Source organism: Armigeres subalbatus, chromosome 2 (assembly GCF_024139115.2).
Source record: "Armigeres subalbatus isolate Guangzhou_Male chromosome 2, GZ_Asu_2, whole genome shotgun sequence".
NCBI classification, from domain to species: Eukaryota; Metazoa; Arthropoda; class Insecta; order Diptera; family Culicidae; genus Armigeres; species Armigeres subalbatus.
The window spans coordinates 115393442-115533824 of NC_085140.1; the positions used below are offsets into that span (position 1 = coordinate 115393442).

At 40.2% G+C, this 140383-nt stretch overlaps 7 protein-coding genes across 9 annotated transcripts; 2 read left to right on the forward strand and 5 right to left on the reverse strand.

Moving 5' to 3' along the window:
• The first annotated feature begins 7603 nt into the window (after positions 1 to 7603).
• LOC134214986 (uncharacterized) lies at positions 7604 to 8693 on the forward strand. Its single transcript, XM_062694253.1, has 4 exons — positions 7604 to 7825; positions 8105 to 8196; positions 8286 to 8463; positions 8524 to 8693. The coding sequence occupies exons 1-4, from the start codon at positions 7720 to 7722 to the stop codon at positions 8619 to 8621; spliced, it is 474 nt and encodes a 157-aa protein (XP_062550237.1). The 5' UTR covers positions 7604 to 7719; the 3' UTR covers positions 8622 to 8693.
• A 21649-nt stretch (positions 8694 to 30342) lies between these two features.
• Positions 30343 to 82945, reverse strand: LOC134210701 (uncharacterized). Of its 2 annotated transcripts, XR_009978849.1 has the most exons (5): positions 82760 to 82945; positions 82604 to 82695; positions 82362 to 82530; positions 81875 to 82282; positions 30343 to 30362 (listed from the first exon to the last, which is right to left on the reverse strand). XR_009978849.1 is itself a non-coding variant. In XM_062686926.1 (4 exons), exons 1-4 carry the CDS (start codon positions 82896 to 82898, stop codon positions 82173 to 82175), a joined length of 510 nt encoding a protein of 169 aa, XP_062542910.1. In that variant the 5' UTR covers positions 82899 to 82945; the 3' UTR covers positions 81547 to 82172. The 2 variants fall into 2 exon arrangements, 1 of the variants encoding a protein (XP_062542910.1); XM_062686926.1 differs by lacking the exon at positions 30343 to 30362 and having other exon boundaries at positions 81547 to 82282.
• Positions 43543 to 45328, forward strand: LOC134214987 (uncharacterized). Of its 2 annotated transcripts, none has more exons than XM_062694254.1 (4): positions 43543 to 44194; positions 44319 to 44425; positions 44505 to 44679; positions 44752 to 45328. In XM_062694254.1, exons 1-4 carry the CDS (start codon positions 44056 to 44058, stop codon positions 44841 to 44843), a joined length of 513 nt encoding a protein of 170 aa, XP_062550238.1. In that variant the 5' UTR covers positions 43543 to 44055; the 3' UTR covers positions 44844 to 45328. The 2 variants fall into 2 exon arrangements, with proteins under 2 accessions (XP_062550238.1, XP_062550239.1); XM_062694255.1 differs by having other exon boundaries at positions 43550 to 44194; positions 44319 to 44410.
• Positions 57761 to 59486, reverse strand: LOC134214988 (uncharacterized). Its single transcript, XM_062694256.1, has 4 exons — positions 58765 to 59486; positions 58613 to 58704; positions 58348 to 58525; positions 57761 to 58263 (listed from the first exon to the last, which is right to left on the reverse strand). Exons 1-4 carry the CDS (start codon positions 58904 to 58906, stop codon positions 58196 to 58198), a joined length of 480 nt encoding a protein of 159 aa, XP_062550240.1. The 5' UTR covers positions 58907 to 59486; the 3' UTR covers positions 57761 to 58195.
• On the reverse strand, positions 63513 to 64381 carry LOC134214989 (uncharacterized). Its single transcript, XM_062694257.1, has 3 exons — positions 64176 to 64381; positions 64026 to 64117; positions 63513 to 63968 (listed from the first exon to the last, which is right to left on the reverse strand). The coding sequence occupies exons 1-3, from the start codon at positions 64312 to 64314 to the stop codon at positions 63777 to 63779; spliced, it is 423 nt and encodes a 140-aa protein (XP_062550241.1). The 5' UTR covers positions 64315 to 64381; the 3' UTR covers positions 63513 to 63776.
• An 8008-nt stretch (positions 82946 to 90953) lies between the features above and the next one.
• LOC134214990 (uncharacterized) lies at positions 90954 to 92410 on the reverse strand. Its single transcript, XM_062694258.1, has 4 exons — positions 92165 to 92410; positions 92018 to 92109; positions 91769 to 91946; positions 90954 to 91664 (listed from the first exon to the last, which is right to left on the reverse strand). Exons 1-4 carry the CDS (start codon positions 92301 to 92303, stop codon positions 91558 to 91560), a joined length of 516 nt encoding a protein of 171 aa, XP_062550242.1. The 5' UTR covers positions 92304 to 92410; the 3' UTR covers positions 90954 to 91557.
• A 14114-nt stretch (positions 92411 to 106524) lies between these two features.
• Positions 106525 to 107378, reverse strand: LOC134214992 (uncharacterized). The gene is made up of 4 exons (XM_062694259.1): positions 107240 to 107378; positions 107096 to 107175; positions 106854 to 107031; positions 106525 to 106791 (listed from the first exon to the last, which is right to left on the reverse strand). The coding sequence occupies exons 1-4, from the start codon at positions 107376 to 107378 to the stop codon at positions 106697 to 106699; spliced, it is 492 nt and encodes a 163-aa protein (XP_062550243.1). The 3' UTR covers positions 106525 to 106696.
• Positions 107379 to 140383: the final 33005 nt, after the last annotated feature.

Sequence of the window (140383 nt, forward strand, 5' to 3'; positions counted from 1 at the left end):
AGCATGAAATCTCCAGAAACACCCTCACCAATAATCCATTGACTGAAAAGGCGACTAACAGTAAAAGACATCATAAACAAAAAGCTCCACCAATAAGAAGCAAAACAACGTTTCAACTTCCTACAACAGCAAAAAACAACAATAACAACAAATCTACAGACAAACAGCTGCTCGTAATGCCAAAGCATCAATTTTCCGGACCCCCAGCATCTGCATCTGCATACCCAATTGCAGCTTTCTCTGCTCCTAATTGGTTCATCAATTTCAAAAAGGTGAAACGATAAACCCGGCCAAAAAACAAAACCCCCACCTGCACCAATCCAGAATCAACAGAATATCGGAAATTTGCAAAGCCTTCAACAACAGCACTAGCAACAACAACAACAACAACAAGAACAAAATCATCAACAACAACAACATCAACAACAACAGGAAATACAACTACCGAATCCTGACAGCCAATTTGAGTTAGATCCGATGAGACCACCCATCGTCCGTCTGACTCAGCAATCAGCAACGGCCGTTTCCTTAAAGCCAGACTACGTGACCCGAGGATTATGAAGGTTGCCCGGTTACATGGAGGACCAGTCTGCTAATGTATGCGTCGAGGGAATGACTCCAACGAGCATCAGGATGCTCCTTGCATCTGAAGGACTGCCGACTGCACCAGAACATCTACATCAAATATTCATCCAAGTACATCAGGAATACGGAATTGGGCCAGCAGAAGCTGCAGCTGATCTACAGTCATACCGACAATACCTGTCCAGCGAGCGGACACATCGCTTGCAGCAACTACGGGAGAGCACAACGAGGTACCACTCTCCTTCCCCCGGAAATTTTCGCAAGTAAGGATGCCTTCTTCGGCTGAAGAAAATAGCACTATCTTATCGACCAACAGGGTAAATATTTTAACAACCAACGTGCTTCCAACAAGTTCTTCATCAAAACAGAATGCCACTGAAGTTTTGATTTACTGTCAAAATTTCAATCGCATGAAAAGCCCAGCTAAAATGAAGGAAATTCATAATAACATCTTAAGCTCGTCCTTCTCGGTTATTTTGGCAACTGAAACCAGCTGGGATGAAAGCGTGAATAGTGAAGAACTTTTTGGAAGCAGCTTTAACGTATTCAGGGACGATCGCGATTTCTTAGAATCAAAAAAAAGTCTGGCGGTGGAGTTCTAATCGCAATCTCTAGCAATTTTGATTCAGAAATAATAACTACCAAAAAATATAAGAACTTTGAGCATGTTTGGGTGAAATCTAACATTGCAGGAGAAACCCATGTTTTCTCCTCTGTGTATTTCCCACCGGAACATACGCAAACAACATCTTATGAAAGTTTTTTAAAAACTGCAGAAGAAATTTTATCGGGGCTTCCACCTGAAGTCAAAGTACATATTTACGGAGACTTTAACCAACGCACCGTTGACTTTATTCCGGATTCAGAGAACGAACAAATTCTACTTCCAGTCGCTGGGGAAAATGAAACACTTATGTTTATATTTAACAGAACTGCTAGCCTAAGACTTAACCAAATCAATCACATTAAAAATCAACAGAACTGTTACCTTGATCTCCTACTAACCAATATTCAAGAAGATTTCTGTGTGACTAAATCATTGAATCCCTTATGGAAAAACGAAACATTCCACACGGCAATCGAATACTCTGTGTTCGTTCATGAATATAAAAAACCCAGCGACTGTGACTTTGAAGAAGTCCTTGAATACAACAAAGCAAACTATGACAACATAAGACATAAGCTAAGTAGATTTAACTGGAAGCAAATTTTAGAGAATGAAGGTAATATTGAATCTTCCGTTGATGTCTTTTATAACATTATTTTGATATTATTATTGACGAGGTCCCAAAAAGAAGAAAACGACGGAGCGGAAATTCAAAATATCCAATTTGGTACAATAGGCAAATAAAAATTTGAAGAATCGCAAACAAAATTACATAAAACTTACAAGCTAGACAAGACGAATGAAAATTTGGAAAAATATTTGAACATCTGCGATCAATTAAAATTAGCAATTGATGTAGCATTTGAAGAACACAACACGAAAACAGAAAACGAAATAAAGTCATGTCCAAAGAACTTCTTCAATTACGTAAAATCAAAATTAAAATCAGACAATTTTCCGTCAACCATGTATTTAGACGAACGCGTCGGTAATTGCTCGGAAGATATCTGTAATCTTTTTGGAGATTTCTTCCAAGAAATATACACCACCTTTTCGGAACAAGATCGCGACCTAGATTTTTTGCGCCTATCCCAGAATTCGCTAGGGATATTGGTGTTAATCAGATCATGGTGAACGATATTCTAAACGCTTTAAAAAACTTAGATGCATCTAAAGGCCCTGGTCCTGATGGTATTCCACCGATATTTATGAAGAGTCTGGCTAAAGAGCTGACTGCACCTTTGTTTTGGCTCTTCAGATTGTCATTGGAATCCGGAAATTTTCCCAGGGTATGGAAAAGCTCCTATCTTGTGCCTATCTTCAAATCAGGCAAAAAATCTGACATTCGTAATTACCGTGGAATAGCCATTATCTCTTGCATTCCCAAACTTTTTGAATCCATTATCAATGAAAAATTATTTTCACAACTTAAAAACAGAATTACGAATAAGCAGCATGGATTTTTCAAAGGTCGCTCTACCGCTACAAATTTAATAGAATTCATTGACTATTCTCTTAATGCAATGGATAATGGTAACACGGTGTGTCTATGGGGAAATATTATTTTTCAAAAATCAGTATCTCTGAAACACCCACCACGTGAAAGTATATGCTCTCCTCTTTCATATAGTGGGTAAACTAAAATGTTCTATCGGGGGATCTAGAACAATTTTAATTTTTTTTTCACTATTTTTGGTGCAAACTCCATAGAAATCTCAAATGATAGCCGATTTAACCCCCCCAAAAATGTATGAAAAAATGACCCCCCGTAGAACATTTTAAAAATGCACCTACGTGAAAGAGGAAAACCTATACTTTCGTGTAGTGAGTGTTTTAGAGATACTGATTTTTTGAAAATAAGCCTCTTCGGACAAACACACCGTGGTAACTACGTGGAAGCTCTATACACTGACTTTAGCAAGGCGTTTGATCGCATTGACATTCCAATGTTACTCTTCAAATTGCAAAAAATTGGAATTGAGCCAGGACTCCTTAGATGGCTTGAATCTTATCTCACAGACCGGCAACAAATAATAAAATTTAACGGAAAGAAATCCAATCCCATTCAAGTCACTTCAGGAGTTCCACAAGGCTCTCATCTTGGCCCTCTTTTATTTATATTATATGTAAATGACATTACCTTCATTCTCAAAATATAAAGATTTTAATTTATGCCGATGACATAAAGCTATTTATGGAAATAAAAATGAAGACGACATAATCATATTCCAGAATGAAATACACATGTTCTATACATGGTGCAGAAAAGCCTATTGCAACTGAATGTTAAGAAATGCAACATAATATCATTCAGCAGAAAAAGAATAACACCAAATACACAAATTGTATTAGGGAACAATACTGTAGAAAGACACGAAAGAGTTAGGGATTTAGGAGTGATTTTAGATTCGAAACTAACTCTTGTTGATCACTATAACACAATCATCCACAAAGCTAATAACATGCTAGGCTTTATCAAGCGTTTTTGCTTCAACTTTCAGGGTCCCTACACAATCAAAACACTATAGGCGAATTTGAGTAAAGCTCATCTATCATTTCGACATCTGGTGGTCGTCACAAGAACCACGAAAAAAGTGTCGTTGGCCAAAAAAGTGCATTAGCAGCATACGGAGGGAGTACGATTTTCGCGTTTTCTGGTTAATCCAACCATTTATAAAAGCTGAAACAGTCGCAAATTGGATAAAATTTTGTTTTCTTTGGGATGAGCTTCCATCCGGTGGGTTCTTGCATATGATTTTTCCGATTAAATAGCACATCTCTTGCAGTGCCTCCACCGCACTATCTTGGTTATGATTTCCCGGATTTTTAATTCGCGGCTTATTTGGGTGGGATTCGTCTTCAACAGCTGCTTAAAGACTGTAAGAAGCCATTGCCAGTGGAAAACATGTGGCCATATACCAAAAAGTGGAATTCTTTCCGATATTACTTCAGAATATCCTTCAAAAAATCCTCTAAAAATTTCTTTAGGAATTTCTCCCGAAATTCGTCCAAATATTTCCCCGGAAATTCTTCCAGGTATTTTCCCGAGAATTCCTTCATACTTCTCAAGGAATTCCTTCAGGAATTTCTTCGGGAATTTTTCTACGGAGTTGTCTTAGAATGCTTTCAGGACTTTACTAGGAATTCACTCTTAAAAAACACCTTAATAAAGATTAAAAAAAAAAGGAATTCACTCCAGAATTTCATTCGGATATTAATTTGAGAGTTCCTCCAAGATATCTTCCAAGAGTTCTTCCAGGAATTTCTTCAGAACTAACCTCCGGAAATTATTTCTCCAGCAAATTCATCTGGGAATACTTTCAGGATTTCATCTGGGAATTTGTGCATTAATTCCTCCTGGTATTTTTCCGAGAATTCCTTCAGATATTTATCCAGAAATTCCTTCATGAACTTCTCCAAGAAATAATTCAGGACCTCCTTGTGAGAATTCTTCCGAAAGTGCTTATGGGAGTTCCCCCGGGAGCTCCTCCAGGAGTTTCTCAAGAATTTCTCCGGGGGGGGGAGGGGGATTTCGGGATTTCGAAAGATCCTCTAGAAATTCAACTCCGGGTATTCCACCGGCTGTTCCTCTGAAAATTCCTCCGGGAGTTCCACCAGTAGCTGCTCCGGGAATTTATTCAGGCTTTCTTTGGGAATTTATCTTCAAAATCCTCCAGAAGTTCCTCGGAGACCGGGAATTACTCCGGGAGGTCCTTTGAGAATTCTTCCAAGAGTTCCTCCTGGAATTCTTACGGAAGTTCATTTGGGAGTTCATCCAGGAGTTCTTACGAGAGTTCCTCTAGGATTTCCTCCGGGAATTCTTCCTATAGTTCTTCAAGAAATTCCTTCAGAAGTTCCGCCGGAAGTTCCTCCGAAAATTTCTCTGATAATCTCTCCGGAAATTTTACCAGGAGTTCCTGCTCAGAGAAACACTCAGGGGGAACTGCCGGTGAAACTTCCGGAGGAATGCTCATAGAAACTGCGGGTGGATCTCCCGGAGGAATTCCCATAGGAACTGCGGAGGAGCTCCCGTAAGAGTTCCCGGAGGAATTTCAGGAGGAACTTCTAGAAGAATTCCTAGAGCAACTCACAGAGAAACTATCGGAAGAACTTTAGGAGGAATTTCCAGCTAAATTTCTGAAGGCCTAAAAGATTTCCTGAAAAAAGCCTGAATGATTTCCTGGATGAGCTACTGGTGGAACTTTCCGAGGAATTCCCGGATAAACACCCGGATGAATTGCCTGTGGAACTCCCGAAGAAATTCTCGAAAGAACTTCCGAAGGAATTTCTGAAAAACTCCCGGGAGAATTTTGAAAGGAACCCCCGGAGGAACTGCCAGTGAAACTATCAGAAGAATTCTCGGAAAAAATCTTGGATAATTTCTGGATTCTTGGACCATCATCGTCAGCAGAGGACCTCGAGAATTCATTGAGAGCTCCCAGAGAAATTCTGGGGGAATTTCTATATAAATTCCTTAAGAAGCCTAAATGAATTCCAGAAAGAAAGCTTGAATGAATTCCCGGAAAAAAATCTGGATAAATTCCCGGAAGAACTTTCAGAGGAACCCCCGTGGGATCTGCCGATAGAACTAACAAGAAATTATCAGGAATGTTTACTTGCCATTCTACGGAATTTCCACAGAATATTCTTAGGAATTCCGTGGTGCAACTTTTCAGAAAATTTTATGAGAAATAGTACGAAAGAATTATCTGAATAATTCCCTACAGAATCGATTTAGAAAATGGCCATACCGTGGGTTCCTGGATTGTGACCAATGTAGCCGGATTGAATCCGAGTGGGCAAGGAACTCTAAAAATATCATTCCTATCATTGCTTTGTGAAACCATGAAGCTTGACTGCCGTTTTACGCATACTTGTCCCATGTTACCTTTGATGAAAAATCTCAAACTCGAGTCAATTTTTCCCACTGAAAAAAATAAGTTTTTGTCTGATGATGATAGAGACTGAAAACCGGTTAAATAAATAGTGATTCGGTTTATGTCCTGGAAAAGTGTTGCCTACGCTTATAATATCTCAAAAATATTTGGTAAATTTTAAGATCCAGTCGATTCTGAAATCAGTGGGACAATTTGACTTGAGTTTTTTCATCAAAGGTAACATGGGACAATTATGCGTAGAACGACAGTTGAGGTGTCGCACGACCTGTTTTGAATCGATTTAGAAAATGGCCATTCCGTAGGTCCTCGGGTTATGACCGATGTGGCCAGATTGCATTCGAGTGGGCCAGGAACCCTAAAAATATCATTCCCATCATTGCTTTGTGAAATCATAAAGTTTGAGGTGTCGCACGACCTGTTTTGACTTAAATTTACAAATGGCCACTTATTCCGGGGACAACTGACCCCAACGGAATACGGAATAATTCTGGAACCGTACCGAGGATAGTATAAATGGAAAATTGAGATCCATCCGGATGGAATGCAACTTGTTGCGAAAGAATCGGTCAAGAAATGCGGTTTTTACAGCAGTTTAGAATTTTGAAAGCCCTTAAAATAGACGTCGTGGACGGAAAGGTTAAATCTCGAGCTATGCAAAAATTTGTGGTTCATTTGCATGAAAGCCCCCCCCCCCCTCATAAAGCGGGGAGGGGTCTTGAACCATTATAGAAACATTTCTTCACTTCAAAAACCCCCACCACCCAAACTTGATTCTATTTGCTTGATTAGCTCTAGAGTTATGCAGAAATTTGTGTTCCATTTCTAGAGGCCCGGCCCCAAAAACCCTTGCATACAAATGTTCACGTCGATCGGCTCAGTAGTTTCCGAGTCTATAAGGGTCAGACAGACAGAAATGCATTTTTATGTATATAGAAGATCAGATACCATCTAAAAGTTTGTCAAAACATTGTAACGTCACGCGGCAATTTGTCTAATTTAAAACTGTAAACATGACTGAAACATCCACATCATCCAAATCCACATTCTTTTACGACTTTTTTTACTTTTAAAGTTTTTATATAAGTCGCTACGGTCACCAAACGGCGTATTTTATTATTATCTAAAACTATCTAGAACACGCAAAAAATGTAGAAATGAAAAAAAAAATATGGTAAATAAACATTTTTAAGGGGTTAAAACGAGACAAATCTTCAAAAGTAATGAATTTAAGCTCTTGGCGACTTCGATACAAATCTTGTATGTTGTGCAATTTAGAGAAAAAAAAGTTCATTTCACTGTTGGGGGGATTGATCATTGAGCTGCATACCTTGAGGTAAGTGCATTCACTAACCGATAAAATGTCTGCCAAACCACATAGTAAAGGTAAAATTAATTGAACGAACTAAAAAAACGATTTTAAAGTAAAAAACATAAAAAAAATAATCAAAATGTTCTATTCGCCAGTCTACACACAAGCAGACTCTAGTCTATGATCGTAGTCTGTGGCAGCATTTTGCATTTTTCGTTTGTCAGTTTTAGGACGCAACAGGACGTCGTCGTCGTCGGAGCAGAGTGATCTCCGGAAGTCGCGTTCATCAGCCCACTTGTTGGAGCATTGTTTTGGACAACATGGCCCAGATGAGACTGTTCAAAATCGTCGGCTATGTGTACGCGATCCTTAATATTATTGTGGCCATCAGTGTCGCGATTCGTTGTCTGGGATCGTTTGGAAGTGGTGAGTAGATCGACATCAGACGTTGGTTTTTCATTCGTTTGCAGTGCACAGTGGTGGCAAGTGTAAATAAAGTACATAGTTGTGTAATTGTTATCTTTAATGCGAACAAAAACATTAACGATTGAATTTGTTCATCGTCAATTAGGCTAAACACAAATTTCGAATAATGAAGTATATTGATCTGCAAGTCTGAATTGAGTTTTCCTATTCTGAACCAGTGTGCAAATGAAATTTTCCTTTTTTCTGTGTGTCTTACACTCGTGTGCATTTGATTCGCAGAATATGAAAATAACACGGTGCTGGCGCTGAAGTCGATTTTCGCTTTGTTTTGCTCTGCTTTCGCAATCATGTTGGTGATTGGCATCAAAAAGGTAACCGTCTAGCATTTATTCATTCTATAGTTTGCGAAATGTGAGTCAGTTTGTTTTTCTTGCTATTCCTTTTCTTCCCTGTGTTTTAGGAAAAACTTGAATACATCATCGTTTACAGGATTTTCGTGCTTTTCCGTAGCACGTGTGGCATGGTTTACATGATCATCTACCAGCTGATCGTGATTGTGGATAATGCTAACTCTGCGAGTACGTTTGCTGTGGTGTTGAGCGTTCTGACGCTGATCCTGGCCATGGCATTGTTTATAGGTTAGTCAAACTGTTGCGTTCCGAGACGATTAAATAGGATGAAATTTCTCTTTTTTTTAGGACTCGTTACCGTTGAGCTGTGGGTTCTGACTGGTATCAAAAACTTTGTTGAACTGCCTGAGACGATTGTGAAAATTCCTGCTGTGACTCCAGTTTGAATATTATAATAATTATTGCATTATTCTCAGTGGAATCCCATTATCACAATAAACATCTTTTATATAACATAACATTGTGCAGAATATTTGTTATTTGTTATTTGTTATTTGTTTGTTTATTATCCAACTGACAATGATTGTCTCAATGAATATGACTTTTTCTATTCTAAATCTATTTGGTAACGTCCGGCGGTACGAAAAACTTCTAGTAGTCGTTGTCGAAACACGTCAGCAGAAACATTGTAGTCAAAGTATGAAAAAAATTATTTAATTGATGGCAGATTGCACGGACGGGCTCATTCAAAGCATAATTGCTGTTCCTCGATTCCAGAAAAAGAAAGTTACGATGACGAAGCGGTCTTTCTGGTGCGTATATTTGAATTTGGGCCAACAATGTTGGACAATCGATGTCACCTGTGAGCAATTTTCCTGCAAACGTTGCTTGAGCGAATCTTCTTCTCACGTCAAGTGGTTCGATTCTCAAAAGACGACATCGCTCCTCGTACGGTGGCGAATTCCATTCAATAAAGCGTAGTGCACACCCCACAAATTTTTTTTGAACGGCTTCTATTCGAGCAATCCAATTGGTTTGAAAAGGACACCAAACAACAGCATTCGATTCCAATAAAGATCTCACAATCGAGCAATAGAGAGACCTGAGGCACATCGGATCCCTGAACTCATCAGCGATTTTTAACATAAAGCCAAGTTGACGATTAGCTCTGGTCACTATATCGTTATAGTGGACACGGAATGTGAGGGCACTGTCCAGAATAACACCAAGGTCCTGAATGGAAGGCTGAACCCGAAGAAGAGTCTGTCCGTTGAGGACGTAGTCGAATGTGAATGATTTTTCCGATGAAACGAGATAATGTTGCATTTTTCGATACTTAGTCTTAGCAAGTTTCTTGAGTACCACTCAGCAAAGATGTTTATCATGTTTTGTAAATAATAGCAGTCGGAGTAACATTTTACTATTTTGACTATTTTTGTGTCGTCTGCGAATAAGTAGCGGCATCCAGGAGGTAGTAACAGGGAGGCGTCATTTATGAAAATAGAAAATAGAAGAGGCCCAAGAATTATTGACAAACAGTTGGGATTCCGAACAACCTATTTTTACGCTGACTGAACGGTTTCGCAAGTAGGATCTAAACCAGTCTACGCTCCTTGAAGATGCTCCGAGTCTCTCCAGTTTGGCAAGCAGAATTCCGTGGTCAACTGTGTCGAACGCTGCCTTCAAATCCATGTATGCAGCATCAACCTGCCAACCTAAGTCCATGTTCAGTAAGCAGGAGGAAGTAAACTGTATCAAATTCGTGGATATAGAACGCTTCGGGTAGAATCCGGGTTGATCTTTGTCGATGTAGTTTTTGCAACACCTAAATAGGCAATCATCCACTATTATTTCAAATAACTTGGAGCAAGAGCACAAGGAAGTAATTACCGATAGTTTGCAATATCGCGTTTGTCTCCTATTTTGTGAACCGGAAACATGAAGGAAAATTTCCAGTGTGTCGGGAACTCACTACGCTGAACTGACAGGTTAAATAGCATTGCTAATGGTTGGCTCAAAACGTCTTTGCATAGCTTTAGCACGGATGCGGGTATTCCGTCGGGACCTGGAGCGAACGATAGCTTCAATTTATGCGTTGCTGCTATCACCACGTCAGCTGTAATGCGGGGAAGTTCGAAGTTGAAGACATCGCCTGGCATATCAACGATTGCATCGTCCACTTGCACTTCAGATGCGGAAAATGCGTTGAAAACGCGTTGGAAATGACGTGCAAATAGATTGCATTTCTCGCGTTCATTGTTGGCCGTCGTGTCTCCTAGAAACATTCAGCCCTGATTCTTTCCTCTTCTCGTTCACGAATGACCAGAATCTCTTGGGATTAGCACGAAGACTAGCTTCCGTTCGCTTCACGTACCGATTGTACAGGGAGTGGTTATAGTTACGGTAGCACTGGCTAGCAACATTGAATAGTCGTTTGTAATAAGTTGATCATGAATTACTGTATTTTCGGAGAGCAGCTGATCGTTCTCGCTTTAGTGTCCGTAAACGGGAGTTAGACCATGGCGGTTTTTGTGGAGGTCTGCGAGCTGGTGCAACAAGGAAAATTGCCTCTTCTACCTTGTTACAGAAGTAATCCACAGCGTCGTTGATATGACTGGATGTTTCAATAACTTGCCAATCGATTTCAGAAAGCGCGATGCTCAGTGCACTGTAGTCGGTCCGCCGAAAATCCAATGAATAGCTTTCGGGAGACTGTTCAAACACTATAGGCGAAGGCAAATTTAATGACAAAGTTAGGGCGGGGTGGTCAGCGTCAAGATCAACCAACGACTCAAGTGGCAAGGAAACAGTTGAGCTCGGCAAAGCGTAGTCGTTCACTAAGACGAGATCCAGTAAGCGATCGTTGCGATTCAAGTTGGTATTGATTTGGAAGAACTCGTGCAAGTTGAATCCGTCAAGAAGTGCACAGCAGGCTGCGGGAATGTGCGATAGCATTGGGTAGATGAAAGGTGTACCATTGTTGGGAAAGCACCAATGAAGACCTGCTTGATTATAGTCACCGAACAGAAGAGCAGGAGACTGGAAACCTATTCGAGATGAAATGGATCTCACCCATTCGATGTGCGAGTTGATAATCGTGCAATCGTTCTTTCGGTCGGGAGGCAGGTAAACTACACCGACACTTAGTGTTTTTTGAGGAATTTCAACAACAACCCACAGCTGCTCGAGCGTTTCGGAGATAGGCGTCGGGTCGATGTAGCTGGCCATTTTATTGGAGACAGCAATCAATACTCCTCCACCACGTGACTTGTTACTGTTCAGGTTAGATCGGTCGGTCCTGTAGACGGTGTAGAGTGAACCGAAAAGTTGTGTAGAGTAAATACGATCGTCAAGCCAGGTTTCTGTCAGGACGATCAAATCGTACACTGCCTCCGATACAGACAAAAAGAAGGTATCAATTTTTGTCCTTAGTCCACGCACATTCTGGTAGTAGACTCGAAGAATATTAGATGAGCTTTCGAGTCAGTCGGTAGAAGTTGCAGACTGGAGAGCTTCATAACGGTTGTTAACCGGAAATAAGAATGGGTTGAGAGACTGATTAACTTCCTGCATATCTGACACGAGTGGTCTTGGATTAGATGTACACGCAATGGTCGGCGATTCAGCAGGGCGTCCAAAACTGGAACGTGGAGTAATTTCAAGTAGCGGATGGTCAATATCACCAGAGTCTCTTAATTCTCGTGTATACATGGATGAGACAGTGTGCCATGAGCTACAAAAGCTCACGTAGCACCTTTTCTGTGCGACGAGAGAAGCTAGCGCGCATAAAATAACTGAGTGAGCGTGTCTCAATGTACGTCTCATGAGACTCATCTCATGCGCTTAGAATGCATAGTTGGCGTTACTTAGGCGACGATAAATATTATTGAATGAAAATTTCCCGCCCAAGCTGTTTTACGCACCTCCGCTGTTGTTTGCAAAGGTTTGCCATGGCAAACAGCGCATGAGCTGATCGCTTTTTAGATGTCTCAATGCGACTCACCAATGTTAATGTGAGGTAAACAAGCTTCGTGAGACTCGCGTGCGCTAAATTTTATGTGCGCGTAGCAGTCGTTGCTCAATCTCATCCTTTTTTGTACGCGTGCATTACGTCTGAATATCACAAATGTACTTGCCTGACGTTGGAGATCGGAAGCCCCCTATACCATTGACAACTTCAGGACTGGGACGATGACGATGAACAAAGGTGTCTGTGGAGAGCGCGACTGAGTTGGCTGGTGCGGGGGCTTCCTCAGTGCAAGATGGAGTGTGTCCCGGATTCATTAAAGTTGCTGCAATACCAGGTACAGTAGTATACTGCATGTTGTCGGTGGTGGTAATACTGGAGCAGCTGAAACTTGTCGAAGAATTAGACAAAGTAATGGTTCTAAAGGACGCATGAAGATGTTGTCGGGAGATCCCGTCACCAGCCACGACCGAAGGACCAGGACGACTCAGATGGCATGAATTTACGGGAAGCACGACTTGGTCGGGTGGCTCAAGGACTCCCTCAGTACTGTTGGCAATGCGTCCTGGATGTGTACAGCGTGTGGTCGATACAGCAGCAGAGTCTTCTTCAGGCTTAGGATACGCAGAAATCAGTTTACGGCTACGATAGGTGATGCTGCAGCAGAAGAAGGAGCTGGATTGGCGGTGGAAGGTCTCCGAAATTTTTTGGAACCGTAGTCCTCAAACTCCCGGAACATAATTCCTTCTGGCCAAGTCGGGGGATCCAGAGCACTATTCTTCAAGGCTGGATCAAGTCCAACTTTGAATGAAACGAAGGACATATTGCTGATATCGGCCCCTTTGGCCACCAGCTTAACAACTTCTGGACCGCTTTCTAGTTCCAAGTTCGCTTTTACCATTTCAGAAATAGCTTCATTCGTCACATCCGGTTTTATGCGGGACAAATAGAGCCAAAATTGATTTGCAGGTTTGGCACTGATGGGTACGGATGGTGCTTTGAACCACGTTTGCATTCTGCAGCGTGCGTTAAAGAATCCAATTCGCGCGGTCGTTTAGCAGCACGTGTTGGTTCACTTATCAGTGGCCAACGATTAAATTTTGGGGATTGCATCGATGGCACTGGTTTGTCCGAAATCTTCTTTATTTCCATCTGCAAGCTCTTAATAGCATCAGTAAGCGATGCTAGAGGAGATTTTGTGTCGGCGTAGTTTGTAATGGAACGAAGATGTGAATTCTCAAAGAGATCTGCACATTTGTCGCACATCCAATAGAGGTTCTTTCGATGAGTCGTAAAGTAATTCATCAATGCTCTGGAAACTCCAGAACAATTCATATGGAACACGCTTCCGCAGTACCCACGGCAGGAAACACTATCAATGCCGGTAATGGGCTGGATGCATTTGGCACAATTATTCTCCATTCTGATGAAATGTGAGAACACTTTATTTCAATGGGCCGGTCTAACGTGATGAGGTAATTGGAAACGAAACTTATGCTGCAGGCAAGGACTGATGGCGATATGGAATTCGATAGGTGAAACTATATTTTGATGCTTGAATTTTGCATACGATGTTCCATGGATTAACTATCGTGTGGCTTCCTGTTGGGCTGTTTGTACCGAAGATAATAAATTGTAATAATTGCAAGCAGCTGGTCACACCGCAGTACTGAGTCCTGCTGAAATGAACTCCGTTATTCATCTATCTTTACAAAACCACTAATGGCGTTAGGCTTGTGTGCAGATTTGAGCAGTGCGTGTTCATCACGAGCGCGAACACTTTTTTCTTAATGCCAATTGTGGGGGCAATCATAAATCAAATTTCTGAGAATGCCTTTCACGCAAAAAAGTTTTGAACTCCCGTGCAAAATTGATAACGGGAAATTCAAATAGGATCCCAGATTCGCCGGGTAAACATATTTCAAACGCTCAAAATCCGCAATCATTTGCCGGTCGAGCAATTCATACTCACCACAATCAACGAACAAATTTTGCTCCTACCTATAACCGAGTAACGAGCAGTTCGTCGAATTCTAATTTTTCAAACACGCCCACCTATGCAAACATCGCTGCAGGCAGCCGAAATTTCATTTCTGAAAATTTACCAACGATGAATGATTTTCGTACCCATTCATTAATGGAAAATAACGTACGTTCTGGTCGGACCGCATCGTGCTTTCGTGCTGTGCGGTTCTTTTCTTGCGTTGCGGAAGGATGTTTTTAATACTACCCGAAGCTATTTTATTTCCAACGGTGCTTGTTAGCGCTATTTGTACCCACTGATCCCGTTACGATCTTTGCAAGGACCCGTGCCTTCGTTTTACGTTGGACCCGTTTGCGGAAGTAAAAGACAAGCGGTGGTAATTCTGCAGGGACACCGTTCTGGGAAAAAACCTCTTAGAAGGTCACGTCTCCACGCTCAGCCATGAGCATTAATAAAAATAAGAGGAAGGGGGAGTCTCTGAATTCTCCACTTCCTTCAAAGAAACAAGGTTTCAAGACCGTCCTGCCAAAGCGCGGAAAAAATAGAAGGAAGCTGGAGAATTCAGATATTCCTTCTAACTCTAATATCGGAAATAATTCTTCTCCTATCGAACTGAGCAATCAGTTTGATTTGATTAATGATGAAATTGAGCAAATCGAATCTACCTCTAGCCCAGGGGATTCGATTCATGCGAAAAAGCAAAGGATTCCGCCAATTGTGGTATCTGTTGCCGAGTTTTCTGGCTTTATGAATGAGATTTTGAGTAACCTTCAGGGGATCAAGGTTTCATTTCAGATTGCCAGGAAGGGTGACTTCCGCGTTTTGCCAGGATCCTTTAACGATCGCAAACGTCTTCTTCAGTATTTAACTAAGAAGCGCCATAAATTCTTCACATTCGACGACAAAACTGAGCGATTGTTCAAAGTCGTCTTGAAAGGTCTCCCCAGTGATGACAAATCACTGGATGAGATTAAAATTGAAATTTCTCAATTACTTGGATTTTCAAACAAGCCCTCCTATGCTAGCATCGCTGCAGGCAGGCAATATTTCATTTCTGAAAATTTACCGACGATGAATGATTTTCATTCCCATTCTTCGACGGAAAATAGCGTTCATTTTGACGACTCAGGTAGCATGTCTGCTTCCGACTTTGATTTTCTAAATTAACAATTGCATCACACCGGAGACGAGCCAGCCTCGGGCTGAAAGCCTCCCTAATAAAGACATAAAAAAATGCATCACATGATTGATGCAATGTTCAAAGCAAATACCAAAACTGAAGCTGTTCAGGTTGGTATCAAATTTACTCAAAGAATTGTTATTGGACTTCGTTTTGATGGATCCAAATAATTCTTTGAAAATTTTAAACTTGGAATGCCTGCTTTTTAAAAGGTAAGGAAGATGAATTATTCAACTTTCTATCAGTTCATAATGTGCACATTGCCGTTATAACTGAAACATATTTAAAATTTGGTCTTTTCATCAAAATAGATCCAAATTATTCTGTGGGGTCGCCATTGTCATCAAAAGACTTGTCAAACATAAATTATATTCTTCGATTAAAACCAAAGTTTTCGAAACCTTGGGAGTTTCCGTTGAAATTTTGTTTGGACAATTCTCTTTTATTGCTGCCTACTTGCCTTTCTAGTGCATTGGGCAGCAAAGAAATTTGTTGAGAGCTGATCTTCAAATTCTAACTCGCAACAAATCCAAATTTTTCATAATTGGTGACTTCAATGCCAAACACCGTTCGTGGAATAATGCTCAAAGCAATTCCAATGGTAAAATTTTATTTGAAGATTGTTCTCCAGGATATTATACTACTCAATATTCCAATGGCCCAACTTGTTTTTCATCCACTTGAAATCCTTCGACAATTGATTTGGTTTTAACGGATTCAAGTCAGCTGTGTGGCCAATTGCTAACTCATGCTGACTTTGACTCTGATCACCTTCCTGTGACGTTTGAAATCTCTCAAGAAGCCAGTTATAATCCAATCAGCTCTACTTTTAATTATCATAGAGCTGATTGGGATTTATATAAAACGTATATCGATAGGAATTTTGATGTTGATATTCCTCTCGATACCAAAAGTGATATTGACAATGCGCTCGTATCTTTGACAAATTTGATTGTCGAAGCCAGAGGCTTTGCAATTCCTAAATGTGAAATTAAATTCAACCCCATTATTATTGACGACGATCTTCAGCTTCTGATCCGTCTTAAAAATGTGAGGCGAAGGCAATACCAAAGAACTCGCGATCCCGCGTTGAAAGTTATTTGGCGAGATTTGCAAATGAAATTAAAAAACGTTTCGCTATTCTGAGAAATACCAACTTTGAGATAAATGGAAAAACGCCAAAGTTGTTCCAATTTTAAGGCCGGACAAAAATCCAGCTGAGGCTTCTAGTTATCGCCCAATCAGTTTACTTTCTTCAATAAGCAAACTGTTTGAAAAGATTCTATTTAAATGATGGTTCATATTAATGACAATTCTATTTTTGCTGATGAGCAATTTGGTTTTCGCCATGGGCATTCAACCACTCATCAGTTATTAAGATTTACGAACTTAATTCGGCTCAACAAATCTGAAGGATATTCGACTGGAGTTGCTCTTCTTGATATAGAGAAAGCATTTGACAGTGTTTGGCATGAAGGTTTGATTGTAAAATTGATGAATTTTAATTTTCCTCTGTATATTATTAAACTGATCTAAAATTGTTTATCAGATCGCTCACTGCAGGTAAACAATCAGAATTCAAAATCTGAGAGATTACCCATAAGGGCTGGTGTTCCCCAAGGCAGCATACTGGGGTCCATATTGTACAACATTTTTACTTCTGACTTACATGATTTACCACCAGGGTGTCAAAAATCTTTGTTTGCCGATGACACGGGCCTCTCAGCCAAAGGGCGAACTCATTTGTAGTAGATTGCAAAAAAGTTTGGATATTTTCTCCACTTACTTTCAAAAATGGAAAATTTCCCCGAATGCTTCCAAAACTCAGCTAATAATTTTCCCACATAAGCCGAGAAGCTTCTTATTTGAAACCTTCTAGCAGAAATATGGTCACTATGAATAGGATTCCAATTAATTGGTCTAGCGAAGCTAAATATTTAGGACTTCCGCTAGATTAAAATTAACTTTTAAAAGTCACATTGGAGGCCTTCAAGCCAAATGTAACAAATATATTAAGTGTCTATATTCACTTATAAACAGAAAATCAAAACTTTGTCTTAAGAACAAACTTTTGATTTACAAACAAATTTTCAGACCTGCCATGTTGTATGCTGTGCCAATGTGGACTAGTTGCTGCAATACCAGAAAGAAGACACTTCAGAGGATTCAAAATAAAATTCTGAAAATGATTCTGAAGTTGCCTCCGTTGTATAGTACCAATGAACTTCATAGAATTTCTAATATTGAGACATTGCAACAAATGTCCAACAAAATTTTAGACAAAAATCGTCGCAATCTTCTATTGCAACGATTAGCTCCTTGTACCCTTAGTATAAATTAGGTTAAGTTTAGTTTTAGTTGAAAACATTGTAATTCCTACATGGTTCAATTCAACCGGAGGAAAAATCCTAACTGCCAGAGGCAATTGAAATGTATTAAAAATAACTAAAAATGTAACACAGCAAACAAAGATGATAGTGTTAAGAAAACACGGAACACCTAGTCTAAGAGATGAATGCATGTATTAGATAATTAGCAAATAAAAAAAGCTAGGCTACAAAGCTAGACCATGCGCATGCTGAGGGTGGCTGGGTTCAATTCCCGGTTCCAGTCTAGGCAATTTTCGGATTGGAAATTGTCTCGACTTCCCTGGGTATAAAAGTATCATCGTGCTAGCCTCATGATATACGAATGCAAAAATGATACCTGGCTTAGAAACCTTGCAGTTAATAACTGTGGAAGTGCTTAACGAACACTAAGCTGCGAGGCGGCTCTGGGTAGGATTAGCTCGACCTGTAGGGGAAACTGGACACACATGATCCCCGGGGACACATGATCCCCCCCTGTTTTCTCAAAAACTAATCACATTTTTATACCAGTGATATGTGCAAACAAATCCGTTAGATATATTATCGAATCTGAGTAACATTTGATATTAGTTACTTTATGTACATATATGGGTTTTAGGGAGGTTTTATTATTTAAGCATTCTCAATCCTTTTTTTCTTCAAAGGAGAAAAGTTTAATAACTTTGAATATGTCCAACCAAAAAGAACCAAATTTTTACTGGACAAAGTTTTATTATTGTAGAATTGAATAAATTCATACAATTAACTATTGCTTATTTTCCATTGAATACAAAAAATAAAACAAGATAAATACTCAACATGGACACACTTGATCCCCCACAGTTTGGACACACTTGATCCCGATATTGCATATATTAAGGCGTTTGTTGTATTCCGTCGCATATTATTGTCTGTAACTGATTGATCTATTAAAATTCTTTTCTAGTTAAAAAGTTTAAATAAATTTTATGTCTCTTTAATTTTGTCAATCAGACAATACACGCGCAATTTGAATTTCTCAAAAGCCTTAATTCATTAACCAGAACAAAGTGTAGTTGAACATAGTTTTGATTAGTTTTATTTAATGCATTTTAACATTATTTTCAATGAAAAAGAGCGTAAATTAAGCTTTGAAAATACTCAACAAATCGCAGGGCCTAAAATCGGTATTGATATTGCGTGATAGTACCATATTGATGATTGATGAATAGATTGAATGCATCTGAGGGCAAGAAGACCAAAATATAAGAGACCTTTTAGAACAATTTTGCTCTACTACCTCTAGACTGCCGGTGAGAAGAGTCGTCGTTCTCACCCCCAGACCCATTGTCACCCCCGATGGCGGTATCACAGTCTTTTTTTATTGGTCCCAAAACAGGCACTCAGAGATGGCCATGGCATTTGCAGTGTGGCCAATTTTAAGATTTAATAGAATAATAAGATTCTAAAATTACAAAGATATATTTATGTATCGATCAACCATTTTTGGTATCATAACTGTATCAATCACAAAGAGAGATCCTCTTGGGAACATCATGGTTGTCGTGATATGACCACTGTCTTTTAGTGGAGTGAATGGTTAGAAAGTGGAATTAGTGGAGAAAATGGCCAATTTTGTGGAATTAGTGGAGAAAATGGCCAATTTTGTTGCTATAGCAAACATTATATCTGTCACTATTACTCTATTCGAGAACTAAAATACTTGCCTTGCTTAATACCAACAATATTTAATTTTCGCACGACTGATATTACGGCAGACTACGAAGAATTATTAGGATTTGAGGCTAGACCAATTCAACATTTCATTAGACTTGGAAGAACCTAAACATGTTCAGCTCATAAAGGGATCAGTTTCCCCCTATATGGGGATCAAGTCTCCCGCAAGTTTTGAAAATGCCAAGTTTCCTATCTTTCGGAAAAATCGATTTTTTGGTAACTTTCATGAACAAATAATTGCTTCCAATGAAGTTTTTGAATAGCTTATTAAATTCTTTATCAAGTCCACCAAGAAGCGTGCAAATCTGTGCATTGTACATCGAGAAATATCCTAAACAAAAAGTGGGGATCATGTGTATCCAGTTTCCCCTAAATGATTGTGGATTCTGAGCGTTTGTGAATTTTTAGTCAGGGATCGGATTCAAAACATTTTTGAAAGCAGGCATAGACATTAAAATTTATTGGAATCTTCTTCCACAGGATAGGCGTCCTTGGCGTCACGTATCATGCATTTAGCGTCCATTTGGAAAGTTTTGGTTCCATGACTTCATTTTTGACACTTACGAAACTGAATAGTAGTTTGGAAATTTCCTTCATGTCTAAGGAAGAGATTCCTAATTGCGGCTCCGGTAAGTGTGATACACGTCAGGAAAATGGCGTGGAAAGAATTCGGTTCTATTTTTAACGATGATGATGATGATACTACCATCTATTGTAGCAAAGCACCTGCCATTAGCACTCATCATATCAGACCAACGCACAACGGATTCGTCAAATTTCACGACATAAATCGATAACTCGTAAACCATCAGTGCTAGAGTTTTGACGTCTTCAGAAGAAATGATCTACAAGAGGAGATCTATTTTTTGTGTAGGTTGTCATTAGGGTGGCCCTCCGGTGTTTTTTTTTTGGAAATGTACTTTTCTACCCTTTTGAGTTGGGAATTCATATAATTCTACAAAGTTGTAGAGAATTTAATTCTAAGCATTTTTGCTTCATAAATATTTATTTTATCTCATATAGGTAATGTTTTATGACAAAATTGCTAAATTTAGATAGGCTGGTCCCGAAAAAAAATGTTTTTAGCTTCCACTTTCATCAATTCAGAATATTTTCAAAAACTATCTTAGCATTGTTTCACGGTCTTTGGAAGGCGCATCTTTTGGTTACATAAGATGGTTGATAGCTTCATTTTCAAGCATATTATAAGCGTTTTTTCATGAAAAAGTGATATTTTTCTGAGCATTCTACTGCAGCTAGTAGCAAAAATTTCAATCGTAATCTGAAAGTAGTACACATGCAGGCCCGTGAAATCCATAGTATTTCATTTGTCCATGTTTGTCCACTTTTGTTTGATGTTCATATTAGTTTTTGTATGAAAAATCAGCTATTCCATAAGAAACACATATAGGGGAACTGCTCCTGGAATTCATCTCATTGCTCCGATATTCATCCCATCAAAAACAAAGCAATGGAAAGGATTTGGATTGTTTATTATTTTTGTTATTTTTTTCAGCAGTGAGCACGCATGTTGACAAAAAGAGACGACGAAATTGATGCTGTATTCCTTTGTTTCCCGATGAGATGAATATATGTTCAGTGGGATGGAGATCGGAACAGTTCCCTACCAAATCTCTGATTTTCGCAATATTTGGTAGAATCATTCTTTTTCGAAAATAAATGAACTCACTTTTTAATTTTGTCCGATTTCGATCCAGGGGGGTCGAAAAAATCAACATTTTGGAAAACATATTTTTTTAAAACATAATTTTTGACCAATAATAATTATTATCAATGTTCATGGAATCCCTTGTAGTCATTGGCGACCCTCACTTAGAAACTGTGAAAATGAAATTATTCTGCGAATTAGCCATGAAAAACCAACTTGATTTTTATCCTAATGTATCCTAATGTAGTACCGAATTCTGGTGAATAAATGTTCTAAGAATTCTTAAGTACAGATTTTTGATTTCCGAGTGGTAAAGTTTACCTTCGGAATTTCCTGAGAAAACTTTTCGTTGTTTATTAGTCTGACTTTTCCTCGTCTACTTTGGCGGCTGACATATGCTTGAAGGAAGTATTTCCTGAAGTATAGTTTCAGCGATCCACCTCTACATTTTTGATCAACCTGCCCTCAGGTGGAAGTTTTTCCGCTGAGTTAAACGTTAGCCCTCCTTAGCCGTGCGGTAAGACGCGCGGCTACAAAGCAAAACCATGCTGAGGGTGGCTGGGTTCGATTCCCGATACGAATGCAAAAATGGTAACCTGGCTTAGAAACCTCGCAGTTAATAACTGTGGAAGTGCTTAATGAACACTAAGCTGCGAGGCGGCTCTGTCCCAGTGTGGGGATGTAATGCCAATAAGAAGAAGAAGAAGAAACGTTAGCCCTCATGTGGTGAATCTTCCCACTGAGTTTAAATTTCAATAGCCCCCACCAATTGATGTGCCATCACAAATATTGCCCTCTGCTCGCTTTCAAATCGACTTCTATAAAAACATTCTTCATGCCTGCCGTATCCTAACGGAACTATCAATTCTATACTCTCGCTTCTAATTCTATCATGAACATGTACGTCTAAGTTTTGAAGATGATATTAGCATTTCCATATCATTGTAAATCGTCTTCACGTAGAAGTAATACACTCAAAACCATTAATTAGTAAAAACAGTTTGTTACGGTTGGTTTCATTTTGTTCGAATAGGGACACGGCAGGTATTTCCGTCCTTCGTCGTAGGGGCCAAAACCAACGAAAGCAACGTACATTTGCTAGAACTCCACTATAGTAGAACGTTTCTCCTGAGCTTATGATTTGGTACGTATGAGTTTTACAAAAAAAGCGTCTTTTTTATTGCTTTTCGAGACTATGACGAACAGACGAAAATACCTGCCGTGTCCCTAGTCATCATATATATAATAGCCCTGTTTGTCTGTCCGGTGACTAGCCAACCAGACGCAGCACGCGGGGAGATTATCACAAAAAATAAAATATCTGACACTTCAATTCTTTTTTACAATCAGATGCAGAAAACAAAACCAGTGACAACCTTAGACAACCAGACACAACATTTGATGAAAAAAAAAATCACAGACAACAGACGTTGAAAATTTTGTTTTTTTTAATGCAATCGTTCATATTAAAAAAAAACACTTGCCACGGGCGCTACTGCGTCCACAAATAAACTAGTTGTAAATATTCGATCGAGTCTGTATCGTTAGTGATATAGGGGAAAATACCTATTCTTGGCAGTCTAAGACATTCGCCAAATTGAATGGTAAAAATAAATAATAATTACACTAAAACACAGGTACAGCTTAACTAGTATACATTTGTATGCTCTTTCTTTGATGATTGGTGTTCACCAAATATAACAGCTTTTACCACAAACTCAGCAAATTTATTATAAAGTAACAGGTCAACGTTTCTTCTATTGGCATAGCAATTTCTATTATCAGCTATGGATTTGCTCCCTTTAGCAACTAGACATGGAAGTGAAAAACTGGTAATGTATTGGTGCCAAATGCTGGTTGTTTATATCCTCCAGTAGTAAAATTCATTCATCTTAATCGGCCGCACGCTCATCTCGCTTCACTCAATTTTGGAACAAACTTTATTGTTTATCAAAACTGGCTTAACACAAAACATTAATTTTTAGCCTTGGCATAAATTTTATGTCATGTACACAGATAGGCAAAAGCATTTAAACACATTGTAAAACAAATTTAACCCTTATGAAGCCAACAGACATGAATGGCAGATAGGGTACCCGTGTACCCAGATATTGAAATTTTCATTACTTTTACCATTTTCAACCTATTTGAATAATGTTTGCCATTTAGGAGAAGGGAACTTATATGCTTTTTGTCCGCTGCCAAGATTTACATCTTTTGTCTTTTGTAATGCCTTAGAGTCACGTAAGCAAAAGTCTATCAACCTGTTTCAAATCTACAACTTGCTCTTTGCGGTCCTTACATGATATGTTTGTTTCATAAAAAAAAATCATGGTGGTTGTGTACAAGACACGACCGCTTGACGTAAAATACGTGAAACCAAGTCCATACACATACGAATGAATATTTGTCTGTCTGCCCTATAGACTAGGAAACGGTATGAACATTTGTATGTAGAGGTTTTTGCGAACGATGAAGATTCTTATGATGATATTAGACCCCTCAACTTCTGGAAGAGGGACTCTCATACAAATGAAGTACACATTTCTGCTTTAATCAAAAATTAATCTAAAAAATGGAATCCAAAATTTGCAAATTTCGAATACTTAACGTATTTTAAATAATATAAAAAATATATATTTAATCAATTTTAGGTAAAACGAAGCTCGTCGATTCTGGTAGTATAGTATATTAACAATTTATTCCACCTCGTGAGTCTTCATATGTTGAATAATGGACAGCACTGTCCTATCCAACCGCTGGAGCCACCCCATTCTTACACTACGTTTCACGATTGAATAATAGATAATACCCTAAAAGTAGGCAATTATTTATGGTTGAAATGCGCTATGTAGGAACGGGAATGATTATAATTTTTTTGATGAGCTTGAAAAGTATTGAAGTTGCAAAGGGAAAGCGGTCCTGTCAGCCACATAAGGGTTAAACACTACGGTGTTGCTATCACTTTTAATATAATCCATGGTCTGCGTCCGAATAGAAACATTTGTATTTTAACACTTTTTTTTAAATAAATGCCATCGCCGGATGTTTTGTTCGTATTTTTTGCTAAAATCAAATCACATAGAATTGTTCGTGGTATCTTTTTAGCGTGTGTTTGATATGCTCACAAACACATTCTCTCGCTCTATTCCGAAGTGTGCTGCTGTCAAAGAAAACGAACAGTCCCGATTTTATTTAGTGAAACATAGAGCAAATATTGGATAAATTTGCTCTTTGTGGTAATAATCAAGTGGTGATAAAGTGTAAAAAGTAGTGTACCTACTTAATTTGTCATGTCAAACGCAATGAAGAGGAGAAACAGACGATCCAAAAAAGTAAGTACCAGTTTGCTATTCGTGCGCTGCTTTCTTTGGCAATGCAATAATGGCAATGATTTCGAAGGTGCAAACTTGTTTCGATGATTAACTCATCAAATCTGGCTACTTTTACACAAACAACTTATTTAAATGAAAGCTTAGACTTGAAATTGTGTGATTGAATCAAAATTATGTTCATAAATAGTGTATGTTTGCTGGAAAATGCAAATTTTGTTGAGAATGCCAACAACTGTCGCACCCTGCCAATGCCGTATTCTACCCTACCTATTGTGTCTGTTTTTTTTGCTGATTCTGTGTCTTGTCTGGACTTAGGAAAGCCTGAAAGTAGGCAATAAAATGTTTAGTTGTGATTTGTGTAACCGGTCGTTGTTCAATCAAAGACCAATGTCAGATTCTCATAGAGTCATGTGAGCAGGTACCGGTTATATACGCCATTGGCTTTCAGGATGGCAATTCCCTGCTCTCGTTCCGTGGAGAAGGATTTCACAATTTCTTGGAATTCTGCTGCCGGGTAGAACAGGATGATCGTCATCCCGCCTTTTCTGCGGGGAAGGAACACCTTAATGGTGCCTTCCAGCGCCATCACCAGCTCAGGCTTGACCTTTCGGTCCTTTACCTCCGGTGCCTCGGCTTTGCGCGGTCCAGTGCTGGCTGAGTCACCCTCAGCCGGGATTGATGCAACCCCGGATGCAGATTGCGGTCGTTCGGCACTCGCGGGGCGGAGAGGACAATTGTGGGACGCATGGGCGTAGCCAGGATTTCGAGAAGGGGGGGGGGGCAACTTTTTTGGTCTTCTAAATCGTAGTTTTATAGTAGTTTTATAAAACACATGAATATTAACACCTGAAACCAAATCGAAACAATAATGATTAAAACAATAATGGATTTAAAAATGCGTGATTTATTGCTCATCAGATATTTTTAAATAAAGTGAGAAAAATATTAACGAACTTAGTATTCAGAAAGAATATAAAATCGGCTATAACAATTATTATAAAAATCCTGCATTCTTCCATAAGTTTAAGAAAACTAGAACCATACATCTGAATTTCAAAACAAATCCTCTCTGAAATAATATTTATTATAAAATAGGCAGAAAAATCAATATGCAAGCTTTCTCCAGGAATTCCTTCGACAATTGCTCCTGGCATTCTATCCGCAATTCTATCAGGGATTCTTTAGGAATGCTTCCAGTAACTTCTTCGACAGTGTCTTCAGGAATTTCACCATAATTTTGCCGGGAATTGATCCGAAAATTCCACTATTGTTTACTTCAAGAAAATTTTCACGAACTTCTTTATAAGTTCTGCAGAATTCCCTGCAATAATTCAAATAATTTCGTGCTGTTTCCCATAATTTTTAGGAATAAGAATATTCCGTGGAAATTCCGCAAAATTGCCAGTAAACATTCCTGAGAATTTCACGAAAAATCTTCGAATTTCTTGTGTAAATTCAATAAAATTTTCCGTGAATTGTTTCGAATAATTTCTTGTGAAAATTTCAAAGATTTTCTTCGGGAATTCCACCGAAATATACCGAAAATGAAATCAACAATGGAATTTTCGGAGGAATTCCTAGATTAATTCGCAATGAAATCCTGAAAGAATTCCGGAAAACTTCAAGATTTCCACTGGTAGATCCTCCAGCAGTTTATCCGAAAATTCCTCCTGGAATTCTTCCAGGAGTTCAACCGACATTTCGACTAAGAATTTCTGTAGGATTTCCTTCGAGAATAATTCCGGTAGTTCTATCGGCAGTTCCTCTGAAAATTCTTCCGGGAATTTCGGCAAAATTGGAATTTATTTAGGCATCTTCAGGAATTTATATAGATTTTCCAACAGAAGCTCCTCCGAGAATTTCTCTGCGAGCTCCTCAGGGAATTCTCCGGGAGGTTTTCTGATGATGATGATGGTCCAGCTACAAACCCCAACAAAGGTTTCAGCTAGACGAGATTTGTCTATAAGATGAACTCTCTTGTTTCCGAGAATGCTTCTGGTAGTTTCCCCGCGGTTCCTTTGGAAATTTTCCAGGGAGTTTCTTCAGAAATTCTTCCAGAAAATTCCTTCGAGAGTTCCTCCGGGAATTCCACCAGCAATTCATCCGGGAGTTTCTCCGGAAATTCCTCCGGGAGTTCCACCAGAAGCTATTCCAGGAAATTATTCAGGCTTCTTTCAGGAAATCATTTAGGCTTTCTTCAGAAGTTAAGCTGGAAATTCCTCCCGAAGTTCTTCCGATAGTTTCTCTGGGAGCTCATCCGGGAGGTCCTCTAGGAATTCTTCTAGGAGTTTCTCCTGAGATTCCTTCGGGAGTTCTTACGGGATATCTTACGGGAGTTCCTCTGGCAGTTCCTTCGGGAATTCCTCCGGCAGATCCACCAGCAGTTTCTACGAGAATCCCTCCGGGAGTTTCGCCGGCAGTTTCTCCGGGTGTTCTCTGAAGAGGAACTCCCGGAGGAACTCCCAGAGTAATTTCCGGAGGAACTCCCGGGGGATTTTCTATAGGAATTTCCGGAGAAATTATCAGAGGAATTCTCGGAGGAACTGTCGGTAAAACTTCTGGAGGAATTTATTGAAGAACTACAGGAAGAATTTCCGGAGGAAATCCTGGAGGAACTCTCAAAAGAATTCTAGGATGAACTCCCAAAGGAACTTCCGTAAGAATTCCAGAAGGAACTCCTGGAAGAGTTCTTAAAACAACCTCCCGGAGGAATTCCCGTAAGAACTACCAGAGAAATTCTCTGAGGAACTTCTGAAGGAATTTGTAGATAAATGTCTAAAGAAATGCTAAATGAATTCCTGGAAGAAATCCTGATTGAATTCCCGAACGAACTACTGGTGGAACTTAAGAGGAACATCCTGTGGAATACCCTAGAGAAAGAGAAAAAATATTTCTGAAGGAACTTCCGAAATCCCATTTCCCGTAAAATTCCTGCCAAATATCGTCCAGGAATTCCCTGTAAAGTTCCTGGAGGTATTACCGGAGAATTTCTTGGAAAAACTCCAGGAAGAACTCCCGGAGAAACTCCCACAAGCACTTCCGGAGGAATTCCCACATGGAAGTCCTGAAATAATTCTTAGAGAAGTTCCTAAAGGAATTTCCGAAAAAATATCTGAAGGAATTCCCAGAAAAATATCAGGAGGAATTAATGCAGAAATTCCCAGATGAAATCCTGAAAGTATTCCCAGATTAATTGCTGAAGCAAATCTCTCCGGATTGTTCCGAATAAATTTCTGGAAGAACTCTTGGCAGATATCCGAGTAAATTCCGAGTGAAATCCGGAAGGAATTCTAGTACACTTCCGCGGAAAACCTCCCGGAGAAATTCCTGAAGGAATTCCTGGAGAAGTACCTGAAGAAACTCCCGAAAAAATACCTGTAAGAATTTCTGGGGAAATACTTGGACGAATTCCAGGAGAAATTCATGAAGATATTTCTAGAGGATTTCTTGAAGGATATTCTGAAGTAATTGCGAAAAGAATTCCAGATTGGAATGCTAGATGATTTCGCTATTGAATGTTTGGAGGTATTCTCGGAAAATTTCCTGGAAGTTATCCCGGAGGAATTAAAGGAAGAGTTCCGAGAGGAATGCCCGGAGAGTTCCTAGAAGAATTTCTTATAGATTTACAAGTGAAATTATGGAGGATTTCCGTCATAAATTTTGAATTTCCTAAAAAAAAATTGTGGGGGTTTCTAGATAAGGAGGAATTACAATTATATGAGAAGGATTTTCGAACGATTTTCAGAGGAATTTGTGGATAACTTTCCGGAGGAATTCAGAAGTTCCCAGGGGAGCTTCTAGAAGGATTTCAAGGAGAATTTTTGAGCCCGAAATGTTTCGAGTTATTTTGAACTTTCATATATTATGGATCCTGGATGCCTTAATAAGTTTAGGGAATCTTTTGAATTTCAACCACCTATTTCTGTATATGATTAGATCGTAAAGTGCACATGTTTGAGGGAATTCATTTCAGTACCCGTTCAATCTTTCCACAATTTAGGGGGAGCGACGCCCTTGGCTACGCCCTTGGTGGGACGTGTAGTGAGACCAATCGGCCGACGGCGAATGAAGCCCTTGATCCGATCCGAACTCTAGCCAGGATTATATTCACTGCCTCCAATACCCCCTCTGGGGTCAGACCACCGGGTGGATTGGGCATAGGACAGGCCAGGTCTGAGACATATTCACGGAGGGCCATCGGGTCCATACCCAATTCTCTGCACTCAACGGGTCTGATCGTACCCCCGATCCTGCTCTAGTTCATTCTGGAGCAGGGTTGTGGCGGATGAATCTGAATACCCGCCGAGGAGCATCTCACTGTCGGTGTCGACCCCACTCCCTGTATGAAAGCGTTAAGTTATTTGTTCCACATAAGCTACTACCATTTGCATTGATGATGCCACGAAAAGACTCGAATATGAAAGAAAAAGAGCAAACCAACGTTTAGCGGCAATCGAAGTGAGTGAAAAATTGTTATCACTCTCCAGGCTGTTTTTCTTTCCCGAAAAGCGATTTCTCCCCGAAAACTTTCGTGAGGGAAAATCATGTGCTCCTGAGATTGAGTGAGCATTATGAACCCTGAAATTATAAGCAATTCAATCCCAGGCTTGTTGTACAATCTTCATAATGTTTAATTTGTTTTCTACCAAAACGATCCGTACTGTTGTTCCTTTCGCATTAAAGATTCCAAATACCTACTTCCGTGAAAAGATATTTTAGTTACCAGATAAAGATTGTCGCTTCGGTTCCCTTTGTTCTGCTGTCCGAAACATGTGTGGTACTTAACTGTCAAATCGTATGTATTTTTCCTTCATTGACATTTAGATCCCCTATTCTCGCCAGCAAAAGATGTTCCGGACAACGACGACAGCGACAATCTTTATCTAGTAACTAAAATATGTTTTCTTCCGTGGCACCTATGACAAATCGTAGAGTTCTCTGCATCTTTCTTAAGTAGGTGTTCAGCTAATCCAATGATCGTTATTTTAACTCATTCTCTTTCACGCAGATTTTTGCCGAGAAATCATTTTTCGGGGAAGACAAACAGGTCTTATAAGTTCTTATTCTTCTTCTTCTTCTTATTGGCATTACATCCCCACACTGGGACAGAGCCGCCCCGCAGCTTAGTGTTCATTAAGCACTTCCACAGTTATTAACTGCGAGGTTTCTAAGCCAGGTTACCATTTTTGCATTCGTATTGTCATGCACGATGATACTTTTGTGCCCAAGGAAGTCGAGACAACTTCCAATCCGAAAATTGCCTAGACCGGCACCGGGAATCGAACCCGGCCACCCTCAGCATGGTCTTGCTTTGTAGCCGCGCGTCTTACCGCACGGCTAAGGAGGGCCCCTAGGTCTTATAAGTAATAACCATGTTTCGCTCACTTCCAGTTACGTTAAAAATTTGATTTGCAATAGAGGGCAATACAATTTTACTTAGTCACTGAGTAGATAAAAGTTAGCGTGTACGATTTTTGATTCTCTTCTAAGTTTGTTCTTAGAGAAAAGAGTGGCAAGTGAAAGATGTTTTCCGTCACAAATAATTTGAAAAAAAAAATCTTCTATCCAAAAACGCTTGACTTCGTCTCATCGAACTTGCAACTGAAACTGAAAATCACTATTTAGTGACTTTTTCTGTAACTGAAAGTCACTATTTGGTCCCTTTTTTCGTCATCTTTGGTCACTAAAGTCAGTATTTTGAGCGGCATCGGTCGCTACCAGCCCTGCCTGAGCCGGAAGCTTTGCTTCCGGATGTCTTCTTCGGGGTCGGCATTTCGTCGTCTTCGTCAAATATCTCCACTGGAGCAAATACCGCGCTCGTGTTCATTTGGCTAGAGTTGTGTATATAAAATATTAATATTTCATATTGCTTGAGCATCTTTATGTTTGTATAAAATGAAAGTAGTTGCAAGGTTCAATATGCTTATTGCAGATTGCAAATCAAAGTTCCGTCGTTATCGGATTTCGCGGAGTTTCGTTCCAAGCCACCTGAAATGGAGGCATTTGTAATACTGCACACCCTTTTACACGAGAATATTAATCACTATATGTTAAAATAATAATTGGAGCAGGTTGTACATGCAATAACAGAAATGGGTTTTCTTGTGGGTCGCTCCAAATATTTGCATCCATGTGTAACAGAAGTCCTGTTTGTTATTTTTGCTGTCGCTTCTTTTGTATGTACTGTATTTATATTGGAATATATAATAATAATCTTTTCTTCTTTGTTGGCATTCGATCCCATACAGGGATATTCTTGAGCGCAACTTTTTACGCTAAAGAATCAATATTACAATGGGGTCGCGTTTTACGCGTATAGATTCAATCGATTTCTCGGTTTACATAGAATTTCACAACCTTTTGAAAAATCACATAACGTTTCTTGGTTTTTTGCGGATTTTTTCGTCTCAATTTTTAATTGAAACCAGAGACCAGAAATAACCAAAATATGACCGCGTAAAAATTGGAATTTTATTGTTTGTATGTACTGGGGTCGCATTTAGGCGTTTTATTACTCGGATTTTATAATATGGTCTGGGTTCTGCGAAACCGTACTTTCTTGACTGACTTGTGATCAATTAGATTTGCTACACGAAAACTTGCGCTTTCATAGGCACTTGGTGCTATTTGGCAGAATCCCGACCATGTGTATTTTGAAAAACTCTATAATATTCATTGTACTTAATTCGAATTCGACAAAAGTGTCGCTTACACCTCTTCGCTTATAGCTCCCTCAATTGTTGTATGGAGTTTTCGCCAAATACACACATAATGGCCGAAAGCAACCGTCAAAACAAACAAGACGCTTTTTTTTGCAAAAATAATCCAATCATAGAGAACACGGCGGTCAGTTTGTCCGCGCCACATGCAATGCATCAACATTAACTTGTCAACCAGCTGTCAGCGGACCAAGTTGGGGACACAATAGTACAGAAGGAACATGCTCGTCCGTCTTCATACAAAAACAGGCTTGATTTGCTGTGTTTGCTTTTTAAATAAAGCCAAGTGTTCCAAGAAGACAAAAAAATATGATTTAAATATAATCTGTTAAGTAATTGCGCATCGGTCATCGAAAGCAAATTAGAAAGAAACTCCTTGGCCCTCGAGCGAGATTTCCGGACTGCAACGCGCCATGTCAATAAACAATTAATCAAGCTCCCAACTGAACACGTGGATCGCTGCCAATTTTTGTTGACATGTTTTTTCGCCTCGTGAAGACGAACGAACGTAGATTGGTTAGTCATTGGATCGTTGCTTGGAGGGTGCCATGAATAGTGATCTGCATTTCAGGGCAACTTTTTCCACCACCGTAAGCAATTATCTCTCAAAATTGAAAATTTAGTTGTCGAGTGTAAGCAGACAGCTGGAATGTGATTACTTTACGCCGGTTATGGATGCTCCCAATGCAAGTAATCACAGCGAGGCATGAGCAAGAAGTGCTGAACAGAACGATGGTGACGACCATTGGCGCGAAAAGATTGATCGTACTTCACCCAAGGGTGCCGACAGGAATGGACCGATTGAGTGTGCTTGACACAATTGAGTTTTGATTTAAAAAAAAAGTACAAATTCTCTCCAAAAAGTATCGTTTCTCAACAAATTTCGTTCCCTACAAAACTGCTAAGGTAATAAAATGTTCAGAAACGGGGAGTTGCCGCAGCCTCGTTTATGCTGATCGGATCGGTCGCTGTGCGGTCCGGAAGCACGCCTCCTAATAAATCATCGAGAAGCGTGAAAAGTCCGTGGTTCCGTCGTCGTCGTCGTCGTCGAAGGGGCGTCATCCCGAGCAGGTGTGCGCGTCTCCGCAAAGATGAGCGCAATGCGGTTTGCGACCTACTACCCTGTGGTCCACCTTTGCGCCATCGTGATCCCCATGGCAAGTGATGATCGTGATTAGTGTCATCGAAATATTTTCTCCATTCGTCGCTACCGGGTTTTAACCCGGTTTTAATTATGGAACGAGTTACGCAGTGATTCCTAATGTGTTATTACAAATCATTTGAAAAATTATTTCATTCACTGGAAAAATGGGTCAAATTTGTACCATTGTTTGCCTCAGCGTTTTATGTAAGTCTCAGATTTATTTAGTTTTTTTTCTTTCTCTTGAGATTTATTTTTCTTCACGTTTTCCCTTATATTGCATTGTGGTTAAAGTTGTATTGCATTGTAAGTTGTATACAAAGGATGTCACTCATGAAAGTCTAGAATATACTATCAGGAAAACAATCCGATATATATGAAAAATTCGTCAAAAGGATAACTCTAGTGTGGGCGGAATGTCACTTTAATCGTTATCATCTTTAAGAAAAAATTATAAACCGCATCTACTGGACGCAGAAATGGTTCTACTTTAACATCCTTGCTCAAAATTTCCGATCAGTTTGGGAACACCAGAGATGCCTTGAGTTTTCTATGTTAAGATTTTTTTTCTTCTGCTTGTCATTTTGTTTTATGTAAACTTTAATCAGAAACCAAACTAATAAGCCGTTGTAGATCGAGAAACCATGAGGAATGCACAGAGATATAGTCGTTTTAGTGAAAACTATTCCGGAGACGACGAATAGAGAAAATATATCATATAAAATGATAAGAAAATTATTTTGAGCTTTTAGTGGAATGTCTTTACTTGTCATAAGACGAGTTTGTACCTTTCCCGGCCCCAAAAACCCCTGCATACAAATTTCCACGCCCATCGGTTCAGTATTTTCTTCTTTCTTAAACGTCAGATGGACAGGAATTCATTTTTATGTATATAGATTTGAAAGAATTATTCCTTTCTGATTTTTTTATTTCACCATTAAATTGACCGATTTTGAAAAACATTTTTCATAAAATTTGACTATCTTGAAAATTTACTTTGCTTCTTCGTTTTTGAACTACAGTAATCTAGAAAAATATATTAAGCTCTTTTAGTGGAATGTATTAAACCGTCTAAGACGAATTAAGTACTGTCCATTTAATTCCACCAGTTAATTTTCGTTATCTTTGCAGATACGTATTTCGACCACAACTGTGTGGTCGTCTTCAGTGTCTCGTACTTGACTCGACTTAATCTACAGTAATCTACTTTTGCAAAATGTTCTTTACTTTCGAAGCAAGATGTGGAGTTTCACCTGAAATTAGTTGGGAAGTATCTCCAGAAACTCTTTGGGAAGTTTCTCCTGGAATTCCTCAGAAAGTTCCTTCCCTGAATTTCTACAAAAACGCAATCAAACTTTCTCCAGGAATTCCTCATGAAGTTTGTTCAAGAATTTCTTCGGAATTTTTCTGCAAGAATGCCTTCAGAAAATCCTCAGCGATTTCGTCTGGAAGTCTCTCAGATAATTTCTTCGGAGATTCCTGTAAGATTTTTTCCCCGCAGTTGCAGAAGCAATTCCTCCAAAATCCCTTTAACAATTTCGGTGGAGTCCAGAAACTCCGATGGAGCTATTACGAAATTTCTCCGTGACTTTCTTCAGAAACGTACCAGGGGATTATTTAGATTTTTTTTACAAATAGTCCCGTAGAATATACGCCAGTTTTTTTTTCTCCAGAAATTCCTCCTCGAACTCTTCATAAATTCCTTTGAGAACTCTACAGAAAAAAAATTTCTAACCAACCTCCCACCCACGCCCAGGAATTCAGCCGGAAATATCTCTAGGCGTTTTACTGAAAATATTTATCGAGAAGGCAGTCCTTTCAACACGATGTAGGTAGCGCAACCCTTGTAAGATAGTCTACCGAAGGTTCTACAGTTACCCAGAAAGGCAAAAGTAAATAGAGCAAACGGATTGAGTCAACGGCAACAGGCCCGGCAATGAATAAAGGACAACGATTGTAAAGTCGGATCTTGGAACGTGAGAGTTTTGAATAAACCCGCACGTGATGGACTCCTGGCTCGTGAGCTGCAAATTTTTTGTTTGTGAGAAAATATCCACGAAGCTGTGACTACAACAGCGCAGGAAGTGTTAGGCACTGCACAGCAACGCCAACGAAATGGTTGGTTTTATGAAGAGTGCCAGTGACGGACGAGAAAAGTGCTGTTAGGTGTCGAATGCAGGTTTTCAACAGAGAGCGGTACAGTGGAACAAGGGCAGAAGAGAAACGGATCCACCGCAGAAGAAAAAGACAACACGAGGAGAGTGTGATAGCTGAAGCGCAGGAGAACATGGATAGAAACGTTATAAGGAGGTTTTACGCAACTGTCAATGGCGCGCGGCATAAGACTGTGCCAGTGCGCGCCATCTCGAGTAGACGAAAAAAAGCTTAATAATATCAAATATTCATAAGATAACAAAATGAGATAAGAACATGTTTGATATAAATAGAGGAACAGCCGATGGAGTTGAATTTCTAGACGAACTTCCGAAATCCCATTTCCCTTGAAATTCCTGCCAAATATCCTCAAAGAATCCCCTGTGAAGTTCCTGGAGAGATTACTAGAAGAACTTTTCGAAAAACTCCTGGGGGAGCTCCCGGAGGAACTCCCACAAGCACTTCCAGAAGAATTCTCATAAGGTAATACTGAAATAACTATTGGAGAAGTTCATGAAGGAATTTCTGGAGAAATATCAGAAGGAATTCCCGAAAAAATACCAGGAGGAATTAATATAGAAATTACCAGATGAAATCCAGAAAGTATTCCCACATGAATTGCTGTTCTTTGTTTGTTCTGAAGAAATTCCTGGAAGAACTCTTGGAAGATATCCTGGAGGAACTCTAACATTAATATCCGAATGAAATTCCGAGTGAAGTCCGGAAAGAATTCTAGGACAGTTTCGCGGAAAAAATCCCGGAGAAATTCCTGAAGGAAGAGAAGAATTTCCGGGGAAATACTTAGACGAATTCTTGGAGAAATTCCTAAAGAAATTTCTAGAGGAATTCTTGAAGGATATTCTGAAATAATTGCGGAAAGAATTCCAAAATGTAATTCTAGAGGATTTCGCTATTGAATGTATAGAGGTATTCCCGGAAAAAGTCCTGCAAGTTATCCCGGAGGAATTTAAGGAAGAGTTCCTGGAGGAATGCCCAGAGCCCAGAGGAACTCTAGAATGCATTCCTGAAGGAAATTTCGCAGATTTTCCTGGAAGAATAGCCGAAGAAATGTCTAGAAGTAAAACTTGAAAGGAAGAAAAGAAATCTTCAAGAAACTTCCACATGAATTTCCTAAAAAAAAATAGTTGGGGGTTTATAGATAAGGAGAAATAACAATTACAGGAGAAGGAGATTTTCAAACTATTTTCAGAGGAATGTGTGGATAACTTTCCGGAGGAATTTAGAAGTTCCCAGGGGAGCTTCTAGAAGGATTTCTAGAAGAATTCTTGAGCCCGAAATGTTTCGAGTTGTTTTGAAATTTCATATAGTATGGATCCTGGATACCCTTATGAGTTTTTTGGGAATCTTTTGAATTGCCCCCCTATGGCTACGCCCTTGGATAAGAGATAAAAGATCACACGATAATATCAATATTTTGAACTAAAATATCATGAGAAGACCAAGTTATGTTATTTGTAATAAGTGATCAATATCATGTGCCTTTTGTTTGTTCTTATCCATAGCATATCTTGATATTTAAATTATATTTTGGTGCAAATTTTTGATATTGTTGCCTGTTCTTTTATCTCTTATATCAATCAAGTCCATATTATGTTTTGTAATTCTGCTCATGGCTTCTACCCGGGATGTGCAATGACCGAGAGGGGAATTTGCTGACAGACAATACTATGGTGGCAGCCAGGTGGAAGGAGCACTTCGAAGATTTGTTGACTGGTGAAAATAAAGGGGTACATAATCAGGATAGACATAGTCGCCAACGGTCAAGCTGTGGAACCATCAACGCTGGACGAGGTAAAGAAGGCTCTAAACGAGCTGAAAACAGTAAAGCTGCTGGGAAAAAAAAATCCGGTTGAACTTTTCAAACACGCAGCAAACACAACACAAAGCAGCATACGATTCAGTGAAAAGTGAAAAGAAACGAGCCTTGGCAGATAATGTCCGAACATGGTTTTCCGTCGAATCTAATAAAATTGATACGTCCAACGCTGGATGGCTCGAAATTAAGTATTCGGATTGTAGACGAAGTGTCAACCTCGTTTGTGACCTTAGTCGGATTGAAGCAGGGTAATGCACTTTCGAATGTGTTGTTCAACATTGCACTTGAGGGCGCTATTAGGAGATCTGGCGTGCAAAAGAACGGCACTATCATTACACAGTCGCATATGCTCCTAGGCTTTGCGGACGACATCGACCTCATTGGAATCGAGCGCATAGCAGTAGTGGAGGCTTTTGTCCCACTGCAGAGGGTTACGGCGAGGATAGGCTTTACCATTAACTCTACCGAGACAAAGTACGTGGTGGCAGGTGGCAGGTGGCCGAAAGCCATTTGGCCGAATGCCACCAGGCCGAAAGGGTCATTTGGCCGACGGGTCAATTGGCCGAAAGGGTCATTTGGCCGATAGGGTCATTTAGACGAAAGGATCGTTTGGCCGAAAGGGTCATCCGGCCGAAAGGGTCATTAGGCCGAAAGGGTCATTAGGCCGAAAGGGTCGTTTGACCGGAAGGGTCATTTGACCAAAAGGGTCGTTTGGCCGGGTCAATTAACCGATAGGGTCATTTGGACAAAAGGGTCGTTTAGCCGAAAGGGTCATTAGGCCGAAAGGGTCATTTGGCCGAAAGGGTCATTAGGCCGAAAGGGTTATTTGGACGAAAGGGTCATTTGGCCGAATAGGACATTTGGCCGAATAGTTCATTTGAAAAGTAAGAAATGAGGAATGAGAAGAGAGACTCTTTATTTTTGTCTTCTCACTGTAAATAGTGAGAAGCGTGAAATGAGTAGTGAGACGTATCACTACCCACTTCGCACTACTCACTTTCACAGTGAAAAGTGAGAGATAAGGAGTGAGAAGTGAGAAGTGAGACGTCTCATTTTTTGTATTCCATTTCTCACTTCTCGCTGTAAAAAGTGAGAAGGGCGAAGTGAGTAGTGAGACGTTTTACTACTCACTTCGCGCTTCTCACTTTTAACAGTGAGAAGAGAGAAATGAAGAGTGAGTGTCTTACTTCTCACTCCTCATTCATCACTTCTCGCTGTGAAAAGTGAGAAGCGCAAAGTGAGTAGTTAGATGTCTCACTACTCACTTCACGTTCCTCTTTTTTTTACAGTGAGAAGTGAGAAATGAAGAGTGAGAAGTGAGACGTCTCACTCCTCATTTCTCACTATTCACTGTAAAAAAGAGGATCACGAAGTGAGAATAATAAAAGAAATATTTTCAAAAAATGGATCGGATGGCATACTAATAAGTGTGGTTCTCAATAAGATTTTTTTTAAATTCTTTATTATTGGGGAAGTGCACTGGTTTTGGCCAACTTAGTGCCTAATTTGGTCAATCAAGAAAATACATATTTTTCCAAAATAATCGATCAGTTGAAAGCAGCGTTGAACCGTGAGGGATATATCTTTTGTTGGAACTAATAAAACCATCGCGAATTGCTTTATTTTCGGAGTTATTCGCAAAATTGGCCAAATTAGGAACATGGCCAAAACCGGTACAGTTCCCCTAGTGATTTTTAAGTGGGTACAAAGTTCATCACTTACTCTTAATAAGAAGAATGTGTAAACAGGAGTGATTGTCTTTGTGCCAATGGAGTTTATGTGAAGCGAGCAGAAGAACCTCCATCAAGAATGCATCGCTGGTTTCAACTTTCGCTGCTCTATTTTTTGAGAAGGTCGATCCCGCCTTGGCCAATTGACTATCCAAAAGAGTTCAGATAGTGTGATGGATGACTCCGAGATGGAAATTGACGAATCAAGCAAATGAATTCGGTGAGCTAGTTCCAGTTGTTTTCTTTGACCCTCTAAGACCCAAATTTTCGTATTCGCTTAAAAGAGCTTCTTTACTGAAACAGTTTTTCATCCTTGGACAAATTTTGTTCATTTTTTTTCGTCATATTGGAAGTTTACTGAAGGTTGAAACTTTTTGAAATTGTTGTCTAATTTTTAAATGTCCGTATAATAAATTCGAAACATACAAAAGTATCATGTATTAACCTTAGCCCTCTTTTATATCGGGTTGATTGTGGAATAATACTAAACATAAAATGCTGTATTTTCCAACGTAATATAAACTCAATTTTCAACATTTATTTGAACATTACTGAGATTTACTTTAATTACCAATTTAGTTTTAAATTACATAGGAGCACGCATGAATGCTAGAACACCAACTCGTCCTTATTAGCTGCTTAACACTCTAGCACAAATATCGAGTAGTGACGGTTAACTAAATCAAGTCGTAGCAAAGCCTTACTCCTGTTCCAATGAATATTTATCAAAACTCGTATCTTTGAGCGTTCCATCCATGTACAACTTCTGTGTCACTGTCAGTTCCCTTCAAAACTTAATATCCATTGCTAAATAACCTTCTGCACAAAGAGCGAACCTAAACTATAAGCAATTGCCGCAGTCTGTCACAATCCAAAGCGATTGGCCTGGTAGTGATTTTAAACCCATTTTGCTCAAGTTGTGTACTCTGTTTTTGCACTCTGCAAACAGCTACCTTCACATGGCTTTTAACTACTATTACGATTAAAAAACTGATCCGAAAGACTATTGGTATAAAGTTCACTCCTCTTTTCTCTAGAATGAACCTGGGTTTTCTTAATGATTTTTTTTCGATTCTTCATTTTTACTCCTCACTCACTTTTCGCGAACATTTGTGGTAAGCAATTTCAATAAATTGTGTTTTGACGGGAGTAATTAAAAAAAACTATTCCAAGCACGGAAAATATGGAGATTGTAGGTAAAAATATGGAATAACTTTATCGTCTTATGAGTTTTTGCTTATTTTTCATCACTTTTGTTAATTTTTCTTTTTTTCATTCCAGAGAGCGAGTAATGGCGCTTAAACCTAAGTTTATATGTACACTGATGTACATCAGTATTCGTCATGTTTTCATAGTAATATATCTGAATTTATGCAAATACTTTTGCCCATCAGTGTAAAAGCTAGGGCACTAGACTAAAAACTGTGTCCCATCCCAAGATGTCGAGGACCCATGGAGTGTACATTATTCTTCTTAGCAAAGTCACTCCCAACGATTCGCCAATCATCTTTCTCCCTGAATGTGAAACGGTTGGTACGGCTGTCCCCGTTTCTTCCTTTCGTAGATTCAAAACTTCTCGTTGATCATGTTATTTATTACTAAATAATCTGATTGCCGGGCAGTTCTGGATTTTCTCCCAAATTCAAGCCTGCACGGTGGGCCTGGCCGTTTTAATAATTGTGTCATATTTATGATATGCTGCAAATATTAATGCTGAAAAGAAAATGCTCGGAGATACAACCGACATTTCCAGGATATTTCAATACTGGCTGTGCATGTGTTAAGACAAGACAAGACAAGTAAAAAAGAGGAGCGCGAAGTGAGGAATGAGAATTGAGACGTCTCTCTTCTTACTCCTAATTTCTCACTTTTCAAATGACCTATTCGGCCAAATGTCTTATTCGGCCAAATGTCCTATTCGGCCAAATGACCCTTTCGGCCTAATGACCCTTTCGGCCAAATGACCCTTTCGGTCAAACGACCCTTTCGGCCAAACGACCCTTTCGGCCAAATGACCCTTTCGGCCAAACGACCCTTTCTGCCTAATGACACTTTCGGCCAAATGACCCTTTAGGCCAAACGACTCTTTCGGCCAAACGACCCTTTCGACCAAACGAACCTTTCGGCCAAATGACCTTTTCGGCCAAACGACCCTTTCGGGTTAATGACACTTTCGGCCAAACGACTCTTCCCGAGCAAGAGAAATTGGCTCAATAATACTTAAGGTTGTTATTGATACCATACTCTGTTATGAACTAGCCAAAGGAATAATACCAAAAACTAATATGCACAACACTTAAGCCATAACAAACCCAGTTATTAAATTGAATTTCAATACCAAATGCATAACCAATTATATTCGTTTGGTTTTGAAATACCTAACCCTAGTAGCACAGTTCAGGTCGGTTTGGTTGCAGCAACTCCAATGTGACTAGATTTGGTCGCAAATGAGTTACAGTGACTGATATGCGACAAGTGTGCTACTCGGGAAGCATGGTATGCCTCAAGTATTCTGCATATAAGTTTTTGGTATTTCACATCTTATGCAAGGCTAAGTCATACCAATTTCTGTTATCGAGGTCGTCGCTCCTGCTCGGGCTCGGCCAAATGACCCTTTAGGCCAAACGACTCTTTCGGCCAAACGACTCTTTCGGCCAAATGATCCTCTCGGCCAAATGACCCTTTCCGAATGGCCCCTTCGGCCAAACGACCCTTTAGGGCAAACGACTATTTCGGTCAAACGACCCTTCGGCCAAATGACCCTATCGGCCAAATGACCCTTTCCGAATGACCCTTTCGGCCGAATGACCCTTTCGGCCTAATGACCCTTTCGGCTGAATGACCTTTTCGGCCGAATGACCCTTTAGACCAAACGACTCTTTCGGCCAAATGGTATATTCAGCCAAACAACTTTTGGCCTAGTGGCATTCGGCCAAACGACCCTTCCCCATCGCTTGTGACATGTGACAATGCCGTGAAGTGAAAAGACGTATTGCTGCTGCGAAGAGGGCCTTCTACGGATCATGTAACCAACTTAGGTCCTGCAACATGCAGGCCTAAACGAAATTTTCTCTATATTTAATTCTGATTCTACCAGTGGCCCTTTATGGACATGAAGCATGGACGTTAAAAGAAGCGGATCGGAGAGCTTTCGGGGTTTTCGAGCGAAAAGTGCTACGAACATATACCCGTAATGCTGGGTAGACACCTTTACGTGGTGTGTTACGGGGTAAGATATACCATGGTTACATTGCCAGCTACAGGCAAATCCTAACCCAACGAAAACCTTCCTCATTATCCAACTCCGTGGTGCTTATGAGGGTGTCGCTAAGTCGGTGGCCTCTCGTTAAGTAAGTACCACAACACTTCCTTCCTCTCCCTAGTTACGGTGAAGATGGGCGTGGCCAGGAGTACTAATCCTCATGCTTTTGTAATTTTTGTGTTAGACTGGAATCAAGGACCACTCCCCTTCTTGATTTCTGATAGCATTCTAGATAAGGATCTCAAAAGTAAAACATGAGTATCACTAGTGTCCAATCTACGAATTACACCTTAACAATGCTAATGCTAATGCTAATGCTAAAGTGCTACGAACAATCCTAAAGATAATGAAATAGTCTCTCTCTTATAATCTGTGTATACATCTACGATATGCAGCAAACCGTGAGAGACTGTTTTCACAAGTTTCCATGATCAAGAACTGATTCGGGAGACTACACCCCATGATAAATTTCTTTTAGAAAGCTTTTAGAGCGAGAACAAAGCAAAAATCATCACTTCTCTGTAGGGGCTGCCTATCCGATTCTGTTTTTTCGCACTTGTATACAAGTTTGATAAATTTGTCATCATGGCTTGCTATGATTCGGAACAGTTTTTGTCTTTCTTTTATCGTTTTTCGTTATCTATTGCAAGCGGTTTCTGCAAACCCTGCGTAGAATACCCAGAGGGAAACAAGAAAATGATGTGTGGAAAAAAGGCATGAATCATGAACTGTATCAAGTATACAATCAAGTAAGACTTAAGGTCACTTAGTGCGAATGTCGGAAAAAAGTCTAGCGAAAACAATATTCAACAGAGAACCAGAATAGAGGCCTGCGACTTCGTGAAAGGCCACGAGCACGCTGGCTGCACGCGGTTGAGTCGGACCTGGGGACCCTAAGCGTTCGGAGAACCTGGAGGAACATCGCCCAAGTCCGAAGATTATGGAGCTCTACAATACGCCAGGCATAGGTTTATCGACGCTGTAGCCAACCAAGTATCCAGGGTAGGTACTTCCATCCAAATTTCGGTATCATGAAACAAGTCCTGAAGGATTTCTTGAAAAAGTTCCTGAACAAATTCGCAAAGAAATTTCTGGTTGAAATCCTTGTAGAAATTTTTGGATGAATTCATGTGGATATTTTCAATGAAATCTGATTCAATTCCTGACGGATGTCCTGGAGTTTAACCTTCCGGGACTCGCACCATTTAAAAAATTACAACACCCTAGAAAAAAGCACGCTTATCGTTCATAAGAGCAGCGGGACTGCGTGAGTGCTCCAGGACTATGAGAGTCCCGGAAGGTTAATAATGTGTACGGAACCCACTACCCTACTTATTACTACTAGTCCTTCAATAGCCATCGGCGTGGTAAAAAATATTCGGCGGCGTGAAACATTTTCATGGGGCGCACTGATTTATTTTTGATGGCGGCGTCGTGAGAAAATCACCTGCGGCGTGGCGTGGTGGCGCACAGGTCTTAAATTGATGTCCACTAGTGAAATCATCCCAGACTGTTGATGACAAAATTTATTGGTTAGTTTTCCAATTGTTCAATTCGAAACAAATAATTGAAATGTCTTTCGTATTTTACATAAAATACTTGCAAGAGCCATTGTTTATAACCTTAGATACACACTTAACTCATTTCACAGTATTCGGTAAATTTTACCGAAATCTCAACAGCAGAACTGTTCGGTATTTTTTTTACAGATTTTTTGTATTTTTTTCCATTGCTCAACTGTCAAAATCACCGAAAATCAGTTAAATTATTTACCGAACAGATCTGCTGTTGAGATTTCGGTAAAATTTTACCGAATTCAACGATTATTTTAAGTGTGTACGAAAGCTCAATCTCTAGGAATGGTTGATCTTAGATTTCCAGCTCTCTGCTACTCGGAATTTGGCGAAAAGCACGATTATGTCGATCTTTGTACACAACATCGACGTTGAATTTAATGGGATAGTACAAACTCGTCTTGTGACAAGTTTCACATGATGATTAATCACAAGCAAGTTATTGATGAACGAATGCACCATGCGCCTCCATATGCTCGTATGCTTGATAACCATTTTTATCGATGTCTACTCTAAGAAGCCCATATATCCCCGAAATTTTCCAATTAATGAATTAAAAGCAGTCACAGTTGGTTTCTTAGGTTATAAACAGATTCGGCACATGAGCATCTTAAATATTTGATTTTTTTTTTAAATTTTGTATTATCAAACCATCATTGCAGAACCATTGGATCATCAGGTACATTACTTGATTCAACCTCTTGAATGTCCTGTAATACTAATAAATCTTTTTTATATGAATGTAATGCAAATGGAATCCGTGGAGTAGCAGGGCATCTGTAGTTGGAGCACCCTTCACTCACCACCACGTGGGAATCACTGTAATAAGCAAGCAACAAACGCCTTACGCGATGCCGCCGAATCAGAATCCCATGTCCAGGGATATTTTCATTCGTCCCGATGTCTCGATATTCGTAAATAACCCCGACCAAACAGCTGCATCGATTCGGAGCCAATTTCTGTCGTTTTCCCGCGCGCGCGCTCCGCCCTACTACTTATTCCGAAGTCGTTTTTATTTTACACATTGATCACTGACTGGCTATTTGTCGTAGTTGTACCTACGGATAATGGTAGGGCAGGGTAACGCCAGTAAAGTGTGTCGTCGTTGGCCGCCAGTCGATTTGGACATGAGTCGTTGCATTGGGGCGAGCGCGATCGCCACTGACTGCTGCTCCCTCGACGGCGGCGGTGGCGTTACTTCTGCTTCGGCTGCGGCGACGGTGCCAGTAGTACGATCGACTGCAGCCAGTCGAAATCCCGGAAAATGGAAGAAAATACCTTCAGCAGGATCGGCGGTAAATACGTGTTCATCTGCAGGACCTTGTCCATTTTCGGGGCCATCTACTACTTCAACCAGCTGATCGAACGAAAACCCATCTGTGTGGACTTGTCGTGTGCCGGCAGTGAGTATTTTTCACCCCTTCCATGCGCTGACGCCAACCAGTCGGCTTCGTATTGTTGTTCTCGTGTTGGCCACACGACACGATTTGATTAACGTCTTTTGTTCTTCTTCATGTTTCCCCCCAGGTACGAAAAATGTCATCACTCTGACAATAAACATGATCCTTTGCATACTGTCGTCGCTGCTGGTGGGATTCGTTAAGACTAGCTTGAGTGAGGTGAGTATAAGAAAGGTACACGCGCCCTGAAGGCATTTAACATTCATCATGATTGTAAATAACGATCATCCATATGACGTATTTTCGCAAATAGGCCAAACTTTCCTACATCCGGACCTACCGGGTGTTTATGCTCATCCGAAACCTCATACTGTTGGTGCTGTGGACGTTCGAAATCCTGATTCGAAAACCGGCGAAGAGCAAGCTCGAGGAGGAAGACAAAAAGTTCGCCGAGTACATGGCGCTGACGTTGTTTGTCAGCATTCTCGGTAAGAGCAAGTCGATCGTTTGAAAATTAAGTTGACTGACGGTTTGTAACATTCTTCCTTGCAAAAACACAGTTATTACTGGTATTGAGTTGCTGATACTTCGCGGAGTTCAGTGCTTGACGGAGCAGAAGATAGCCGAGGAGAGAAGTTGTCTGGGGGCGTGACACAGTGCTGAAAGTTGATGTATTTATTTGCAGTTATTTTTTGTAGACACGATCGTTTGTTATACTGTGTGAACCAGTGCTATTGGTAAAATCAAATGTAAAAGGTGTGAAACGTTGAAATCCAATCGTGGAGAGCAAACAAGAATTTTGAAAGCATTGGAAACTCGATTGAAACGATTTAGTGACAAAATATTTCAGTTATGCGAAGGTAATACACGTCAAAAAATCAATCCAATTTAAATAATTCAGTATTGACTTGCAATACTGAAACTGATCAAGGTGCTTAGTCGCAAATGTGCAAATAACGTCGCGATGTGTCGTGCAGTGCCTGTGACTGAATTTTGTTTCAACTAGTTTAGTGGAGATTTCTACGTGTAAAACGATATCCTTAGGAAAGAGTGCAATCGAAACCATTGCGTAGTTGCCTTTGTAAGATAATCCGTTTACAATTAAAGAGGACTTTTTATCAAATTGTGTATAATCTCTCTACCCAAATGCTCCATTATACAGTAACTTTCCACTGTGATGTGGAAAAGGCTCCAGTTAGTCAAACAATCTGAAGCGCGGTGACAATGAGTTCAATTGTCAGTTATTTTCGGATGGAAAACATAGCAAAAGTAGGAATAAAAAGTTTTCAATTATTACCGTACTGTGAAACAAATTTTGAAAACAAAACACAGCACCGTTCTCAAAAAGAAAAGTGAAGCTTGATTTACTACAAAGTTTAAAAATTGATTGAAGAAGGATCACCGTGCAGCAAACTAACATCATTAAGTAAGAAAATCAATTCGAAGCGTGTCAAATGGAAATTCGATGTAAAACCATCAGCACCCCATAATTATAACTCATGGAAAATTATTTGGCCACCATTGCATAAAATACATTCTGTATGAAGTCGCCAACTGCCAGTATCGTGTGAAGTGAACTGCCTGTGCAGTATGGTTATGTCGGAGCAAGGCCGCAGATCTTTCACCACTTTACAACGTTTTATTTTTTTTAAGCTGCCACATCCAATTTTAATATTCGATTGACGAGTTGGCACTCTACCGTAGCACATCGTTCAGAGTTCTGTAATTTTGCGTAAAATTAATTGAAACCAAGCAGTTAACCGAGGTTATATCTATTGGAGGATTACTGTTGTATGATGCATCGGAAAAGATTTTCGTTTTATTTTAATCTTTCATTGGAATTGATTCCGCATTGAATTGCGTCCATGTTGTCACTATTATTTTTGGAAAAAAGCCAACCACTTATATAGCAAGTGTCCTCAATGTGTTATTTTTCTGAGCTTCGGAATCGGAAGACAAAGTTTATTTTGCCCTGCTATTGGAACGTGGAGCGTTCTTTAACGCTATCATAGTTTAATGATGGTTTGCAGTATTCCGCACGTAGGTATGAATATTTTGAGCACAGCAGCACCCAAATTACGACATTTGCTTGATAGATGTTGGACTGCATTTATCCGACGTTAGGAATATAAGGTCCTGTATAGAAGAATATCAGACCATTATAATGAATTTAATATCTTTCTAGTCGATGTTTGACAATCCAACGTTAAGCCAATCAATTTGTTCCAGCAAGTGAAGACGAGAAGATTGCAGCCCGTAGTCAAATGCTAGTGTCTGGTACGAATCAACCGTCAAAGATATACTGTAGCAAGGGCAGAAGAGATACGAATTGACCGCTCGAAGAGGATTAAATTAATTTTCAGTGCTTGAAGTCTCCAGTTAACCTTGCCAGCGAACGCGATATCGATTTTCGGCCCGATCTACGATGTTTTCGGGTGCGAAACATTCTTGACACCTTAGGAATAGTGTAGCCGTGTAGGGAAGATCAACTCAGTATTCCTTCTAGATGGTTTCACCAACCTAAAACAGAATATCGAACCATTTTAACGTGCAGGTGCAAAATTTACTAAAATAGCTACATTTTCCAAGAATCAACTCAAAGTAACTAGGTTTTTGTGGCATTCTAACGCATTTTGAATATGTTTTAGGGCTTCGTAACAGTACGGTGTGCGACGTCTGGTCAATCGTCTAGACCAGCGGTTCTCAACATTTTTCATGAGAGATACCGCTTCGAACTTTTGCATTAACTGAGGTACCCCCTTGAAAAGAGGCTTCCAAGCCTCTTGAAAGGAAGTTTCCTGCCCTTTCAATCGGAACCTCCCAAACCTCTTGGAAAGAGCCTTTCGAGCTTTTTGCAAAAAAAGCTTTTGACCGCTTGAAAGAAGGCTCCCTTTTGAAAGGAGGCGTCCAGGCCACGTAAAACGAGGCTTCAAGACCATTTGAAAACTTCCGAGCCTTTTGGAAAAAGGCTTCCGGGCCCCTAGAAAGGAATTTGGAATTGAATGAAGACTTCCAGGCTTCTTGAAAAAAGGTTTCCGAGCCTCTTGAAAGGAGGCTTCCGGGTCTCTTGAAAGGAGGCTTCCGGGCCTCTTGAAAGGAGGCTTCCGGGCCTCTTGAGATGAGGCTTCCGGGCCTCTTGAAAGGAGGCTTCCGGACCTCTTGAAAGGAGGCTTCCGGACCTCTTGAAAGGTGGATTTCCGAGCCTCTTGAAAGGTGGATTTCCGAGCCTCTTGAAAGGTGGATTTCCGAGCCTCTTGAAGGGAAATTTCTAAGCCTTTCGAAGGAAGCCTTCCGAGCATCTTGAAACGAGGCTTTCGGATCTCTTGAAAGAAGGCTTCCGGGCCTCTTGAAAGGAGGCTTCCGGGCCTCTTGAAAGGAGGCTTCCGGGCCTCTTGAAAGGAGGCTTCCGAACCTCTTGAAAGGAGGATTCCGGACCTCATGAAAGGTGGAGTTCCGAGCCTCTTGAAGGGAAGTTTCCAAGCCTTTCGAAGGAAGCCTTCCGAGCATCTTGAAACGAGGCTTTCGGATCTCTTGAAAGAAGGCTTCCGGGCCTCTTGAAAGGAGGCTTCCGGGCCTCTTGAAAAGAGGCTTCCGGGCCTCTTGAAAGGAGGCTTCCGGGCCTCTTGAAAGGAGGCTTCCGGGCCTCTTGAAAGGAGGCTTCCGGGCCTCTTGAAAGGAGGCTTTCAGGGCCTCTTGAAAGGAGGCTTCCGGGCCTTTTGAAAGGAGGCTTCCGGGCCTCTTGAAAGGAGGCTTCCGGGCCTCTTGAAAGGAGGCCTGGCCTCTTGAAAGGAGGCTTCCAGGGCCTCTTGAAAGGGGGCTTCGGGCCTCTTGAAAGGAGGCTTCCGGGCCTCCGGAAAGGAGGCTTCCGGGCCTCTTGAAAGGAGGCTTCCGGGCCTCTTGAAAGGAGGCTTCCGGGCCTCTTGAAAGGAGGCTTCAGGCCTCTTGAAAGGAGGCTTCTGGGCCTCTTGAAAGGAGGCTTCCGGGCCTCTTGAAAGGAGGCTTCCGGGCCTCTTGAAAGGAGGCTTCGGGCCTCTTGAAAGGAGGCTTCTGGGCCTCTTGAAAGGAGGCTTCTGGGCCCTCTGAAAGGAGGCTTCCAGGCCTCTTGAAAGGAGGCTTCCGGGCCTCTTGAAAGGAGGCTTCCAGGCCTCTTGAAAGGAGGCTTTCGGGCCTCTTGAAGGAGGCTTCGGGCCCTCTTGAAAGGAGGCTTCCGGGCCTCTTGAGAGGAGGCTTCCGGGCCTCTTGAAAAGAGGCTTCCAGGCCCCCTGAAAGAAGGCTTCCGGGCCCTTGAAAGGAGGCTTCCGGGCCTCCTGAAAGGAAGCTTCCGGGCCTCTTGGCAGGAGGCTTCCAGGCCTCTTGAAAGGAAGTTTCCGGGCCGCTTGAAAGGAAGTTTCCGGGCCGCTTGAAAGGAAGCTTCCGGGCCTCTTGAAAGAGGCTTTCGAGCCTTACGAAAGGAGGTTTCCGGGCATTTTAAAGGAGGTTTTCGGGCCTCTTGAAAGGAGGCTTCCAGGCCACTTGAAAGGAGGCTTCCAGGCCACTTGAAAGGAGGCTTCCCTGGCTCTTGAAAGGAGGCTTCCCGGACCTTTGAAAGGAGGCCTGCGGGCTCTTGAAAGGAGGCTTCCCGGCCTCTTGAAAGAGGCTTCCGGGCCTCTTGAAAGGAGGCTTCCGGGCCTCTTGAAAGGAGGCTTCCGGGCCACTTGAAAGGAGGCTTCGGGCCTCTTGAAAGGAGGCTTCCGGGCCTCTTGAAAGGAGGCTTCCGGGCCTCTTGAAAGGAGGCTTCCGGGCCTCTTGAAAGGAGGCTTCAGGGCCTCTTTCAATCGGAACCTCCCAAACCACTTGGAAAGAGCCTTTGGAGCTTTTGCCAAAAAGGCTTTTGACCTCTTGAAAGAAGTCTCTCTTTTGAAAGGAGGCGGCCAGGCCACGTAAAACGAGGCTTCAGGGCGACTTGAAAGGAGGCTTCCAGGCCTTTTCGAAAAAAAAACTTCCGGGCCCATAGAAAGGAGATTTCCGAGCCTCTTGACGGGAAGTTTCCAAGCCTTTCGAAGGAAGCCTTCCGAGCATCTTGAAACGAGGCTTTCGGATCTCTTGAAAGAAGGCTTCCGGGCCTCTTGAAAGGAGGCTTCCGGGCATCTTGAAAGGAGGATTCCGGGCTTTTTGAAAGAAGGCTTGCGGACCTTTTGAAAGGAAGCTTCCGGGCCTCTTGAAAAAAAGCTTCCGGGCCTCTTGAAAGAATTAGACTCTCAGAAGTTGGCTATGAGCCTCTTAACCTTTACTGTACCCAGAGATGGCAATTTCACCCCCGTGATACACTAGCGCGTAAGTTTTGTGCATACACTGTGTATTCAATCATCATCAAGCCACACAGCAAGCAAGATACTCTTTCATTAGGTGCGAAATAAACAGTTTGCAAGAGTGTGTTTGTGTTGTTTTGACTGGGTGCGAGAGATCTCTCTCTCTCTCTCTCTACACAAAGTCCACTCCGATGAGTACTCGTTCAGATTCACTCAAGTGAGCTCACTCTTTTCGTACACGGCAGTGTATACACTTGCGTTCCGCGCGGCGGCGATAATTTTGTTTGATTCGACGGTACCTACACGATTGCGGGTTTTGAAAATGTCCGAAAAACGAAAACGGGTTGATGTGTTGGAGGAATTGTTTATGGAAATGGAAATGATGGAAATGAAATCTCGGTATCGTTGTGCACGTTGTGTGGTGATAGCGGCAAGCCGTTGAAGTGCGCGACATCGTATAATTTGGCTCGGCATGTAACGGCGAAGCATCGGGAAGTGGCTGAAGAGAAAAAAATGTGTTGCGGACTGTGAAGAGCCAGTAGTGCAAGGTGATGATCCAGGAAAGCCGCAGAAAATGTCCCTGTATATGGACAAAAACATATACATTTCTTCGATAGTACAGTGGTTAACTGAGTGCAACGTGCCAAAATTTTTTTCTCCAAACAATGTGTAAGCAACATTTTGCAGCCACTTGAAAAAGCTCTGAAGATAAGTGGCGCATATCACTGAGTTAATGCAAGGAAAATTGATTTGCATCAAAGCAGATCTAGCATCTCGAAAAGGTCGATCAATATTGAGTATTAACGCGCAGTTTGCTTCTCGTGGTGAAATAGTTGTGGTGACATTGGCAATGGTCGAACGGTTCGAGAAAAATACGGTCGAGAACATTTTTATGGAAGTCACAAAAGTCATTGAGAAGTATAAGATGGATTACAAGAACATATACTCGATTACTACTGACAATGGCAGTAACTTTATGAAAGCTGCTAAGCTTTTACAGAAAGCCCAGATGCTTGCTCTTAACGAGCTCGAGACCTGCGACTTAACAGAAGAAGAGAAAGCACTGATCAACAACGACGAGAATGAACCCGGTGATTGCGAGCCGGAATGCGACATTACTGAAAGGTAAACCTTTACGAATTCCTCGAAAAATAATATTAAAAAAAAATCATTTCAAAATTTGAAGATTTTAAATTTTGAAATTCTAAACTTCAAACTATTCCATTTTACAAATTAAAAAAGCCAACATATCTGAATTTCTATAACGTGTTATTTCAGAATTGCGTAAAGTGGATTATGTGCCGATTTGTGGCATTATTAATTAAAACAAGTTTTTTTTGTGAAACTGCTGCAATGCATTCAAATGTCCCAAATAGTTATAAATTGAAGGAAAAAGTTAATATATACACCTAAAGTGCAAATTTGACCTTCTTACATGTTTTTCTCTCTTTATAATGCGCGAGAAAGGCCACAATAGCGCTAGGTGGTCTAATCTGGGTTTTATCTTATAATTTGGTGAAAAGCTTAGGTTACCACCAATAGGTATTCTCTCCTAGTTTTGAATTTCCTATTTTTTAATTTTCAAATTCACATATTTCTAAATTACTAAACACCTATAACACAGTAATTCAGTGCTGGAAATAAATCGCCTGCTTTGAGCATGCTTACAGTGGCACACTAGGAGTGAACTTTCTGAAATCAGTATGGCGAAAGGCACCTAAGGTTCGATTTCTCAAAGTTAAGCACCTTAATCGAAAACATATTTGGTAGGCGTAGTAGCGGACACAATCCTTCATAACCGGTACCAAATAGTTTTTCATGAAAAGTTCATAATGTTGAGAAAACCCGCGTTAGATGTCTTTCGCTATACAAATTTCTGGCGGTTAACTCATGATGGCTATTTTCGCATATACGATAGCGCCTGGATGTGGAAGCAGCGGGTAGAAAATCAGCCACTGCCAATAATTCATTGATAATTTTTTTTCCAAATCCTGATTTTCCATGGATATGCAGGATGTATGTACTATGTATGAATGAAGAAAATCCATCCAGCCGTTTTCGAGTTATGCGAATACGAACACAGACCATTTCATTTATATATACATTGAGCGAAATAAAAATAGCACCACCATGTTTTTTACTAATATTTTCTTAAATTATGTTCAGATGATGGTGATTTCAGTTCAGAATGCAAGTAAATTCTGATTCACAACTTTTCAGTATATGAATGACTAGCTTTATGTACCCGGCCTTGCTCGGAAATGCCAGTTTGGTTTGCAGAAAATGATACAACCAATTGGTCAACAGGGTAATTGTGTTTATTTATTGATACTTTATCATTTGATTAAAAGAAGGCTTTTGGAAACATTGACTGATCTTGAAGAAAGGATCAATTCCATAATCGCCTTATTTCGGGCAAACGTATATTTCTAACCAAACAATGGCAGTTACTTTATAAAAGCTGCTAAGCTTAAAGCGCATCCCTAACCATCCTATCAGTGTCTTCTTAAGATACATAATATCTGTTCCAAATTTGGTTGAAATCAGCCTAGGGTTTCAGAAGACACATTGAGTTGATCAATGACTAAGCAATACCCCTCCCGCTTTAAAAAAACGCATCCCTAACCATCCTTTCGGTGTCTCCTTAGGATAAAGAATATCTGAAATCGGCCAAGGGGTGCAGAAGATACACTGAGTTGTTGGATAACTTAGCAATACACCTCCCCCTTTTCCAAAGAGCATTCTTCGTCTCCTTAAAATGAAGAATGTGTGTTCCAAATTTGGTTGAAATCGGTTAATGGGTTCAGAAGTTATATATATATATATATATACATAGATTAGAAAATGGACAACATTATTACCACCAAGAATTTTTGCTATTTTATGCTTGCTATAAAGGAAACAAACAAACAAAAATCAGCAAAAAATTCAAAAAATTAATAAAATTTGTGTATAGAAGTTTTTTAAGGGTTAACGATAGCCCTTAGCGACGTCAATCGTCTAGACGCATGTGCTAGAGAAAACTTTTCTTGTTCGAAAAATTCTCCACTGGTCCACTGGGTGTTATGTGTCCTGCCCGTTGTCTTATGTTGTCTCTCTTGTTGTTAAAAAAGAGTTCTAAAATGTTCTTTCACATAATATGTTGTTCACATGTTGCATAGAAACAGTTCTCATTGAAAAAAAATTGACCACCCGTTTGTATGAGAATTTCCCATAGTTTAATGGTACATGTTTTATAACATCCTCTGTTATAAAAAATGCTGCTTTGTGTGCTTCTGAACTTGTGCTACACTACCGATCGTGTTTTCAAACAAAACATGTCCCACAGCAAATAATTTTTAAAATTCAACGACGTGTAAAATTGCAGCTTATCCCATCAAACGAATTAACATTAGATATTCAATTAAATTTGACTGAACTTTACAAGCAAGCACAGTTTAAATTTATTTCGATTTAAAAGAATAGTGAGATCGATTGAATGTTACGTTTATTTGCATGCTCCAAATATGTGCATGAAAATACATTTAAAATCACAACATATTTTTATCTGTGCATAGATTTTGTAATTTCTTATATTGTTGACCAAAATTAAAAAGTTGTTTTACTGCTATTAGTATCATTAGTTGTGAATAGAATAATCAAAGGGGGAAAAAATCTTTCCATTGCTCTACAGGCAATCAGAAACCGAAACAAAAGACAAAGAAGCTGAATGTGAAATGCTGGATTTCTCATATGAATCAACTCAGGACTACGATCAACCCCCAGAAAACGATCTACCTCTTATTGAGCAGCCGAATTTAACAGGAGTTCGGTGCGCAGCACATGATATCCAGTTATCTGTTTATGATGTGTTTAAACAGAGAACTGTTTCAAACTTTCTAGCAAAAGTCAGGAATCTGGTGAAAAAGTTACGGTGTCAACCGTATGTTAATACTTTCAAGAGAAATGACGGTAAGAACATGCCAATGTTAGACGGTGAAACGCGTTGGGGATCATCACATTTAATGGTTAACCGTATCCACGAGCAGAAGTGTACTATTCAAGAGCTCCTTCCAGCTGATCTTCAAAAAGTGTACAATGAAAAATTTTGGAGTACGGCAGAACGTTTTGTACGATCCACTCTTCCGTTATACATCCTTACCAAAAGGATTCAAGAGGAATCCCTGACTTGCGGTACAATGTATTTGTACTGGAAAGAGTGCTGTCTCGAGTTGGCGGAAATCAACGATCCTTTAGCCAAGCAACTGCTGACAGCATTGCAAAACGGCAGGGAATGTGGTTCGACAATCCAGCATTTATCGCAGCGTTATACGTCGATCCACGTCTACACGAATTTGATCCTCCTGTGTTGCTACCCGAACAGAAGGAAATAGCTGTTGTAAGTCTAATTTACTATTAAAATTAAAATTGAAAATCATTTGCGATAAATATAAGTAATAGAAATAACGAACCAAAGAAAACATTCACATTAATTTTACATCGACTTGACATTTCGTTCGTTACAGCGCCATCTGATGAGTACCTGGAAATCCCTGCGTACTTTAAGGTGAAGGTGGGTTGAGTACCAAAAAAAAGCTTTGAAAGTATTGGTACATTAAAAACTGTCATATACTGTAGTAGTATTGGTGTCGTATTTAAAAAAAACCAAGAATATTAGTAGGGTGGTTCAAAACGACCCAGCACCACCACGTTCACTCGATTCCGTCCCATGCTCCGAGTGTCCTCCAAAAACCGATTTGAACAAAAACTGGTTGAGCACACGCCGGTTCAAGTTTATATGAAAACTAGTATGGGAAACTGAACCTTTATTACGCTGGCTAAAATGCCTCCCCTCCACACGCTGGCGAAAAGAGAACCCGCATAGCTGAAAGCAACATTCCAGAGACTTCACTGAACGAAAACCGCATCGCAGGAAAGATCCATTGATTTCGTAACACAAAAATAGCATTTTACTCACCCCATGTCACACTTTTTGTTGAAGCATCTGCCCCTAGTGCGATAGGTGTAGACTAGATCTAGACTAGAAGTATCTCTGCCCCTGATGCGATAGATATCACTGACAAATTCTGGAGGTACATATTTTGATGAATTGCACGTTTCACTGATGCCAATTCTGAGAAGCTTCCAAATATCATACTAAAAGCATTCGCAACCTCAATTAAAATCGACTCTCAACTATTGGAACGACAATTCAATATATTCGGATTGTCCTTATGGAGTTAGAGCTCTTGAATATTTCTCTTCCAGTCATATAAGGTCTCCCCCTCGCCATCACTTAATGACGGCAGATGCCAGAATCAGAATAATGTTAACTCAAGCTCGCCATATCAACTGTCATACTAACCTGGAAACGACCTGTGCACGGTAAGCTTCTATTCAAACCAGCCCAAGCCATCGGATGACACCCAAATTATAAATCATATTCGACTAAGCGTGGCAGAGCAAAATTATTTTTTTAGAACCACCCTAGTTATTATTGTTTGCTGCTGCCGGTGCCAAATTGTTGACATTTCGCTCCGCGATCAGTTTTTAATCGTTTTCGGGCAAAATGGCAGTTTATATTAAGTTTTTCGGTTTAAAACAAGTGACTGATTTCAGAAAAGTGATGTTTAATTTGCATTCCATCAACATTTCAAATGGGCTGCTCATGGCCGCCTGAAGAAGTGAGCAAAAACTTGATTTTTTTTCAGTGCCCTTGCTGAGAAGAAGTGAAGTGCAGTGATAAACCCACCAAATCGCGAACGGCTAATAAATTTGGCATGAAACTGCTCATTTGGAGATATTGATTCAGGACGAAGCCATAGGACTCTTTGGATAAACCGTATCATTTCATTATCACGGGAAGTGAATAAATATGCTGTGAACAGGTTAGTAATTTTAGAATGATGAAACTTTTGTTCCGAAGCTGTTCGATGAATTCGAATGTTGTGGTGGGAGAGGAGGTGCTTGGGAGTGTGTGGGGTTGACCCGTAGAAGTTCCGGTGCCATATTGACTGCCATCGTGGTACTCTTCCAACTATGTCCTTAAAAGGAAGTTCTAAAATGCCGGAGGATACTTCACCCTCCACAACTCCGTCCACGAGTACCGGTTGTTTCTCGAGAGTATCAAAACTGCTCACAACGAATCGTGATTACGTGTCTTCAGATACTGGAGACATGGAGAAGCGTATTCGAAAACTTCCTCTGGAGCTATCGGCGTCCTTAGATACTGATGTCATTCAATATTGGGAATCCAGGAAACGAACTGACAAGGAATTGGCGGATATTGCTCTGGCCGTTTTACAGCTTCCATGTACGCAGGTGTCTGTAGAACGAACCTTCAATGGACTTGGTCAAATACTAACCAAAACACGCCTGAAACTGGGATCAGATTCATTGTCAACAATTCTTTTTGTTAAAGCAAACGCAAACATGTTTGCCGAACTGTATTTTCAATATGATTTATAAATGAAGTATGCTTATTTGGTAAAAGTAGGTAAGAAAAAGTGAACTCGATTACCCATCTGGCACTGTCTTGGATTAGTTATAAAGTTTTTTTTCATATCCTGTTCAAGTAGATATCATTTCCACTGAAGAATTTGTTCATTAAAATAATGGAAATTAAATGAAATAAAAAGCAGTCATGTAAAAAATAAACGAATTCTTTTCAATTGCGCATGCCAATCAATTGTGAGAATGGGTCATCGATCTCGCGGAAAGCCTGGAGGTCGAAAACAAAATCGATAGAAAAAACCTCTTATAATTTAGTTTTAATGCCGCCAAATGCATTCAATCTTTTCTACAGAGTATTTTAGGTAGTTGAAACAGTGACCCATTCACATCCCCGTTTGACCCATTGTCACCCCGATGGCGGTACTGACCCTGAGTACATTCTTTATTCCAAAATTTTAGACTTCGCATAACTTCTTGTCTAACGAAACAATATAAAACGTGCTCTAATTTACGAATTCTAGTACCGCGTCACACTGCTTTTTACGCAGTTTGTTTTGCTTGTTTCTAGTCTTAAGCTGTCTTAAGATTTGACGAAGCCTTGGATGAAACAAATCTATACAAACAAAGGAAGAAAAAGCAGCTGTTTATCAATAGGTTGAGGAAATTGAGGTGGACCGAGAAATTGATGAAATACATCCGCGTAAGAAGCGAACCCGCTGTATAGTGTATAAATGCATTAAAATCACTATCGTGATAGTCGCCGCAGACCTGAAGTTGCTTTCCGTAAACTTTATCCGAAACGTGTGTGAATTCAGCATAGTAGTGATTAGACATTAGGCGACACATGGTTCGAATGAAATCACGTCCCACGTTCAAACCTTTGAACCATGGTCTCTTCGATATCTGCTGGAGAATAGAATGCAGTCATCTACCCTTATCTCCATTTTTCCATTTTCGCTGCCAACTGATCAAAGTCATTTATGCAATAATAACAAGATATTTCAGATATATTTCCATGTATCAAATATTTGGAATATGAGTCTGTTCGGGATTTGAATCAAAACGGTACCCCGTCTAAAGGCGGCCTTGGGCGTTAGAGGGTCAACCGTAGTAGGCCATTATTCGTTTTCGCGGTTATCAATATCAGCGTCGTCATGGAAGGCAGCAGCGATCAAGCGGACGTATCCTAAAATTGATTATTTAAAATTTGGATTTAGAGTGTGGTTATTCTACCGATTTCAGTCATGACTCCTATTTTGGCCAATGTTGCGAATACCGAAGATGCATAGATTAAACCATGTTGAGGGTTTTGTTAGCTCTAATGGGTGATATATCCGTTTGGCTTCTACCTACGATGTTGTAATGGATTGATTGTTTAAGAAAAATATATATACCGTGCAAATTCAAATTTCGGACGCACACTAACTTCGGACACTCGAAGTTATATGGGAGCTTTCTTGAAATATTCCACAGGAAATGTGTCAACCAGTTCGTCCAAAAGACTGCATGTTTAAATGCAATTTTATAATATTTAGAGCACAGCTAGCCATATTGTTTTGAAGCAACTGTTTACTTGAACGAGAAACAGAATAGTTGAGCAAGAAAAATCAATATTTGCGCCTTTAGTTTCAATTAAAATCGCTGTCCGAAGTTCGAGTGCAACGTGACCGGAGTATGAATTATTACGCGCGTTTGTCCGAAGTTTGATTTCAAGAGATGCCGATTAATTACATTTCTAGTGGATTTTGCAGGATGATAAAGAGTAATTTGCACGGTATCTATCAGGGACACTGGTTCAGGGTACGTATTTTCAGTTCTAAATAAATAATGAAGAGATTTAAACATAACATCGGAAGAATAATTTTTTATTGCAATTGCATATTTTTTTCAATAACACAATTTGCATACAATAACAACGCACTAACATTAAATCAAGTTTAAATCTCACAAATTTAGCACAATCAACAGTCTAATTTATATACTACAAATCCATACTAGCATTTTTGTTAAATATGGTTTATCTATTGATATGAGATGTAATCATTTAAAGCTCAGCCAAGTTATGAGTGAATGGGAAAATGAACAAAAATGTTTCACTTAGGGATCACAACCATTGAAATCACATTCCGAAAGTGCCTTCTAAGTTAATTCACTTGTATTGTCTATTAATGGAAATCACCTTCGTGGGTTGTTCCGAGGAATGTAAATCAGTCTTAATTGGTGTGCTATTATAGGCTTAACATGGCAACATTGCTGGTTGTCAACCGGTTCGGTGATTCGTGTCCTAATGCAGCCTTTGCAGCGAATATTTTTGAACTCCATCTAAAATCCACAGCTCCACACCGGAGAATGCTGTGTGTCATCATTTTGTAATCAAATAAGAGCATAATTAGATTATTTTTTTTTTTTTTCAAGGTATTGTCTAATCTGCCTCACCTGTTGTCATAAGCAAAAGAATGGTGGCGATGGTGCGAAATTCTTCTACCGCTGGAGATACCTCTTGGGTTATTTCCGCGATCGCCAGTGCGACACTCTCGTAGGTCCAGCGAATCGTTAGAAGCAAACTGCGCACCAGCATGAACGATCGACTAATATTAATGTAACCGGGTTCACCCTGTTCGGTAGAATACAAGAATACTTACTCGAAGAAACAACTGTGCCGGGCCTGTGGCGTGGCTTATTAAACACTGTTTGTACGTACCTCTTCGATCCCCAATTTCACAAATATGGCAAACGTGGCCGATAGGAGGCACATGATCATGCTGCTCAACGATATCAACAGGTGCTCGAATCCTATTACGATAAAACACGATCAATATAAACATTCTATTTGGTTTCTCAAATAAAACCTACCACTTTCACAGAAGTATTGAACGCACAAAGTTTTGGGTTCGAGTATTTTCTTGAAGAAATAGATTGCCCCCATCACCGAACAGATGAAGCAAAACACGGCGTAGATGTAGCCGATGCGGCGAAATGAGCTCACGTTCATCATTTATTACTACTGACCTTCTGCCGGTCGCGGCTCGTCTGCTAGTTGGTTGGGATGACACTGAACCGAGCGATCGAATGCAGCGACTGCAAGCTGCCGGTCGGCGATGCACCGCGGTGGATGAACTGCGCGAGAGCTGCTGGATAAATGCCACCCGTGTATGAACACCGCGCGCGCACTACAAGCATTCAGCTTTGCCGGGGGAGAGATTTGAATTTAATTGCACACACTGCGGGGAATACCGTAATCTTGGGGGAGGTGATTAACATTGCGGTTTTTCATCCCACGGATTGGAATTACGTTGGATTAGGGATTTCTGTTCGAATATTGGAATGCGTTGATGGAGTCTCGCGTTGTTCTGAAGGAGCAAAAGTCTTTGTCCATAATATTGCGCAATATTGTTGAAAGTGGTTGTTTGCAATTATCAATCATTGTGTAATAAAACTAATCACTTCTGTTGGTAAGCTATGGTGTTGCACCGACTTACTGGGTAACTCGTTTGAAGAACTTTTCTATGACGTACGGTGAAAAAGGCAAAATATATTTAACAATCTGTGCAGTGCTGTAGTTGTGAACTAAAAGCTAGTTAGTCGGCAAAAATTGGGGGCGTTACCACACATAGGCAATAGAGGTGGCGCACACTAAAAAATAACTCAAATACAGGAAAAATTGAAAATGGTTTTCGGACTCCGCAGAAAGTGAGAACGTCATAAAGCGCCATGACCAAAATGAAATCTTCAACCTTCTTCTTCTTCTTATTGGCATTACAACCCCACACTGGGACAGAGCCGCCTCGCAGCTTAGTGTTCATTAAGCACTTCCACAGTTATTAACTATATCATGATGTATATAATGAGGCTAACACGATGATGCTTTTATGCCCAGGGAAGTCCAAACAATTTTCAATCCGAAAATTGCCTAGACCGGCATCGGGAATCGAACCCAGCCACCCTCAGCATGGTCTTGCTTTGTAGCCGCGCGTCTTGCTTACCGCACGACTAAGGAGGGCCCATAAATCTTCAACTACAAATCATAAATAAAGACCCAGGTACAGTGAAGTCCTGATTATGGCATTCTGGCCGCGTGTGCTAACGACAAGATATCGCAGTAATAGTAATTGGATTTTTGCAATATTGTGAAAGCAAAGGCTGGCAGTCGGCATTCTACTCTCTTTAGTAGAGCCGGGTGACCCCTGACTTGAACATCAGCAAGTGGGCTAATGACTAGCTTGTCTTCCGCCCGTCCGTGGCGAGAGCCTTGCAACACCGCTGTCTAATCCTGGCATCAAAGCTTTTTTGCTGCTGGAGTGCAGGAGTAGATGCCGTTTCCCTGACTTGCTGATCTGGCTCCTGAACATGTGGGTGTAAAACCAATGCATAAGACACCTTGCATACCGATAGGCATGCAAAGATTATTATGTCAGGATCTTTGGAGGGCGAGCTACTCCAGTAAGATTCGACGACAGCCACATGGGGGCCCTAACAATAATTAGTGATTCAAAGGAAATTAATTCTACCTAACGATAATGAGTGATTCAAAAATTAATAATTAATTAATAGCCCCAATATAGATAGCCCCAATAATAGAGTTTCCCCAGCAGTGATGAGTATAAGCCCTATAAAAGCACGCTCGGCAAGTGACTACCTGGATGTGGGTGGAGAATGCCGAGCATCTCGATAATATATCATCGAGTTTGCGAGAGTGCAATGCAGAACATCAATAAAGAACTGAAACAAGACACCTTCGGATGCTTCGCCCGAGTCGCAAGACAAAGAACAGGACGCATTTATCTGAAGGGTGGTGGGAAGAGAGAAAGGCCGACAAAAAAGGGTGACCAAACTTATGCTTTCTACTTCCCTAGGAAGGAAGCGACTATAGCCCAAAAAGGCGATTCGATTTCAGGCCCTCATTGGCCGAGCCCATTGAAACAGCTAAAGGGCAACAATCCGGCAGAAGCACGCTCAGAGCAAGCCAAACGACGATGCGATACCATAAAGGGTAAGCAATGTCTGGACCGGAACAGAATGGGATTTCTTTTATTGGGATTCTTAACCACTGCGACCATTAAGTTGATCTATTGTGGTAAACAGATTGGGATACGTAGGGCGTCGACCCAAGAAGGCCCAAAAACGCGAAAGGGGCCTACCAGACGCAAGTCGCCGGGCCAGAAGAGGGTACCAGCCATGGGCACGTGGGACCGAAAATCCATGGCAGCTGGTCAGTAGGGCAAAGCGGAAGTCGAGCGTATCTCAACCTGCAATGAAAGCAAAGAGATAAAAGACAGAGGCCTTGTTGGGTGAAAACAGATAAGGAAAAAGTGCACACCGAAGATGCCTTGAATCGATGCGGAGCGGCAGAAAAGGCTTTCAGGTGCTAGGGTCACGGGACGTGCCGAAGCGTCAGACGCACCAAGACCGGTGAAATGATGTTGATTCTGAAACGCGGAGTGCAAGCTGGTGGGACGAACTATAGGAAGTTGGCCCAAGAGATCTTGGGGTGACGACGTCAATGTGAAGGTCGTTAGGGGGCGGAAAGTGACCACTCCAGTTCAAGTAACTGGACGAGGGTTACGAACGCGGATGACGTCGTCTCTGCCATCAAGAAACAGTGCGGCACAGATGTTGAGAAGACGCCTCTATGCCGCCTAAGAGGCCGGTACCTTTAGCACGCAGGTAGCCTACCTTAGATCACTCACGAAAAGCCAAAAAAGTCTATAGAGAATGGAAGTTGAAGAGAATCCAGCTGGTCAGTATGCCCAGTAAGCGAAACTCCAGCCGCCATCAGTGAACAAAGTGCTATTCGTTAGCTTTAGAGGTCGGGGTACAAGTCCTACGACTGTATGGACCCAGACCGTAGTAACCTGTGTCATCGTGCGATGTGAAGAGGAAGAGCAGAAGGTGCAATGATTGCTACCATGAGAAGGGTGTTCGGAACTCCATAAGGCCCTGGAGCCACCATTTTGGCCTACACGCACCCGAATACTAGAATAGGAACGAAGCCTGACTCATGTCAAAAGACTTGGCCGTAATTTTGGATTTCCAACTAACGTACAAGATGCACATTTCGTACGTTGTAAGCAAGGCTTCCAAAACCCTGGGCTTTATTTTCTTTGTCCAAAGAATTTTCGGACATTTACTGTCTGAAGTATCTGTTTTGCTCACTGGTGCGGTATATACTGGAGTATTGCTGCGCCCCTTTCGGAATCCCAATAAACGGTGCAGAACAAATTGAGTCCATGCAACGACGTTTCCTACGATTTGCTCATGCGTAGACTACCGTGGAGAGATCCATTACGCCTGTCAAGTTATAAAATCTGCTATCGGCTTATCGATCTGGAGCTGCTAAGGAATCGCCGTAACACCGCTTGGCAGGCCGTACTGGTTACCCAGTTGTTTCGCGAAGGCCGAAATAGATTGTTCAACGATATTTTGGAGCAAATTAATATCAACGTACAATAAGAGGGCACTTCCAAAAACTAACGCTATGCTAAAGAAGGCCATTTCGTCCGGACTAATTACAAGTATGAACGGTAGTGTTGAGAGGAGTTACAGCGGTTATTTATTAGGAATTACATCAACAATCTTCGACTTCAACTTGCCTTGTCCAGACGCTTTGCGTCGAAGATTTAAAGATTTTTCTGCATCGCGATCAGGTTATATTTGATGGAACTCAAATTTTTACTGCAGGCACCTCCACTGCTGGTCACGTTTGGACTCAAATTTGCACTTCAGACGCATCAATGCTGTTATTTGATGAAGCACTTGATTCAATATGAACGCCTCGACAGGTCAAGTTTTGGACTCAAATTTTCACTGCAGACGCCTTCATGCTGAGATTTGATAAATACTTGCATATAACGACGCCTCGACAGGTTGCCTTGTTCGAGCTCAAATGGCATGCTACTATAGACGCTTTTTGATGCGCAGATTGGTGATTCAAATATGATTTTTTCAATCAAATTCTGTATATGTTGGAATCATCTATAATTTTAATATTCCTCTTTGTGGATCCACATCATATCCACGGCAACAGAAAGAATAGCTTCGCCATATCGTCTTGCATAAATTAAAGTAATGCTAATGTTACAATATACATGCATTACACTGCTCCTAGCATTTTAAGAAAATTTAAATTATAATTTTGAAAATAAAAATTAACTCCAAGCAAAATATAAAGCTTGTTAGTCGCCGACTAACCCCGACCCCCCGCAACTACAGCACAGAATCTGTGACACACGTAATACAGTTGATAGTGGAACAAAAGTGTACTAATGACGACCGTGCAATTATATCTAGCACAGTTTTTACTTCAAAGCATTTTGAAAATTACTTCTTCTATTTTCCAATATTTTTTCTCATATTTTTGAATATATAATTTCAAGTTATTTCTAAATTATCCCATGAAACAAAAAGCATTAGAGACAGTACGCGATGGAAATCTTCGGGATGCAGAATTGAAAACTGTTGTAGTGGCTTCGGATGCAATGGAAAAGAAAATATATGCTGGAATGCGTCACGTACACTCGTGCCAATAACGTTATGCCAATGAATAGAATGCTTGCTCCTAAAACGACCTTGAAATCTGTCGTGATGATATTAAAACAAGCACGAAGATATTACACTTTTATTGATGGGATATGCACCAACATCAATCGATGCGGAGCTTACAAATAGAACCCCCTTGGGCTTCCAACACGATTATTTATTAGACCTATTTGATGCACTAGCCTGGATGGTCCGCTCCTGGATGAGTATTCTGGCAACCATAGCCGCAAATATTCCTGCACTCCATCTAGAATCCATAACTCCATGCCAGTGGACGCTGTTTATTAGATACAAATGTTTAGCAAAAATGAATTCTCTACAAAGTCAACTTATGAATTTTGTTTTTTTACCCCAACAACTAACAGAAGAATTAGGCTGCGAAATTGATCATCCACCACAGGCACGGCTTGACCAATTTCTGCAATCGTCAGGGCAACACTTTCATATGTCCAACGAATCGTAAGGAACAAGCTTCGCACCAGCATAAACGTTCGACCGATTTGGATGTAACCGATCTCACACTGTTTAGCGAAATTGCTTAGATTAGTCGATGTTTTACAATATGTGAGTAATCATACCTGATCTAAGCCCAATTTTACAAGCATAGTTATAGAAGCCGATACAAGGCACACAACCACGCCGGTCACAGATACCATCGCATGGTTAAATCCTGTTCAGAAAAAATGCACCATACGTATATTATTCCAAGCAAGTATCAATTTCCTTACCTTTTTCGCAATAATGCTTATCGCAATAGCTGTCGGGCTCGAATATTTTCCGGAAGAAATAAACAGCGCCCAGCATCGAACCGAAAAGGCACAGCACTGCGTAGATATAGCCAATTTGGCGGAACCAGTTCACGTTCATTATTTGAAACCGCGCGGCACCGGCCTGCAATTCTACAACTGATCGTTTGTTTGGGTATGACACCGAACTCGAGAGGACTTACGCCAACTAAGCAAACAAACGGGCACGTGCCGGATGAACACCTGTGTGGAGCTGTTGGCTATACAAATTGGGCTGGCTGCACGCATGACACGTGTATTTACCGGCGACGATTTTGCGATCTGTGGGAAGTACCGTCGTCGGGGGAAGGGATGATTAGCGCACACAGCGTACAGAACGTAAATTTGAATTGTATTTAATATATCTATAGAGAAAAATCGCCTTACACGTTTAACACGTAATTTAATCGATATATCATCTACTTACAACAAGCAATCAATAAGAAAAACTTTTAAAAATAATCTTTGGATGAAGAAGTATGCTACATCTTGAGTAGATTCCCAAACATAATTATTTTTGCCTTGAAATCAATAAACAGATTATGTGCCTGCAAGTTTTTCTCTCGGGATTTATCAAGGATTTGACTCATGGCCTTCCTTAGCCGTGCGGCTACAAAGTAAGACCATGGTGAAGAGTGGGCAAATGAGGCCGTCTAACCAGCTAGCCAATTCCTCGTCTTCTCATATTTTCGACATAATATGGTGCAGTACTTCAAAAAGCTGCTCACTTCCGTGTTTGAGGAGTCGAAGGAGCCAACGAAGGACTCCTCAAGCGGTCTCAGTCTGTTAAACAGGATACCCGATAGGATTTTGTACGCCTAGTTCAGAAGTTGATCCCTCTGAAATTGGCACACTCTAGTCTGAGCCCTTTTTTATACAGTCGACTCTCTACATCTCGTTGTTCTATATCTCGATATCTCTCCCTATGTCGATGGTTTCCTCAGTCCCTTCAATCTACATACATTTAGGCTTTCTACATCTCGATAACCTCACTATCTCGATGTGTTCTGATCATATTTAATTACACTCTCCTTATGTCGATATGTTCAAATTTTCAGGCTACTAGACCATCTTTGGACAATAACAAACATATCAACAACAAGAAATGACATTTGGTTTGTTGTCGTTTTTCATAGCAACGAGCTTTTTTGGATCTAGTACCCATTTCAATTTTCCTTTCATTTCTCGATCTCTCCCTATCTCGATGGTCCCTTCAATATCGAGATGTGGAGATTCGACTGTAGATTGGGCATATGAGGCTATCCAACCAGCCGGCAGCTAGTTCTTCATCCTCCCATGTTTTCTGGATAATGTGGTGGATTGATTGATGCAGCTGCTCACTTCTGTGTTTGAGAAACTCGTCCTCGTCCTTCCCAGCAGCTTTACTGTTTTTCAGCTCGTTAAGAGCCTTCTTAACCTCGTTCAGCGTTGGTGGTTCCACAGCTTGACTGTCGCCGACTATGTCCATCCTGCTCCTGAATACACCTTCATTTTCACCGCTCAACAAATCTAGCTCCTTCCACCAGGCTGCCACCATAGTCTGTCTGTCAGCAAATTCCCCTCTCGGTCATTGCACATGGCGGGACTGGCGCAGTTTTATGCCGCGCGCCATTGACAGTTGCGTAAAACCTCCGCATATTGTTGTCCATGTTTTCCTGCGCTTCAGCTAGCACACTTTGCCTTTTTTCTGCGGTGAATTCGTTTCTCTTTGCCCTTGTAACACTGTACCGCTCTCTGTTAAAACGGGTACGAACCACTAACATACGACTCCTAGCAACATTTTTTCGTTCGTCACTCGCTGGCACTCCTCATCAAACCATCCATTTCGTTGGCGTCGCTGTGCAGTGCCTAACACTTCCTGCGCTGTTGTAGTCACAGTTTCGTGGATATTTTCCCACAATCTGTTGAAGTCGCCAGATCCGGTGGCATCTCCTATCCGCTTGTTCAGCTTCTGGTGGTACTGTTCAGCAACTCCGTTAACTGACAAGCGTTGGATATTGAAACGCATCGTTCTGTTGTTTCGTGAATTCGTGACGCTGGAAAGTCGCGCCCGAATTTTTGCAACTACAAGGTAGTGATCCGAGTCAATATTCGGACCTCTGAAGGACCTACATCTCTAACATCCGAGAAATGTCGTCCGTCGATCAGCACGTGGTCTATATGTGAGCAAATGTCTCCACTCGGATGTTGCCAGGTGTGTTTGCGGATATTCTTACGTGCAAAGTAGGTACTGCTTATTGCCATCCCTCTTGCGGCAGCAAAGGTTACAAGTCGCAGACCATTATCGTTGGTAGCGGAATGAAGGTTTTTCGTTCCATTGACAGGGCGAAAGAAACTTTCTCTTCCGATCTGTGCATTTAGAGTTTCCATCCCGGGACATCCCGGGACAAAAAATCCCGGGATTTAGGTAAATTCGGGATTTCCCGATTCCCGGGATATTATTTTGAAATCCGAAAATCCAGGATACCGGGATAAAATTTTTATTTCATTTCCGGTTCATAAACAGTGTAATTTTTCTTCTCACAAAATTATTTGTTTTGGGCGAAACCCACTGATGCACAATCGATATCATCTTTTTATTAAATTAGTAAGAGAGGAACAGACATGAAAATATCGGAGATAGTTAATAGAATACCTTCACAAAAAATATTAGATTCCCCTATACCGCTCAATGATGACCACTGACTGATACTTTTTCCAGCAGCTACAGCTCTCTTTTAATTAAACGACAAGTATCTACAGTATAAGATCAGCTAGATCTATTTGACGCATCTCCCGTCAACAGCACGGTTGTGTATACCAGCTAATTTTCGCCTTGCTAATCTATGTACGGCGCTACCCATGACTTTTGCAAACAATGCATGATCCCGCGATGCCACAAGACTTATGCGCCCGATCCATGGATCCCGGACTGCGTTTACGTTTCTGTAGATAATCCATCGACACTATGTTTAAGATCCGAAATCTTCCTGGACCACGATCTGTTCCAGAGTTGTTAAACGATAAATTATCGTCGTTAATTTAACGCCAACTACAACTAAAAGTACAAATATTCTCAAGTTGGTTTTTGAAAACCTATTTCAGGCTTTGCTTCACCTTCGAATATATATCGGCTTATTCTACGAGTGGAGTGACGTGAGATTGCTCGAATGACGTGAGAAGAGTCGTATAGCCCCATTTGAATAACATGGTCACCTCACGTGAGAATTGCTAAAATCGACTCACCTCACGTCACTCGACTCATAGAATAAGCCCGATAGAATCGCGTATAAATCGTGGATTTAATTGGAATTCGAGAAGATCACCGAATTTACCAATCATTAAATTTCTTACAGAGTATTAGTTTTCCATAGTAAATAATCTGAGAATATTTTTAATGTCTCAACTGTTTGATTTAGTATGATTAACAAAACTTCTATTTTGAAGATGCAAAACACCCAATTAAACGATTATTTTATGACCAACAGTAAGGACGAAATTCCTCACACCAATGGAGTAGGCCTTGACCAGACAAGGCTGTTCGTTTTTTTTTTGCGTCTGTCATTTCGCCAGTTTTTATTTTTGCATTTGAAGCTTTTTAAGTTTTAATATGTGTCCGATAAAATAAAGATTTTAAGACTATCAAAGATATGTGGTGATGTCGCCAACTCCCCTCACGAAGCCACTGAAACACAAGTTCCGGCATCAGCTCGACTCCCATATCCAGCGCAAACTTCGCCAATCAAACAAGGACAATTGACGGTAGCAGCGAGTGGTGACAATTGCAATACAATCAGGCAGCCATTCCTTCAGCAGTCCTTCAGCAGCAGTGAAGAAGCTAGCATTCTCATCACCGACCTGGAATACAAACAAGGCTTCACGTGGCAGCAAACCAAGCTGGCCCCTGGGGATGCGTTTGCTGCTACCATGTCCGCGTACCCCAAATATGCAGAAATCGGTGCATGATAGCAGATTTTGTTGGAGTGAAGACCTCATCTTTTCGCAAAGTCCAATTTAATCCGCAAATTTTTATTTGCCGTGTGCTGCAACTACAAAGTGGAGTTCGTTAAGTATCCTTTATTTTACATTTGTTTTATTTCTATTTTAGTATCTATTTTAGCTTGACTTCACATCTAATTTACTTAAAATTATACTGCTCTGAAGACATCTGCAGAGACCTATTTTCATACAAAATTCTTATCTTGTATCGACACCATTTTGAATTCAGCTTAATTGGTTACTCAATTATGACAAATTCTGCTTAAAATGTGAATTGAGTTCGTATTGTTTTTGGGAATTGCAGGGAACAAAATACGTATCTATACGAGGAAGAAATGTGTTTCAAAATTATTGAAATTGATGAAATTAAAGTACATATGGGTTTGAAATAAAAACATTCGTCTTATATTGCTATGTCTTATACTGCTATTTTTTCAGCATTCAAAATTTTATTTCTCAAACTTTGAATACTTTTTGAATTTGTGCCTTTCAAGATCTTGGCTCAAGATCGGCTTCTATAAAAGGATCGTTTTTGGAGTAAAATGACTGACTTTCTGTACAACTATATTTGTACGCGAAAACAAACAATGAGGGCAGGTTCATTCATCAGTGCTGCCACCCGGAAAAGTTTTGGGAAAAAGTAGAATCATGGAAATATGACATGGCATGATATAGAAAATGAGTTTTAAAATGCCTCTACAACGTTATAACAAAATTTTGGTCAAACAATTTTTAGTTTGTGGGGTTATAAATTTAACAATATTAAGCATTAACTGCTTATTCGAAAAAATATATAAAAATCGATTTCGGAGACGAGCCAGCCTCGGGCTGAAAGACAAAAAAAAAATCGAGATATCATGTCTATTTTGTGTGCTTTTAAAATTCTAACCCTTTAAATCAAGATTTTTTAAAAAACATCTTTAATTTTTATTTTATAACAAAAATATACTTCATTTCCTTCATTTCCATTTCCGGTGTGAAATTTCAATGATTCTACTTTTTCTCTGGATGACAGCTGGCGGTCTTCTCCTCTCCTATGTAGTGCTAATAACTTAGAGAAACAAAATAATTCAACGAACGCATACCCCAATCCTTCTGACCATAAAAACAAGTGACATCTTTCAGATCAATTTGTACACTCAGCGAACTGGACTATCGAAATTCATAACTGGCGCCTTATAAATCTTCGACTGATTATTCCACCCACAGTTACCTTCCCAAGTATTCAAGCGTCGATGGGCGTGTGGTCTACATACCGGCCCCGACCCCGACGTCCATGGTTCGAACCCAGGTTGCCGCACTTTACTTTTTTTTAAGTATAAATCATCATTCATAAGGCAACATATTGAAATTCCTACCGATTCCTTATGGCAAATTTTCATAAGGCGTTTGATTGGAAATTATACGTCCAGTTTCCTCAGTGAATGATTAACACTATAGGCTTCATTCGTTCATAAAATCGTTGTTACCTAATTTTTCAAATGACTATATCTCAGTTGTTTTTCAACTATTCTGCTCAGGTTTTTCATCAATCTCTTAGCCAACTCTTCTAATTTCTGGACATTACAAGAAAAAAAAAAAATATATATATATATATATATATATATATATATTCATTTTAATCAAACGCTCATGTTGTTATGTATGATATTGCCATCCGTCTTTTTGTTTCATCTTTTCAGAAATCAAGTCTATTTTTCAATCTGTGTACCAGAAGGATGAATATTCCCCGATTTAAACCAGGACATTTCCTGAGGAACTTTCAGTAACTCTGAAGACATCCCTCATCCAGGACATTCAAATTGAAATTTGGTGAGAGAATTCCATTATATACATATATTTACCAAATTATATTGAAACTATATGATTACACACCAAAAAAAAATACCATCAGGGTACCCAATTGAAGCGATTTGGATAGGAAGAGTGGAATCGCCAACTTCCAATTGTTAACATTTCGTGAATAAAGGGCGGGCTGTTCTCCCCATCTATTAGGTCAATCTGGGAAACGAAGGCTAGATTATAATATTGCAAGTACGAACTTTCTTCTGGAAGGAGATTCTCTATTCATTCCGTGGATTCGCATAAGCGTCTTTGCTTATGGAACCACCCCACCCATTTTTGGCCCTTCATACAGGAGTCTGATGAAATACAAACAATAGCATAATCATGATCAAATCGTTTGTCAGATATGGCCAGTGCTATCGGCAGGTGCCTTGCTACAATAGATGGTAGTATCATCATCATCATCAACAGTAAGGACGAAATTCCTCAGCCTAACCGAATCATACTGAATATGGGACGAAGTTAGTTGACCAATTCATTGAGAGTATTTTTACTCGGTGCAGGTACTCAACTTATGCCTAGAATGCAGGTCACTGCCACAATTTGTTTTAGTTTGGATCCCAATATGTTGCCGAGGGATTCCGACTCCAGCTGCTTATCCTTGCTTATCCGATAAGAAGGATTGACAAAGAAAAAGTCATCATGCGTCGGCGGTAGAAGCGTACATATATTGACGTACATCTGTCTGGGTAGTTCTTATCAGAACACCTATGCGGCATTGTGAAATATCACTAAACAACCAACAGAACACCTCACTTTTCTTGATTCCGTAGAGAGTCAGGCATAAATTCTAGAGTGTCTCGCTTCGATCAAAATCAACTCTGGTCAACAGCCTGCACTCAATTTGTCCAATTCTCGGCAATTCTTTCTCTTTTTCGAAAAAATCGTTTCAAATTAGAATTGAATGAGTTCTAATTTGAACTCTGTATTATCTGGCCTTTCTAAAATATGAACTTTACTCCTGAACATTGAATAAAATCGTTTTTTTTTTATCAAAAAAATAGTTTTCTAAGGAAACATCGAAAAATCCCGGGATTTCCCGGGATATACGAACAATTTCATCCCGAATCCCGGGACAACGAAAATGGCCGGGAAATGGAAACTCTATGTGCATTTGCATCCCCGATGACAATCTTTACATCGTGTGTTGGACACTCTCCGTAGGGCTTATCGAGGCTCTCATAGAACTCACCCTTCAAGTCATCAGGCTTATCGTTCGTTGGCGCATAGATGCTGATCATGCTAAACAGTCCCATCCCGATTTTGGCAACACCCGTTTTTGTCTACCCCCGATTTTGGCAACACCCGTGTTTGGCAACATTTTCTTCCCGATTTTGGCAACAACCTTGAAAATATTTTTTTATTACTTTTTAGAGCAAAAACTGTTAATTAATATGTGAACCGGTGCCAGCGAAAGTGGTACATAAACCATTTTTGTCGATTTTGTGTTTTTTACATTAACTGCTTCTGGGAGCAAAGGTTTAGTAAGGGAATGACGAAAAAGTGATTTTTGACAACTAAATCTGGAGATATGCACTTTTTAATTTATGGTATATCACAATGGCAATTTCGTTGCCAGGAAAAGTGGTACATGTGCAGTTTTACCCCCTAAAAACAGCTTATTGAAAAGAAAATTGTACAACATAAATGTTTCCGCAATAGATTTCAACCTTATTTTGAATTTACAGTAAACCGTTTGAAATAATTTTAAAAAAAATGTACATGTACCACTTTTACTGGCAACGATTTTAGGTTTCTGTTGCATTTTGCTCCCAATAATAGTGGTACATGTGCATTTTGTTCTAACAAACTTGAAATTTGTCAAGAAACTTCGCATATTTCTCATTACTACCTTTAGGCACATCAGTCATAACACGTTGGTACAGTTGAGATGCAGAAAATTGCTAATTTAAATTTTATTTTCGAAGTTTCCGGAAAAATGCGTCTCCTGTAAAATTTACTCAATGTAACATGTACCACTTTCGCTGGCACCGGTTCATGTGATAGGATAAACAAAACCAAAAGTGAATGTATGCGTATTATGGGCTCTGTACGAATAGTGGGCACTTTCATTGAAATAATGAACCACCACTCGTATTACCGCTCATTGCAAACAATTTCTATTAAAACTTTTCTGCTCTTTTTATTCACGTTTTCCATGTCCCTATTCACACTACCATAATATAACCAGCCCACCGTAGAATGTCGTATTTTTTGGCATCCTCACTGATTTTGTCGTCGACAAGCTGACTCACACTTGGTACATAGTACAACACCTATTAAGCGAATACCGCTGTTTAAATCACAAGGCAACCGATACTGCATGAGTGATCCAGGAGCAAGCAACCCCCAGTAGGTTTAATTACTAGTGATTAGCAAATTCGATTTTCTAAATACGCTATACAGCTACTAGTCGTTTTGCTCATTATGTGCCTCTTTTTTGGTATCATGAGCATGAGCATGAGCATTATGACTGCTCAATTCGTAGTTGCTACCTCGTGATTGACTGAGCCTGCGAAATTGTACAGGAAACACAATGAATGGGGCTTGGGATTTGCTACCCATTCTCAATGTACACGTTTCGGGAGCTCAAATATTTAAAGTCAATAACGGCGCCGGCCACGTCCTTACGGTCATATAGGAATGAAAGGATTGTTAGGCCGACTCTCGTTGCTACTAGAGACCGAGTATACCTCTGCATCTTCACGATTGTCTTGGGATGGGATATCGTTTTAGTTACAAAGGATAATTTATCTGGATTCACTTTGGTAAGCGATGCGATCTATTAGATGGGAAATAACATTAATACGAGTTAAAAGTTAAAACATGCACGCCCGGACGACTGCACGGAAGCGCAGCACACTGTACTCACTTGTTCGATGGCTACATGAGCCACCGAACACCAGATAGATATTTTATTTCTTTCCCGACGACTAAAGCACGCACTGCACTCACTTGTTCAATGGCTACTCTTATTATCGGCCGCGCAATGCAGAACACAATATTTTGGCAGATCGCGCGATCGTTCTGCTTTCCGAAACAAGAAAAAACGCGCACTGAGGTGTGCCTCTTTTTTGTATCAGTCGAGAAACTGTCATTTTATAATTTTATCCGTCTTTCTGCTACATTCCCGTATAGATAATAAGCAACAATTTTATTTAAAAGCTTCTTATTGTTTAAAATTGACGCAAATTTGTCTAGCGATTATTATCAGAATACTGTTGGCTTTTCCAGTTACCTGATGTGTCAATTGTACAACGAGCCTTTTGATTAAAGCATGTTTGCCAACAGTTCAACAGTAATGGAAAGAGTTTGGCAACATGTAACCGTAAAGCTCTCGAGCAAGCTTTGAAAAAAATCATGAGAAAAAATCGGGTTATTCTAAGCCAACTTGATGCTCTGCGCGGGGCAAGTTATGAGCTTGCTAAGATCTTTGAAATTGCACGTTCGATGATTTACCGTTTAATGATCTTCAACGCTCACCAATGGAAGCTTATTGAGTGAAGCAAATCACTTGGTAACACAACAATGAGCGTCGGTACAGTGCGCTGATAGTAGAAGCCATTCAGGCATTCTAAAAATGTAGACCTCTATGAGTCTGGAACTCTAGCACACTGAATGGGAGGCATTGATACTTTCTCTCGACTATCTTATCACCTTTGGAAGAAGAGTGTTTTTTGGAGTCCTAAGTACGTACGTTTTCCTGCCACGTCTCCAAATTTGTCTGCTGGTATCGTTATCGAAGGTCAAGTGAGCCCAAGTACACGAATTCTTCAACCACCTTGATTTTGTCGTCATGATGGCCGTTGTCTTTTCTTGGGCCTACTTCGTCTTCAAAGTGTTAATGACTTGTCCGATCTGCTTTACTTCCCTCTTCAGTCTGATGTAGCATTCTTCCATCTTTTCAAAGTTATAATAATGAAAGTAGTGCATGGAGAACTGGCGTTCGATGACCTGCCGCGAGAACCAGTTTGTCCGCAGGTTGACTGCTGTCTAGTATAAGAGGTGGCATGCCGCAAATGGTCTTCCAGCTTCCACTTGGCCACACTCGTAGTGCGAGGGGCACATTGTGCTCATGAACCAATCATTGCCGTCTGGAATATTCCTGGGTTGAGTGCTAGGAGTCCGAGTGTAGTTAACCTTTTTCACATTACATTGAATACGCTTGACCAATATGTAGAATGCAGATTCCCGCTACCATTTTCTAAAACAATGGAACGTCTTATGCCTGGCGTTCATTTTTTTCCATAATGTCAGCGAAAATGTGCACAGAACTTTACTGTGTTTTACTCTTAATCACACCGACCACAAGAAAATCAAAATCCATTATATAATTCGAAATTTATAGCACATTTAGTCATCTTGTATCCGTCGGAATGCTATTTGATTTATATAGTGAATTTTGATCAAAAGAAGCATTTTTGGTGGACTTAAATTTATATAAGATGTCAGATTGAAATCAGCACTTCAATGGACTTCAATTGAAACGTTTTCATATCACCACCAATTTCTGTAAGGACGTGGCCGACGCTATTGTTAATTTAAAATATTATTTATTATTGAATTTGTATTATGAAATTGGCTAATTAGATACATTATCGTTTGATTACCATTCTTGAGTTTGTTTCAATTTTGTTTGAATTACAATCTCCGAGTTTTGAATAATATCGCATAAATGTCAATTATGATGCATGTGCATCATTTAAACACACTCCACATACTTTGTAGTACACCTTCTAAGTATTCAGCTTCAATCATGCAAACAAAAAAAAATGAAATTTTGTATGAAATTTTTTTCCCGTTTTTGGCAACATCCCCATTTTGGCAACATTAAAATCCGGTCGTGTTGCCAAAATCGGGAAGGGACTGTAGTTGAAGAATTTGCCCTTCATTCTCAACACGCAAATGCGGTCGTTTATCGGCTTCCACTGGATAATTATCTGCTTCCCGATCACCATGAAGCCAACTCCTCGTTCTGCACTGTCACCGCCGCTATGGTAGATGTGGTACTTGAATGAAGTTTTCTATATGGGATCCACCGCCCGGAATTCACGTTCTCCACCGTATTTCCTGGATTGCTGTCATACTCACGCCGACCTTCTGCAGCTCACGAGCCAGAAGCCCAGCACGTTATTATTATTATTATTACAAGACTAAGGTCGGAGTGGCCTGTGGAATGCATTAAAGTCTTCTCCATTCAGCGCGGTCCTTTATTTGGCAGTATCTTGGCTTGGCTATTATTTTTATATTTTAGATTTTGTATGCTTTAAATTCTACCAGTGGCCCTTTATGGACATGGAGCATGGACATTCAAAGAGGCGGACTGGAGAGCTTTCGGGGTTTTCGAGCGAAAAGTGCTGCGTACAATACTCGGAGGAAAACTAATAAACAGTGTGTGGCGCAGACGCATGAATCATGAGCTGAATCAAGTATACAAAGAAGAAAATATTGTGAAACGTATAAAATAGGCAGACTTCATACGCACTTAGTGCGTATGTCGGAAGAAATAAAAGCGAAAACAATATTCAACAGATAACCAGATAGGGGCCGGCGACAAACACGCTGGCTGTACGCGGTGGAATCGGACCTGGGGACCCTGAACGTTCGGGAAAACTGGAGTAACATCGCCCAAAACCGACGATTATGGAGCTCTACAATACGCCAGGCAACGGTGTATCGACGCTGTAGCCAACCAGGTAGGTACATTGGACTGTTCTCTCATACACACCCCTTATTGGATGCCTTCACAACAAACTTATGAAACTTGGCAACAATTTCTTCATTGGTTCCGTCCATCATAATGTACAAGAAAGCAAACAAAAATATTAATGTCGAAGATTTGTTCATTTTTCACCATTAGTCTATATTCCCACGGACATAAATCGTAGAAATCTTCCTTTGTGAAATTCAAAGTAGGGTAAATGCCGTCTTTTCCCTTAAATAAACCTTTAATCTGCAACTTATAATGTTTCGAAATTATGTACCGGTGAAAAAAGACATTGATAGGAAGATCTCATCTTCCTCGCCGTTGCTCCACCGTTGCTTTGATCAGTCTGGTAAGCTTTCCAGGTAAGCCGTTCTCGTCCATAATTTTCCATAGCTCTACGTGGTTTATACTGTCGTATGCCACCTTGAAATCAACGAACAGATGGTGCGTTGGGACCTGCTATTCACGGCATTTTGAAGGATTTGCCGTACAGTAAAGATCTGGTCCGTTAACGAGCGGCCGTAAAAGAAGCCGGCTTGATAACTTCCCACGAACTCATTCACTAATGGTGGCAGACGACGGAAGATGATCTAGGATATCACTTTGTAGGCGGCATTAAGGATGGTGATTGCTCGAAAGTTCTCATACTCCAGCTTGTCCCGTTTCTTGTAGATGGGGCATATAACCCCTTCCTTCTACTCCTCCGGTAGCTGTTCAGTTTCCCAGATTCTGACTATCAGTTTGTGCAGGCAAGTTGCTAGCTTTTCCGGGGCCATCTTAATGAGCTCAGCTCCGATACCATCCTTACCAGCTGCTTTATTGGTCTTTAGCTGTTGAATGGCATCCTTAACTTCCCTCAAGGTGGGGGCTGGTTGGCTTCCATCGTCCGCTGAACTGACGTAGTCACCTCCTCCGCTGCCTTGACTTTCACTGCCTGTACCTTTTGCCTTTGCGGGATGCGTTGAGCTTCTAATAGAACTTGCGTGTTCTTCCGGAGACTAGCCAGCCTCGGGCTGAAAGTCTTCTTAATAAAGACACAAAAAGAACTTGCCTGTTTCTTGAGAACGGCACAGCTGTTCCATCTCCTCGCACTCCGCGTCTTCCAGGCGGCGTTTCTTCTCCTGAAAAAGGCGGATCTGCTGTCTCCGCTTCCGTCTATAACGTTCCACGTTCTGCCGGGTACCTTGCTGATGCGCGACCGCCCGCGCTGCGTCCTTCTTCTCCAGAATCTGTCTGCACTCTTCGTCGAACCAATCGCTCCGTCGACTTCGACCCATATACCCGACGTTGTTCTCCGCTGCGTCGTTAATGGGTGCTTTGACTGTATTCCAGCAGTCCTCAAGAGGGGCCCCATCGAGCTCACCCTCTTCCGGCAACGCTGCCTCGAGATGCTGCGCGTATGCAGTGGCGACATCAGGTTGCTTCAGTCGCTCTAGGTCGTACCGCGGCGGTCGTCGGTACCGAACATTGTTGATGACGGATAGTTTTGGGCGCAATTTAACCATCACCAGATAATGGTCAGACTCGATGTTAGCGCCACGATATGTCCTGACGTCGATAATGTCGGAGAAGTGCCGTCCATCAATCAGAACGTGGTCGATTTGTGATTCTGTCTGCAGTGGTGATCTCCAGCTGTACCGATACGGGAGGCTGTGTTGGAAGTATGTGGTGCGAATGGCCATATTCTTGGAGGCGGCGAAATCAATTAGTCGTAGGCCGTTTTCGTTCGTCAGCCGGTGAGCGCTGAACTTCCCAATAGTCGGTCTAAACTCCTCCTCTTGGCCAACCTGAGCGTTCAAATCTCCTATGATGATTTTGACGTCGTGGCTTGGGCAGCTGTCGTACTCACGTTCCAGCTGCGCGTAGAATGCGTCCTTATCATCAACAGTGCTTCCGGAGTGTGGGCTATGGACGTTGATTATGCTGAAGTTGCAGTACCGGCCTTTGATCCTCAACCTGCATATTCTTTCATTGATCGGCCACCACCCGATCACGCGCCTTTGCATATCGCCCATCACTATGAAAGCTGTTCCCAGCTCGTGTGTGTTGCCGCAGCTCTGGTAGATGGTATGATTACCTCTAAACGTTAGCACCATTGATCCCTTCCAACAAACCTCCTGCAGCGCTCCAAGGCCGAATCCACGGTCGCCAGGCACATCGGCAGTATGCGTGTGCTCCCGATGAAGTTGAGAGATTTGCAGTTCCACGAACCGAGTTTCCAATCGCTAGTCCCTTTTCGTCGCAGTGGTCTTCGCCGATGGTTCCGGTCCGTACTCTCTTGTTGATTGTTCGTTGCTTATGATTTTTTAAAGGCTGGCTTGCAGGGCCTGACACCAAACCCCCTAAATTTCCGGAGGACCCTTCCTCCTTATTCCCGGTGGACCATGGTGCACAGTTTCACTTGGAGTCCCTCGCTGGCACTCGGACGATGATCAGCCGCCCCTAACATGGAGAACAGACGCTGTTGTGAGCCGATCCTGACATGGAGAACAGACGCTCAGTAAGATTTGCACCTCCGGAGAGGAGCAAATCCCCCTTCCTGTCAGCATACGACCATAGCTCCCACCGGGGTTGGTTACCCGATCTTCCTAAGGTTGCTCGTATCCAGCCAGCACCACGGGGAGGTAGGGATAGGAGTTGCTGGGTAAGAGGCTAAGGACCGCAAGATGGGGTTTATTTTATTCCTTCAGGTACGCGAAGTACCAATGGTACGCTTTACCCAGCATTTGCCGTGCCATGTCTGTATTTACACGGACATTTGATCTTGCATACAGACATCATACAGATTACAGGCATTATACAAACTTTTGATAGAAGTTACAGTCTTTTACAGATATTTGGGTTTTGGGATTCCATTCAGAATCCTAAAATAATTCCATTCAGAAGCCCCAAATTATTCCTTTTGACCAGAAGAATTGCGTTGAGAAACCCAAAAGATCTTCATTCGTACGGATTTTCGCACAGAATTATGTGAACTTCCGAAAGTAATTCGGAAACGGTATTCCTGTTCACAAACGGCATTCCTTTGAACTTCTGAACGAAATTCTGTTGGACTTTCGAAAGAAATTCTTTTAGGCTTCCGAGCGGAATCCTTTTGAACTTTCTAAAGTAATTCATTTGGACTTCCGAATGGAGCCCTCAGGGATTCTGAACGGTATCCTGCTCCAAATACCAAATAGAATCTTATTATGCTTCGAAACAGAAGTCTTTTTGACTTTCAAAACAGAATTATTTTGGGCTTCCGAACCGAATCCTTTAACCCTCTAGTGCCCAAGACCGCCTTTCGAAAGAAATACTTTTGAACTGCCAAGTGGAGACAACTGGGCTTCTGAATGGTATCTTTCTCTGCTTCTGTATTCAAGGGATACGCAACGTAAGTCCTTTTTGGAATTCCAAACGTAAACCTTCTGGGATTTCTTTTGGAAGCTCAAAAAGATTCCATTGGGAATCAAAAAAATCGGTTTGAAAGCCTAAAAGAATAACGTTAGGAAGAACAAAAAAGTTCGGAAAGCAAATGATTCTCCGCTCGTAAACACAAAAAAGTCTTAAAGGAGTTCTTTTGGACTCTTGAACGGATTTTCAGTTAGAAAATTAGAAATTTATGTTAATGTAACAATATGCATACGTACATATTATTGAAAAAAATATTTAGAGCTTTTCCATCGCACTTGCCAAAGGACAAGTTAGTACCATTTAATTCCACCACTTGATTGTACCTTTACAGATACCTATTTCGACCTCAACAGTAAGGCCGTATTCAGTATCTCGTACTTGACTCAACTAAGTTTTAAACCAATCTTTTGATTATCGAAACCTCCATATTCTACGTTGTCTTAAGTGTATAGTAGGGTGGCTCAAAAAACACTTATTCAATTTTTTTGATGGGCCGTCCTCTTATTCGGTTCCATTTGATGCCCTGATGCTCTGGACAAAATTTCAGCTAAATCGGTCAACGTTAAGGCGGTGCTAAACTCGTTTGAAGTTTATATGGAAAAATGTATGCAGAAACATCTAAAAACAGTGATTTGCAGTTGGACGGCACAAGTTACAATCAAGAACCATGATACTCATTCAGTTCTTGAATTAAATACAGAATATTATGTTGAAAACCGCGAGAAGATTAGAATTTAATACGCAAAGATATTAGCATTTTACTGGAGTGTTGTAGAGGTGAATTTATTTCTTTTCAAAGGTAAAAGAAACGAAATTTGCTCAAACCCCACTTCAGAGAAATGCTAATAACTTAGCCGGGCAAACTCTAATCTTCTCGCGGTATTCTTCATAACATTCTGTATTGAATTCTTCAAGATCTGAATTAGTATCATAGTTCTTCATCGTGAGTATTGCCGTGTAGCTGCAATTTACTGTTTTTGGATGTTTCTGCATACATTTTTGCATAAAAACTTCCAACCAGTTTAGCACCGTCCAAACGTTGACCGATTTGGCTGACATTTTTTCCAGAGTATCAGGGCATCAACTAGAACCGAATAAGAAGGCGGTCCATCAAAAAATTAAAAAAAAGTTTTTCCCATACTAATTTGAGCCACCCTAAAGTACCTGCCAAATAAGACTCACATGGGGCGAGTGACATTTGGAGAAGCTGCTTCGGCGGCAGGGTTGAATCCACACACCCACAGTGAGGCACAAATGGTGCACGGGAAGTGTCCCTTCGGTAGGGTAGCCCGTGGTTTGCTTCGGCAGGAGAGCGAATATTTGGCCTGTGCTGAGGAACTGAGTGTCGTAGCGGGCAACCGCTATAGTTACCCCGAGGCATGGCGGAAGTTTGTGTGTAGACTACACATGCTGAGGTAGGAGTGTCTTAGCGTAGGCGTAACTGTACAGATACATTGGCATTGCAGTGGAGTGTTAGAGTAAGTAAGTAAGTCTCAAATGGTGTGAGTGCCTGTGTGAATGTGTTCATTAAGTATAGTCTATCCTCCAGAAGTAATGCTGGAAGGCTGTTCCGGGCCGGAATTAGGGTTGGAGCCCAAGGAGGGTTTAGTGGGTGAGAATCCCACATTCTAGTACACTGCCATGTGGTAGGTTGGCAACTACTACGCGTGTGCTGGGTCAGTACATTAGCATTATTTCTTGTAAAAAAAGAAAAAAAAATTCCTGCTACTCACTTTTCACATTGACCTATTCGGCCAAACAACTTTTTTGGCCAAATGACCTGTTCTCCAAAACAAGTTCGATTGTGTTGGTGCTGGCCACGGATCCGAGAGAACGTCCTAGATTGAAATCAAGGATCACACCCACCTTGATTTATGATAGAATAGCTATGCTATGTAAAAAGCAGACAATTTATTAATCCATCGTGCTGCAGAAGTTTATTGAACCCAGCATGTTAATTTCGCGTTGGATTGATTTTACACACGGTTTTCGTCTTAGTGTCTTGAAAATAACTTCGCTCACAATAAATTTAGTCGCTTACCAAAGTGACTTCCCATGAATTACCTTCTCACTTACTTCCCCGTGGCGCTCACGTTGATTCAGAGAATCCCTCGGTCTCTTGTAGCAATGAGTGTCGAACCAATTTTCCTCTCCTAATCCTAAATTGACTGTAAGGGCGTGGCCGGAATCGTTATTGTTTTTTTTATTCTTTATTATAGAGGTCTGCCGCCCTGGACTGGCTCACCTCTGCGACCGGCAATTTATTAGCTGAAAGCTGCACACGTTGTGACACATTTTTATCACGATGCACTTGCGCAAAATTGGAGAATGGTCGTTCACATTAAAAACATTTCATGCAGAACCCATTAAAGCATTTCGGCCAAGTATGTACTGCACGTCATATAATTGGCTTGCAGTGTTGAAGCGAAACGTGGATTTAACTTAAGTTTGAGTGGAATTCCTTTAGGAATTAAATCAAATGCTTTTACTAAATTGGGTTGAAATTTATTTGCGTTTTTAAATGCAAACGTCAAAATTATATTATTCTCCAATTTTCATTAACTTTTGTATTGATTTGTTATTAGGTTTGGTGATAATGTGAACGATAAAAAGAATAATAAATGGATTTAAAATTTTAACATAATTGGTCGAAGCTACGTTATTTATTTTTGTGAAATTTTAATCTTTTACGAAGCAATCAGTCACATTCACTTCTTACCTACAAATATTGTCTAAGCTTTACTAGCAATCGAACAAGATCACACTCACTTCACATATATTTTTCGTAACAATTTCTAGTTCTGGGTTACCGATAAATGATTTCGCATGCGATACTCGATATCGCAACGATTAAAATCCCAAAATAGATTCTCAAATCATAAATCATCTCGCCCGATTTGGTTTCAATATTGAGAGTTGCTTCTGACGCATTGTTCATTTGTTTGTTTTATATTTTAAAACCCGCGCGACTGAACAGAAAATAAACAACAAAGGCACTGAATTCTCGGATTTTCTTCTCACGCTTGAACGTACACCACCGCCGGTACCCGTTTCTTGGGTTCGGGAGCACCCTCTCTCAAGTATTTCAGCACTCCGTTCAAGATCACCAACTCCACGCCGGTAATTCCTGCGAACAAATTTAAAACAAAACACGACAACCATAAGAAAAGTCGTTCGGTATCACAATCCAAAACATACGACTTTACCAAGCATCCCGAAGCACAATGCAACATGAATCAGTACTTCACCGGTGGATGCGCTTCCCTCGTATCGATCGCTGTAGCGGAAAATCTCCCAGCAGGTCCACAGCGCAATCAGCGAGAGGGTTCTCACCACGACAAACACTCGGTTCACGCGGACGGCACAGACTTTCCTCTGAACAGAAATAATAACTAATTTGATGGGGTGCACTAATTTGCATTTCCGTGCGAAAACCTCGTCAACCAACCTCCACGATGCCGTCCTTGAGCAGCCCGGCGAACATCGCAGACAGTATGCCGATCTTCAAGCTAACTGCCAGAATGATGACGTTCTTCGTTCCTGCAATGCATCGAACTGGTCAAATCCACGATTCGGTCTAAAATTACCCCAAGAAAAAAGGCACCGTCGGGACAGGAAAATCCTTGGCAGGCCGGTTTGGCGTCCATCAGCTGGTACAAGCAGTAGGCGGCACCGAAGGCCGCTACCGAGCAGCATACGAGCACATAAATTGATCCAATGCGACGATAGGCGTTGACGTCCATTTTTCCTCCGACTGCGGGCGACAAACGTTTCCAGAGCACTAAGCACCGCGAGTCGTTGAATCATAGTGCAGTGTAGTGTCCGTTCGCTTTGGCGTTGTTTGCATATGCGATGTAAGCCGCGATGAGAATATTTTTAGAGCATTGTTTAATTTGTGATTTAATCGTTTAGAATCGTGAATAGATTATGAATAATTAACACCAGAACATCATCTATGTTCTATCTAATAATAAGTGGTTGGTCGGTTGAATTCAACATTCCTTGTAGAAATAAATCTTTGGTATGTACGCCACTCATGTGGTCATGGATAGAGTAGTAAGAATAAACAACATCAATATATTAAAATGTTTATCGTCGCGTGCATAGAAAGGCGCTTGGTAAGTTGAATGAATGCAAAGACGACCTGCTAATATCAAAAATTCTCTGCATCGCACATGAAACAAACAATAAGAATATGTACTACAAGTCGTAGGAATAAAAAAATATAACACAAATTAGTTTTTATTTCATTTTTCTTAAAACATTTTTGTTATATTTGTTTCATACAAGGCTATGGTGCATTTAATTTTACGTACCTTTGGTATTGTACTTTAGGCTTATAAGACTGAATGCAATGATTCTTCCTTTTTTCTTCTTGCTTCTTCCTTCTTACCTCTCCCTTCTTCCTTCTTTCTTATTTCTTCTTCCTTCTTTCTTTTTCCTTATTGCTTCTTTCTTCTTCCTTCACCTTTCTTCCATTCTTTTATTTCTTCTTCCTACTTCCTTTTCTTTTTTCATATACCTTTTTCATATACCTATACCTTCTGTATCGAGTCAGGACTTGTTTTTTTCAGTTAGCATAACGATTGGCCTGTCATCGATTTTTTCTGCTGTTTTTATATCTACACCCAGGTTTTTTTTTACACGGTTTGGTTTTGGTCGTTTAAGACCTTCAGCGTCAATGAAGCAATGAGTTATCCCCACGAAAAAATTCACAAAAAATCAAAGAAAATTCAGGTGGTATTTAAAAAGCTGTGAAAGTTCAGGTTAACCAAAAAATTAAAGAATTCCAACCGTGTAAAAAAAAACCTGGGTGTATTGCGTTAATTTGACATAACACTTAACATAGCCGAGACTCTTTATGGGGCTGCAAAATGGTGAGGGCTGCGAAATGGTGAGTTGACATCTGGGAAGGAGCGACCTACACAGCTCTGGTCCTCACAAGTTCCAATCTCACGCTTCCACGGGTCTTCCAATGACAATCGACCGCCAGCTAAGGATTTTGTACTTAGCCGGTAGTGCAGCCTGGGCACTGTTGTCCTTCTGACATCAGCTAGAATGAGGGGGTGCGACCAAAGGGACCATCGTCCCTAACCCCTGATCCCAAGGCGTTAAGCGACCCGTGCCGAGGGGATGCATGGCCAGGGGGGGGGGGTGAAACAATGAGCTAGGCCTTTAACGGAGCCTGTGGGGTACCTTGGCACCTTCACAGTAATTGTCCCTTACCGCGTCATGCTGGGCTCTGGCGTGGTGAACCTCTTTTTCCGAGCAACTCGTGGGACCAAAATGGAAAACCAAGTCAATTCTTCAATTAGTGGTAGTAGTGTAGGCGACAACCCCATTCGCAAGAGGTGGGCTGTTCAGGTCTCCGCCTAGAAGGCCAAATGCAATAGTCGGCAGCTCGGTGCGCAGCGCCACCGTGGTTCACTTAACCATCTCCCAGGCTACGCCGGTAGAGGTTATGGACGGCCCATGGCTTGTGGAGGCGATGAACCGCAAACGCGATGGGCTTTCGGCCTTCGAGGTGGCGACGGAACAGCTGGACGCCATAATCGACTTTGCGTCATCGAAGCATAATATCTGTAAGGACCTCAAGAGGAGCTTGCTGAAACTTCGAAAGTCGATGTAGGACGCCAAGCTGGAGAGGACGGTCGGAACGGCCAAGTGTTAAACCGTGAAATCCGTGGAGTCGAGGTCTACCCAGACTGAGGCCCAACGATTCGCGAACTCGGGCTAGGTCGAATCGACCGAAGGCGTGCCAGCGAAGACGGTGGTGCAAAAGTCTACCCAGACTGAGGCTCAAGTAATCGCGGGCACGTCGGGAGTGACTGTTCCAACGGGGGAGACAGTCTCCAGGGGATGAGCTCCCTGTGGGCCGCTCCAAAACGTAAAGGGAACAAGAGTAGTGAGGCTGGGAAGCTGAACCCCGGCCAGGTACCTCCAAAACCGGGGGAGAAAGGACTTGGAAAGGTCCGTCCACCCAGGAAAGACGGTGGCAAGGGGTTACTGCAGGCTGAGAGCTCTCAGCCGCACCAGACCAGGAAATTAGAGGGGGATGATGTCTCCAGGATCCTGGTCAAGAACAAGAGGAAACCGAAGACGTCAAGGGCCGAAAAGAAGGCCCAGGCGAATGAGGGTAGCAAGAAGTCTAGGGTAGGCGCCAATCGCTCCAGGGGCGATGCCCTAGTCATCAAAACTCGGACGTCTTGAAGGCGATGAGGAGTGACGTCAAGCTCATTGAACTCGGCGCCGACGTACGTCGAATAAGACGTACCCGGATGGGCGAGATGATCCTTGAGCTGAAGCGGGCGTCTCGCAAAAGGGCGCCGTCTACAAGAAGTTGGCGGAGGAAGTCCTAGGCGAGATGGTCGAGGTGAGGGCACTCAAGACGGAGGTGAATCTAAGGGCTAAAGACCTGGACGAGATCATCGAAGTTGAAGAGCTCGTCACGGTACTGCGGCGACAGTGCGAAGTGGAGACGCCCACCGCAGCCGTTCGGCTACGGAAAGGTCCTGCAGGGGCGCAGGTAGCATTGGTTCGGCTATCTGTAGCGGACGCCTCCAAGGTAGTCAAGTTAGGGAGCATCAGGGTGGGATGGTCAGTGTGCCCTGTGGGCATATACGAGCAACCCGAAGTTTGCTTCAAGTGCCTGGAACCGGGGCACAAGCAATGGGACTGCAAAGGCCCTAACAGAAGCAAGCTCTGTCGACGCTGCGGACTGGAGGGACATAAGGCACAGTGCTGCACGAACCCTCCCAATTGTTTGATTTGTTCCAGCAAAGCTGTGAACAGCAAGCACCCCATGGGGGGTTCGTAGTGCCCGGCGTTTAAGCGTGCTGCAAAATCACAGTGCAGGTAACGCAGCTGGCTTGCACGGCCTCGCCCGAGTGTTTGGTGTGCGCAGGTTTAGAGGAAACGGCGGAACACGTGTTGTTCGCATGCCCACGTTTTTGCGCAATGCGTGACCACATGCTTGCCACATGTGGTCTGGACACTACCCCGGACAACCTAGTTCGGAGGATGTGTAAAGATGAATTTGGCTGGAACGCCGTTTTATCGACTATCGCCCAAATCGTCTCGGAGCTACACAGAAGGTGGCGCGTGAACTCAAGTATGGCTAGTTCATACGCAAACAAGAGGAGGTCCAAGGGATCGGAGTCGGCTTCATGGGTCATACCGGTGGTCATGCTCTGTGGTCGAATTCGATCCTTTTATCGAAAAAGTGGCCGCGCGAAGAACAGCATGGTATCGTCGCTTTCGCGGCGTCGGTCGACCGGGCGGGTTCCGAGCCCGAGGACGGAAAGGGGTCCTCGTCAAGGCTGGGGCAGGCGGCTCGGCAAGTCCCTCTGTGTGTTGGAGAATAGACCCTATCACAGAGAGTTTAATTTGGGGTGCACGCGGCATTATCATTCTTGATACCAGTCGTGCAGAGGGAAGCAGACGCGAAGTCCACCATTTCCACCTTCCGAGGACATAGGGCGTGGTAAGGCCACTTGGAAAGCCGGCAATGCGCTGGCACGATACCATGGTGTTCTTCTAAAAAAGCGACTCACGATGTTCGGTGCTGCAAGGACACGCAGCTAACCTCGAGGGTGCGTTGTGCACTGGCCCCCCTTTGAACCATTACTTTCTGGTTGTACCGAAGGGACTATGGGCTTGGCAGCAATGGAAAAGGTTTAGCGGGTCAGGGATGTAGTCCTGCCTCCCTCGTTTGCTGTTGGAGGTGGTGCCTAATCCCGCACTTCCTGGACAACCCAGGACGTCTGTTGAGCAGATTCCCCCTCCATTGCTTAGGAAAAAAAAGACTCTTTATGATAATTACAATCGATATCATCTTATTAAAACGGTTGAGCCTTTCAAATAAATCAAAATTAAAAAAAAATCATCTTATTATCAACAGGTAGTAAGGGGAAAGGGGCATAGACTAAGATACTCGTGGCAATTCAAGGTTAGATTGCGTAATTTCAGGACGGACGAGGTTGGGATTTAGGTTTGAGGTAAATAGTGTGTAGTGGGACGTCTCACTACCCAGTTCGCATTACTCATTTTTCACAGTGAGATGTGAGAAATGAGCCTTTCGGCCAAAAGACCCTTTCGGCCAAACAATTCTTTCGGCCAAATGACCCTGTCAGCCAAACGACTCTTTCGGCCAAACAACCCTTTCGGTCAAACGTGCCTTTCGGTCGAACAACCCTTTCTGCCAAATGACTTTGGGCTAGATGGGTTTCGACCTAATGGTCTGTTCGGCCTAGTGGCACTCGGCCAAATGGCTTTCGGCCGAACGGGTTTCAACCAAATGACCCTTCGCTAGATCCAGCATAGATTTTCTGGGCACTCCAACACGAGTATAAGCTCCACCCACTGAGGTGGACGAGCCTCCCTGGCCTTCCCAGATCTATAAGTCCTCCATATGCTCCCCCATAGTTCCCATGGCTGCGTTTCATCCCCAACATCGCTAACATCGTCTCCTCATCGGAATACGAAAGCTGACGCTTTCAGAGAGAGCCCCGCTTTCAACGATTTTTTTTTCTCTTCCGTTTTCAAATGCGATCTGAATATTGTCATCGTTTAACTGGCGTTCTGATCGGTTTATTGGAGAAATCCTCCACTCCGAATAGTTTTTTTGCGGACGTCCTTCGCTCTGAAAAGGATGGATCGTGGATCGTGGATCATGGATCGATATATGTATGCAATAAAATAAAGTGTATCCACCCTCTCTACCAAGTAACATTTTTTAGTTTTTTTTTTTTTTGCTCCATGATCCACCTCCATCACGAAACTGGCAAAAGCTTCCGTCATATTGCCGATATTGTACAGCTTCATAAAGCTGGGTCACTAGGTTTGTGCAGATGTGAACAAAGCGTGGTTTCATCTCACCTGCTAAGTGATCGGGGCGTCCTTCAAAGACACCTGGTCGAATTGACAAAACTATCGTGAAGGAGGTGGAGCTGGATTAGGTAAATACTATCAGCTCCAAAAAATGCGGAACAGATTGAAAGCGAGTTTTCCATTCAACTGACATCACAATCCGTACTAAAACGTTTTCATAGGAAAAGTCTTAAGAGCAGAGTTGCCGCAAAAAAATATTTTAAAAAAAATTGAAGTTTTCAAGCATGGCCGTGGGTGATACTTTACCAACATTGATTTTCCAACCAGGTTTCTGCAGGTAGAGTCATGGTGTGGGAATTTATGGCCGCATTTGGCAGTGAAGGACTTGAGTTCATCGATGGAATCATGACCAAGAAGCTTTACTTTGACATTTTGAAGCGAAAACTACTAGCCCCTGCACAAAAGATGGGGCGCAGATATACTCTCCAATAAGATGGAGATCCGAAGCACACCTCTAAGCTGGTTCCGCAGTGGATCAAGGGAAAGCGTATTAAAGTTGTGGACTGGCCAGCACAGTCTCCCATCCTTAATCCGATCGAGCATCTCTGGTCAATTTTGAAAATTAAGGCCCAGAAGCAACCAACAAGCATCCAGCAGCTATTTAATCTCATCTGAGTGAGACAAAATCACCCTGTAAATAACTGCTAAGCTTGTTGAGTCGATGACATGACGATGGTGAGCAGTTATTGAAGTAAAGGGTGGTTACAAGAAGTACTAAAACTAGGTGAGCTAGATGGATGGTAATTTTTGTTGTTGTATTTGCTTACCCTTTTCATAATAAATAATAAGAAAATTTCAAGAAAAGATATAAACGCCGTGTTCTTTATGGCAACGTAATAAATGAACATAAATGGATAAACCATAGAGGAATACTCGTCAAATTAAATTGATTTTCATTAGAAAATCAAAACAATTGTTAAGGAGGGGGAGGGGGCGTTGGTTTTACTTTTTTTTTAATTCTATATTTTAAACGACGCTGCATATTAGGTAGGCCGCTTTTATGTTTGGACAAAGGATAGAAGTACCTAGAAGACCTGAGATGGCCTGGTTCTTTTCCCTTGTTCTCCTTCTCATTACAGTTGACTATCGAGTTTCAACTGTTTCTCTGACTGGTTCACCTAAACCCCGAGTAGACTCTTCTGACAATAAAAGTGTATCCAATTCACGAATTAGAAAATTTATTTTCATTAGAAAATTCATGATTAAAAATAAGCTACCCGGCTGATTTGGAGTACTTGTTAAAGTAAAAAAGTCTTGTGACAATTCAATCGTGACTTTTCTAGTCGGTTGCTCTTGGACGAGGTCGTCAGGGCTGCCAAGTTAATTTGGTGATAATTCCTTCAAATGTTGTGTATAAAAACTTGACATTTTCTTTTCCGTTTCATACATTATTTATGATTCTCCTATCAAAGAGCGATTCTTCTCTGTTTAGCGAAAATGTTATGCTCTATATAGAAAATATGACGTTTTGATTAGAAATGACAATAAAGTGATAAAAATGCACAAAATTGACATTTAATAATTTTTCAACACTTGAGAATAACTTAGGGGCCATCCACAAAATACGTCACGCCTCTAATGGGAGGGGGTTCAGAGCATCGTGACGATTCATACAAAAATCAGCGTGTGACAGAAAATCGGTGAGATTTTTAATGACTATATAGTTCGGCACAAGGTTCGGCACATCCTATCCTAGGTTGGAAGTGATGATTGGCCGGGGCTCAGCTAAATCGCACCATGCGCCAATATAAAATATACCATTCTATCGCACACATTTTTGCGTACCAGATACAATTGATAACAAACGATTCGCATATCTTTTTCAGATCATGGTGACAGTCAGTTGCATTCAATAGTTCCAAAAGATTGTTTGCATAACTTATACTCTGATTGAAATTCTGAAATTGCGAACAATTTTGTAGAAAGGAATAGGTTAATTCGTTATGAGATCTGTGTTACTTGAGCGGATTTGTACGCTCCCATTAAGTCTTAAGAGATGCTACAACAATTACTGGAAGTCCATAAGTGTGTATTATCAGAAATACTTATCCATTTTTGAAACCACGTAGAATCTGTTAGGGTGAATAATTCCTGGGAATGTAATACGGATTCAATGTGATCAAAGTTGCAACACATTAACAATTTATTCAATAAAGCAAAATTTTATATTTAGTAAAATATAGGAAATGTGTTACTGGTATTAGTCATGTTCTCACACAAGCCAAATGTAACAAATATATTAAGTGTCTATATCCACTTATAAACAGAAAATCAAAACTTTGTCTTAAGAACAAACTTTTGATTTACAAACAAATTTTTAGACCTGCCATGTTGTATGCTGTGCCAATATGGACTAGTTGCTGCAATACCAGAAAGAAGGCACTTCAGAGGATTCAAAATAAAATTCTGAAAATGATTCTGAAGTTGCCTCCGTGGTATAGTACCAATGAACTTCATAGAATTTCTAATATTGAGACATTGCGACAAATGTCCAAACAAAATAATTTCCAATTTTAGATTAAAAAATCGTTGCAATCTTCTATTGCAACGATTAACTCCTTGTACCCTTAGTATAAAAAAGGGTAAAGTTTAGTTTAAGTTGAAAACATTGTAATTCCTACATGGTTCAATTCAACCAGAGGAAAAATTCTAACTGCCAGAGGCAATTGAAATGTATTAATAATAACTAAAAATATAACATAGCAAATAAGGATGATAGTGTTAAGAAAACACGGAACACCTAGTCTAAGAGATGAATGCATGTATTAGATAATTAGCAAATAAAATTAGTTAAAAAAAAAAAAAAAAAGTCATGTTCTCATGAGCACTAAACATATTCAATTATACGCAAAGACAAATAAATGAGACATACGAAAAACTCTTGAAGATTTAATTTGTTAGTTGAACAGTATAAATGTATATACGAAGTTTATTTAAATAAAAACTTGTTCAATAATCATTTGCAAAATAATTTGGTATCTAATTGAGTCTAGTCAGTTGATCATATTCAACTTTCTTGACGTAATGAATAATATTACTTTCATGTGACCAGAGGAAGACCCAACCAGCGTATGTTAGATTCTCTTACAATTCTGTGTAATAACTTACAAACATCTGTATAAGAATGGGCGAGTACAAAACTTCAAGATTACGTTTTGTTAAATAAGAAACTATTTCGCATATGTTCTAATCTCATTTAGGGGTCATACACTAATTATGTAAGCACATATGTAGAGAGGGGAGTCTGCCATTTTCTTACGCTCCACATAAATAAAAAATAATTTGTGTGGGAAAAAAATTAAATGGGGGGAAGGGGATTGAAAAACTCTGGAAAAAAGGCTTACGTAATTAGTGTACGGCTCCTTAGATTTTGGTAGATTTTATATAGAATATCAATGAAACCAAACATCCGCTGGTTGGATGTATGAATTCACTAATCAAGTATTATAGACTAAGTCATAATCACAGCATCTTAGAGGAGTTCATCGACAGCATCACTACAATTATACGAAGTTAATCCCCCGCAGAGTAAACTGCTTCAACACACTCTTCCTCAACAAGTTTTAACTTCGCTAATCGTTGAATCCGATGGAGAATCCACAATTCCAAACACGTAATGACTAATCCGAATACACCAAAGGGAGTTTCCAAGAATGAAAAAAAGTAACAGTTAGTATTCATTTTTGCCGGCAATCAACCTTACGAAATCTCGAAGGGAACTCACCCAAGGTTATGAAGAATGAAGCTAAAGCGACGTACTCCGCCTCCCGTACCCCCGAAGTGTCATTTCCGCGATCTCGTTCCATCTCCAGCATGACGTACTGATAGCTCCATAACGATAGGAGTAATAGATTCCGTAGTACAATTACTGGGCGATAGATTCGAATGTAGGTTGAGTCCGCCTAAACAATAATGGTTTATTGCATTATTTGAATATTCAATCGAAAGATATGATACTATTGCAGTCCATTACCTGTTCGATGGCGCTTTTCACAAAAGCAATAAAAACTGCCGATAGAATGAATATTACCAAGCAAATTGTCACAATTCCTATGCTTATTTTGTCTGAAATAAAAATTGTTAATTTTGATTCAGAATCGAATTTTTGTTTCACACTTACCATTATAACACAGGATATTAACACAGAACGGTTTGCCGACGACAATATGCAGGAAGGAGTAGATTACTCCCAATGTTGAGAACAGCCAAGACAACACGATGTACGCAAATCCAAAAGTTCGACACGAATTTGGCTCCATTTTTTATAAATATTCTTGAAACGGTTTAAAATTCTCAAAGTAGATATCCTAAACAACTTGAACGAAAATGCAGTTCAGACTTATCACTGGAAGCACTGCGATCGACTGAGTGCGATCAAATAAACAAGCACGACAAAGACCACGGGGAGCAGCGTGCTCTCTCCTTAATTCAGTGGGAGAGAATCAAATTACTGCATCTCGGGGAAAAACCACCCCCATACTAGTTACGGCAGAGAAGACCCAGTAGTTCATTGATAGTCGTGTTTGGTGAATACATTCAGTGGATTGATAAATAAATCTCATATGTAACAATAAAAAGCTGGAGTTCATGAATGGCCTCATTTGTGGGAATTCTAGTAATTTTTCCTACTTTTCCTACTACTGTCTGATGAATGTTTCCCTCAATCATCTGTACGAATCAATGAGTCAATCCCTGATCTTCGTGTTACACCATATAGAGCAATCCCGTAACCTGCAGCGCTTAACCCGTTTACCCTCTACATAATTTAAAGGCGCTCGAGACGAGCATCTATCGATTTATCGGCACTGTTATTAATCATATATCATATTTGCCTCAAAATTGTTTCTTGATCAATTTACGCATACGCGTTTTTGTAGACGATGAGCAAATGATGTAATGTCATATGTATTAGATACTAGTCGACCCGGGAGACGTTGTCCTGCATATTATGCGCGTTGTGAGCGGCCCATGCGAAATTTTCATTCGAATCTTAATTTGAGTTTTGCACGATTTACTCAACTTTACTAAGGATTTTTACATGAGGAAATATCATATAAACCCGTCGGAAACTATGTCAAACGTCACTACTGAATAAATGGAAAAACTCAAAGGTGCAGCCCAATCGGGTTGTACGCAACGGTGACGTAGGACTACGTAGCTATACAAAATGGAGGGTATTTTTCATCATAATTTGTGTCAATTTATTGGCATTGTGTAAACTACTCGGAGGTCAACCGAATCAAGAAACGGAAAGAATCTCCCAGAACGACTCATCGGCCGCATCGCCACTGAAGCCACTCGTCTATCTTTCAGTGGATATCATCAGAATCCTAGAAGACATTATGCTCAAAAATGTCCGGAATAAAGGAAAAATAAGCAGAATCGGAGGTGGCGCGAAACCAAACACAAATATATCAATTTGCAACGTTCGACTTCCGCCCGCGATGGAAGCGTACATGCATCGTGTTCTATAGCGCTGGTTGCAAAGTGAGCGAGACTTCAAGAATAAATTACAAACAGACCTTTTCAGGACTTAAACTATTTATCCAAAAAGAAGTTTTGACCGTTGGGAAAATTGTTTACCCAGACAAACAGATTGTTCGGCTGTTTAAACGACAATGAAGATTTTGGGAAGATTTATTGTTTTTAATAACGCGCTATTTGAAAAACTAAGGCAGCTCAACGATATTTTTCACTAAGGTGGCGTCTTCATCGATTAGGCCGTCGTCGATGGAAAGTGAAATTTTCTGGCAAGATTCTTTGGTTTTGTTTCGTTAGTCATTAGAAATGATATCGATTTTTTCCCGGGTTACCATCGTTTGGCGACGACGAAAGTTGCCCTTTGGTAGCACAACCACAAGCGCGCGTCGGAGGGATATGGAGATGGGAGATGCAATGAGTTTGTTGAAATAGATGGCGTCAGTAGCAGTCAAATGGAATTTCCTCACAAGATTTTGATTTGTTGTTGAGGTTGAATGACGACCACCAACGCAGACTTCCACCACCAATTTGATGATTTTCCTTTGTAAATGCTACCAGGGCCCTGTAGCATAATCAGACTAATAATATTAGCTACAAGTTACAAGTTACAAGTCAACAAATTACAAGTACTTGTAATTTGCGTCGCATAATAATGTTTTGGCAACTAATAATATTAGTACTTGTATTATTAGTAAGGTTGAAATTACAAGTCCGTCAGGTTCATTTACCTGTCAAAATTCATCCGATAGTTCACTGTCAATGCGAAGGTAAACGATTTGTTTACGTTTGTTTGCAAATTTGTGGATAGAATATATATTTTGACTGCAATAGGTATGCACGGAACACGAATTATTATCTCTGCAAATTTATTGATACCGTGGTTTAAGCCAGCCTCATGGTATTGGCATTTTTAACCAAACCAATGTAATACACACTAGAGTCGTTTACGTGGTCTTTGGGATTGACTTATGTTTTAATTAAGGCGATTTGTAATTTACGACGTATCGTCTATGATAAATCGAATCCCGCTAGACTTGTTTGTTGTGTGTTTTTGAAGCGGGTTTATTTTACGTGTATTGTGAGACTTGTGCGGGTTTGGATTTTGCTTCTAATTCGATTATGAAATTTGGAAGATTTCGTTTTTAGTTCAAAATACTAACTGATGAGAATATCGCAAAAAAGGTAGTTTTTCCGTTTTTCCTTTCTTTCCCATAATTGTTGTCAAAAATAAGACAATATATAATATTTGGGTGAACTAAACTCAGCTTTGGTTAATATGTTTTAAGTGGATTAAGTTAAACTACTAAGTGTCATTTTACTCAAAATTGGGTTATTGGTCCATAGTAGGGATTTAAGCTAAAACAACCCACTTTTGAGTACTTTTGGGTTTCTGTGTACTGCATAATTGCTAATGATCTTTAGCGCTCCACCATTTGAATACTTGATGTCAGCACTTAAAGTACTTCTACTATATCCAAAGTCATTTGAAAATTTTCATAATTCTCAGTGTTATATAAACAAGAGAAATTTATTCTTAGTGCACAGTATTTCATTATATGGTAATTTGAAGCAACTAGAATAGTAGTTTCTTTCTCCGTTAAGCCGTTAAAAACAATTAAACGATGCATAATTACTTTGCACAGCCAAAATAATAAAATAAAAGCTACTTGTAAATTAAATTACAGCACCATTCATACTTGTAAAAGAAACTACAAGCCAACGCTAATAATTTCTACTTGTATTTTCTTTATGCAACAGTTACTTGTAAATTCCACTAATATTATTAGTGCGGTCAACTTGTAATATTAGTCTTGTAAATTCATACTTGTAGATTCATTATGCAACAGAAAAATACAAGTTACAAGCTACGCTACTAATATTATTAGTAAAATTTCGATTATGCTACAGGCCCCAGACCCGATCAAGAATGCATAACAAAATTATAACAAGGGGAGTTATGTATTTCAGAAAAATATTGTAACAAAATGTGTTATAAATTTTGCTGGTTAGTTGTTAAAATAACAAAAAATATATCAAAAATACCTCTAGCCGTAACATAATTAAAACAAAGGTTGATACCTTCATATCAACATTATAACAAACACAAACGTTGATATAATTTTTCTATACAAAAATCTACTTTCAAGGTAATTGCCTACATCACGGATAGAAATCAGGTACGCTACCACGCCGGATTTCCATCCATAATGTAGTCAATTAACTTTGTTCCACACGGTTAGATCAGACAACCCAAAATGGAGTTCAAACAACTCAAAATTAAGTTCATTTCACTTAATTTGGACCGTTGGTGGGGGAAGCCAATTTTGAGTTGGATGGCCCAACTCGGATTTGAGTAGTTTCCGTTTGATCCCGTGTGAAAAAGTACCTAAATACTAAGTTGTTTCCACCTAATGTTAAGTTCAAATAGGTTTAAACAACCTAAATTTGAGTTCAACCCCTTTAACCTGGCGTTGGCTTCCCCCATCGAACTGCTATCGTTAGGTGGTTTTCTTTCTCTGTTTTTGACATCAAAGGATGGAATGAAAGAGATGCCAGATCGAAAACAACTCAAAATTTGGGTTGTTTGATCTACCCGTGCAGCTATGTATTAATATCGAGCGGGTTCAAGTTATACTGAAGGTAATTACCTCCGATTTTTTTTACAATGTCCACAAAAAATGTAGGCAATTATTTTGTGAAAATATTCATAACTAATGTTGTTATAATTTTGATATGAAATAAAACTGGCCGAAGACACATTTTTATCGAATTATCTAATTATAACACACGTTGTTTTAAATAACAACAATTGATAGAATTGAGTTATAATTTTGTTATGCATTCCTGATCGGGGAGCACCTTCGATCTTGTTTAACCGCTCTCAGTAGTAGTAGTAGTAAAATTCTTCTTTATTTAAAACATTTTTTGTTATACAATCATCGGCCGGCTTGGCCCTCCAACTTCAATTTCAGTTATTGTTATTATAATATTATTATTATGTTTTTACTTTATTTTTAAAATATAATGTATCATGACGGCCTTCAGGAGGCGCTAGTGTGTTTTTTAAAATTTGATAACCTAACTACTATGTACACTAATATTTACAATAAAAATTTGATAACCTAGATTGGAACTAGCGCCCTAAGCGCTTCTTGGTCCGAGTGCAAGCAACGGACCCTAAACTTTTCTTTACACTCACCAAAGCGTTCATGTAAGGTTTTTATTCCGGCCAGACGGTGGACCTCGGATGTTCTTGTCCTGGGAGGGGTGTTGAGGATCATCCTCAGGAATTTGTTTTGGACCCGTTGAAGTTTGAGGTGGTGGGTTTTAGCGCAGCTCTCCCAGACCGGCATGCCATATTCGATCACAGGGAGGATGATTTGCTTGTAGACAGCAAGCTTATTTTTCAGAGACAATGACGACCGGCGGTTGATCAAAGGGTACAGTAGTTTCAACAAGACGTTACACTTTGTCACCGTTGTGTCAACCTGCTGCCTAAAAATAAACTTGCTGTCGAGGGTCAAGCCAAGGTAGTCGGCCTCATTGGCCCATTCCACAGTCGCGCCATTGAGGATGATTTTACAGTCCCCAGACGGAACAAGTTTAGGGGATTTGGAGTGGGGGAAAATGATGACCTGGGTCTTCGCTGCGTTGATACAGATCTTCCAGCTGGTGAGGTACTCTGTCAGGGCATCCAGGCCTCGTTGGAGTTTTGCCACTAGCGCTCTGATCACTCTATCGTTGTAGACGATGGATGTGTCATCTGCGAACAGAGACAGAATGCCGCCTTCTGGAGGTTCTGGCATGTCGGAGGTGAACAGATTGAAAAGCAGGGGCCCGAGGATACTACCCTGGGGGACGCCTGCGACGATGTTGTGCGCATTGGAACTCGCTCCGCTGATTGAGACCCGGAATGTCCTTGCCGACAGGTAATTGTTGATGATTTTCACCAGGTAGCTGGGAAGATTGTAGCGTTGTAGTTTGTACACCAGGCCATCATGCCATACATTGTCAAATGCCTTCTCGACATCGAGTAAGGCCATGGCGGATGTTTTCGAGACAAACTTGTTCCGTCTGAGGACGTTGGTAACTCGGGTCAGTTGGTGTACAGTTGACCGACCGCGTCGGAAACCAAACTGTTCCTTGAGCAAGATGTTGAGATTTTCGGCAGACTCAAGTAACCGATGATGAATAGCTTTTTCGAATAGCTTGGATAACCCTGAGAGAAGGCTGATGGGTCGATAACTTTTGGGGGAGGAAGGATCCTTCCCAGGCTTCCGGATGGGGATGACTTTCGCTGACTTCCAGGACGATGGGAAGTAGCTGAGCCGGAGACACTGATTAAAGATCAGCGAGAGGTGCTCGAAGAACGGAGCACTCATGTGTTTGAGCTCGAGATTCAGGATGCTGTCGAAGCCTGGGGCCTTCATGTTCTTCGACGATTTGATATAGGCCGTCAATTCGTCAGCTGAGATTTCCAACTCCTCCGAGAAGTCGTTGGGAATCAAATGGATGTTGTTAGCATGCTCGTTGACGGCTGCTTCGTGTGGACTGACGATGTTCTGCCCAAGATTGTGTGAGCTGACGAAGTGACGACCTATTTCAGCGACCTTCTCTGCAGGAGTTATCAAGCGATTCTTAGAGCCATTATTGTCTAGTGGGATCAAAGGTGGAATGGGCCGAGGCTTGGATTTTAGAATTTTGGTCATTTTCCAGAACGGCTTAGCATAATCTGGGAGAGTGCGGATCTTATTCGAGAAGTCGTTATTGTTGAGGTCCACCATTCTGGCCTTGATAATTTTTGTGATTCGATTGTAGCGTGCCTTAAGCTCAGGCAGTCCAGTACGCTGAAACTGCCTGCGAGTGACATTCCGCAATCGAATCAAATCTTTGGTGAGTGTATCGATGTTTTAGGAGTTGCTTACCTGCCGAGCCGTCGGGACATGCTGCTCTCTGGCCACCGAGATTGCCTCTTCGATGGCGCACAGCTGGCGGTCGATACTTTCCGGCGTCTCCGGACGCACCTCGTAATCGACGGTGTTATCGACGCACTGCTGGAACCGCTGCCAGTTCACTCGGTGGTAGTTCCGCCGGAACTGCTGGTGCCGATTGACCGAGGAGCCCAGTTCCGCCACCACCGGATAGTGATCCGAACTGAGCTCCTGGTATACAACCGGCTGCGAGACGTGGTCACTCAGGTTTGTTATGTAGAGGTCGAGCGTTGCGTGGGCACCGGACCGACTCAGCCGAGTGGGGGAATCCGGGCTCAAGATCGTGTAGTGGCCTTCCTCCATGTCGTTGCTCCAGATGGTGCCGTTTTGATTGCCGCGACTGTTGCCCCAGGCTTGATGTTTGGCATTCAAGTTGCCGCCAATGATATACTGGCCTTGCCTCCGCGTCAGCTTGACGATGTCCCTCCGAAGGGCAGCCGATGATCCATCACCGGCTTTGGCTTGCGTTGGACAGTACGCCGCGATGAGCGCGATTGTGCCGACCGAAGTGGTGATTTCGACACCGATGGCCTCGATGACACTGAGCTGGAAGCTTGGAAGCAGACGACAGTTGATGTTGTAGCGAAGAGCGATGGCCACACCACCTCGCCTGGTCGGCCGGTCGAGTCGCACGATGCGGAAGTCCGGGATGTTGATGTTCACCTCCGGTTTTAGGTGCGTTTCGGTGATGAACGCCACGTCTATTTCCTTCTCCTCAAGGAAATCCTTCAGCTCAATTATTTTGCTCTTGAGCGAGCAAGCGTTCCAGTTGACCAGGACCACCCTAGCAGCCATTTTCGATGATGAACATGCCACCCAAGCAGCACGCGCAACATCTTTCAAATAGGTGTTTGTTCCAAATAAATTGCATTGAATACACTGTCAATACATCGAGTCACATTCTAGCCAATTTCCAGTTTCAGAAAATCACAATGTTTCATTTCCGTTTAAGTGGCGTCGCAATATTTTACCCATCTGACTTCTTGAGTGGGTTAAAATTCGAAGTGTTTCATATCAGAAACAAAACAGATAAATTGCAGAATTAATAACACTTCGGTTCATTGCTGTTACGACAATGTTTCTGATATGTTGCAAAACACTTTGAGCTCAGCTGAGCAGTATTTTATTTTTGACAGTCCCCTGCATGTTCCGTATAAGGTACAATGAAGTTACAAATGACTTTGTTGTTTATGTAGTGCACTTGTAGCGGAATCTTCAAATAGAATTGTTGGTGTGATGGTTATAGTAGCAGGTTGCAAATTTCAAGGTCCATGGTTCGATTCCCGGTTGGTTTTTGTGTTTTTATTTTCATTGTAGTCGCAAGATGTTGCAAATAGGCTCCACCTCTTGCGCTTTTTCTGTCACAAAGGAGTACCAAATACGACGCGTTGTGCATAAGTCAGACCTTTAGTAAGTCACACCACAGTTGTTGTTACTCACTGAGAAACAAGAGGTGTTGCTTGGGCAAGAGTGAAGACCTGGTCGAAGCGGGTTTTGCAGCCGCGCAGCCGAGTGGCGAGCTGCGCGAAGATCGGCATCAGTTGCTCCGGAGTGTACAGCGGAGCAGATTCTTCCGGTGGGACGGCTTCGTTCTCCGACTGCCGATGGAACCCAGGAGGAGGAAGCGGGGGCCATTCGCTGGTGGATGGTGCCGACGATGTTGGAGCTTGGACCGATGCCGCTGCCGCTGCCAGTCGCTTGTGCGGCTGTAGCGGTGGGAGTATTGGAATCACACGACGGGGGGCGGGGATGGCTGGAAAGTCCACCTCGTTGATTACAGGAACACGGTTCTTCTTCGGCATGGTCCTGGTGGAAGCCTTCTTCCGGATTTCCAGGAACTCGGCTCGCTTTGGGCAGCCCTTTGTGGTGGCCCGATGTTTGTCGCCACAGTTGGCGCACTTGGGATCGGCCACCTCCATTTTGTCGCACTCATCAGTCAGATGGGGTTCGCCACACTTGTTGCAGCGCGGCTTCATGCGGCAGTTCCTGGTGCCGTGCCCGAAATTGAAGCAGTTGGTGCACTGCGTGACGTCCCGGTGCTCTGGCCGATATCGCTCCCAGTCAACGACGGTGTAATTTATAACGCAGACCAGATTCAGGTCCTTCCACGTGGTGGAGCCGTGCTCCAGGTGGACCAGGTAAAGCTGGTCGCGATATCTCCTCGTCTTGTCGTGACGAGCGATCTTGTGCACGGCCACCGGTTTCAATCCGCAACTTTCGAGCTCAGCTTTTAACTCCTCTTCCTTCATGTCGTGGAGTCCTCGCAGCAAAGCCTTTAGCGGCTTCGTGCCGGGGTGGTCATGAGTGTAGTACTCATACTTGTGGACCTCGAGGAACTCCACGACGGATTGATGATGGTCCTTGTTTGCCGGCATCACTTTCACGCCCTCGCTGCAGAGCCGAAAAGTACATTTCAGCCCTTTAGCGATCAGTTGGCGAATTTTTGGGCGCAAATCCGGTGGATCGCCCTTGACAAACACGGGCGGGCACTTCTCCTTCCGCTCCGGTTGCACCTGCGGCAGATGCGATTGCTGCTTCTTCCTCTTTTTCGGCGGATTGCCGGCGTCATCAAGTGGCAACGGAGAGAACACGTTGCTCTGCAAAAGCTGCTTGGAGGGGTTACCCGCGCCTCCAAGAGCAGTGCGCTTAGGCACTTTTCCAGCGACCGAATCGGTCACCGAGTCTCCCATGACGGGTCCGGGAGAAAATAACGCCAACGCGTCAAGCGAAAACGTAAACAGCGAACAAACGAGAAAAAACACTTCGAAAAAATGCGCGAGCAAAAAACACGTCCGTACGTGTTGCTGTCTCGAACTGGAATTCCAACGGCTCTCTGCGAAATCCCGATCAAAATAGCTCGCGCGCGCTCGAAAGCAGCTTTCTTGTATTCAATAAATTAAGCCCGTTAGCACCGCCCCTTTGTGATCTGATATAGGTGTAAATATAATGTGCACTCATAACGATTAACGAAGGGGCGGGGCTAATGGAATTACTTCATTAGATATAAGGAACCCTAGCAGCACAAATGTTGCACATAAGTGACTGCAACTGCTATGTGACCAGGGGTGACATTGCGCATCTCGAATCGAATCACTCGATTCGTAAGTTTTTCGATTCGTTTCGAAAAAATTGCGGCATTATGTATTTCGTTCGACTTCATTCAGTCGCAGTACAAGATTTCGAATGGTGTTGTACTAGTTCAATCGAGTATGTTCTGTCAAACGGAATGTAAACAGAGAGAATAAGAGATAGCTGTCTCCGTGTTTAGTATGCCGCCTGCAGGAGAGACAACCATCAGCGCATGGCGAATGTGAGTAAACAGAGAGAATAAGAGTAATTTCATCTGCGTGTAGTATGTTGTCTGTTGGAAAGGCATCCTTCATGACATGAATTGACAGTTAATTTATAAACAAGCAAATTGTGCTCGATGACTTTAAAAAGCAATATTATTTATTGAGCAGTTGCAACCGATTAAAACATTGTGCCGATACGACATGTTTTGTAAATTGAGATATTGTTACGACACAAATTATAAGTTTTATGTTTATTCGAATTTATGCCACAGATCCAATTTTGAGCTAAATAATTTAAAGCTAAAGAAGGATTCGATAATAAATTACTTTGATGTTTCTATGTGTATTAGTTACATGCACTTGAGTCATCTCATGCGCGTTTTTTTTTATTTAACTCATTTATTTTGACGTAGATCAATATAAATAAAAATTAATTTCTGTCTGTCTGAACCTTATAGACTCGGAAACTACTGAACCGATCAGCGTGAAAATTTGTATGGTGGGGTTTTTGGGCTCGACTGCTCGAGGAAGGTTCTTAAGATGGTTCGAGACCCTTCCCCGCTCTAGAAGGAGGGGCTGTCACTCAAATGGAACACAACTTTTTGCATAACTGTCTCTGATCATAAATAAATTTTAGGCGAAACGTAGTTCGTCGGGTCTGCTAGTTGTGGAATAAACACGCTTTTACGCAGATTTTCCTCATGGATTTTTCACGCGGTTTATCGAAATCGTCAAGAAATACGTGAAAACTTTGAAAAACCGATTTTAGTTGAAGTCGTTCTTACGCGGATTTCGGGATAATTAGAGATTGCATATTGTCAGGGAACTGTAAAAGAAGGTATACTTATGACATTGTTTTTCTCAAGAAACAATAATAAAACATTTATTCTACCAATACCAAATTATAATTAAAAACTTTCAGCAAGAAATGACTCTCGAACAACATTCGAAAGCTAAAAAGGTGACGAGCGTTTTTCATTCGACTTGAGTCGTTTTTCAGTGTGCTATCGAGCATCCATAATGCCAAAACATCTCGTTATTCTTGAACCTCCTCGAGCATACTCGAACGATGAGTCGTTTTCGAGATCGAATCGAAACCCGTAATGCCAAACATGTTCGACTCGATAGAATTACGTTCGAATCGAGATGCACAATGCCACCCCAGATTTAGTCACGTTGAAGTTGCTGCAACCATTTTCGTCTGACTTGTTCTGCTCGGGAAGCTGCTTTTTAACGCGCGCGAGCCATTTTGATCGGGAATCCGCAGACAACGGACCGTTCCAAGAATGACAGATTCTGAAAATCCTATGAAATTTTTTCGCAAGATTCTGAATTAAGTTATGAGATGTTGGTTATCTAAAATGCGTATTGTTGCGAGGAATGACAACAGAAATTTGACTCAAGACGAAGTTTTTTCATATTACAAAACATTATCTTTCGGCATCTGTCTGTCCAAGCGACGTTCACCGATGGTGGCTGCAGTAGATAGTTCTGAGGTGGCGTCTTCATTGATTTTATACAAAAGCCACCATTTTATACAAAAGAAGGTTGATCCGACTATCCGAAATAAACTTTCTTCAAAGTGCAAAAAACAATCGTAAATAGCGAATTTGATAGCGCGTCGGAGAAGATGATGCAGTAATTTTTAATGGATGGAATCACTAACAGCAACCCAGCTACCACGCCAAACCCGATGCCACAGAAACAGTCCATTTTCGCAAATAACTCTTTCTTGTCATAAAATGTTGGTCCTTAGAAGAACCAATTTTCTTTTCTCAATTCCCATTCCAATAACTAGGATGCATCCTGCATCCATCCGACACCTTGCGTTGCAACTGTCCGACCGCCACTTGTTGATTTTTCGCTAAGCCTCCAAAGGTTGAACAAAATTTTCAGCATTGTCAGCATCGTGCTGCTGTGTCCGCTCCGCTCCATCTAATGTCGACCCAAGTAACCAAAAATTCCTTTAAGAGTAAATTTTTCGCTTAATCGGCTTCACTGAGCTGCTTAAGCGAAAAACGTACTCTTAAAGGAAGTTTTGGTTACTTGGGGAACCACTCTCTGTGGAATCCCGATCAAAATGGCTCGCGCGCGCTGAACAGCAGCTTTCTTGTATTTAATTAATTAAGCCTGTTAGCCCCACCCCTTTGTGATCTGATATGGGTGTAAATAAAATGTGCACTCATAACGATTAATGAAGGGGCGGGGCTAATGGAATTACTTCATTAGATATAATAAAGCTGCTTTTAGGCGCGCGCCATTTCGATCGGGATTCCGCAGAAAACGGACCGTTCGGAGGATGACAAATTCTAAGAATCCTATGAAATTTTCTTGCAAGATTCTGAATTTGGTTAAAAGACGTTGTTTATCTAAGATGCGTATTGTTGCGAGGAATGACAACAGAAATTTGACTCAAGGCGAAGTTTCTTCATATTACAAAACATTATCTTTCGGCATCTGTATGTCCGAGTGACGTTCACCGATGGGTGGTTGCTGTAGATAGTTTCCACTGAGGTGACGTCTTCATTGATTGTATACAAAAGCCACCATTTTATACAAAAGAGGGTTGATCCGACTATCCGAAATAAGCTTTCTTCAAAGTGCAAAACTCAATCGTAAATAGCGAATTTTATAGCGCGTCGGAGGGAGATGATGCAGTAAATTTTAATGGATGGAATCACTAACTGCAACCAAGCTACCACGCCAAACCCGATGCCACCGAAATAGTCCATTTTCGCAATTAATCCTTTCCAACTAGCTGACACCACAATTTGTAATAAATTTTCAGCATCGACACTGGCAGTGCGGGATCGCCACAGTGCTATTTTTATGGTTAACCCTTTCTTTTTATGAAATGCTGGTTCGTTGAGGTAGAATGATCTGCTGCAACACATCGAACACCACCACCACTGCGATGGATTTCCTTTGAAAATGTTATTAGCGCCTCCGTGATGCTGTGTCCGCTCCGCTGCGATTGCTTTGATGCGTCTGCTCTACGTGAAACCTTGTTCAAACTGAGGATAAGATCCAAACCCGCAAGTGATTGATTTTTGATGTCTATGCTAGTGATGCATGTACGTGATTGGTTGGTTGGCCTATTTCGAAACTCTTTTTATCAATTATTGATAATAAATAGTTAAAAATTAGTATTTTCATATAAATACAAAGAAGCGTTGACTCATCCTTGATCGAATGGTCCAAAAAAATTGAAAATCCATCGAGAAACGGCTTAGATATTAAAGTTTAAAGTCTATCATATTTTCGTGACGGTCCCCGATTTTCGCAATCATAAAGTGTACCCCAATATAGAAAACACATACATAGTCCTACGTCAAAAAATCCATCTAGCCGTTTTCGAATTATGCGGATTTGAACAAAGGCCATTTAATTTTTATTTTATAGAGAAGAAGAAAATCAGCTTATCCACACCATTTGGCTTGCAATTATAAAACGAAGTAGGAATACATCTCTTAAGACTTAAGACCCCAGACTCAAGCGATTTCATCGCCACGACGGCGACAACTAGACGCCGCGATTCTATCGTTGAGTCACTGTAGGCAATGTTCTATTTACGCTTCCATACCAACGGCGGCCCTCCATAGCCGTGTGGTAAGATGCGCGGATACAAAGCAAGACCATGCTGAGGGTGGCTGGGTCCGATTCCCGGTGCCGGTCTAGACAATTTTCGGATTGGAAATTGTCTCGACTTCCCTGGGCATAGAAGTATCATCGTGTTAGTCTCATGATATTCGAATGCAGAAATTGTAACTTGGCTTAGAAACTGCGCAGTTAATAACTGTAGAAGTGCCTAATGAACACTAAGCTGCGAAGCGGCAATGTCCCAGTGGGGGATGTAATGCCATTGAATGATTTTTTACTATTTCTAAACTGTTTGACAATTTCCAATAAAAACAATACAATGAAGCGTTGACTTATCCTTGATCGAATGGTCCAAAATATTGGAAATCCATCGAGAAACGGCTGAGATATTAACGTTTAAAGTCTATCACGTAATCGTGACATTCTCCGATAGACGTAGTCCTACGTAAAAAACTAAGCAGAGGTCGCTCCCCAATACGCCACCGTATAGGCTTCGCATCCGGCGACTGACGAGGATTTTGGTGGATGGGCTGTGAATCGGACTCATGACCATTTGCTTGTAAGGCGAACGTGCAGCTAACTACGCTACGGGACCCCCCTCATATAAGATATGCAAAGTAAGATTTTGTGTTCCAAATCAAATAAACATTTAGTACCCATATGTAACGACAAAAGCTAATCAAACAAATAACGAGAAATGATTAGAATTCTCTCCTGAGTAAGCGAATAATGTTAGGAAAAACCGCAACATGGTAAAGCCAGCGAACAAGTGGTTTATGAAAAAATAAAATAAATCAACTAGGCTGATGAACTTAAGTTAGTCAATTGCTCAAGTATGTTAACTAATGATGATTCATATGTTGAATTACACTAATGATTCAATAGGATGGATGAACTAATCTTCTGCATAGGTAAATATTATAAAATGCATATAAAGTGAATGTCATTAGAAGCGTAGACTTTTAGTTTTGAATTCAATTGAATTCTTTTATGTAAGTTTCACATTATGTTTTTGTAATTATTGTTTACATCCATTTAAAGTTTTGTATATTTTTCAATCATTTTTTTTCTATTTATTTTTCAGTCTTGCATCTATTTTTTGTTAATAAAAAAAAAATAATTGTTGATTCTATGTCTGCGATTACATGTTACATATAACATTATATTACATTTACAGTTGAGTTTTATCACAGATTCAAACGGTCATGTAAGGCAGACCAGAATAAAAATATTGTAAAATCTATAATAGACCAGGAACACAGCCTTTGTTTGTTTGTTAATATCTCTTCAATACCCCTCTTCATCATGTCTATCCTCTCGTGACTTCTGGACCACGTAACGCTGTACACCATCCAAAATCCACAACTCCAAACCGCAAATAACTGCAAAACAAATAATACTCCTTGTGAGTATAAGCATTTTCTCGGAAATCGATTTTTCTCACCTGACATAATTATGAGGAGCACAGTGGCTTTAATTTCATCTCTTACAGTGTAGAAATTATCGTCTCCATTGATTTGGCATACCATCAGCATAACGGTTTCGTATGTTGAACGTAATATCAAGATCACGCTACGAGTAACCATAAATACTCGGCTAACTTGAATGTACCCCGGTATTCCCTGTAATTGTAAATATATATGAAGTGCCATTGATTGTTTTAAACATATATCAGATAGGTATTACCTCATCAATTCCAGCTTTAACAAACAGGGAAAGCGATATCGAGATTGCACACAAAACCATGTTGACTGCATTAGAGATTCCTGCAACAAAGAAAGCATTCAATCCACAATGCTTCGATTAGAATCCTTCCTAACAAGAACTCACCATGCCCACAGAAAATGTCCGCGCAGATCGGTTCATTTTCAACCAGAATTCGGAAGAAATATATGGCACCAACGGTCGATAGCAAAAAGCACACAGTCGCGTATAGAAATCCAATTCGGCGGAATGATTTTACCTCCATTCCCACGTGTGAGGAGTTTGTCGATGAATGTACAATTCAGAAGTGCGCGCAAGCCCCCAGCTCTGGAGGTTGGATATTATTGAGTGAACGTTGAAGAATGAATGATGCTTGATTTTATGGCGGTTTGTGCCTCTCGCGATGCGATGAAGGGATTGTGCCCGGATGGATAGTTCTACTGTGATGGGAAATTCCGTTCATTTTGGAAATGGAGAGAGCAAATTCATTCAGAAGTGCATGGGTTTTCATTGCGAGCTCTGAAAAGCTCGAATCAGTTGGTTTGTTCAAGAGATAACGGGAATTGGCGCCAAATCCAGTCGAAACGGGTGAATCATATGAGCAGTTCTAGCGCCAAAAAGCATGAAAATAATAATTTCCGAGCAGCATGGTCACTATCGCCAATTCAACTTTGAACGCCAGTCACATGTAATGTTATATACGTATTGGTGTACGGTGTGGAGGGTAGGCAGCGACTGTATTTGACTTTCGGAAATAAAATAACATATATTGAGTCTACGAATAATCTCCAACTTTTGTATCCCAGAATTTTGATGCTTAAAGGAAGAGGGGTGTATTTGGCAACATGTTAAGGATCATGGCTTTGTCTTTTATGAACCATATGCATCCGGATCACCAGTTGGTCCGATTCTTTTGCGAATCTTGCAAACGTTGCGGGAAGCAATAATGTCGTGTAATATCGTGAACTGTTTAACCCTCATGTGAGCATAGCCTACGTAAATCTCAATTGAATATTAAAATTTGATAATAGCAAATGATTTCTTACAATTGACTATTAGTACGTGGCACGTCAGTACGACTATAATACAGACAACTCTCTACATCTAGATGTTCTACATCTTGATTCTTTTCATATATGTCGAAGGTTTTCTTGGTCCCTATTTCGATACCTGTCTATCTTGATGTGTTTTGGTCATATTTTGTTCAGAATTCACTCTTCCTATTCAAGATAAACTCAAATTTTCAGACTACCACACCATCTTTGAGCTATAATAAACACATCAAAAATAAGAAATGACATAAAAAACATACGTTTTCACTGCAATTTTCCGTCAGCTATCAGGAGATGTTCAGGGAATCAATGTTTTTGGAATGCGCATGCGAAACAAGCGACAAAAGAGAACCAACGACAAAGCTTTGTTTTTGTCGGAGATAATAATGACAAAGATCCGAAAAATTTTGTCAGCAACAAAAAAGAAGACAATCTTGTTGCTAGCTTTCCATTCCGTTATTTTGCATTATGTCTAGAGCAAATTTTGATTTTATGCTATCATAGTTTCTGCTTTTATGGAAATATTCGAGAATCGAACAATGATTACAAAATTAGCATCGTATTTTCGGAAATATCAGAGCATGCAAGGCAAATGATTCTTGTCATATTGTGTTCGGTTTCTGATAAAGGTTTGTCGCTAGGTGTGTTTGTCAGTAACAAACTCTGTTGATGACAAAGAGTATATTGTTAGGCGTTGCTCGAATATTGATTCCCTGGAGATGTGACATCAGAGTGTGAGTCTAACGAGGAGGGTTTGGTCTCAGAAGATGCAATAAAAACATGTGGCAGATATACGGAAGCCCGCAACAGCTACTCCAGTGTCATCTGGACCGAATAAGAAAACTGGATGCATTGAGTGAGAGCGGAAGAGCTTTCAAGCTATGATTTTTTGGCAATGTGGTGGAGCCAACAAAGCGAGCACCGCAAAATAAGAATGGTTTCGATCATGTGATAATTTCGTTTCAATGATTTAGTAGGTTATCAATAACTCGTTTCAGTGGCTGAACTTCAAAGTGTGTTGTATGGACTTTCAGCGCGATGTTTTTGCAAATCCGCCAAACACTTGAAGTCGTGACGCAAGCAGTTCGTTGTTCGAACTCCACTATTATGGAGTTGAAGCTCTAGTTACAGTTACTTATACTGCAACTAGCGATTCGACTCCGCAACTGTTCGGCGGATTTGCAGAAAAGAACACCGCGCATCCCTAATTATGAAATACAGCCCCCGAAATGATTTAATGATATAAACTGAGTTTCACAACGGCATCTATCGTTTCAATCAGTCGCTACCAGGGTTGTTAATCGTCAACTTATTACGCATTGCAAGAAAAATTGTGAGTCCTGGAAAATTCAAAATGCATCCAATGATTTTCTTCGGGTTCTTGGTCAAAGACAGCTAATGCTAAATTTGTGATGTTTTGTTTATATTTATTTTTATGACATTTAGGTATATCTAAAAAACAAAGGACTATACCCAAGAGGCTCAACAATCCTTCCTCTAGTCACTGCAAGTTGTGGTGAAATTTTAACAGTGAGCTTTGTCTGGTAAATTTCGATGAAAAGCTGCTTGTATGAGCAGTGAGATCCTACCGCTACATGCATGCTAAAGCTTTCATATGTTGCTGGTCTCTGCATTCCGCTTTCAAAGTTATTCAGCTTCTCCGTTCAACAGTGCGAGTTTCCTGTCCACTGGAAATTTTTTCATCTGTTCCCGTTTCCCAAGAAAGGAGACAAACGAAATGTCGTCAATTATCGTGGAATTACCTCTTTGTGTGCGTGTTCCAAGCTTTTTGAAATCACTATCAACGATGCTCTGTTTGCGAGTTGCAAAAATTATATCGATCCTGAACAGCACGGCTTCTATCCGAAGCGATCGGTGTCTACTACTTGGTGCAGTTCACCTCTAACTGTCTTCGATCCATGGATTCTGGGTGGCAGGTTGACGCTGTATACATTAGATCTGTTCACCATTTTTAAAATTATTTCAGCTTTAAAGTGCCACCCCTCTATTTCAATGAGAGTCTCCTGACCAATTTTCAGCCAAATCAATTAGCTTTTTCATAGAAATGTCATCTGAATGCATCAATTTAACTCCACATATTAGAAGCATTAGTCGTGAATATTTTCTTTAAACTATTATCTACTACTTTGTCATTGATACTAGGATGTTTAGAGGGCTTATTCTATGACTTTTTAGTAGATTTAGCTGAAAATAATGCCTAAAAACCAGGAAAATAATTTTAGGTTCGTCTGGAGGTAGAATAAGTATTCATTATGTGCCCAATTCAATTATTCCGTTTATTTCCTTCGAGTGTTGCGAAAGTTTCGTCCATACATCACTTTATTCTGAAAAATAATCTTCGGGATGTAATAATGCAGTTTTCATCAGGGTTCGTAATGCTCACTCAATCTCAGGAGCACATGATTTTCCCTCACGAAAGTTTTCGGGGAGAAATCGCTTTTCGGGAAAGAAAAACAGCCTGGAGAGTGATAACAATTTTTCGCTCACTTCGATTGCCGCTAAACGTTGGTTTGCTCTTTTTCTTTCATATTCGAGTCTTTTCGTGGCATCATCAATGCAAATGGTAGTAGCTTATGTCGAACAAATAACCTCACGCTTTCATACAGATAGCGTGGTGGTGTGGATAAAGTAAGCACATCCCACAGCTATTATTGTTACTATTCTGGGTTCGAATCCACATGCGGCCATACAATTTTGTAATTGTTCTGCGATAATTCTCCCGAAAAGTGAGTGAGAAGTAAAAGTAATGAAACGAAAAAGGATTTTCATCTAATAGGCAAGATTTTCGTTCATCTTCCAATGCTAATTCTAGAGATAAGATTGATGGGTGAAAGATGATCCTCAACATAAACAACGAAACAAGAATTTCCCTTGGCCCGAAAAACGCTTGCTTTGGTCTCATTCAAACGAAAAGTCGAAACCCTGGTTTTCATGAAATACTCAACATTTGAATAGGGTAGTCAAGCAAGACCATTCCCCCATGCTAAAACAAAGTTGACCATGATCTATGAGCATTGTCATTCGGTATGCTCGATCCACTGGTATGGATCTAGAGTGGGCTATGTGGTAGTGGTAGGGCCTGCAGATCAAGAGGTCGACGGTTCGAAGCGCCGAGTAGATAAAGATTTTTTTTGTCAAGTCCTATGGAAAATGCCATGTTTTCAATGATCTTTCGGGGTTGTTAACTACACTTGAATGTGATTGATTCTATACCCTCCTCTTGGTTATTGCATCACTCATGCCACTGACTAAATTCAAACAACCTTCAATTATTGTGATTATAATAAGTTCATGTCCATCATTGCAGTCACCAATTGTGAAGTAATGGTTTGGTAATGGGAAGGATCGATCCGGTTCATGCATTGAAAGCGTGAGTGAAATAGACGAGCATTGATCTAATTGAATCATAGCATCCTATGCCAGTGAGGGAACAGCCTTGCTCAGATGGATATCAAACAATGATTATGAGCGATCGTTGCTGTGTAAACAACGAGCAACAGAGTTCGCCAAACCAAACTTGGTATGGTATCCAGGGAAGCTACGATTGGAGCATTTGTGTTACGTTCGCTCTACTAGTATAAAACCAAAACACATCAGGTGTTCTGCTTTATTCACTCTGATTTCAAGTAGCTAGGATGGAGGAAAGAAAGTATCAAAGCCTTCCATGCAGACCGCATCGTGCTTTCGTGCTGTGCGGTTCTTTCTCTCTTTGCGGAAGGAAGTTTTTAATACTACCCAAAGCTGTTTTAATTTCAACAGTGCTTCTCAGCGCTATTTGTACCCACTGATCCCGTTACGATCTTTTCAAGGACCCGTGCCTTCGTTTTACGTTGGACCCGTTTGTGGAAGTAAAATTCCGACAAGCGGTGGTAATCCTGCAGGGACGCCGTTCTGGGAAAAAACCTCTTAGAAGGTCACGTCTCCACGCTCAGCAATGAGCATTAATAAAAACAAAAGGAAGGGAGAGTCTCTGAATTCTCCACTTCCTGCAAAGAAACAAGGTTTCAAGACCGTCCTGCCCAAGCGCGGAAAAAATAGAAGGAAGCTGGAGACTTCAGACATTCCTTCTAAATCTAACGTTGACATTATTTCTTCTCCTATCGAACTGAGCAATCAGTTCGATTTGATTAATGATGAAATTGAGCAAATCGAATCTACCTTTAGCCCAGGTGATTCGATTCATGCGAAGAAACAACGAATTCCGCCAATTGTGGTATCTGTTGCCGAGTTTTCTGGCTTTCGGAATGAAATCTTGAGTAACCTTCAGGGGATCAAGGTTTCATTTCAGATTGCTAGGAAGGGTGACTGCCGCGTTTTGCCGAGATCTTTTGACGATCGTAAACGTCTTTTTCAGTATTTAACTGAGAAGCGCCATAAATTCTTCACATACGACGACAAAACTGAGCGATTGTTCAAAGTCGTCTTGAAAGGTCTCCCCAGTGATGACAAATCACTGGATGAGATTAAAATTGAAATTTCTCAATTAGTTGGATTTTTTCCAGTCCAAGTAATTAAGATGAAAAAGAAATCCCACTCTGGTACTTCCCAGAAGGGTATTTCTCAAGAATTTTATTTAGTTCACTTTAACAAAAATGAACTAAATAATATGAAAAGTTTGGGAAAGGCCTGTATTATGTCCCATGTCCGTGTTACATGGGAACATTTCCGCAGGCCTGGGGGAAATTTGCAAAACCCCACTCAGTGCCGTAAGTGCCAAAAGTGGGGTCACGGAACTAAACATTGCCACATGGATGCTAAATGCATGATTTGTGGTGGAACCTCTCACGCCAAAGACGCCTGTCCTGTGAGAGAAGATTCCAATAAATTCAAATATGCTAATTGTGGGGGCAATCATAAATCCAATTTCTGGGAATGCTCTTCACGCAAAAAAGTTTTGACTTCCCGTGCAAAATTGATGACGGGAAATTCCAATAGGATCTCAGATTCGCCGGGTAAACATATTTCAAACGCTCAAAATCCACAATCATTTGCCGGTCGAGTAATTCATTCCCACCACAATCAACGAATAAATTTTGCTCCTACCTCTCATCGGGTAACGAGCAGTTCGTCGAATTCTAATTTTTCAAACACGCCCTCCTATACTAGCATCGCTGCAGGCAGGCAAAATTTTATTTCCGAAAAGTTACCGACGATGAATGACTTTCATACCCATTCTTCAACGGGAAATAACGTCCGTTTTGACGACTCAGGTAGCATGCCTGCTTCCTACTTTGATTTTCTTAATGAACAATTGCATCACATGATTGATGCAATGTTCAAAGCGAATACCAAAACTGAAGCAGTTCAGGTTGGTATCAAATTCACTCAAAGAATTCTTATTGGACTTCGCTTTAATGGATCCGAATAATTCTTTGAAAATTTTAAATTGGAATGCCCGCTCTTTAAAGGGTAAGGAAGATGAATTATTCAACTTCCTATCAGTTAATAATGTGCACATTGCCATTATAACTGAAACATATTTAAAACCTGGTCTTTTCATCAAAAGAGATCCAAATTATTTTATTTACCGAAATGATCGTCTTGACAGCGCCTGTGGTGGTATCGCCATTGTCATCAATAGACGTATCAAACATAAATTATGTTCTTCGTTTGAAACCAAAGTTTTCGAAACCTTGGGAGTTTCTGTTGAAACAAATTTTGGACAATTCTCTTTTATTGCAGCCTACTTGCCTTTTCACTGCAATAGGCAGCAAAAGAATTTGTTGAAAGCTGATCTTCAAATTCTGACTCGCAACAAATCAAAATTCTTCGTAATTGGTGACTTCAATGCCAAACACCGTTCATGGAATAATGCTCAAAGCAATTCCAACGACAAAATTTTATTTGAAGATTGTTCTGCGGGATATTCCAATGGCCCAACTTGTTTGTCATCCACTCGAAATCATTCGACAATTGATTTAGTTTTAACGGATTCAAGTCAGCTGTGTGGCCAGTTGGTAATTCATGCTGACTTTGACTCTGATCACCTTCCTGTGACGTTTGAAATCTCACAAGAAGCCATTTATAATCCAATCAGCTCTACTTTTAATTATCATAGAGCTGATTGGGATTTATATAAAACGTATATCGATAGGAATTTTGATGTTGATATTCCTCTCGATACCAAAAGTGATATTGATAATGCTCTCGTATCTTTGACAAATTTAATTGTCGAAGCCAGAGTCATTGCAATTCCAAAATGTGAGATTAAATTCAACTCCATTATTATTGACGACGATCTTCAGTTACCGATCCGTCTTAAAAATGTGAAGCGAAGGCAATACCAAAGAACTCGCGATCCCGCGTTGAAAGTTATTTGGCGCGATTTGCAAAATTAAATTAAAAAACGTTTCGCTATTTTGAGAAATTCCAACTTTGAGAATAATGTCTCGAAGTTGGATCCCAGTTCGAGACCCTTTTGGGAATTAACGAAAATTCTTAAAAAACCTCAAAAGCCAATTCCAGCGCTTAAAGAGGGAAATAAAATTTTATTAACAAATGGCGAAAAGGCTCAAAAACTTGCTCAGCAGTTCGAGAGTGCCCATAATTTTAGTCTAGGTCTCACTAGTCCAATTGAGGATCAGGTTACACGGAGCTTCGAAGACATTCTCAATCAAGAGAATGTTTTTGACCCTTCGTTGGGAGCTAATTTGAATGAAGTGAGATCTATTACTAGAAAAATTAAAAATATGAAAGCCCCGGGTGATGATAGTATTTTCTACATACTTATCAAAAAACTTCCTGAGAGCTCTTTATCCTTTTTGGTTAATTTATTTAACAAATGTTTTCAATTGTCATACTTCCCAGATAAATGGAAAAACGCCAATTTTGATGTTGCATTTTTGAAGCCGGACAAAAATCCAGCTGAGGCTTCTAGTTATCGCCCAATCAGTTTGCTTTCTACAATAAGCAAACTGTTTGGAAATATTATTTTAAATAGAATGTTGGTTCATATCATTTAAAATTCTAGTTTTGCTGATGAGCAATTTGGTTTTCGCCATGGGTATTAAACCACTCATCAATTATTAAAAGTTACGAACTTAATTCGGCTCAACAAATCTGAAGGATATTCGACTGGAGTTGCTCTTCTTGATATAGAGAAAGCATTTGACAGTGTTTGGCATGAAGGTTTGATTGTAAAATTGATGAATTTTAATTTTTAATTAAGTTTGGATATTTTCTCCACTTACTTGCAAAAATGAAAAATTTCCCCGAATGCTTCCAAAACTCAGCTTATAATTTTCACACATAAGCCGAGAGCTTCTTATTTGAAACCTTCTAGTAGACATATTGTCACTATGAATGGGGTTCCAATTAAATGGTCTAGCGAAGCCAAATATTTAGGACTTCAGCTAGATCAAAAATTACTTTTAAAAGTCACATTGAAGGCATTTAAGTCAAATGCTACAAATATATTAAATGTCTATATCCACTTATAAACAGAAAATCAAAACTTTGTCTTAAGAACAAACTTTTGATTTACAAACAAATTTTAAGACATGCCATGTTGTATGCTGTGCCAATATGGACTAGTTGCTGCAATACCAGAAAGAAGGCACTTCAGAGGATTCAGAATAAAATTTTGAAAATAATTCTGAAGTTGCCTCCGTGGTATAGTACCAATGAACTTCATAGAATTTCAAATATTGAGACATTGCAACAAATGTCCAACAAAATAATTTCCAAATTTAGACAAAAATCGTTGCAATCTTCTATTGCAACGATTAGCTTCTTGTACCCTTAGTATAAATTGGGTTAAGTTTAGTTTAAGTTGAAAACATTGTAATTCCTACATGGTTCAATTAAACCAGAGGCGAGTTTGTACAATCCCATTGAAATTCCACCACTTAATTGTTTCTTGACAGATACGTCTTCAGTGTCTCGTAAGTCTTATGACAAGTGAAGACATTCCACTTAAAAGCTCAAAATAAACCAGAGGAAAAATCCTAACTGCCAGAGACAATTGAAATGTATTAATGATAATTAAAAATGTAACATATCAAATAAGGATGATAGTGTTAAGAAAACACGGAACACCAAGTCTAAGAGATGAATGCACGTATTAGGTAATTGCCAAAATAAAATAAGTTTAAAAAAAGAGGGGCGACACTTGTTGTCATTTTTAAACCATTCTAAAGCATGACGCATGTCTGTTGAAGATCAAGAACACCCGAGATATTTGGCAGTTTCTGATTGATTATCATAAAACGAACCACATAGCATGAATTCTGATATAGTGTTGAACATTTTATCACTTTATATTGCTTTCATAGCACTCATCTAAAACGAATACAACAATTGAAAACACAAAAATATTCTTTAATTTGATTGAGATGCCTCATTCAAATAAGTAACTTTTTTATTTTCAAGATAAATGCCTAAATAACGAAATTTTTCTTAAAGAAATTGGTTAGACCCCGGAAACAATGAAAAAAAAAATAAAAAAACGCTTCAATTTTTTTAGTGTAGACGTTTAGATTTCAAAATTGGCGTAAAAAAGAGTCACAAAAAGTGAAGAAATGTTGAAGTATCATGAGAAAACAAAAACCATTCGATTTTGGCAACATAAATGTTCCGAACATGTTGCTGAATTCGAATGCGGTCTGTATTATTTATTATTTGTTTTTTGATACAAATTTAAAAAATTAATTTACAGAAGTTTTGTTCAATAAACGAAATTGTATGGTCTTATTGCTTAATCTCAACAGAAGAAATTGCGGTTTCGGGAGATTTTTTTTATTAAATCAATTATGATCAAGGCTGACCTGAACATTCATTGTATATCAATGCATCTCGTCGATCTACAAGTATTCCAATGAAGCAACTTATTTAAAAAGCTGTTGTTATTGTTTGGCTGTTTAGTTCTTGTTCACTTAGCCTCAGTACTTCTAGTGATGAAAAGGACCATCTAGAAAAGTTGTTAAATTAACTTCGATTTTGTTAGACCTATTTTCAATTTGGTACAAACTTGTGTAAAGTTGAAGTTTGAAATTTAAAAGCAGTAATTTTATGAAAAACGAAATTGGAGAGATTATGTTCAGTTGATTGTGATAACCAAAATTTATATTTCACGTATAGATGAGAATTCAGTTTTGGGTCGCATGGATTTGGATTTGAAATGGCGCGGATCTGATTTTAGTCGGCGCGGATTTGGCACGGAAATTCAGGATCTCCGTAACAACTCTGTACTTGCGGATAAATGCAGCTTTTTATAGGAATTTAATAGGGCCCACTGGCAAACCCCACCACATCCTGGGCAAGCCCCAAAACTAGCAGATGGCCTGGGGAGGAAAAGTCAAACCCTTGGACATAGTCCCTGCTGCCCACAAGGCAGCTCTAATGGGTTGCATAAAATTTATTATGCAACACATTTGAATTGCATAATGGTCATTTAAGCACCCATTTGGTTGGTATGAGAAAATATGCCATTTTATCACTCTAAGACGAACTGTAAACCAGTTATTATGATCAGGATATTAGAAAACAATATTTAATGTTCGAAACTCTGAGTCTAAGGTTTGTACGCGACAAAATCTGGACACCATTAAACACGTATAACTTTTGAAATAGAACATCAACAAGTGAAATATTTCGTAGATTGATGAATGTATGTGTGTACTTTCTGAAAATATATTTCTTATAGGTGTTACAAGTTTGTAGTGAAAAATGGCGTCAAAGAAATTGTAGGTTCGGAAAGAATTGTGTGCAGTCGCCATTGAAATTCGTGTCTCTCGATCCAGAAACTGACTAAAAACATTTTGTTTTCATGTGAACACTGCTCAAAGCGTTTTAAAATATGTCGATGCTTGTTTGACAAATATCTAAAACATCAGAGAGTGGATCAAAAACGGATTTTATGAGCCACCAGAAGGATACGAGCTCGAAACAGACGAACTGAGGATGTCAAATCATTCGGCACGTATTATTTCTTAGAAAATTCAAATGTCACCAAGTTTCGTGCATACATCGAAGCATCGATAAGGAATGAAGCCATTTGAAGTGAAAAACGTACCGAAATAAACCAACAGCAGTTTATTTTTATTCTTAAAATTATGTGTCCAGATTTTGTCGCGAACAAGCCTTAAGTTAAGTAAGTATAATAATATAATTTCACATAAAATGAAAACCAAAGTATGAAATAATGTTTATTTAAATATTCTTCTGGAAATTATTTTTCGCGGACATTAAACATTTTCATGTAATACGGCGAAATATTCCATTTTAACCCTTTTCTAAGCGGTATTATGCAGTAAATTTGATATGTTTTATTTGCTTTTGTAACAAGTTGAAAAATATTTTTTTGGGATATACTAGATCATCCAAACTGTCCTTGAGTCCGGAACTTGTGATCTACAGCTATTATGCGAGCTATTTTTGTCACTCTAAGTTTGGATATGTATTCAACAATATTCATAACATCTTCTTCTTCATCTTCTTCTTATTGGCATTACATCCCCGCACTGGGACAGAGCCACCTCGCAGCTTAGTGTTCATTGAGCACTTCCACAGTTATCAACTGCGAGGTTTCTAAGCCAAGTTACCATTTTTGCATTCGTATATCATGAGGCTAACACGATGATACTTTTATGCCCAGGGAAGTCGAGACAATTTCCAACCCGAAAATTGCCTAGACCGGCACCGGGAATCGAACCCAGCCACCCTCAGCATGGTCTTGCTTTGTAGCCGCGCGTCTTACCGCACGGCTAAGGAGGGCCCACATATTCCTAAAGATCAAGAGACATGGTCAGATTGTTTAGGGATATCCTGGGTCATCCAAAATGTCCTTGAGTTCAGAACTTGTGATCTACAACCACCACACCAACCACCATCAAAGACGTTTTATAGCCCTCCATTAGTATTCTATCTATCCCATAATAAAAAGGTTACAAACCCCTATGTACTTGATAAAACCAACAAAAGTCCATTTAAGAAGGTTTGAATTACATTTCAATAGTTTCTCTATCAATTCAAGCCAGAGTGAATCTACCTCAACCGACGCCATCATGAATGAATTGAAGTTGCTATCCAGCACAGTCAACGCTCTGAAAAGTGACTTGACTCCTACGGTATCAACTCCAAATTTAATGGACGAACTGAGTTCAGAGCCAGTGATACATCCGGAGCTGACTCGCAATGATCTAGATGAAGCTTCAGCTGAAAACGACACAACAACCTGGCGTGTAATGGGGCCAAACAAAGTGTTGTGCTCTGAGTCTGAATACGTAGAACTCAAAAGAGCACAGGAGCAAAAAGCGATGTGGCGTAAAAATAAGAATAGCAACAATACAAACAAAAACAACAATAATTTCAACAACCAAAACAAAAATAGCAACTTCAATATCAACAGAATATACAACAACAATAATTTCAACAACAAAAACAATAATACCAGCAACAATAACTTCATCAACAAAAGACACAACAACAACAACATAAGCAGAAAAATGGTCAACAGAAGCAGAAACAACAATTTCAATGGAAACAACGACAATAATCACAACCATAATCGCTTGAACCACAATGATCGGAACAGCTTTATGAACCGAATAAATGCGTGGAAAATAATAGCAACAAGAATGTCAACCATAACGCGCACAACCATAATCACAATCGTAATGGATTTCTCCCCGGATAAGGATTTGCTTACAGCAGCAAAAGCCATGTTTTCAGGACCAGTTAAAACCGCGGCATAAATTTTCAACGAGGAGAAACACTGAACCCTAGTCATGACAGTTCATCATCTCCCAATTGGGCATTTGGACCGGCGCTAAGGAGCTCATTCACAAATCACTGTTCTTCGTGCTCCTGCCAACAGACGGGTTTTTTAAAGGAATTGACGCAGTCGGGAGATGCAGAATGTGACCAACAAATAGTACTTCCGATCAACTTAACGCACTCATTGGAGGAAGTCGTAGAAAATTGTAATGGTATTGACGACGAACTACCAAAAACTTCATCAAACGCACAGGCAACAGAACTACTTGTATACTGTCAGAACTTCAATCGTATGAAAAGTGCTATCAAATGAACGAAATACATAAACAAATTTTGAGTTCCTCTTCTCGGTTATTTTAGAACTGAAACAAGTTGGTCAGAAAGCGTTAAAAGCGAGGAAGTTTTGGTAGTGATTATGATGTTTTAGATATGACTGAGATCTCGTCTTAGCGCAAAGAATGTCAGCGGAGGTGTTCTCATCGCAATTTCCTCAAAACATAATTCGAGCTCATTGATTCTACCAAATTTAATGAATTTGAGCATGTGTGGGTAAAACGCATATTGATGGTGAAACTCACATTTTTGCAACAGTGTACTTTCCTCCAGATCAAGCTTGTAAATCCTCATATGAAAAGTTCTTCCATAATGCCGATGAAATTATTTCCCATTTTCCTCCTGAATTCAAAGTTCACATTTACGGCGATTTCAACCAACGTAATGCAGACTTCATTCCAGATTCTGAGAATGAAAGTATTTTGCTGCCAGTTGTCGGTGAAAATGAGACTTAACAATTTATTTTTGAAAAAAAACTGCATGTTTAGGCTTGAATCAAATCAATCATGTGAAAAATCGACAAAATTGCTATTTGGACTTTTTATTCACAAACACTCTCGATGATTTCTGTGTAAATGAGTCTCTATCGCCGTTATGGAAAAATGAAGCATTTCACACAGCAATAGAATACTCTGTATTTGTGCATCGGAACCATGATCCTTATGGTTATTATTTCGAAAATATTCTCGATTATAAAAATGCAAATTTTGACAACATTAAACAAAAATTTAACAGAGCTAATTGGCAACAAATTTTACAAAATCAAACTGACATTGAATGTGCTGTTACAGACTTTTATGCAATTTTATTAGACATTGTTCGGAATGAAGTACCACTCGTGAGGAAACGTCGCAATTATAACTCAAAAAACCCAATATGGTTCAACAAACAAATCAAAAATTTGAAAAACCGAAAGCAAAAGGCTCATAAACTGTATAAACAATACACAAGTCAAGAAAATTTAGAAAACTATTTGAATATTTGCGATCAACTTAGTTTAGCCATGTCTTCGGCTCTTACGGAGTATAATGCTAAAACCGAAAATGAAATCAAATCATGTCCAAAAAACTTTTTCAAGTATGCCAAAACCAAGCTAAAATCCAGCAATTTTCCATCGAAAATGACTTTATATGAAAAATTAGGAGATAATGCTGATGAAATTTGTACTCTTTTTGCAACCTTTTTTCAAGAGACATATACCGAATTTTCCGAAAGCGATCGTGATTATGAATTTTTTTCACATTTTCCTGACTATTTAAGCAGTGTTGGTGTAAAGCAAATTAATGCAACGGAGATTTTGGCAGCTCTACAGAACTTGGATGCCTCAAAAGGATCCGGACCAGTGGAATTCCACCTATGTTTTTGAAAAAGTTGGCAAGCGAATTTACGACACCTTTATTTTGGTTATTCAAGTTATCTTTAGAAACCAGTAGCTTTCCAAAAGAATGGAAGAAGTCTTTTCTAATACCAATTTTTAAATCAGGGAAAAAAACTGATATTAGAAATTATCGTGGAGTGGCCATTATTTCATGTATTCCTAAACTTTTTGAATCAATCATCAATAGAAGGATGTTCAACCAAATAAAACATATAATAACAGATGCACAACACGGGTTCTTTAAAGGACGTTCGACTACTACCAATCTTTTAGAATTTGTAAATTACTCATTGAATGCTATGGACAAAGGTAGTCATGTTGAGGCGCTTTACACAGCTTTAGCAAAGCATTTGATAGACTCGATTTTCAAGCTTGAGAAATTGGGAATTGAGATGAGACTATTTAAATGGATTAAATCGTATTTAACTGACCGCCAACAAATAGTACGATTTGAAGGGAAACAGTCGCTTCCAGTCAATGTAACATCTGGAGTTCACCAAGGCTCGCATATAGGACCTCTTCTATTCATATTGTTTGTAAACGATATATCACTCATTCTTAAGCATCTTAAAATCCTTATTTATGCGGACGATATGAAACTATTTATGGAAATCAAAAATACTGTTGACAATGACATCTACTTGAACGAAAAACGCATATTTGATAACTGGTGTAACAAAAGCTTACTACAACTTAATGTCAAGAAATGTAATTTGATCACTTTCAGTAGAAAACGGAGCACACCATCGATAACTGTAACTCTAGGAAATCAACCAGTAAAAAAATGTGAAAGGGTTAGAGATTTGGAGTGTAATCTTAGATGCTAAGCTAACCTTTACTATGACCACAACACCATTATCCATAGAGCAACAAATATGCTCAGTTTTATTGTAAAAGGATTTAGTTATATAACTTTCAAGCATCTCTATACAATTAAAACTTTGTAATGTATGTCAGATCAATTATAGAATATTGTGGTATTGTATGGTCTCCGTATATGAAATCAACATGGATGATCGAATAGAATCAATTCAAAAGCAATTCCTTTTATATGCCTTACGCAAATTAGGGTGGACAACTTGTTCCCACTTCCGTCATACGAGGCGCGATGTATGCTTATAGATATCCAATCATTGAAAAAGAAAGCGTCGTGAGCTTTGCCATGATCCTCATTTGTGAATGATATTGTTTCGCACCGCATTGATTCCACCAAACTATTGTCTTGTTTAGATATGTTTACACTCCTACTCGGCAATTGAGAAATCGAAACTTGTTTGTTACACCGTCATCATCGAACAAACTATGCAAAATTTAATCTATAGAGCTAAATGATGTCTGTTTACAATCAGTATTGTGAAGCAATTGATTTAGCCATGCCTCGTATGAGCCTAAGAAAATATTTTAGGAACATTAGTTACAATAGAACATAGTTATAAGTTTTTTAATGTAGTCTACATTATGTTTGACGAAATAAATAAATAAATAAATAAACTTGCTGAAAGCAACTGCTGCAGGCTCGCCGCGCTTTTGTCCAGTAGGTAAGGGCATATCGTCCTGCTACACAGGAGCGTTTTGACCAGTAAAACATATTTTCGGAAAACGTTATATTTTTGAAGATGGAAGCAATTTTAATATCATACTAACCATTGAGAAAAGTTATTTTGCTGCCACATGTTTTTATTGCATCTTCTGAAACCAAACCCTCCTCGTTGGACTCACACTCTGATGTCACATCTCCTGATAGCTGACGGAAAATTGCAGGAGAACGTATATGTTTTATGTTTTTCTTATATTTGATGTGTTTATTCTAACTCAAAGATGGTGTGGTACAGATAGTCTGAAAATTTGAATATATCGTGAATAGGAAGAGTGAATCCTGAACAAAATATGCCAGAACGCAAGATAGACAGGTATCGAAATTGGGACCAAGAAAACCATCGACATATATGAAGAAAATCAAGATGTGGAACCGAGATGTAGAAAGTTGGCTGTATGATAGTCGAATTAATGTTCGTGGCAACACCACGTCGTTTAAAAACTAGTATTACGCAAGTTTTCTACTGACGTGCCACGTACTAATAGTCAATCAAGAAATCATTTGAATAGACTGCAGATCGATCTCAATAATCAAAGATTTACGTAGACTATGCTCATATGGGTTAAACAGTTCACTATTCACGACATTGCTTCCCCCAACGTTTGAATGATTCGCAAAGCATCAGAAACTGCGCTTAAAATCAATAACACAGAGATATGTTTGCTTCACACAAACGGACCTAATGCAGAACAACACCTAGATGAGCGACAGTTACACAGCCCCAAAAATAGCTAGTGTGGTTTTATTGAAGCTTGGATTTCAATATTTCCACAGTATTTGGTTCCTCATGAAACAAGGAATCAGTACAAACGTTTACATGTTAAAAGGACTTATCACGACTGTACAGGGCTTTTTGTCTCTAACTTCTCATCTAGGTGTTGTTCTGCATTAGGTCCGTTTTGTGAAACAAACATATCTCTGTGTTTGATTTTAAGCGTGTCGTGACTTTCATCTTAGTCGAGTCAGTACAAGACACTGAAGACGACCTTACTGTTAAGGTCGAAATATATCTTCGAGTACATTAAATAGTGGAATTAAATGGGATACAAAATTGTGTTATGACAAGTGAAGGCATTCACTAAAAGCTCAAATAATTTTCTTAAATTAACAGGTTGCCAAATACACCTCTTCCTTTAAGCATCAAAATTCTGGGATACAAAAGTTGGAGATTATTCGTAGACTCAATATGTTATTTTTTTCCGAAAGTCAAAACAGTCGCTTACCCTCCACCGTACACCAATACGTATATAACATTACATGTGACTGGCGTTCAAGTTGAATTGGCGTTAGTAACCATGTTGCTCGAAAATTATATTTTCACGCTTTTTGGCGCTAGAACTGCTCATGATTCCCCGTTTCACTGGATTTGGCGCCAATTCCTTATCTCTTGAACAAACCAACTGATTCGAGCTTTCAGAGCTGCATGAAAACCACACTTCTGAATGATTTGCTCTTCCATTCCCAAAATGAACGAATTTCCCATCACAGGAACAGTGTTACTATCCATCCGGGCACAATCCTTCATCGCATCGCGAGAGGCGAAAAGCAAACGGCGCGCCGCCATAAAATCAAAGTCACTCCTTCAACGTTCACTCAATAATATCCAACCTCCAGAGCGGGGCTTTCGCGCTTATGCATTCATCGACAAACTCCTCACACGTGGGAATGGAGGTAAAATCATTCCGCCGAATTGGATTTCTGTACGCGACTGTGTGCTTTTTGCTATCGACCGTTGGTGCCATCTTTCGAATTCTGGTCGAAAATGAATCGATCTGCGCGGATCTTTTCTGTGTGCATGGTGAGTTCTTGTTAGGAAGGATTCTAATCGAAGCATTGTGGATTGAATGCTTTCTTTGTTGCAGGAATCGTTGACTTGATCTCTAATGCAGTCAACATGGTCTTGTGTGCCATCTCGATTTCGCTTTCTCTGTTCGTTAAAGCTGGAATTGATGAGGTAATACCTATCTGATATGTTTAAAACAATCAATGCGCTTCATATATACTTACATACAGGACCGGGATATATTCAAGTTAGCCGAGTATTTATGGTCACTCGTGGCGTGATCTTGATATTACGTTCAACATACGAAACCGTTATACTAATTGTATGTCAAATGAATGGAACGATTTCTGCACTATAAGAGATGAAATTAAAGCCACTTGCTCCTCATAACTATGTCAGGTAGAAAAATCGATTTCCGAGAAAATCTATACTCACAAAGTATTTTTTTTGATTATTTGCGGTTTGGGTTGTGGATTTTGGATGGTGTACACTACGTGGTCCAGAAGTCACGAGAGGATAGACGAGTAAAGAGGGTATTGAAGATTTAACAAACAAACAAAGGCTGTGTTCCTGTTCTATTATAAGATTTACAATATTTTTATTCTGGTCTGCCTTACAGACTTTGAATCTGTGATAAAACTCAACTGTATAAGTATAATGTTATATAACATGTAATGCGAACATAGAATATTTTTTTTTATTGACGAGAAATAGATGCAAGACTGAAAAATAAATAGCAAAAGTGTGGATTAAAGTTATGATTGAAAAATAAAAACTTGGATGTAAATATACAAAAAAAACATAATGTGAAACTTCCATAAAAAATTAAATTGAATTCAAAACTAAAGTCTACTTCTAATGACTAAGCATATGCGGTATTTTGAAAAATTTCGTTTCAGGTGGTTCGAAACGAATTCATATGCGAATTTGAGCATGCGAAATCTCATTTTTGATTTCGTTTCGTTTCGTAAAATTACAAAATTTCGCTAGAAAAACTAGCTTCTAACGAAATTTAACGGAATTCGCGAATTTCGACAAATTTAAACTTATGTATGTGGTTTTCTTCTATAAAACGTTTTCAGTGTTTCAAGATTCAATTTATATTTTATGATGTTTTTACTATTTGCAATATGAATGCGGAATCGATCGTGTGCTGCTGGTCATGGGACAGCCTAGTCGGAGAAACGCCTGTGAAAAGAATCTACCTGGCGTGAGACATTTCTCGCTTAACTTTTCAAAGGACCTAAGTAACATTTTTTCATGAATTAATTTGAGTACTGCAATCAAAACTTTTGCTTTTCTGTTGACTTCATAAAATTCATGAAAAAATGTTACATCCTGAAAAGATAACAGACTTAACCAGTGACAATCGATCTTGTAGATGCTGATCACGTCAGCTAGTGTGGGAGAACGCGATGATAAGACATTGTCTGCATCGAAGAGCAAAACAATATTAGTTCGGAATCGATCGTATTGTACACATAATTTTTTTACCGGATCTCGAATTTATTAAACTTTACCGAGATTCGCTGCTTATTTTGCCGAGATATCTGTCAAAGTTGCTGAAAATCACAAATAATTTGCTGAAACCCAGCTAACAAACCTGTTTTTGACGGGATATCAGTTTTTTTTATGCTGGGCCACGGCTGTCGGATTTGCCGAGCTGCAGAAATAAAAACTGAGTGTGTAGAAGCTTATTAAACGAAGCACATTGATCTTGCTTTGGATTGATTTGAAACACAGTTTTCCTCTTCCTGTTTTCAAATAACTTCGCTTACAATAAATATATTTTTAACTAATATTTAGTCGGTTACTAAGGGCTTCCGAATTACCTTCTCTACTAACCAACGATTCCTTTCCCATTACGCTGACGGAGATGCAGAGCATTCTTCGGTTTTCTATAACAATGAGTGTTAAGCTATCCTCTCTAATCCTAAATAGACTGTAAGGACGTGATCGTAATTGGTCATGAATTGGAAACTCGCAGTAAGTATATTATTTAATTGGTGAGGTGTGCATACTGCATATTCGCGATTTCTCGCAATCATGATTAGCAATTACGATGTACAGTTAATCAAACTAAACTTTTCTTTGACTATTTGCACAATATGTAAAGAATTGGAAGATTTGTGGCATCCCAATACCAGACCTAAAAACGCACTTATAGAGATCCTCCATCATCTTATATGTACAAAGAAAGCTATGAAATGTCCTTTACCTGCCTGAATATCAGATCCTCATGTCGTAGACTTTTACAAAATTTGAAATTGAACAAAAATCAAAATTTCTATTGCTTGCCTTATTTTAGAAGGATTGAATCAACAATATTAAAATCAATCGAATGCATTTTGATTATGTCAAGATGGTTTTAGTCATATTTCAACTAATCATGATTTTTAGATATATAATGTATCTATGGTGCAAAGCCAAATTTCTGTATCCGTTGCTCCCAGGTCCAGACAGTAAGTTTTCCATGTGATCAAATAGCCATTTTTGCCCCTGTTTTGTTAAACTTACTTCAATTCAATTGTTTCTTCTTTCAGGGTATCAGAAAACCACAGAAATAAGAAACAAAATTTGAAGATGTCATTGAAAATGGAAAGAATTTTGAGCAGGATAGATATGGAAGTAGATCAAAAAAGCTCTACTAACACGTTTATATCTACAACTTGAAACAACTATTCTAAATTACTATTCAAAATGATGTCTTAACTCATGTAATAGGAACTTGGTCATATAAGCACATGATGCAATAGTGTCCGGTACTAAGGGACACTTTTCTGAACCGTAAAACTTTTCACCAAAATTCATCATCAAAATACATCGTCCAAAAACGTGTTCAAATGATCAAATATAGTTTGTATGAATCATCAATGATCATATTTTATGTATATGGTACACAAGTAAACATAATCCAGATGCTTACAAAGTTTTTCGTTAAATGGCTTATGTGTTCGGCACTGTTCGGTCTGTGAAATTCAATATATTTTACATGCATTTCAGAAAGTTGCACAGGATTATTTTAGTGAGCAAATGTATGCTATATGTATGTAAGAAATAAGTTTTGGCAGTTACGACCTTTTCAAATTACAATTCTCTATCTGTGTATGCGCCTGTCAGATGTGGATAGATAATTGAGTATTCCAAAAAAATTTAAGCATTCATTTTCTAATTTTGACTTAGCTCAATACTATAAAACCAAGCCGACAAGACAATATGAAGTATGCTTCAGCATAATTACATTATTTTTAGGTGAACTAAGGTTTTAAACGAATCCGTGTATGGAAAATCTCACAATTTCTATATTTGTTTATACTTACTGAAATCAAACTGATATAAAACTAATCATTTTCGGGAGCGGAAAACGGCACAAATGCTGGCTTTGTCGCCAAAGATATGCGGCGAGAATGTGATGATTTATCTCCGACGGCCTCTTCTGTTTTATTAACCAATTAAACCAATTTAATAAAATTCCGCGGAAAAAAATTAAATTTCGTTTCGTTTCGAAAATTTCAGATTAAATGAACTTTGATTTCGTATCTTTCGAATCTCGAAATTAAATCTATATTTCGTTTCGTTTCGATCCGAATCAACATGAACATTTCAAATTTCGTTTCGTTTCGTTTCGTTAGTAAAAGTGTTACCGCATACCCTTACTAATGACATTTACTTTATATGCATTTTATAATATTTACCTATGCGAAGATTAGTTCATCCCCTATTGAATCATCAGTGTAATTCAACATAGAATCATCATTAGTTAACATACTTGAGCAATTGACTAACTTAAGTTCATCAGCCTAGTTGATTTGTTTAATTTTTTTAAACCACTTGTTCGCTGGCTTTACCATGTTGCGGTTTTCCTAACATTATTCGCTTACTCAGGAGAGAATTCTAATCATTTCTAGTAATTTGTTTGATTAGCTTTTGTCTTACATAGGGTACTAAATGTTTATTTGATTTGGATCACAAAATCTTACTTTGCATATCTTATATGAGGGGTCCCGTAGCGTGATTAGCTACACGTTCGCCTTACAAGCGAATGGTCATGGGTCCGATTCACAGCCCATACACCAAAATACTCGTCAGTCGCCGGATGCGAAGCCTATACGGTGGCGTATTGAGACGACCTGCATCCCATCGCAGTTTTTGACGTAGGACTACGTCTATCGAAGAACGTCACGATTATAGATAGACTTTGAACGTTAATATCTCAGTCGTTTCTTGATGGATTTCCAATATTTTGGACCATTCGATCAAGGATGGGTCAACCTTCATTGTATTGTTATTATTGGAAATTGGCAAACAGTTTAGAAATAGTAAAACAATCATTCATCGGCATTACATCCCCCACTGGGACATGCGCGCAGCTTAGTGTTCATTAGGCACTTCCACAGTTATTAACTGCGAGGTTTCTGTAAGTTACCTTTCTGCTCTCGTATATCATGAGGCTAGCGTTGATACACGTCGAGACAATTTCTAATCCGAAAATTGTCTAGACCGGCACCTGGAATCGGACCAGCCACCCTCAACATGGTCTTGCTTTGTAGCCGCATCTTACCGCCCAGCTTATGCATCGCATACACAGACTCAAAATCAAGGAACTTGGGTTTGGTTCTAATCCTCAGTTCGAACAATATTTCATGCAGAGCGGACGCAGCTGAGCGAATCAGCAGCACGAAGGCACAGGTAGCATTTTCAATGGGAACCAACGCATTGATGGTCGTCGGCGTCGATAGTCATCATTCGGCCTTGACAGACGTATTTTATGTAAAAGAAGAATTGATTACAATAATGTCGTCTGTTGCGATGATAGCGAAGCTAAACTTTATTTCAAATGGTGGCGTCTTACTGGAAAGTCAATGAGTTTGGTTGCAATTGATTATTGGAAAAGCGCATTGGGGAAAGAAAATTTGATCTTCTCAGGACCAGCATTTTCTGAACAAAAGTGATGATTGCAAACTGGCCTGTTCTGGTGGAATCACTGCGGTCGCTTATTTGCTGTTAGTGATTTCATCCATTCGATCAAATTATTGCCATCTCCCTCCGATTTTGAAGATAATTTATCTCGGATTAACCTTCTCTTGTATAAAATGGCGATTTAATTTCAATGACTAACAGAAATAAAATCAAATACTAACAGGAACAAAACCAAAGAATCTTGCCAAATGTACCACCCACTGGCGGTTGTCGCTCAGACCGGAAGACTCAAGCAATTATGTTTTGTACTGTGAAGAAATTTCGTCTTGGTCGAATTTATTTTGTTCTTTTCAACAAAACGTGTTTTGAATCATTAAAAGCTCATAACAAAATTCAGCATCTTTCCAGTCTGTCCCATGCTGTGGAACCACTCTCTGTAGAATCCGATCAAGATTGCTCGCACGTGCCGAAAAGCGCTTTCTTATATCTAATGAATAATCTTAATAATCTTAATAATGAAGAATCTTATATCCATTGCCCCGCCCTTTCGTTAATCGTTTGAGTGCACATCATGTTTACAATATCAAATCACAAAGGGCGAGGCTAACGACTTTCTCTATTCAATACAAGAAAACTGCTTTCTGGAGCGCGTGAGCCATTTGAAAGGATTCCGCAAAGATCGACAAGATTTCAAGCAGAGCGTTGGTCGTTTCGTAAAATACGAAGGCGCATCATCTGTGGAAGTCAGGCCTACTACGGGCTCCAGAAGAAACTGCGGTGAAAAGATTCACCACCGCACAAATGTCATGTACAAGACGCTTATAAGACCGGTTGTCCTCTACGGACATGAAACATGGACAATGCTCGAGGAGGCCGCAAGCACTCGGAGTATTCGAGAGACGGTGCAGGACCATCTTTGGCGTGTGCAAGAAGACGGTGTGTGGCGGCGAAGAATGAACCACGAGCTCGCCCAACTCTGCAGCAGACCCAGTATCCAGAAGGTAGCTAAAGCCGGAAGGGTACGATGGGCAGGACATGTTGCAAGAATGCCGGACAGCAACCCTGCAAAGATGGCGAGTACGAGACGGCGTGGAGCGCAGCGAGCGAGATGGCAGACCAGATGCAAAACGACGCGAGCGTGGGGCGTATCCGAGGGTGGAGAGATGCGGCCTCGAACCGTGTATTATGCGTCAACATACGCCCCAATCGTATAAATGGATCAAGATCCGGACTGCTAGGGGCCACAAATCTTTCGACCAAAATATCATTTGTTCATCAGCCATTAGATATTGGGTTGATTGGAGGGGACATCATGCTCCATCTCAACTTTTGATCCTCGAAAATTTGGGAAGGACTTGGCCTTTAAAATACCGATAAACAATTAGGTATTGATTTTAACCCAACATCAATAAAACAGTTCGCAGTTTCAAACGTTGGACGCCTCAAGCCAAACTTTACTTTCTCAAGAACATCGGCAATTTTCTTCGGTGAAATAAACCAGTCTGTGGCCGTTGGCGTCGGCATCGATGCTGAAAAGCTTTCGTGTCGGAAACAGGATTATAATATTTTCCTTCTTCAAAAAGCACTCCTAGTTCCTATACCCGGTCCTAATTAAGTGGCGTTTCCTCAAGCTTTGGAAGATACAAGTCTGCTTTGATGGTTTCGCATGGATTTCTCAGAAATTTTGGTTTCCTTGCCAAGTTTTCTGGTGAAACGCCTCAGGTTGCGAGCAATCTTTCCACAACCGATTTGATCACGTTTGGCATACGTGCAAAGCACGGACGTCCACTTCAGCTTCAGCTCTTGGACCCATCATACAGAGACATTTAGTAAAGTGACCAGATATATTCTGTGCCAGCCGGGACAAAATTAAATCTTTGTTTGTATGCTAAAGGCAAAACTGTGTGGTTAACTTCAAGACGAGTTTCAATTAGAATATATATTCGTCTTGAACAATTGAAGAAATTCCACTAAAACAGCTTGAATAGTTTTTCTGTGTTGGTTACTTTATTCACTTTTCTTACTTTCAACTGGAGCGTATTTTTCGTTTTATGCAAATAGGCAAATCGACTTAAAACACCTCTAATTTGCTCCAGATTTTTTCAACAAAAACCAACTACGTTAATCTATTTCTAGTTTCTTTTCTCATAAGATTTAGATATTTTCGTTATTCCAGCAAACTGACAGATGATTTATTATAAGTTCTGTATTATTCAATTTAATTTATTAATAAGCTTGAGACAAAAATAACTCGAGCTACTCTAAACTCATCAAACTTGCACAAATTTCAAGTCAGTTTTACTTAAATAATAACGATAAAAGAACACAATAAATGGTAGAAAAAACGTCAGAAACAAATCTGTTATTGTCCCATTCAATTCAATATTGGAATCATTTTTATTTTGAATTTGCATGTATATATAAAATCTAGTTAATATTATTTTATGGCTCAGAGATAAACAACAATGTGTATTGGGTTTCAAAAGTGTAAAAAAAAACTATCATTGATTCTGTGATAGAAAAAAAATGGCTTACATATTTGGGTTAAACTTGATTATCATAATTTTAGTTTAAAACGTAAATATCGGATCACTAATAAGCATATTTCCATAGGTTCGAAACTTTTATTTCACTTGAGATAAATATTTTACTGGGTATTCAATTTCAGTTAAACATTTTCTCTTCCTCGCGCAAGGACTTAACTAGAATAGACGTTGCGTTGATGTTACTTATGAGACACAGACGTGTCTCTTAATTTTAGATTTCTGCTAATCCAAAATGAACACAAAATGCATGCCATTAATCGATATAACAAATGGTCAAAATCTAATAAGTTCTTTAGGAATGTGTACCGATTGACTGATATTATTTTAAGTTTTTGCTTCGAGACATTTTCAAATAAGTGAAATCCGGACGTTTCTGGGACAAATAGTGAAATACGGACCTGTCCTGCGGACGTCTGGTCACTTTATTTTAAGGCGATAAACTGTGGCAAAAGCCATTCTACCACGATACCAATCTCATTCAGCGTCTTCTGGGCAAGCAACAAACTATACTTAATCACTTCTTTTGGGTACATTTTCCAAATTTAATACAACAATTACAATCTCTCGGTGCGGCATTTGAAAGTCAACATAAGCAAATATACTTTCAGCAAATATACTTTCAAGAAATTAGTCACTCAAATTATATGAACATTTTCGCATTATTTTCTGCCACCCTGTGTGAGAAGTTGAACCACGTAAGGGCCACGTGCCACAGCATGACATGTGTAAGGACATCACCGGAAATCTTCTTATGGATGAACTGGAAGGGATCCAAAGGTGGCAGTAGCACTATGAAGAGCATCTGAGAGGCGATATGGAAGAAAACGAAGGCTGTATGGTGACGAAACCGGAAGCACGTGCACAAGATACTCATTTTCCAGCTCTGGACCTCCAGGAAATCCAGGAAGAGATTGGTTTACTGTAAAATAACAGCGCTTGGAGTTGACCAGCTACAAAAGAGCTGTTTAAATACAGTGATCGAGCACTCGATAAAGTGCTGCACTGGATAATTATTAAGATTTGGGAGGATGGGGTTCTGCATGCCGCAGGAGTGGATGGAAGGTGTCATGTCCCATCTACAAAAGGGCGATAAGATAGATTGTAGCAACTACCGCGCAATCACCATGCGAGAGAGTTCATGGGCCAGTACCAGGCGGCAATCGTGGGCGAATGTTCTACAACGGATCAGGTGTTAGCCGCCAGATATTGCAGAAATGCCGCGAAAACAAAATGCCCTACGTCATCTATTTGTCGACTTAGATGCTACATATGACACCGATAGAGACCAGCTGACATCGTGATGCACGAACACGGACTTCCGGATAAATTGGTCAATGTCGACGATGCATCAGGTGATGTGCGTATTTCGAGTTTCAGGGGCATTCTGCGGTTCTTTGAAATGCACAGAGGGCTGCAGCAAGGTTATGGTCTTTCGTGCCAACTATTCAACATCGCGGAGGGAGTAATTTGAGGGCCAGGGATTGAGATTGATACGAGTGGTATGATTTTCACGAAGTCCGTTCAGTTGAAACACGAATAGCAACATTCATCATTCACACCTCGAAAATTGGAAAACTGCGAGAGGCAAGGCACTAGCCAGAATGTCGGAAATAACCCGGTGAAAATATTTCTCGATAGCGATGACGAGGCACAAGAAGGCGATCAAGTGGAAATGAATGGCGGAACCTCCACAGACTGCGTGGCTGGCGACGTGCAGCCATCGACCGAGTTGATTGAAAAATCTTTTATATGCTGCACAGTCTGAGTAAATAAACAATTAATGAGGTTGCCCAATAGAAGAATTTTCGCACAGTTATTCTTGCTACATAGACTTCCAACTGGTGACGAGAAATAGTTCTGACAAAGTCTGGATCTTTCTTTATTATTTGATGATGATGGAAAGTGCTAGTAAACTTATTTTCTAAATCCTTTCCTTGACCCTTCACGGGTGAGAAAAACGTCGATTTTGGAGGAATATAAATCGGTGTTCAAACAAAAATTGTATGAAAAAGTCTGACTGGTGTGGTGTTGGTGAAAATCCCACGTACTTAGTGGTGCGCCTCACAGCAGAGTCTTCCTAACAGAATGGGCACGCACGTATGTTGGAAAAAGAGCCGACCAATTTGAACCTTATAGCTTCCCAAACACACGCGACGCGACGGTCGCGACGCAGATTCTATCTCACAGCAACATAATATGCGGGACGTCTGCCGGGTCGACTAGTATATCTAATACATATGATATTACATCTTGCTCATCGTCTACAAAAATGCGTATAGGTTACGGGATTGCTCTATGTGATGTAACACGAAGATTAGGGATTGACTCATGTGGCTCATTGATTCGTACAGATGATTGAGGGACACATTCATCAGACAGTAGTTGCCGAGAATATGTGAAAAACTAATAGCCTCAAGGAAAAGTTACTAGAATTCCCACAAATGGGGTCATTCGTAAACTCAAGCTTTATATTGTTACATTTGAAATTCATTTACCAATCTACTCAATGTAGTCACCAAACGTGACTATCAATGAACTACTGGGTCTACTCTGCCGTAACTAGTATAGGGGTGGTTTTTCCCCGAGATGCAGTAATTTGATTCTCTCCCACTGAAATAAGGAGAGAGCACGCTGCTCCCGTGGTTTTATCGTGCTTGTTTATTTGATCGCACTCAGTCGATCAAGTGCTTCAGTGATAAGTCGAACTGCATTTTCGTTCAAGTTGTTTGGGATGTCTACTTTGAGAATTTGAAACCGTTTCAAGAATATTTATAAAAATGGAGGCAAATTCGTGTCGAACTTGATTTTGCGTACATCGTGTTGTCTTGGCTGTTCTCAACATTGGGAGTAATCTACTCCTTCCTGCATATTGTCGTCGGAAACCGTTCTGTGTTAATATCCTGTGTTATAATGGTAAGTGTAGAAACAAAATTCGATTCTGAATCAAAATTAACAATTTTTTTCAGACAAAAAGCATAGGATTTGACAATTTGCTTGGTAATATTCATTCTATCGCAGTTTTATTGCTTTGTGAAAAGCGCCATCGAACAGGTAATGTCTGCAATAGTATCATATCTTTCGATTGAATATTCAAATAATGCAATAAACCATTATTGTTTAGGCTGACTCAACCTACATTCGAATCTATCGCCCGGTAATAATACTACGGAATCTATTACTCCTATCGTTATGGAGCTATCAGTACGTCATGCTGGAGATGGAACGAGATCGAGGAAATGACACTTCGGGGAAGGAGGCGGAGTACTCGCTTTAGCTGCATTCTTCATAACCTTGGGTGAGTTCCTTGATATTTCAGGGTTGATAGCCGGCAAAAATGAATACTAACTGTTACTTTTTTATTCTCGGAAACTCCATTGGTGTATTTGGATTAGTCTTACGTGTTTGGAATTGTGGATTCTCCATCGGATTCAACGATTAGCGAAGTTAAAACTTGTTGAGGAAGATGTGTTGAAGCAGTTTACTCTGCGGGGATTAACTTTGTATAATTGTAGTGATGCTGTCGATGAACTCCTCTAAGATGCTGTGATTATGACTTAGTTTATAATACTTGATTGGTGAATTTATACATCCAACCAGCGGATGTTTGGTTTCATTGTTATTCTATATAAAATCTACCAAAATCTAAGGGCCGTACACTAATTACGTAAGCCTTTTCCAGGGTTTTCAATCCCGTTTCCCCATTTAATTTTTCCCACAAAATTATTTTTTATTTATGTGAAGCGTAAGAAAATGGCAGACTCCCTCTATACATGTGCCCATAATTGGTGTATGACCCTAAATTGAATTAGAACATAATAATTTTATTTTAATTTATCACGATTCAAGAAAGTTGTAATAATAAGATCAACTGACTAGACTCAATAAGATACCAAATTATTTTGCAAATGATTATTGAACAAGTTTTTATTTAAATAAACATCGTATATACATTTATACTGTTCAACTAACAAATTAAATCTTCAAGAGATTTTTCGTATGTCTCTTTTTTTTGTCTTTGCGTATAATTAAATATGTTTAGTGCTCATGAGAACATGACTAATACCAGTAACACATTTCCTATATTTGACTAAATATAAAATTTTGCTTTATTGAATAAATTGTTATATGTTTACCTTTAATCACATTGAATCATATTGCATTCCCAGGAATTCTTCACCCTAAAAGATTCTACGTAGTTTCAAAATGGATAAAATTTCTGATAATACACACCTAGAGACTTCCAGTAATTGTTGTAGCATCTCTTAAGACTTAATGGGAGCATACAAATCCGCTCAATAACACAGATCTCATAACGAATGAACCTATTCCTTTCTACAGAAATGTTCGCAATTTAAGAATTTCAATCAGAGTAAAATTAATGAAACAATCTTTTGGAACTATTGAATGCAACTGACTGTTACCATGATCTGAAAAAGATATGCGAAGAGAACAAAAGTCTGGATAGAATGATCAAAAACCAGAGGGGAATCAGAATTTCAACCCGTCAACTATACTCAGTTCTGGCGAAGGTGTCCAAAACGTGTGACCCGCCTATATGCGGTAAGCGGACAAGACTTACAATGTAAGGGCTGTTGTTGTCGTACCCAGCATTTCAAGTCTACATAAACACAGTAAGTTCGTGGAAAAATCCTGGAAAGTGATAACACTCGACTACATTTGTCGGGCTCAGCGAAACCCTCCAAGCGCCTTTTGACTGACTTGTGATATTTTGTTCTTGGAATGGAAACGGAAATAAATTTACACCGGATTCTGTTTTTACACGGATTTTTTACGGCCGTAAAAAAATCCTCTAATATTTTGCAAAGTTGCTCAATTTTGCATGATTTGTCGAGAAATCATAAAACTTTTTTTACACGGATTGTCAAATTTGGACCGGAAATTTTTTTTTTACACGGAGCGCATCCCCCGTATAAAAAAAGAATCGGGTGTATATCAACTCATTTGTACATGTGTTTTTGGATATCTTCTGTTATAGGATGTAAGAATATCCAATACGATTTGTGATCAATTGGACCTGGTACGCAAAAATGTGTGCGAGAGAATGGCATATTCTGTATTGTCGCTTTGTGCGATTTAGCTGAGCCCCGGCCGTTCATCACTTCTCTTATGTATTTCCAACCTAGGATAGGATGTGCCGAACCTTGTGCCGAACTATATAGTCATTAAAAATCGCACCGATTTTCTGTCACACGCTGATTTTTGTATGAATCGTCACGCTGCTCTGAACCCCCTCCCTATAGAGGCGTGACTTTGTTTTTTTATGGATGGCCCCTAAGTTATTCTCAAGTGTTGCAAAAATTATTAAATGTCGATTTTGTGCATTTTTATCACTTTATTGTCATTTCTAATCAAAACGTCATATTTTCTATATAGAGCATAACATTTCCTCTGTTTAGCTCTTTGATAGGAGTATGAAACGGAAAAGAAAATGTCAAGTTTTTATACGCAACATTTGAAAGAATTATCACCAAATTAATTTGGCAGCCCTGACGACCTCGTCCAAGAGCAACCGACTAGAAAAACAACAAGTCAGTCACGATTGAGTTGTCAGCAACTTTTTACTTTAAGGTCCTCCGACGGAATCCAAGTTTCAAAGTGCTCGCGTTTTCGGGGCTGGCACTCGAACGAGAACACGCACAACTGTCATTTTCTTTTTCACGCATGTTGCGACGCAACAAAACTAAATCAACAAAATGACAGTTGCGCTTCTCCTATCATAAACAAATAACTTATTTTCAATTAGTTACAATGTAGGTTTTGTCTCGATATAAAAATTCCAATGAAAATGAATTTTGCCATTTGCGAATTGGATACGCTTTTATTGTGCTCAGAAGAGTCTACTCGGGGCTTAAGTAAACAGTTATAGAAACAGTTGAAACTCGATAGTCAACTGTGATGAAAAGAAGAAGCGCCTTTACAAGTCTTCGTCTAAGGGTACGTTCTATCCTAAGTTCAAACATAAAAGCGGCTAGGCCTACCTAATGTGTAGCGTTGTTAAATATACAGTATTTAAAAATAAAGCTTATAAACACAACCCTTCCTAACAATTTGCAATTGTTATGTTTTTCTGGTAAAAATTAGTTTAATTTGATGAGTGTTCCTCTATCATTTATCCATTTATGTTTATTTATCACGTGGCCATTAAGAACACGGCGTATCTTTTCTTGAAATTTTTTTATTAATTGTTATGAAAGGTTAAGGTAAACAGATACACAAAAAAAAGTTTATCCACCCTCTGGATCATCTAGTTTTAGTACTTCGTGGACCACCTTTGGCTTCAATAACTGCTACACATCGTCATGTCATCGACTCAACAAGATTAGCAGTTATTTCCAGATTACCTGCCGCATTGCTGGATGTTTGTTGGTTTACGACTTGTTAAAATTGACGAAAGATGCTCGATCGGATTAAGGATGGAAGACTGCCCAGCAAACAATTTAAGCTGAATAAGTTAGTTTTTAGCTGAACAAGACTATTTTTAGTTGAATTAACGCTTTGCTAGCTTTCAATGTTTGTTGGGTGTGCAGGCCACTCCATAACCTTAATACGCTTTTCCTTGATCCACTGCGAAACCAGATTAGAGGTGTGCTTCGGATCTCCGTCTTGTTGAAGAGTATATCTGCCTCTTTATCTTTTGCGCAGGGGCTGGTAGTTTTCGCTTCAAAATGTCCAAATAAACCTTCTTCGCCATGATTCCATCGATGAACTCAAGTGCTTCACTGCCAGATACGGCCATAAATTCCCACACCATGACTCTACCTGCAGAAAAGAATCGAAGTTATGCTCAACTGGTTGGAAAATCTATGTTGGTAAAGTATCACCCACCGCCAAGCTTGAACACTTCAATCTTTTTTTTTTTTTTTGCGGACAACTCTGCTCTTGAGACCTTTCTTATGAAAACATTTTAGTACGGATTGTGATGTCAGTTGAATGGAAAACTCGCTTTCAATCTGTTTCGCAATTTTCGGAGCTGATAGTCATCGATCCAGCTCCACCTTCTTCTCGATAGTTCTGTCAATTCAGATTGTCTTTGAAGGACGCCGCGATCCTTAGCTGGTGAGATGAAACCACGCTTTGTTCACTCTGCACAAACCTGAGTGACCCAGCTTTATGAAGCTGTACAATATCAACAATATGACGATGCTTTTGCCAGTTTCGTGATGGAGGAGGATCATGGAGCAAAAAAAAACAAAAAAATGTTACTTGGTAGAGAGGCTGGATACATTTTATTTTATTACATACATACATCGATCCATGAAACCGACCGAAGAGGGTAAACTTTTCAGAGCGAAGGACGTCCGCAAAAACTATTCGAGTGGAAGTTTCTGCAATACCGATCAGAAGGCCAGTTAAACGATGACGATTTGAAAACGAAAGAGAAAAAAAATCGTTGAAAGCGGGGCTCTCTCTGAAAGCGACAGCTTTCGTATTCCTGCTACACTGGACTAGGTCGGTAAGTATCAAGATGAGGAGACGTTGTTAGCAATGTTGGGGATGAAACGCAGCCATGGGAACTATGGGGGAGCATATGGAGGACTTATAGATCTGGGAAGGCCAGGGAGGCTCGCCCACCTCAGTGGTGGGACTTCACCCGAGTTGGAGTGCCAGAAAATCTATGCTGGATCTAGCGAAGGGTCATTTGGCTGAAACCATTAAAGCCATTTGGCCGAATGCCACTAACCGAACAGACTAGGTCAGAAACTCATCTGGCCGAAATTCATTTGGCCTACGGTCGTTTGGCCGAAAGGTTTGTTTGGCCGAAAGAGTCGTTTGGCCGAAAGAGTCGTTTGGCCGAAAGAGTTGTTTGGCTGAAGGGGTCAATTGGCCGAAAGGGTCATTTGGTCAAACGGGACATTAGGCCGAAAGGCTCATTTCTCACATCTCAGCCAATACGTAACTTCTAG

Coding starts and splice junctions, on each gene's coding strand:
- LOC134214986 (XM_062694253.1), top strand. CDS start 7,720: ATGGCCCAGATGAGACTGTTCAAAATCGTCGGCTATGTGTACGCGATC. Junction 7,826..8,104: donor TCTGGGATCGTTTGGAAGTG/GTGAGTAGATCG, acceptor TTTGATTCGCAG/AATATGAAAATAACACGGTG. Junction 8,197..8,285: donor TGGTGATTGGCATCAAAAAG/GTAACCGTCTAG, acceptor CCTGTGTTTTAG/GAAAAACTTGAATACATCAT.
- LOC134214987 (XM_062694254.1), top strand. CDS start 44,056: ATGGAAGAAAATACCTTCAGCAGGATCGGCGGTAAATACGTGTTCATC. Junction 44,195..44,318: donor GGACTTGTCGTGTGCCGGCA/GTGAGTATTTTT, acceptor GTTTCCCCCCAG/GTACGAAAAATGTCATCACT. Junction 44,680..44,751: donor GTTGTTTGTCAGCATTCTCG/GTAAGAGCAAGT, acceptor GCAAAAACACAG/TTATTACTGGTATTGAGTTG.
- LOC134214988 (XM_062694256.1), bottom strand. CDS start 58,906: ATGATGAACGTGAGCTCATTTCGCCGCATCGGCTACATCTACGCCGTG. Junction 58,705..58,764: donor TCAATACTTCTGTGAAAGTG/GTAGGTTTTATT, acceptor TTATCGTAATAG/GATTCGAGCACCTGTTGATA. Junction 58,264..58,347: donor TCTTTTGCTTATGACAACAG/GTGAGGCAGATT, acceptor GATGACACACAG/CATTCTCCGGTGTGGAGCTG.
- LOC134214989 (XM_062694257.1), bottom strand. CDS start 64,314: ATGAACGTGAACTGGTTCCGCCAAATTGGCTATATCTACGCAGTGCTG. Junction 64,118..64,175: donor TAAGCATTATTGCGAAAAAG/GTAAGGAAATTG, acceptor TTTTCTGAACAG/GATTTAACCATGCGATGGTA. Junction 63,969..64,025: donor TAAAATTGGGCTTAGATCAG/GTATGATTACTC, acceptor TTCGCTAAACAG/TGTGAGATCGGTTACATCCA.
- LOC134210701 (XM_062686926.1), bottom strand. CDS start 82,898: ATGGACGTCAACGCCTATCGTCGCATTGGATCAATTTATGTGCTCGTA. Junction 82,531..82,603: donor TCAAGGACGGCATCGTGGAG/GTTGGTTGACGA, acceptor ATTTCTGTTCAG/AGGAAAGTCTGTGCCGTCCG. Junction 82,283..82,361: donor ATTGTGCTTCGGGATGCTTG/GTAAAGTCGTAT, acceptor ATTTGTTCGCAG/GAATTACCGGCGTGGAGTTG.
- LOC134214990 (XM_062694258.1), bottom strand. CDS start 92,303: ATGGAGCCAAATTCGTGTCGAACTTTTGGATTTGCGTACATCGTGTTG. Junction 92,110..92,164: donor TAATATCCTGTGTTATAATG/GTAAGTGTGAAA, acceptor TTTTTATTTCAG/ACAAAATAAGCATAGGAATT. Junction 91,665..91,768: donor TTCATTCTTCATAACCTTGG/GTGAGTTCCCTT, acceptor TATTCGGATTAG/TCATTACGTGTTTGGAATTG.
- LOC134214992 (XM_062694259.1), bottom strand. CDS start 107,378: ATGGAGGTAAAATCATTCCGCCGAATTGGATTTCTATACGCGACTGTG. Junction 107,032..107,095: donor TTAAAGCTGGAATTGATGAG/GTAATACCTATC, acceptor TTACAATTACAG/GGAATACCGGGGTACATTCA. Junction 106,792..106,853: donor GCTCCTCATAATTATGTCAG/GTGAGAAAAATC, acceptor TTTGTTTTGCAG/TTATTTGCGGTTTGGAGTTG.